We start from the raw sequence: 116264 nt of genomic DNA, 5'->3' as shown, positions 1-116264 counted from the left end.
TGCCAAAAGGTTGAGTATAAATTGCATACCAACTGTTTTCCTGTTCATAAAATTTATTTTCTGGTAGAAGGCTTAAATCGTTGTTTAAAAGAGACCACATAAACTAATTAGTGGGAATTCATAGGTACGGTGTAAACCTAAATCCTTTTTAGGATCTCCTATATGCCAGTGTCATGAAAATATCTCTTTTATTATCATAGTAATGTATAAAACCCCATAGATCAGGAATGAGGATGTTGAAGATTTATTTTTTTATTTTAGTGTCAGTCAGGCACATTTTTAACTTCTTTCCATATAACCTAGAAGTTTTGGTCTGTATAGCAATTCCATGTCAGAATGATTCCTGCTATTACTAGATGCATCCTCTCTGTTAAAAATTCCTCATTCCTCCACTATCTCTACTCTGTTCTACACTGTTTCATCCCCTTAATCTTGACTGGCAGTACTCCCACTTCGTTATCATGTTACTGAATGGTGAGTACTTGTTTCAGCCTGTTCACTTTCTGCTCATTCTCAGGCAGCCACTTCTAATAGTAATGCCTGTCTCTTAGAAACTCAAATGTTTGAGTATACTAATGGCTGTTTATATGATCAAGTCGTGCTTTGAATTTTCTTCCCCATTTACCTTTTATTCTGATATATCACTTTATCTTATCACTTTTCTCAAGATTGAAGGTTATCCAGATATTTCAGTATATTCACGTATATAATATTTTTGTTAGTTGCCGTGTTCTTATTTCGCTCTGACCAATTCAAAAGGAATACGGCTTCTTCAAAAAGGGACTGAATCAAAAGCTCTTTTTGCTTTACTGTGTTTGGTGGGGTTTTTTTTTCTTCTTTTCTTAGTAAAACATGCAATCTAATTGTCATTTTTGCATGCTCAACCGCCTTGCTATCATAGGTTTACCACAAGATAGTAAGTCTCTGGTTATCTCTTATTTTTATGGCTCCTGGGGCTGCTCATCAGTAGTCTCTGGGCATTGCGGCAACTCCTACACATATACTGTCTTCTTGGATTTGTTTTGCTTGAGTTTATTAAGTCAGGATGGTGTTTTACATTATGGTCTGTGATGCTAGTTCTCCAAAGTGGTACTAGTAATTCAGAGGTCCTAAAACTTCACAGATTTTCTTCTGAGAGAAACTGTTCAGCCCCTCACTGAATTCCTAGGATGTGCTAACTGGACTTTGCTACTGATTGCTTTTATCTCATTTATCTCTTCCAGCAAAGTCAGCATCTCCTTTACATCTGCTTTAAGCTCTTCTCTTTGAAGGTAATTGTGATACCGTCCACATCCCCAGTGGTATGAACTAAAATTGCTCCAAATGCCAACATTTGGAATGTGAGAACATGCTCTGTGGGGAAACAAATCCAAAGATGTTGCTTCATTTTCTGACTGTCTAACACTTGCATTCTTATGCTACTCTCCAAACCTTTGTCCAGAAGTATCTAACTGTGGAAGATACTTTAATGATCATTTCCAGGTACTCTGTCACAGCTGACCCAATAATGGGAAGCCATAAGACTTCCTTATTGGCCAGGTGGGAGCAGTTATGCACTGGGGATACCCTAACTGTTTTACTGTCTAAAGCAATGACTACTGAGATTGCAGAGGAAGGTTCCTTCTCTCTAGTAGATCCCTAATATTTAAATGGCCATAGTCCAGCCTCCTGTGTGCCCATATTGAATGATGTTATTACATAAGATCCTGCATGTGTATCTGCATCTTTTTCTCCCCAAGTCTCTAACCACTGCTGTAACTCCTTCATTCAAGTTCCTGTTGCCATAGATACAACGATTCTCTTGTTACAAAACCCTTTTATTAGTCCCATTAGTTTCAGTGCGTGAAATCTCAGAATTATCATCAGGCACTAGTATATTAAAAAAAGTACCTCCTGTCTAATTTGTGCAATAAAATCCTCAGCAGTTCCTATCCATTTTGGTATTGTAAATATGCCCTGAGTCTTAATCATCGTATATACTGGAACTATTCAGGCGATTGAAGATGCGGTTCCTTCTCTGTTAATGCAGATGTATAAGCTCTTTGCTCTAGATTCTTTCTCACAACACTTTCCTACAAAACTTATCTCACACTAAACTTGTGGGACCCCAGTTGCCTGACTACGAGGCTCTGCAATGAACAAATTTGCTTCTGTCCTGTATAGTTCTTTCCTTTGTTTCTCCTTGAAGTAACTATTCCTTTAATCAGATCATCCAAATTATCATGGAATGTATCTGAAATCCAGATGTATGGGGGGAAAAATGGGGCTGTGTGGCTTGCACTAATGATCTATGATCATAGATTTCCTTGGCTACATCAGCTAATGGTAACAAACCTCTGATTAACCCCTTGGCTAACTTTCTGCAAAATCTCCACAGTCCCCGTTGGCAGAGAGCTCAGACTTGTCATTTCAAGTACATGGGTTTTTGTAATAGGCAACTGTCTCTCTGCGAGTTGAGCCACTTTCACGTAGATAGCCTAGTAGTCAAGAGCATTGTCTTCCCACTGAGCTGTTTCAAGATTTGTTAGTATCTCTACTTAAAAGCTTAAATAGCCTTGCTTGGGTTGCCACTCAGCATTAGGTCAAAAAAGGCTATGAATTCATAAATGTCGTGGGAATAGTGTGAGGATTGTGGTCTACAATATGGATATATCTATCACAAGTGGACAAGTGATGTGTCATAACTTGGAGAAGAGAGAGGAATGGTAATTTTCTGTGATGGGGACCTATTTCTCTGATGTTTTTGCTGTACTAGTTGGTCCTGTCAATGGGATGTTTCTCTGATAACTTCACAGTCATTGTTTGTAACACAAAAACAATCCTTTGCTCAATTGGGATAGCACTCTATAGTAGTCTTTTCCGCCTTTGTAATCCACTATTGTCCTAATTTTTGTGAATTGTGTTCCCAGGCTAAATACTTTACTGTCCTCTCCCACTGAATGGAAAAAAAACCCAACGTGTGAGTGCTTTAATATTTTTTAATCAACTACTTGTTCCTTCAGAAAAAATTTATATTTTCCACATAATTTAATGAATTTGACTTTGGAAGGGAGAACAAAAATCATAGAATCATAGAATGGCTTGGGTTGGAAGGGACCTCAAAGATCATCTAGTTCCAACCCCCCTGCTTGCAGGCAGGGACACCCTCCACTAGACCACGTTGACCAAAGCCCCATCCAACCTGGCCTTGAGCACTTCCAGGGAGGGGCCATCCACAGCTTCTCTGGGCAACCTGTTCCAGTGCCTCACCACCCTCAGAGAGAAGAACTAATACCTAATCTAAATCTACCGTCTTTCAGTTTAAAGCCATTATCCCCTATCCTATCACTCCATGCTCTTTTAAACAGTCCCTCCCCATCTTTCCTGTAAGCCCCCTTCAGGTACTCGAATGGTTCTCTAAGGTGTCCCCAGAGCCTTGTCTTCTCCAGGCTGAACAACCCCAACTTTATCAGCCTGTCCTCATAGGAGAGGTGCTCCAGCCCTCTGATCGCCTTTGTGGCCCTCCTCTGGACTCTCTCCAACAGCTCCATGTCCTTCTTATGCTGGGGACCCCAGAGCTGGACGCAGTACTCCAGGTGGGGTCTCATGAGAGCAGAGTAGGGGAGTAGAATCACCTCCATTGATCTGCTGGTCACACCTCTTTTGATGCGGCCCAGGATACAGTTTGCTTTCTGGGCTGCAAGCGCACACTGCCGGCTCATGTTGAGCTTCTCTTCAACCAGCACCCCCAAGTCCTTCTCAGGGCTGCTCTCAATGCGTTGTACACCCAGCTGTAGTTGTGCTTGGGATTGCCCTGACCCATATGCAGGACCTTGCACTTGGCCTTGTTAAACTTCATGAAGTTGGCACGGGCCCACCTCTCAAGCCTGTCAAGGTCCCTCTGGATGGCATCCCTTCCCTCCAGTGTGTCAACCGCACCACACAGCTTGGTGTTGTCTGTAAACTTGTTGAGCGTGCACTTGATCCCATGTCACCAACCAGTGCCAATCGCAATACTGACCCCTGAGGAAAACTACTCATCACTGATCTCCACTGGGACATCGAGCCATTGACCGCAATTCTTTGAATGTGACCATCCGACCAATTCCCCATCCACCGAGTGGTCTATCCATCAAGTTCATGTCTCTCCAGTTTAGAGACAAGGATGTCAAATGCTTTGCACAAGTCCAGGTAGATGACATCTGTTGCACTGCCCTTACCTACCAATGCTGTCATAGAAGGCCACCAAATTTGCCAGGCATGACTTACCCTTAGTGAAGCCATGTTGGCTGTCACCAATCACCTCCTTATTTTCCATGTGCCTGAGCATGGTTTCCAGGAGGATCTGCTCCATGATCTTGCCAGGCACAGAGGTGAGACTGACTGGCATGTAGTTCCCCAGGTCTTCCTTTTTTTTCTTTTTAAAAATGGGGGTTACGTTTCCCCTTTTCCAATCAGGGGCAACTTCACCGGCGTGCTCAAATATGATGGATAGTGGCTTAGCAACTTCATCCGCCAGTTCCCTCAGGACCTGTGGATATATCTCATCAGGTCCCATGGACTTGTGCACCTTCAGGTTCCTTGATCTCAAACCCGACCTTCTCCTTACAGTGGGTGGTTCTTCATTCTCGGAGTCCCTGCCTTTGCCTTCTGAGGCTTGGGCGGTGTGGCTAGAGCCCTTGCTGGTGAAGACTGAAGCAAAAAAGTCATTGAGTGTCTCAGCCTTCTCAATACCCTGGGTAACCAGGTCTCCCATTTCTTTCCAGAGAGGGCCCACATTTTCCCTAGTCTTCCTTTTATCACTGATGTACCTATAGAGGCTTTTCTTGTTGTCCCTGACATCCCTGGCCAGATTTAATTCTATTAGGGCTTTGGCTTTCCTAACCTGATCCCTGGCTGCTCGGACAGTTTCTCTGTATTCCTCCCAGGCTACCTGCCCTTGCTTCCACCCTTTGTAGGCTTCCTTTTTGCATTTGAGTTTGCTCAAGAGCTTCTTGTTCATCCATGCAGGCCTCCTGGTGTTTTTGCCTGTCTTCCTCTTTGCTGGGATGCATCACTGCTGAGCTTGGAGGAGGTGATCCTTGAATATTAGCCAGCTTTCTTGGGCTCCTCTTCCCTCCAGGGCTCTATCCCAAGGAACCCTACCAATCAGATCCCTGAAGAGGCCAAAGTCCGCTGAAGTCCAGGGTAGTGAGCTTGCTGTGCGCCCTCCTCGCTGCCCTGAGGATCTTGTACTCCACTATTTTGTGGTCACTGCAGCCAAGGCTGCCCTTCAGCTTCATATTCCAGGTCCAGCATAGCACCTCTCCTTGTTGGCATTAACTCATTCCAGGAACCTCCTGGATTGCTTATGTCTTGCTGTGTCGTCCCTCCAACAGATATCAGGATGGTTGAAGTCCCCCATGAGGACCAGGGCTTGTGAACGTAAGGCTTCTCCTATCTTTCTATAGAGGGCCTTATCCTCCATCTTCCTAGTTGGATGTCCTGTAGCAAACTCCCACTATAGTGTCATCTGTCCCTGCCCTCCCTCTAATCCTAACCCATAGGCTCTATGTTGGCTCCTCACCCATCCCCAGGCAGAGCTCCATGCGCTCCAGCTGGTCATTGACACAGAGGGTGACACCCCCTCCTCATCTCCCCTGCCTGTCCTTCCTAAAGAGCCTGTACCCTTCCATCCCAACACTCCAGTCATAGGAGTCCTCCCACCGCATCTCTGTGATGCCAATAAGATCATAGCCCTGGAGGCGTGCGCATGTCTCTAACTCCTCTTGTTTATTCCCCTTTCTTCTCTTTCCAATTAGAGCTACTTACTGAATACCTCATTAACATCACATTTTAAATCCTTCCTTTTTCCTGTGGGTTGGCAATTCCTAGCTGTTTGTATTTAAGCTGCTTATGGCAGTTGCTTTTTTATGTCTGGAGTTTTGGAATCAGAAATTTTAGTTGAGGATCCTGTATAAATTCAGATCTTCTACCAAAGAAGCAAAGTGTATGTTTGATGCTAAAGTTCAGTATTCTCACCTTTTTTAAAATTATTGGAAGAAACAGTATTAGAATACTGGCAAGCTGGTGGAATTCCCATCCAGCAGTAGCAAAGCTTAGGTAGTTTCTTGTCATAGTTTACCTAATTCTTAACTTAATAGAATTTGTATCATCAGTGACACTTATGGGATTCTTACTATTCTTATCACCTAGAAGAACAGACTCAAGACAGTGTGCTTTAAATCTTATGTTGCTGGGAAGCTGAAATTTCAATTGGGTGTCAGGATATCTAATTTGTGATTCTGAGTTCAGGAAAGCCCTTAAGGAACGTGTGCTCCTAGCAAGGTTCTTTTTTTGTTTGGTTGGGTTTTTTTGTTTTGTTTGACTTTCTCCCTACATATCTGGTTTCTGTTATCTGGAGTGGGATGGGCAGGTTTAGATAGAGGTGACAATATAATTAAAGGCTGTATCATAATGCTGTGGGGAAAAAATACAAAATAAAGGATTTCAGTGTGATTGTTTTTTGACTTTTGGCTTTGCAGTGTTCACATTTTTAACATAATAGGTTTTAGGAGTGTTTATATTCCAGTTCTTACTAGGTTTGGAGTTTTTCAAAGTTAGACTTAATTTTACTATTTGGATATACAGTGTTTAAAGACTTCAGGAGAGATAAAAATACACTGCTCTTTCACCTTGGTTTTACCTACTCTGTTTCCCTGTTTATTCCTACTTTTAACCATCCTTTCCAGCCCAACTCTGAAGAACAAGGCATGCTATTTCACTCCCTCCTTTGCATGAGAGAGTCTGTTGCTTGTCCAGTTGATCTTGTTTAATTTTACCAGGAGGTAAAAGCATCACAGCAAGAAAGGAAGCTGTGTTAATTATACTGTACCCGTTAAATTTCCGTGTAGACTTATCCAAAAGAGGAAGAAGACAAAGTAGGGAAGGAAAGGAAGTTGGTCTCTGTACTGAGAGTAGAGGAAATGTTTGATTTCTACCAAGCTGAAGGCAAAGGAGGTTTCTTATGTGAGGAGGAGGAGACCAATGGACAAGACAGACTCCTGTGCAGCTCAGTAGTACTGGCTATTCGGAAGAGCTTTTGAGATTTTCTCCATTTTGTAACAAGTCATCTCTTTTTCCTTGAGTCCTCTGTTACATCAGTAGCTAACAACTCTAGAGAAAGATAAATTCATGTAAACAACTTCTAACATGTGGCCTTTCCTTGTTCATTATTATTCCATTTTTTTTCCCCCAATCTCTTCATTTCTTGTGATGAGACTGCTGCAAAACAGTTTTGATAGGGCTTTTGGAAACAAACAAGGAGTCATATTTACAGAAATTTTTCCCTACGAGATAACATTAAAAACACAACATGCATCTCTAGGCATTGCTTTGGCTAAAATAAGGTCAAATCAGTACATTAAGAATGGAATTTTTATGTTTTACTAAGCTGTGGTTTATACTGCACTGAGAAGGCCTTTACACACTGAATCTTTAAAAAGAACCAGGACTAAAAAAGTACAATATTGAAAATACATTTTTAAAAAACGTTCACTAGATTGTGATGATAGGAATAGTATTGCAATCTGGAGTGGAAGAAAATAGGAACTGAGAATGCCACAGTAGACAATTATTTTCTATTATTTCAAATGTTTGTAGTGTTGTAAATATTTACAGAACGCTGGCTGCGTGGTGGTTAAATGTAATGAAAAATGATGTTTCCATCATTGCATAATAGGTTTTTCTAGAAAATATGTATGGTTCATGCTGAAGTTGTAGTGTTATATGCGTAGTACTGTTGCAGTCAAAGGACACAAGTGAAGCGAGATACAGGAAGAAGAAATGCTGTCAGGTATTTGCTTAGAGTTCCTGTTTGCTGAACAGTTCAGCTCCTTCACTAAAGGCATCACCAAACTTGGGCCTAGCCTATACCTCCAAGATAGCCTTGCAGGCTGCCCAGTTGGTATTGAATGCCAGAAACCTCAGTGTTCTAGTCTGTGATGACTTAAATCATTGAGTACCAGTTATTGCTGCGTAAGGTGGTTACTGTGCTGTATGTAAACGCTGATGAGTGACTACTGATCTTTTACATTAGGATTTGTGTACCCACCTAGAAATAATATTTAGACTCTGGAGTTTGATGTAGGGAGATACTTAAGTTTCTGTTGATTTCCAGAGGAGCTGTGGATGCTTGCACATTAGAAAGAGTATTTAATACTATATATTCAAGAGATTACTTTTTTCCCAGTGACATTCAGCATGCTGCTTGTGTGTACTTTACCTAATCTGTTAACTTTTGCAAAGCACCTTGAGATGTTCAAATTAAAGCAATTATATACTTCTGAGATACTAAATTAAATGCACTGAGTTTTGTAACAAGTAGTAGATAAGAATCTATTAGTAAGTCACATAGATTTCTCCTGAAGTGTATCATACCCGGCTAATAAATGTCAGTGCATTCACTTCTGGTAACATTTTTTTAAAATGTTTTAAAAATTTTGCTGTTATTTTCTACAACATTGACCAATACTGTGATGTTTAATTTAATGGGTATTGTTCATATTGGACCCATTCTTGTGTTATGACAAAACTCACCTGTATCGTTTTATAAATTGGTGTTGATAAAGGTGATCTAATTTGAAGTTTTGTTGCTTGCTTCTTAATAAGATAATTTGGTCCTAGGCCTGCTTGCAGGAAAATCATGATTGTTATTAATTTTAGTGCATGAGGCATATAGGTGGTGTGATGTAGCTTTGTGTTGTAGTACAACAGTCTGAAGAAATGCACTATTTCTTTAACCCTTAGTACAAAAAGTAGTGAAGTCAGTGGAAATTGGGTTGTCAGCCATGGAGATGGCAGTAGTTGGCACAGTTGTACTGAGAACTCCAATTCCAAGAGATAACAAAATTTGGTTTCCGTATTTGTAATATGATTGTGCCATTTTATCATCTTCAGTCATAAGATAACATTACAGTATGTTACGCTCATTCATCTAAGGCAGCTCATGAGATTTCTGCTGCTTTTTTCACCCTGCCAGATGTTTGTTTAAAAAAGCAGTGGAGGATGGTAGTCTGTTACATGTCCCTAAACATGTATTCTTCTGTACAGTGGTCTAAAATCATCACTGTGCCTGTTCAGAGATAGAGAAAGACATAGCAGGAAAGAAAATATGTTATTTGACTTCATGTGTTCTCGGGCTAGTCATTTCTTTGTAGCAAAAATTGGCTAGTGCTGAAACTAACTCTTGAAATTACACACTATGTATAGGTTTAGGTGTCAAGTACAGGAAAGTTCTGTTCTTCTATAAGCCTTGACTCCATTCAGGACTATTAAATACACTTGTTGTAACTCTTTTTGATCTTAATCAGTTTAAGTTAGAGTTTGTCATTTTCTGTATGTATGTTTGATGTTCTATACCAAGAATACATGTTGGAAAAACACATTTTCAAAAAAGTGTTAAATATGATATTAAAACCTCATCTAAGCCTTATCTACATTACCTAAACAGCATAGCATGAGTATTTACAAATAAGTGAGCAGACAGCAGTGTTTGCTGGAAGAAACTAATTTTGTAAGGAATTAATGTGACCTTTTAAGAATAATTTAGGCTTCAAGAGAGTTAGCCTAGAAGAAAGGAATTAGATTTCTCCATTACATCTGGAATCAGATAGTCTTAAGAATGTTTATACTTTCAAATAATTTCGAATTAATTTATCATTTTTGTCCTGCTTGTATTGTTTCTACTTTTGATATGTAAATATGACTTCTGTTTAACACCTACTTGTTATTCAGGCCTTTTTATTTGCATATGTTAACAAAATAAGTCTTTTATTTTACTTGCCCTTGACATCCACTGTCATAATTTTGTAACACATTCTAGTGTTATAGCTTTGAGGTTACAAAGCCACAAGTCACTATGTGGGAAAGACCGTACCACAGTCAGCAAACAGCAAAGAGACATTTCATTTCATATGCCATGTCGTGGCTATTAACTGACAATTTTAGAATGGCAGAGCCCCAAACAACACAGGGACCATAATGCATAAGCGTAGGTATTGAGTACATACATATTCACAGAGTATGTCATTACGACTCTGTCTTTTGCATGCTTGTTTAGACCTGTCAGAGTCACTTTCATCTTTCCTGGATTGGTACCGAGATATTTTGCTTCCAACTGTTCTCCAGATCTGTGAGACAAAAGTTGATGTAGTGAATACAGTGTTAGCGTAAGAACAAAGGATTTCCTGTTGAGAGTGCATAGTGTGCTCGAAGGGCAGGATCCCTGTGGAAAGATAGTTCCTAGATGGTTTCTAGTGGGAGTGTTTGCTTCTAGTATCCATACTGTCTAATTTCAGACTCTTCATTATTATTTGAGAAAAAGCAATAAACAATCCTGTTGCATCAAGGAAAATTTTCTTGTTTGTCTTTTTTTCTGACATAATTTAGTTCATTTAAATGTTGCCAACAGAAAGTCTAATGAGTCTTCTGCCTTGTCTTGCTCAAGTGTGAGTGGACTTTTTTATGCAGAGGCTTAAATTCCTATACAATAGGAATAATAATAATAGTAATAATAGCTTAAATTCCTATACAAATTTTTTTTTATCTAGATGTCTCTGAAACTTAGAGCTGTTAAGGAAAAAGTTCACAACCTGAGAACTTAGAAGCTAAAGAATTTCTTAAGAGATGATGAGTAGTTTCTCCTCTTTGTCAAAATGATTTTGCTTGCATTACATATTTATTGGTTCTGAAACACTGGGCATGACACTGAAGTTTATCTTCCTATAAAACACTGCTCCTGTTTGTAGCAGTGAACAAACAAGCAAATGTTCCTTTTTGTAGCTTTGTTGTCTCTTTCCTTTTTTATATCTGAGTTTTAATAGGTATTTTTCTATCTAGTCACAAAACCATCTTATCTGAAAAGAATGGGAAAAAATAGGTATTCATGATCTTGTAAATTTGAACTTGCATCTACCAATTTCAATGACAACCAGTGGTATAAGTTCAAATTTAATGTATTCTGTGTAACGTTTTGGGGATGTAATTGTTAGACCTTCAAGGTTTGCTACAGCAATGATTGTTTTGTAAATGTGGAGGAAGCATGTAGCTCAACAGCATCAAACAGTTATGCCTTAATTTGTTCCTTAATAAAAGGTGCAATTTCCCAATTTATTACACTTCTTTTACAAAGATATAACTATACAAGTGCAAAAAAGCCATTTTGTCTACAACACTAAAATAGATTTTGAAATGCCTGACTTCCTATAAATATAAAAAGCTTATAAAGGTCTGTTTGTAATGTAAATGTAAAACATTTTAGAAGTTTTAACAAAGAGACAGAACAAATATTTTCAGACATGAGTGCATAATGTTAATCACATAAAGTATTTAATACCTAATAAATTACCAGCAGGTGCAGTGAGGAACTGTGTTTAATTTGAACAAAGATAATAAACATAAATCTTGGTTTGGGGAGTTTTTCTGCAAAACAGCAGTGTATGTCTTGTTACACTGTTGGAGAAGTCCTCTGGGAAGAGACTGCTTTTCCTTACAGATGGGTTCTCGTGCTACGATCAAGCAACCTAAACATCTGATTGCTCTACTGAATTGTTAATCTCATTGCTGCACTTGTTGCAATACTTTTGGGAGACTGTTAAAACTGCAACTATCTCTTGAAATAGTATTAAAAGTTTTCAACAGGTGATGATATAAAAAAATTAATATTTAAAAAAGACACCTGAGGAATAAGGAAGAATTTTATACTAAGGCTTTTAGAAGCACTGAGTAATTATTAAGCCACTTCTAGTGGTACAGTTAATGATCAAAACAGCAGTGACAAAAGTATAATGAGAACAATGGATTAAGTATAAAGAAAGGTAGTGTTTTCCATTTGGTAATGTAGTGTTCAGTTAACAGCCTTGAAACTGCTGTTTAAAAATGAATTTAATCAAAGGCATGTTTTCTAAGAGTAATAGATCTAATTGATCCAGAGATGATTAAAAAGCAAAACTAGATATTTTCTGTTGATCAGGCTGGGTTTTGCATCATGTGCTTTATCTGTTACTGAGTTGCAGGGGAAACTTGAGAACCATCCCGTTTGGTTTGGTTACATAGGCTATTGTTTACCTTTCTCTGCCTTCATTCTTTCAGTACTAAAAAAATATATAAAATAGCAGGAAGTAGGATCTAAGGGCCCTTTTTAGATAAATGATATCTGAAGCCTTCTGGGTTTTGCAAGCCTCTGACGGGTGTGGATCCTGGCTCCAGTTAAACTGAATGATTCAGAAAAAATGTCAACCTCCTAGAAGAACAGAAAGGATATTTTTTAATAGAAACTCAGTGCCTGAAAATCATGGATCAGGCAGGGAAATCTCACTCAGTAGTTGCTCCCCTGCTGAGGCAGCACTGATCCACACTTGTTTTAATTTAATTTCTCATGGATATATTCCTGGGGGATATCCCAAGTGAGAATCAGTTGGTCTCTATGCATTTACAACTGATACAGCTACAGACAAAATTTCAGCATTCCCTTCTCATGAGCTCTATTATACGGAGGATATTCCTTCTTCACTGGATTTAGATCAATTTTTTGTTCTGGTGTTAACAAGGTTCTTGCTGAGGGTCAGCTATGTCTGGATGGTGCTAAGTTCCACTTTCTGTGTTTGCCTTTAAAAGGCTGCCTTCTTTTTGTGATGGAATCTGTTTGCTGTTCCTGTCTGCTGAAGCAGAGTATTTATGACAAACTACCAACTGAAGTTCATTGGATACAGAGGACGCGTTATACTGGGTGTAAGCACTTGATGTTCTAGCCTCTGTTTTGAGGGTGTATTTTTCCCCAGGCATTTGTAGTAGAATACAGACAGTTGTAGTTAGACAAGAAGGTGCTTGAATGGTAAAGAAAGGTCTTACGGCTTAGGAAAGCCTCCTCCTCATATGTTCAGTATTCAGAATTCCTGTGACATTTCTTAAGACAGATGTATTGGTTTCAGTTTTGGTTTTTTGGGTTTGGGTTTTTTTTTTACTATCTATAGTATTTTTTTCCATCAATACGTACATGAAATGAGGTGTGTCAGCCATTCCAGTAGTGCTTTAGCTGTATCTTTCAGTATGGTATCCATTTAAAAATTATTTTTTCGTTTCATTTCCTTTCCTGGCTTAATCTTTGAAGAATAAAAGTTAATTATTTCTGTTACTCTCTTTCTTCTAGCCTTCAGTGTTTCTACTCTCCCCTCAGCATCTATATGGAATTCAGGGAACACAATCTTCAACTGTTTTTTCTCGCTTTGGTCTTTTTACTGGTGTTCTTAATTAAGTCTTTAGGAGGAAGATAAGAAATCACACCACACCTCTGTTTAACTTCTTCTTTCTAAAAATCATGAATGTCTGCCTCTCTTTCTGACTTCTGTCTTCTTATGCATCCCAGGCATCCTCCTAGCCTCCCAGGTGTGCCCTAACTGGGTAGACCTGCTCTTTCTAAAGCATTTTGGTCTGATTTACGCAGAGAAGCAGAAAGCTGACTGAGGTTGGGAAAAGGGTGAGCTGAAAGAGGGGCCTCTAATATGCATGTTACTGCCTCTTTTCGTTACAGGTTTTCTCACAATCTGAATGCTTGCCTCACTTATTTGTTGCATTTTACATTCAAATTGGAAGTAGTTTGAGGATAGAGGGTATAATTTTCTGTGTGTTTGTGTTCAGTAAAATCCCAGTTTAGCTGACTGTAGGTAGTACCACAATATCAGGGAAAACAACTTATAAGGTAATAGAGTGAATAAACTGAAAATATCTCTTATTTCTGATTTCAAAAATGAAATTATTTTATGGCAAAGGGATGCATAACTATTCTTTAGTTTTATTGCTAGTACTCAGATATTTCTCCTTATTTTCTAGCTGTAAGAGGCGAGTCTAAAGCATTACTGTATTTCTATCAGAATAAGTTTGTCTTAATCTGTGTCAATAAAAACTTCTTTAGTTTCATGTAGCCAAATGCATATGACAGACCAATCTACTGTGGTTGCCAACCCCAGCCAGGATCCTGTACAGGATGCCACAGCAAAAAGAGTAAAGCTAGAGTAACAGGATGTTTTGTGATAAACTGCCTATACCAGATGTTGCCTCCTAAATTCATACAAATAGAGATTGTCTTAAGACAAAGGCATTTCATATTTTGATAAATAAGTGGTGTAAATGCATTAAATATTTCCCTTTCTATGTAAATATCTGTTTGTGTCCTGAGTCCTCATAAGCTTAACAAAGTTGTGGGTCATTGACTTTCACAGCTTAATTATGTATTGAATAACAAAAGCATTTCCTCTTACTTATGTATTATGCAAAAGTGTAAACAGAAGTGCTTGATATTCTTTGTCTTTCCCATGTAGTGTTTCAAATACATAATTTTTTTATTGTTCTCTAAATTCTACTATTGTTCTGTAAATTCTACTCTGTTGTTGCATTGTTTCTAAGAAAAGATGAATGAGACTGAAACAAGTATTTGATGAGAAATCATTACATTTCTATATAATATAATATTTTAATTAATAGTTTCTGTCTCATAACTTAGACTTACACCTTGTGTTGTCCACTCCTGTTTCATTGTGCTGTCTACAATTAGACCCACAGCTGGTTCTTTCCCTCAATGGTTATACTAATTTATAACCCATTAGAGGGCATGAATAGATCATATTGTTCCTTTCATTCTGGCACAGGGAAGTGTAAATTAAGTTCTTGTATGCCAGCAAGGGAGAAGTCTATCCAAAGGTAGAATATCAAATTCCTATTTTTAATTTCTGCAACAAATGCAGTTAGAAATAAACCTGTTATATTTGCAAATATTTACCATTTCTTAAGTAATAAAACCAATGTGTGAGTTATAATTATTTTCATGTATACCTGTTTTTTTAAACTGTACTTTAAAAATATTGTGAATATTGGCTGTTTTGGGAGGTAATTGTGAGCATATTTGGGTAACATTTGTCCACTTAAAGCTTACATTAAGCAATATAATAGTCCTTATTGTAGCTATCTAATTATAGAAACCCCTGGGTAGGAAAATAAAAATGAACTTTTAAAAGAGCCTTTGTAGATTCTAGAGTCTAATCTGAAAATGCTTTCTTCCATAAACTCTTTAGAACTGTTTGAATCTGTCATTTCAATGCTCAGTGCTGTTACATTTATCCTTTTTTTCCCCTAATTTTCTATCAAAACCCATTGTTACCAGCTCTCTCCAGTCTCATACCAAAGACAACAGTGAGATTATCCATTCTCCCATTCTGCTGTGGGAAGAAATTGAGATACCTGACAAGTTTGGGGGTTTGGGGTTTTTTCTTCTTCTATTAAAGAGTGCCTTTCCTTTCAGAAGAAAACCCCTTCGTTCCTCATTTGAAAGACAGAGTTAAAATAAAGCAGCTCATGACGGTGGGTGCTTGGCTGTCTTTCAGTGGAACAGCTTTAGCAGAGCAAACTCAGGAGACTCATCTCGGAATGATCACTCAGGTAGTCTTTTACAGTGTGGGACACTGTGGTTCAAGTTCATGGTCAGAACCCAGTGGAGCATGATTTTCATCACCAGTTCGTTAAGTCTTTGCAAAACTCCTTAATCTTTGGTTGACCAGCTTTTTATTCCTTTACATATCAGCCATTATATCCTCTGTAGGTAAAGTTTGTTTCTTTAGTAAATATATAAGTGAAAAGTCAGGGGTCTGAGTTGCTTTATATGCCCTTAATGTCCCTTGCTTCCTTATTTTTGCAGTGTTAACTGTGGTAGCCAGTATTTTAGAATAAGCCTTAATTTTCATAGAACACTGGGAAGTATTTTTTGGCCTGCAGCATCTGGTGTACAGTATTGAGTCGCTCTGCAGGTTTACTTGCAACAGTGGTAGGCTGGGCTTGATGATCAAGCTTTATGTTCTGGTGGTTTAGCAATTTTTATTAAAAAGTGTCATCAGAATTCTTAAATCTCAGGGATTCCTTCTTAAGTGGAGGAATGCTTATTTGAACCAGTTTTGTGGACAATTTCTTGAAGGCTGATACCTGCTTTGTCACTGATATCACTGTGCTGTGGATTGCCTAACATGATTTTTACCTTTCTGTAATGTAAACTTTTTTCTTGGACGAAAGTCACAAAGTATTTTGTACAGAAAAAAAATGGCAGTTATCTTCCATAGCTATGTAATGGTGGGTTTCTCTTACTGTCACTCATGTAAATCACAGCTTTATATAAGTTTACACAAATTCAAAGGTCTTGCTTTTAGCCTCAAAAATCTTAACTGTTTAAAATACAGCTGCACCTGTTTGGCTTAGCACAAGTAGCTGCAAGATCCCATGATGAGAAGTACTTTTTACCTCATATAAATTTTCCATTGTGTCCAATGCGAAAGGATTTTAATTAAACTCAGTAACTCATAATATTCTGCTGTCAGCTGCCGTTAAAAAAAAAAAAAAAAAAAGACATCATTTCTTCTTTTGGCTGGGAGAAAATCCTTTGTGAAAATGTCAGTCAGCAAGCCCAATCCTTGTTCTTTTGTACTTGAAACCATTACAGGTTTTCTGAAGCCTGACTAAACACAGGGCTTTAGCCTACTAACCTGAATCTCAGCACGTCCTCTGGAAATGAGGTGGACATGGGCTGAGAATGCTGAGAAAACTGCATTGAGAACAGGGGATTGTATGCTGCCTGGCCCTTTGTCTTCATGTGGAGCACTGTCTGCCCCCTTACCCCCCGCAGTAAGCTCAAAGTTCTTGGGTATCTTTAGGGGGTGGTTGTCCCTCTTTTATTTTTTTAATTTTTATTTTAATTCTGAAGGTTGAGGCAACTTCCTTACTGAAGAGGCAATTGCAGAGGCAATTTTAGGCTATTTCAAGACTAGAAAAAGAGACCAAGTCTTACAGTTGTTCTGTAACTTGAGTAGCGGTGGTGTTTGCTTCAAACTTTTTCCAGATCAGAAAATAATTTGGACCCATATGGAATTATTTTGTGCAAGAATAGCATACACCAAACTAAGCACACTTTCAAAAAGCAGCAGGTTAAGGATTCATTGCACTGCATGGATTCACATGGCAGAGTTTATACTGCACGATCTTTGCAGTAAGATTCCAGTAAAGAAGCTGCCAATCTCAGTGCTCTGTCAGGAACTCAAGCCCTTTCTCTTTTAAACAGTTGTAAATAATTAAGCACTTTTTGTTATGCTCTAGGTGATTCAATAATCTTTGTTGCTCAACTGTTTAAGATTGTCGGCATGTGCCTTTTATTGAGTCATCGAAGGTATCAGTCTTGGATTTTTGCCCTTTTAACCTCAATAATATCATTGTTCTAGGATTATTACATGACAGTATGAAGAGGAAAAAGTTAAAGCTATCTTTGGAAACATAAACCTTGCAAGCTTGTCAGACTTGGATTCTCAGGCTCTTAACTCCTCTCACATTTATTCTAGACTGAAAGCAAACAAACCCTGAAGTCTTCAGAAAACCTTCTCCAGCTCATTTTCTACTGCAGCTTCCAAAGAACCAAATATGTTTTATCAAGTGTAAAGTGCAAGAGTGTGCCCCTACATCTGATAACTGCTCTGTTATATTGCTGCATTGTCTCGATTCAAAGTTGTTTGTTGGTTTTCTTTTTTTCCCATTAGCTTCAGTGGTTTGTTTGGTTTTTTGTTTTGGGTTTTGGGTTTTTTTGTTGGTTTTTTTTTGTTTTTAAATGGAGGCACCCTATCTGCCAGGACAATTCTCATTTCTGATTAAGCTGTGTCCATACTGATGAAACCCTCCACAAATCTTGGTATTATGAGGATTACTCCCAGCAGGGTTTTCAACATTTTAACAAATCTTTTAGAATTCACGCTTAAAAGTGAGTAGTATGACTTTCTTATGTAATCAAGGCCACAGTCTAAACTTCCTCTTCTCAGATTCTAGTTCCTTCAGAATTTTATTTGACATAAGCTTAGTCAGCAAGACCTCAGTGAGTACTTTGATAGATCATATAGCAAAGCAGTTCAAGATGACGCTTCAGCAGATCTAAAAGTTTTTACTGGTTTTGAGGCACCAGGGTTCATCCATCATTCATTTCTGAATGAAATAAAACATTTTCACTTCTCTTATTGTGCATCAACAATTTCAAAAGGCTTAAAAATACCTTCCAGTTTAAAAAGATATTCTTGCAGTTGTTATTAACGTCATAGACCAAATGCAGCATATGAACATTGACATGTTCAGAAGTCTGACAACTTTTGTCTGATGGTTCCTTCTAGTGTGATGTTATAATTTTTGTTGAAAATTATATACAATTTGAGGTGCTTTGAAGAAGTTGGTCTGGAGTGTCTGTAGAATCAACATCTGCAAATTCAGTATGAGTTGCACTAAACAGCAACACACAGCTATTATTCTGTTCTTACATCAGGCCTGTGATGTATTCTTCGCTGTTTTCTCTTTCATGATTTCCATGTAAGAGCTTATCAAAACGTGGTCCTCTGTCCATTTTGCCTGTCCAGAACGAAAGGTCTGGTACTTTCACAGTACTTTGCCTCCCAGCTCCGTACCTTGTATCACAGAAATACATGCCTGGTAGAAGATCTGCTTAGTTTCCCTGGAATATTAAACTGTTTTCAGGATTTCTCAAGACCATGCGTTGAATTGACATCATCATCATCAGATAGTGATGATGCAGCGTGGGAAAGCATACGTGACTCTACTTACCAAAAGTATCTGGTGCACACAGATTAAGAATGTTAATCTGCAAATACTGAAAGCATTGGGTGAAGCAATTTTAGGAGTATTAAGACAATGCATTGGGATACAGTTTTTGCTCATGTAAATGGATCCAGCTACTGTCAGACTGGCATCTTCTGCATCTAAAAATAAAATATTATATCCATCTGTATTCTAAAAGTATTACGAATGCAGACTCAAAATCTATTAGCCTGGTAAATGTCTGTGAATAGTTTACTTTTTTAAAATGAATGCTGCTGTAGCTTTTATCTTGGTTATGATTCAGTTTTCTTTATATTTCCTGGGAATAGAGAAGCTATGAAAAGCAAGTTGTTGCTAATTTATCCACAACTAGAGAATACTGCAGGGACTTCAACAACTAAAAATAGATATTTGTGAACCATCAGGTAGAATGCCTTTGTTGAATATTAAATTGTACATATAATTCTAGTTGACAAAGTTCTTTCATTGTTACTGCTTTACTATTTTGAACCTTTTTTTAAGGTAGTCTCTATCTTGGTGTGTGAGCAGCTCTGAGACAGAGTAATCATTTTTTTGGTAAACAAAAACTGTAGGGTAAAGTAAATCCCTACCCTATGGAAAGGTTGCCAGACTGCTTTCCCTGCTCTCAAGCATAGTTGGAAGTTAGATGAAGTTAAACCATCTCACAAGAGATATTGAGGAGCTATACCTGACCCCCATCTTAAGGGCATTCATCTGTGAGGATTTGAGGCAAGGGCTCCCACCATTATTTAAATCACTTGGAATGAGGAAGTGAACCCAGGTGTGCTAGAGTCCAGCTGGGCACAGGGAAGCTTGAGGGAAAGGCCATTGTCAGATTTGTGGATCAAGTTCTCTGCTTTTATTACAGAAAAAATAAATCTGGAGAATAGACTGAACTGCTTTTGGGTTGAATGAAACATTGCAACCAAAATAGTTTCCAGTTAATTAAAAGATTTGGAAAAATTTGAGGGTTTGGTTAGAAATTTCATTGATAGGTCTGATTGCTTCAACCACCAAACAAAGAAAATAAACTTCACCCTGATACCTGTTTGCTTTCTCCCTATCCCTACAGCAAAGGACCGTTTTTGGGGTTTTTTGGTCAGGCCTATTTTAAAGAATGAAGTTTTCAGAAGGTCGGAATTACAAGACTGAACAAAATACTCTTTCATTTTAAGCAACAACCAAACATCAGTGACTTAAAAATGTTGCTTTTGGCAGCTCCTTCGCTTCATTTTCTAAAGAGATGATATTTAATATGATCATGCTTTCTCTTTCTACTAATAATTTCTACCCCTTTGTCCATTGATGTAAGCTAATCAAAGATTCAAATATAATTAATTTCTACCCTTCTTGAAAATCATCAGCTTGATAAAACCCAAAGAAGCTCCAGACCCCTAATGAGTTGCTGCACCTAAGAAGGGGGATGCAAAACTCCTTTGGTGTCTCGTGGCAGCTAAAGCCAATCTTCCCCCTGCCCTGCCTTTCTCCTGCCTTGCCCCTTGCCGCAGGGTTCATACCCTTACTTACCTTGGTGCCAGTGCTACGTGAGTTTTCTTCCTCCTAAGTTCAGATCCCACTGAAAATGCACTACTCTGGTGGGGTTTTCAGCTAGACCAGAAGTCTTAAGCAGCTTTGCATGCAGTCTGGTGGCCCTGGAGAGGGACGGGAACGTGTACCCAAGGGCAGGAGAGAGGCCAGGGTTACAGCCCCCAACTTTCTGTTGCCATGAACATGAAAGCATCTAACCAACCATTCTGTTTCCCCTGCATACAACTTCAGACTGACCACGGCACGGTGGTTCTTGCCTGGTTGAGCTACCCCCACACAAGCGCAGTAGCCAGAGTTACAGCAGTGATGGCACAAGACACCAGCCTTTACTCGTCCTCCTGTTCACATGCCGCCTGGCTCTGTAACTCAGCCTCACTACATTTTCTGCAGAGACACAAAGTCAGATAGATGGTGGATGCAGATACAATTAAAGGATAATGTAGCTGTTGTCACATCAGGTTGCATTTCTGTAGAAGTAAAAGAAGATCGTGTAAATGAAATTCATAGCTAATACTCAAATTGGAGGTATTTCAGTCCCTAGAGAGAATAGAAATATTACGGTTTATTCCTACTCACAGTAATGCTAATGACAAGTTTCGCATTCATGTCAGCTGAGTATGTTCAAGATCCCTGAGAAGATTAGGAATAGCAGTTGCTCTGAAACTACTAAATGTTCAGTTAAAAAAAAAAAAAAAAAAAGGCAAGGAAGTGTATTGGTGGAAACTTTGTGGAAACGGGCAAGAGAAAAACGGCAAGAAATAACGCAACTGGTTAAGAGTTTGTGCCTGTGGGGGGTGTGCGTGAAGGTAGCAGGGTTATTTGCAAAACTGTCGGAGCACAGAGCAGGGAAAGAATCACTCCCCGGGTTCTGGTGGTGCTGAACATAGCCATAGCTGGTACTTAAGGAAGTAGGCAAAGAAATATTCTACGTTTAAAGAAGAAATGTCAAAAATTTTAGGTCTGGAGGCCTTGGCATATAAAAAGTGGTGGAATTTTTCATGTAAAAAATTACATAATCGACAATGACTGATGGGGATGTCTTTGTTAGTCCCACATTTGCTACAAATGCTTGTAAGTCAGCTCTGGTGGTAATAGCAACAGGGAGATACTGTTATGAAAAACACTCCATTAGCCATTGACATTTTAAGCAGTTTGGACCTGATCCATGAAAGGTTTTAAATGACTAACATACCTCACTTTCTAATGTAAATTACAAAAAAGTCTAATCCTGTGCTCAGCTTCTGCCTTCTTCACCCGCACCAGAGAGCTGAAGGCTCGGAGGGGAAAGAGCCCATAGCAGGGGGTTGCTCAGAAGACTCGGTTTCCAGTCTGCCTTTAAATTAGCATTTCACCACTTTCTAACTAAGTGAAAAGAGACTTAGGTGATCTGCATGTCGAGGCCTACCCAAAGAACTTCCCTCAGAGGTGGATGGAGCGTGTGGATCACAGCCTTACCCCCAGCCTGGCAGAGGAGGGATCTGAATTCTGCTCTTAGTTCCTACTTGAGCATCCTGGTCACCGGGCGCAGCGGGGCCGGAGGACCTGTGACCGGCTGCCACCGCCGCATCAGGGAGCGGCGGGAGGTGCCTCCCTGGCGCCCGGCGCTAAACGCCTGAGAGGCCGGTCCCGCATATCTCCCCGCGGCCGCGGTGCGGGGTGCGGTGCGGTGCGGTGCGGTGCGGAGAGCCGCCCCGGGTCCGGCTCCACTAGGTGGCAGGATGCCGAAGGGCTCCGCGCTGCTGTCCTGGAGTCCGGGCGGGTTTAGCCCTGCCTCTACGCATTGTCTGAGGACATGATAAAGTGCGGACAGTTTCCTGGAGTCCTGCCTGCCCCGTGTTTCTTACTGGTTTTGTCATTAATAAAGCAGAATCGGGAAGGATCCGAGGGAGGTCTGAGACACAAAGGAGCCCGGTGCGGTGACAGGGTAAGAGGGCACTTCTTAGCTATCCGCAGTCTGCGAGGGAGAATTGCCACGGCAAAGAGAAATTCTTTATGAAAACACAGTGGGGTGTAGCGAGAAGCGGTGAAATAAAAACTGTCTGGAAAGTTAGCAAAGAGTAACAGCTGGTTAAATTGTAGCGCAATCTATAAGTCCGTAGAGAAGCGCGTTTGCCTCTACAGAGCCGGTTTAGAGGGGAACAGCTGCGTGCTTAGGAAAGAGTGACCTTTTCCATCCATATTTTTTTAAGTTACAAAAGTGAAAGGAAACTCGAGTGTGTAAATATCACATTAAAGTATTAAATAAAATTAAGCCTTATACAGAATTAAATCACAAGTTCTTATTCCTGCTTCTTGTCATCTTTGTTTTCTTTTGAACATGCTTTCTACTGGGCACTCTGAAAGTGGTAATTTTATTTGTATGGCATGTGTACAACGCTTCAGAAACAGTTTTGGTGTGAAGCCTGGGTGTTTGGGCTAAACTTCTTAAGGATATACCTTCAGTTCCCATTCCTCTCGGTGCAGGTAGCTGTGCCTGCCAGAAAACTTGAAAAACTGAAGCAGGTGTATTTTAAAGCGGGTACGATCGCGCTTGCCGTTCACATTCATTCTCCCCTCGGCTCACCGTCCGCCCCTTTCCCCCCAGGCCCCCTGCGCCGCTGCGCTCTCCCGCGGGACCGCGCACAGGTGTAGGGGCAGCCGGGGGGGGGGGCTACGGGAGCTTCTGGCTCGGGCCCTGGGCACCCACCCAAGCCAAACCCCGTTAAACCCGGCTTCGGCTCCCCCGAGTCTCAGCGCGGTTGCGAGCCGGGGGCCGGTGGGCTGGGGCGGGCTCTGCGGTGGGAAGCTGCGCGCTCAGTGGGGCGAGGGGGTCTCCGTGCCCCAAGCGGGGCTCTCCTCGCTGCGCTGTCTCCGCCGCCCCGGAGCGAGGGCAGAGGGCGCGTCCGGAGGGGTGGTTTCTCCTCCACGGCCCCTGGTCGGGCGAGGGGCTTAGCGCCTGGGGGAGGTTGGGGATCCGGCGTGAGGTGACTCGCGAAGCGGAGTCGGCGGGAGGAGGTAACGGGCTGGCCGAAAGCCGGCGGGGAGCCGGGGAGGAGAGGGCGGCCGGGGAGGAGAGGGTGCGGGAGGCAGCGGAGGGAGCCGCGGGGCGCGCCCGGTGCGCGGTGCCGGGCGCGGCGGGGAGGCGGGGGAGGAGGCGGCGGCGGCTCAGGCAGCGCGCGGGCCGGGGCCCCAGCCCTCCCGCTTTTGAACCTGGGCAAAGCAGAGGCGGGGAGAGGGGCAGGGGCAGGAGGCAGGCGGTGACATCAGAGCCGGCCGAGCGGATAAGGTGGGAGAGCCGCAGGAGCGGAGCGGGCGAGCGAGGCGTCGGCGATTAGCGGCTACCGCCGGTCCCCCGCGCACCGCAGCGCACCGCAGCTCCGGGCACCATGCAGAGGTCCCCCCTGGAGAAGGCGAACATCTTCTCCAAACTTTTCTTCAGGTGGGAGCCCCGGCGCGGCGGGACACGTGCGGCCCCTGGCAGCGGGCAGGGGCGGGCAGCGGCGGTGCGGGGGGCTCAGCGGGGGCTCCTCTCGGCGGGGCCGAGCGCTGGGCACCGGTTAGCTCTGGAAAGGTCTGTGGGGAGAGCGGTGGCAGTCCCGCTTGTTGCAGGATGATGAGATCCCTCTTTTGTTGTTGTTGTTGTTGTTGCTGGGGTTTTAGCACCAGGAATGGGCTTTGTCTGTCAGGTGTTATAAACACTCGCTGGACCTGGACAGATGAATTTATGACATAATTTGAGCAACCTTTGGTAAATTGCTCAACTAGTTGATCTGTTCTTTTACTGTAAACTGTGACAACACGGCGGGGTGGAGGGGAGCAGGGGGAAATGCTCTCAGAGCAAGGATTCCTTCTCTTTGGCTTTTTGGGTGTTCAGCGTTTTCTCAGTGTGCGAGTGTAATACAAGATCTTACTGGAAACAGTTCCCTGGAAGCTTGAAAGTGTCCTCTTACAAGCAAAGTCCCAGGCACCTTTTCTTTCTCACAACTTCAAATAAAAAGCAAAGAAGGAGCCAATACCAACGCCTGGGTACAACGTACTTTATAAGACAATATAGAAGACTGAACGTGTTTTATGTGACATTGCTAGAAATGACACTGCCAACTGGAAAGAGTAAATAATCTTTCTGGCTTTGGCCCACATGCCACTGATTTTGCCAGGGTGTTGGTTCCCCCTTTTGTTGCTTGAGGGTCTTTCACACAGCAGGGAGGGGAGGGAGGAAATCTTGTGTAAGACCTGAACATAGTGACCAAAACGGGAACACGTGATGTCAAACCATAACATTGGCACGAGGTCTCTGCCTGAGCAACTGAGGGCTTTTAGCTCACTTTTTAATCCTTTTGGGACAGCTTTCCTTTTCAAGCAGGTTGGCCTGGACCTTTTTTTAAAGCTTCTTCAGGGAAGTGGGTCTGTATGAATCGCTCTGTTTGCCTGCCTCCCCCCACCGTGGCTCATGTCAGCCAGATGTGATAGCGGGGAAGGATCCCAAATGTAACCAGTTCCTAAAATGTTGCAAACATCCAGGTAAAGGTGAGGATCCTAGTGATGTCCTCCAGTGGTGCTGTAGTGGGAAAGAAGGCGTACCTGCTCTCAAATTCTGTTAGAGACAGGGAGTGTGGATGATGGGAGTGTAAGCCTTTACAAATTCTCCACAGAAGCTTCAGCCAGTGCCTCTGTCAAATATAAGATACAGATCTGTAGGAAATAAGGCTGCATATTGACTTCATTGTTCAAGGAACCACTTGTTCTGTTTCATTTTATATATTTGTAGAGCTTCTGTTGCAGTAGTGCTCTCTCACCTAGTACCTGTGATGCTGAAGGTGTCAAGAAAAAATCCCAATAAGATAAAGCAAATATACTTCTGATTCCTACCCTAGGTAAAGTTCCTGTGGCTGAAACCCGATGCAGTTCGTGCTCATTAAGTGCTTAATTAAACATCCTTGGGCCTGAACTGGATTTTTTAAAATCTTTAAGTCAAATCACAAAATCTTTGAATCTTTAAGTCAATTAAATGATGTTTGAATCATGCTTATCATGCATGATACATTATATTGTACCAGCTATCTGACTGTAACTGAAGTTATAATAATAAAGTGTATAAGGTTAAAGAGCTGTTTATGATGAATATTGACTAGAGCAGAGAAATTTCTTTACAAAACTTTTTACTAACATCGTTTCATAGAAAAATCAGACTATTAATGTAAACATGCAGTTCACTGGGTAGAGAACAGCCAAAATTGTATGTGAACATTTATAAAGTGTCTAATATGGCTCTAATACCTTAGGAATGGCGTTTCTGTGAATGACAAAGTCTCTGCTTACTTGCATTTTACCACATACACTGTGAATGTCTGTTTCTTCACAAATATTATATGCAATAATTGAAAAGGTCAAAAAAGTGAAAGCCACAAGATAAGAAAATGCATTACATCCAAATTTGCTGCAAAGATGTCTTTCTCTTAAAAATAAATAAGGATTTTTAAAACATACGTTATTGGTAGTGATGAAACCTGTTAGCTTCTTTTAAAATGCATCCCTTCAGTCTTCAAGGACTCCATCAGTTTCTGTCTCATCAAAAGTCGATCAGGATCAATGTTAAAGATTATTAAAAGGTAAGTTATCGCAGAGCAAAGATTCGTCCAGGTATAAGAATTTCACAACACTTTGAGGCATAAAGTTTGTGATGAGCTTTACAAAGTCAGAAGCATTTGCTACATATCAGTAACAAGAGACCTGTTCACTCAACTGGAAACACGCACAAGGTAGTGGCTAATGAGTGAGATTGGAACAAGGTTTGCTAAGATGTCAGAATATTCTGTTAGTGTTGTGACTGAATCTACATACATCATTGGTTTCTGATACTGATCATATTTGGTAAAGCACTCCAGGACGTGCCTACATTTTAGTACATGAAAACGTATGAGACAGAACTCAAGGGCAATATATCTGGAATAAGTAGTCAATTCTTTCTGTTTTAAAAAAAATACAACCCGAAAAGATACGTATGGAAGAAGATTGCTTTTTCCAATGATGATGAAACAGCTGCTTTCAAGTACAACATTGCAGAATGCTTCAGTGAGGTAACTTTTATAGGAGGTTCCTGTGCAATTATGTGTGAAGTACCAGTCAATATAACGCAGTAAGTTGAAGGTTGCGTAAGCAGAAGTGATGCTAAAGTATCACTTGTTATTATTCAGGAAAACTTGCTGATAAATGTAATATTATTATGTAATATTGTATGAGTGGTTATCAGCATCAGCGTGTTGATATCAATGTCTATAAACCTATTGGCAAGGTTTTATTGCTTCATGATGTGTCCTGTTTGGGCTGGAGGGATAGGTTTAAATGTGTTAAAGTCAGAATGGAGCTTCTAGCTCATAAGCGAATAATCTAGACATGTTTCAGTATTGTTTGCACATTTTTTCTTAATTCTTTATGCCAAAAAGTGAGAAACTGTCATGTGTATACAAGGAGTAGTATGTTAGGGAAAATATTACCTTTTTGTAATTGCAATATTACCTTTTGTAATTGCAATTCTCTTGTAAAAGAGAATTGCTTGGAGTGGTCATGATAGAAAGTGTATTAGATATTAGAAATCAACTTTCATCCTAAAATTTGAACAATCCTTGTTTACAAACTGAGTTTCTAAACCAGCTTTTGTGCTGTTTTCTAGTGGACTCAGTCCATCAGACCTGCTCTGGTTGCTTCTTTCTTTCCAAACCAGAGAAAAAAAAATAACCTGCCACCTTTTTATGTAGCTGTTCAGTTGTTCCAAGAACAAGTTAGCATGTCGGGGATAAATGCTGGATTCCTTCTGCCATGTGTGCGCTGGGAGTGGTAGGAAAGGGAATTCCATTCTACACCTCACCTCTTCTAGGAAATAGGACCAGTGTTACCAGCATATGGTAGTGAAGGTGTTTTAGTGTCTTTTAGTTCTCTATCTTTGGCTCAGTTAATCTTTTTAAAGCATAAGAGCAAGAGTGACTCTGTAGTCTACCGGGTAAGAAACTTGTTTGCAAGTCCTGATTTCTGTTCTGGGCACTTTTTAGGAAGTATTTAGGGTGGATAACAGAATCCAGGACTTGACTTTTGAAAGTACCTAGCCCACGAGCTACAGTCACGGTTATTCTTTAACTCTTTCTAGCTTAATTCAGTCTTAATTGCAAATTTGAGACTACCTTGACCAAGATAGTTTCTGGTTTGAACAGGCATGCTCATGAGAATTAGTTTGAATCCCTTCAGAGAAAGGAACTAAAGCCAGGCCTGCCCTAGGCAGTCCCTGCTTTATCCTCAAACTGTGTATCTTAGGATTTGATAAAGAAGGTACTTAGGATTTTGATTCCTGAATAGAGAAGGATTTATGTGCCTATTTTCCTGGAGAAGTTTGGGATTTAATGTATACATTCATCCTCAAAACTTTCCTGTGAAACTGTCTTGAATTCCTAAAAATCCCAGGTATTGTCTAGGAAGCTTAAAGACCTAATTCGTATCTATAAATTTCACTCCGGAGGGCAGGTGTCTGGAAATTGTTATATCCAACATATATTTGGACCATCCCCTATCAATACCTAGCTGTAGTATCTTGCTCATCTTTCCTGTCTGAGTAGGGAGCCTCTGTGTACATTGGCAGTTATGAGCAGGCGGATTGAATTGCGCCGTGTGATGGCTCAGTTGCCGGAACAGCTGGCTTAGGCACTCATAGGAGGCAAATTTCTTATACTATATTCTTAAGGCCCTTTATGGGTCTAGTCCTGAGGGCATGCCTTTCACTGATCCCAGGTAATTGTAAATCCTGGCTGTTAGTGATGATAAAGTACAGATGCAGCCGCAACACAGATTCTGGCCCCGTGACTGCCTGGTCATTTGTCTGTTGCCACAAGCGGTCCTTGGAGACTCACTGGTCTGTTTGAAACAGCAAGCTTTCGGTGCTTTGGAAAGTCAGCCCCCACATGGCTCAAAGATGTGCGTGCAGGTTTTGGAATACTTTTGAAAATTTAATTTCTATTAATATTTCCAAGGTAAAATATGAAACTTGAAGTGAACTAGAGAAAGGATGCTGAGTCTCCTACTCTGAAATAATTTCAGCCACAGGAGTACCTAAGGCTAAGTCACATCCTTGGCTCAGCCCGATACTGCATGTTTGGTCTAAGGAGCAGAGGTGCAAACCCTGCATAGCACAATGCCCTTCTCTGGCAGATTTATACCTCTGAAGCACAGTTGCCTGTATCAAGTTGCATCTGAGTTTCTGAAATATATCTAAAGCTTCTTTTCCTCCTGCAGGAGGAAGACTTACCATCTTGATATTCAAGATGAAATGATCAAGCATTTGAAAGATTTACAGCCTTGTCTGTACCTTTTTATTCTCGTCCATGCTTATTTGATTTTGGTGGGATAGAAAATAATCCATCCAAATCCTTGAATTCTTTTTTAATACTGTAGGCAATGACATGGAAAGTGGTTTTATTATCTGTATTATAGAGTCTTCTAAATGCCCTAACAGAAATTTGAAGTCCACTGTCCTAGGGACTGGAAAATATTTGATAAGGAAGTCTGTTTTGAAGATCTTAAAGTCTAAGTAGATAGCACAAAGGTTGGGCCGAAAAGAAGTCTCTTTTTTAGTTCTGCGGAGAAGAAAGTAGCATGTGCAAGGACTGGGATTTGTTCTGGGAGCATGTAATAAGGTCAGTGCAGACTGCTTGACATCTCCTGCCCAGGACTTTAATCGCACAAGGATATCTCTGGTGTGACACAGTTACTTCAGAATATTCTTGCAGCAAACAATTATCACCTCTTTCATGCAAAAGAGTCTGAGTTTCTGAATATCTAAATTTTTGGATGTGCTAATTTTCGAACTGGTGAGAATAGTGTGACTTATTGCAAAAGAGTTCTACAAGTTGCCATTATCTTTTTTTTTTTCTTTGTCCCCCCTGCTTTGCAGCATAGGTATGTAGGTATAGCGTTTGCGGGGCAGGATGGTGCCAACCTGGGTAATAAAGAGTCACATTATGTCCTCTAAAATAAATATGTCAAAGGTCAAATTAAACTGTAGCATATAAGAAAACTTTAGTGATACACATTGCAATTTTGCAATGTAAACTTGTAGATCCAATTCAACTGCCTTTCAGAGGGGGTACGCCTGGGTGAGACGAACAAGAACTCACAGGCTGTGTTTACATATCACTCCCTCTCATATCAGCAAAAGGATCTGCATGAGCATTTTCACAGTCAGCAAGTAGCTAAACCAAGGCTGCATTGTCGTGCAACTCCGAAAATTAGGAGAGAGTAAGTAGGCTTTTAAGACGTATTTTGAAATGGCATTGTTTGTCCCTTGCAAGCAGAACCCTCCTGCCTGTCAGATACGGTAAGCATCCTTCCTGCAGGAGAGGGGAGGCAGGAGACGGGACTGATCCTGGAAGGCAGCACGTGGAGTGGCCCGCTGCAATACTAATGCCTTGACTCCATGGGCAGGGGGGTGCCTTAGGAGAAAATCCTAAGTGACAGCTGGGAAAGGGCCTTGCTTTCAGGTATGTTCCTGAAATAGATTCCATATTATTTCCATGTTTTAATGTTGATATTTCTCTTTTTATAAACTTTTTTTCAACTTCTAAAATAAAAGATGTGAACCTTTATTGTATTAGAGTCAATCTGATATTTCACTTTAAGTTGTTTCAATTTAACTCTGTTTAAGGTTAATCTATAAAATCTGGGATGCTTTTATTTCTCTGGAGGTAACAGATACAAAGAAAACAACCCCCCAAAAAAACTATCGTTGCTTTACTTAAAGCACAAGATCCTTTTGGAAATCAGAAGATATGAGACATTTTCTCATTAACTTGCAAGGGTCAGGCTGAAAAGTAGCAGCATCAAATACCAGGACACAGAGAAGATGGCAAAGAGCAAGTAGTAAGAGAAGCAGCCCCTAATTCAGGTTTAATTCCATATTAACATATTGGCAATTTACATTTTTATATTTGTAGTTAAATAATAATAAAAAAAAAATCTTCCCACCCTCCCCTTCCCCTGATTGAACCACCACAAATGTGTTCACCAGTTTGTGAAGGTGTTTATACCTGATCACATGTCAGTCATGGCGATAGAACAAATTACAGATTTGGAAGGGGCCATTGCACCTGATGTGCAACTGTATGCTAATTTGTTATGAGATGTATCTATAAATGTATGGTTGAGACAGTGGAGTGCTAAATCGGGAGAAATTTGTTGCTGTCACATTAGTGACACATTTGGGATTTTTTAGAGTTCAGTTCAATCATGAATAACACAGCTCTGCAATAGTTTTGCCGATGCAAACTTTCTGCAATGTTCCTTGGTCTTTCAAAGGACTAGGAGAAAGAAATCTCTTTCTCTTATTCTTGTGGTGGGATATATAACTGAGAAAAAGAATGATGAAGAAACATCCTCTCCTAGCCAGTCTCACTGTAGGTATATGCTGAAACAGCCTTGCAAACCCTGTTTGTATTGCATCATCACCACTATGTTATTTTGATAGCTTTGTTAAAGAAACATTTATTCCACCTGACTTTGGTATCTAAACAATTGACAGATTTTAATAGATTGAATGTATTCTGTCCTTGGATCTTACACAACTTAAGTAGCTTTGTACCCCTAATGTGCTTTGTTTTCTCAAAAATAGCTCTAGGTACTTCTGCAAACCAAAATACTTTGACTATCTTACTAACTCTAAGGAAAAAACATTGAATTTCTGCTAAAAATCTGAATCTCAAATAACATTTAGAGATTAGATAATAATCTGAATAAGTGTCACTTCACAAACCTGGGCATGAAAAGGCAAGCCTTCCCCAAGAATTGCTGTGGAGTAATCCTAATTAAGATTCCCTATTGAAATCCTGGGGTTTCAGCAGAACATTGATTATTCTTAAAATGGTGCTGCTCACAGCTAGTGGCAGAGTCGATGATATCGCAGCTAAATATCTTCCATGTCAAATAACATCTCATGAGGAAGAATTGTTTATTAGTGAAAAAATTTAAACCTTAATTTTTGTGATCTGGGGGGAAACAAAACAAAACAAAAAAGCAGAAAATAGTAGGATCTCCATTTACCTTCTGTTGTTGAAGCCCTGCAATAATTACGTGTAAATATTCAGCTCAGAGTGTTGCATTTGTTTTTACAGGGGAAAATGCTAGAGATTTAATATAGTTTTCAGAACATACAACATGCTATTTCAGCAGGCTGCCATTTGAAACAAAATAACTGCCACCCTACTCTGTTGAGGGTAACCAAGGCGCAGGAATTAAACCGTGGTGCTGGGCAGTTGTGCTCTGAGGACGCGCTGACTTGTCCCATCTGTTAGCAAGGATCCTGCAGAGCTAGGGTCACCCTTTACGGCTGCCTTGCAGGATCCTCAGAGAAGAGTGCCGGAGGTGCAGACACTCTTCTGGAGAAACAGTTTTGAGTGTAGTAGAGTTGCCACCTCCAGGATAAAGTAAGCAACAATTTACAATTTGTTCTGGTGCCGGAGTGATGGATATCTTTTGGGAGAGGATGGGAGTGCAGAGCCTCCCGGGCTGGTTTGACGCTTTGGGAATGTCTGAGATCTATGTGGTACCTCAGGCTTTTCCTGCAGTCAGTAGGAATTCGTGGCTCTACAAACACCTTGTAAAATTTAGACTCCAAAGCATCATAATCATAGCTTGATTATGTTCCCTGGCCCCCCTCAGCTTAACTGTTAAAAGAAGGGACAAGATAAAACCAGAGATGCTTTTCTTACTCTGTCACCATCACGATTTGGGTCCAGTTCCTTAGGAGCTGCAGGCACTATGCCTAACTGTATTGCACACGAGTATCATTGCTTTGTAAGAGAAGGAAGGGAAGCCATGGTCGCCTTTGTGCTGCTCAGTAGCTATTGCCGTGTTGTGCACAGGACACCTGTTGAAATGAAATGGTACCCTTGCAGGAGACCTGCTCTGCTCTGTGGGTCTTGGATAGCCCAGCCCCACTGCTCTGTTGCTGTCCCAAGGCCCTGCGCTTCTTGACCGAGCGGCTCTGATGGAGCCGGGGAATCCCTGTGCCCGGGAGGGAGATCTGGGCAGTTGGCTTAGCAACACAGAGGCTCTTTCTGTCTTCGGTGACATGCAAAGCAGCCTTAAGGGAGAGTCAAATCCTATTGACAAGTTAACGGTCTGTGTTAATGCTCTCTGGAAAGCCAAAGACATCTGTCCTATTGGTACAATTTGCTCGGGTGGGATGAGGCTGAACATGCTGGAGAAATAGCTGCAGTAAGAAATCTATTATATATTGCTAAAGTGAATGACAAAGAAATGGTATTAGAAATCTACCAAAAAAGAAGTTAAAACAGTACGTTAAGTATGTGATATTTACATATCACGCTCATAAGGTATTTTTTGCTACAGGCAATCAATAATAGAGGTGGAACTTGTTTTCCTTCTTTTCTTCTTTCTTACTGTACACCCTTGAAACTTGTCCCCTGCTGGGTTTTGTGTGTGTGTACCCATAATAACATTCCTAGTTAGTGGCAAAACTCTGACAGCACTACAGGTTTCTCTGTGAAAGAGTTCATTAAATGCCAGCCAGTAATCCGGTGGCATTTGCTAACGTAATGCTGTAAAGCCAATCTGTTTCCCTTCCTTCTTGCTCTCTTCCTTTCAGAAGAAATTTCCCGTTCTCAGAAAAGAGGAAAAGAAAAAACTCAGAATTAATGCTGGCAAATCGTTTCTATTAAGCCCAAAAATGGAAAAGCCATAGTCATTGGCAGACTGACTGAGCTGCGTTACCTGGTGATAAAGAAACATTGATAACTACAGATTATATTGCCAGTTAAAATAAATTTATAGCCATTTTGCATTTCAAAACTTTGCAAAGAATCCAGAGCATAATGGTAAACTGGATGATATTGGAATCTGGCAAAAGGTTGGTTTCAGGAGATATTTATGTATTCTAGGTCTAGTATATTCCTTTTTGTAAAACATACACCGTCTCCCACAGCTCTTGACAGCACAACCCAAGCAGCTGTTGAAAATCTGCCGTGAGACAAACAGCACGTGACAGGCCAGCTCCTCCCATGATTACCATTCCAACCCGAAGCCACTTGGCACAGCTCGCAAATTGGCCAGATCTAGTTAGGGTGGGACTTCCGATCAGGGCCAGGGCAGCTGGGAGATGAACATCTCTGTGCAAGCCCTGCCAGCAGCCTGCGGTAGGAACCTGGCTGCAGGCTGGGAGGTCCCCGGGGGAAGGTGTCAGCACTGCTCCTTTAGCTGGCTGGAGGAGTTCGTCTACCATAGTTGCAGCTACCCTGATGAGCAGAGAGATGAGGACAAGGACTGCACAAAGTCTGTATCGAACTTGTTGACTTGGGAGAGGAGGGTGGTTTAGGGACCGCACAATTTAGGTGGCACTGAGAAGTGCACTCAGTTAAAAGCCGAGTAGAACAGGAGACGTTCCTAGGAGTGCAGGAGATCTGTTAAGCATGCTGCCTTCCCCAAATGATAAAACAGCCTCTCTGCTCGCTTTCTAAATGCTGTCACGTTTTGTTACTTCAGGCAGTGGCAAAGTGCCAGGTTAGGTGCTAATCAAAAGTATAAATAAAATCAAATGTGTGGAGGGAAACAGTGCAATGAAAAATGTTTTACCAAAACATACAAGGCCTAAAACTGTAAAGCATTTCTCTTTCAAGACAAGTTGGGAATTGCTTATTGCAGTCTCACAGCATTACTAAGGGGCTCAGCAAGGTTATTACTTAGCTACAGTGCTGGGAATTATAGAGGTTGTTCAGGAAGTACTGTCACTTACTTGCATTAGCTGCAGTAGGGGTTTAGTATCCCATAACTTGTATTCATTTTATCATTGCCAAAATATCTGCATATGCAGAACTTTCGGTGAAGCCAGTCCATGAGATCCTCTGTTCTTGAAGGACAGGGATCAGCCATTTCTGCACAAGATATGCACAAAGCCAATACCAGCTGGTCCTTTCTGCCATCAGGAGATGGCAAAATACAAATCAACACCTGATTTGCAGTGGCCTTCAAAGACTTTTACATAACAGTTTTATTTTAAATTAAAAAGTCGTGGTGGGTTGACCCTGGCTGGATGCCAGGTGCCCACCAGAGCTGCTCTATCACTCCCCTCCTTAATTAGACAGAGGGGAGAAAAATATAACGAAAGGTTCGTGAGTCAAGATAAGGACAGGGAGAGATCGTTCACCAGTTACTGTCACGGGCAAAAGAGACTCAACGTAGGGAAAAAAAATCATCTAATTTATTACTAAGCAAAACAGAGTAGAGCAATGAGAAATAAATCCAAATCTTAAAACACCTCCCCCCACCCCTCCCATCTTCCCGGGCTCAACTTCACTCCCGGCTTCGACCTCCTCCCTCCCAGCGGCACAGGGGGACGGGGAGTGGGGGTTACGGTCAGTTCATCACACGGTGTTTCTGCCGCTTCCTTGTCCTCAGGGGGAGGACTCATCGTTCCCCTGCTCCAGCGTGGGGTCCCTCTCATGGGAGACAGTCCTTGACGACCTTCTCCAACGTGAGTCTCTCCCATGGGCTACAGTCCTTCATGAACTGCTCCAGCGTGGTCTCTTCCATGGGGTGCAGACCTTCAGGAGCAAACTGCTCCAGCGTGGGTCCCCCACGGGGTCACAAGTCCTGCCAGCAAACCTGCTCTGGTGTGGGCTCCTCTCTCCATGGATCCAAAGGTCCTGCCAGGAGCTTGCTCCAGCGCGGGCTTCCCACGGGGCCACAGCCTCCTTCAGGTGCCTCCACCTGCTCCGGCGTGGGGTCCTCCACGGGCTGCAGGTGGAATCTCTACACCCCCTCATCCTCCCTCCATGGGCTGCAGGGGGACAGCCTGCTTCACCATGGTCTTCACCATGGGCTGCAGGGGGATCTCTGCTCCAGTGCCTGGAGCACCTCCTGCCCCTCCTTCTGCACTGACCTGGGTGTCTGCAGAGTTTCTTGCATCTTCTCACTCCTCTCTCTGGCTGCAAAAGCTCCCACTAGGGTTTTTTACCTTCTTAAATATGTTATCACAGGGGTGCTACCACTGTTGCTGATTGGCTCAGTCTTGGCCAGCGGCGGGTCCGTCTTGGAGCCGGCTGGCATTGGCTCTATCAGAACAGGGGAAGCTCCTAGCAGCTTCTCTCAGAAGTAGCCCCCGTGCTACCAAAACCTTGCTACACAAACCCAAAACAAAAGTTTTCTTCTAATCCATCTTATTACATCCCTGAAAACGTTGGCCCCTATTTCCAGTAGTAGTAAAGTTTATGGATGTTTTACCAATGACTCTCCAAAGCGGACTTTCCTAGCTGCCTTGCTGTAGCATACCACAATTTGTGTGTTATTTCTCAGCTACAGTGGTGTCAAAAACTGACCTAAAGCCCACATGATTCATCTGAAACTGTAGTACGATTGCAGAAATGAAGGATAATCTTCTAATTTCTTAGAACACATCCTCTTTGCAGTGGGTGTGATGTAACTGTTCACTTGGAAAAGATCTTTGTGCTTTACTGAATTATGGGGATTGTAGACTGGTGTCTCATACAATTCATAACTTCGTTAAAGTGAATGTTAGTGTGCAGGTGTGTGCACGCAGTTGCACACAAATAGGCTTTGACTGTTGTGCTAAGGTCTTTTAGCACTCATGTAGTGTCTAATGATGTTCTTTCACCTTTGTGTCAACCTCTGCACTGTCAGAGGCTCCAACTGAGAATGGCGATTACTATGTGTATATGTTCTTACAGGAATATGGGTAAGCATCTCCAATAAGCTGTTTGTATTTTCTAAGTGACCATGGGAAACATAATTGTATTTCTTTTGCAATTTTGTTAACTGTTGTCTATAAATAGAATTTAAAACAAAAAATTTTGAAATTATTGATGTTTTGCAGGTCATAACTTTTATTATAATCATAAATCATGTGGGTTTCTTTTTTATAAACTGTGTTTACATATGGAAGCATGACAGCAATCAACCTCAAGCTACTTCTTTCACAGGCATTTAATTTTTTTTGAGGAAATATTTTTTAACAATGGCAGTAAAGTAGAAACTCAAATAGTTTCAAAATACATCATCAGTTCTTATGGTTGCTTGTTTATATTTTGTTTTAGTCCTGTGCTTTCAAAAAGATTTCCTAACAGAACCTGCTGCAAAATTTTGTACAAGTTGGCACTTGGGGATTTGTAGGCCTTTCAGGAGCCTAATTGTTCAATAAAATTAATAATGATTTATAAGGATTTTCTCTACAGAATAGCCATTCTGGAGTTTTTTCCTGCTTTGGTTTAATTCAGTATGCCCTTTAAATTGGTATTCAATTTTTTAAACATGACATTTGAAAAAGGAAATGCAGAATGTTTACATATGATGGACGCAATGAAGATCTTATGAGTCCTGTGAAAGATCTCATGTGTTAAGTGCATACTGCGATGTAAACTGTCAAAGGAACACTCAAGCTATATTCTGTCTTACAGGAATGAGACTTACACATCCAATTTACTATAGTTCTGATTCATTATTTATTTATATGGACATAGCACACATTTGGAAATACAGTACAAGGGTCTCAATCCCCTGAACATTTGTCTGCTACTGACTGAATAGGAGGTTTGGGGCATGATCCCACCTCAAAACTGATAAAATGCAACAATTTTGGAAATATTCTTTTAATGTTATATTTGTCAATATAATTTTGTAAATACAATGCAGAGCTGCACTATATTATGTCATTGTGTGTGTATATGTGTGTGCATGTGCTGTGGACAAAATATTCAGGGTGAGACATTGCAACTCCAGAATTAACCTCAGAAACTGCTGATTTTTTAATTTTTTTTTTTTTTTTTTTTTTTGTGTAGATGGACAAAACCAATTTTGAGAAAGGGGTACAGACGACGGTTGGAACTGTCAGATATTTATCAAATCCCTTCTGCGGACTCTGCTGATAATCTTTCTGAAAAACTAGAAAGGTATGAAAGATTCATGAAATAACATTTCAGCAATCACACTGCAATTTTCATTAAAAAGCTGTTGGATAAAATGTTTAAATAGCATTGGGTGCAAGCTGGTTGCACCCGTTGACTGGCTCATTCAGCACACAGTTGTCCTTTGGAGCTGACTGGGATCCCTGGTGCAGATGTATCACCCAGATGCTCTAAATTACTGTATGCAGGTGCCTGTGACATCTGTCCATTGCCCAATGAGGCCAGACTCACAGTTTCAATGTTAGTTCCCTGTTCTGCTGTTCTTTCTTCCCAAAATACCCTTGTAAAACCTTGTGTTATTTTTTTTTCTTCGACTAAATAACATTCTTAATTTCCTTTGATACCACCTTTGACAGACAATTGCTTCTGCAGAAATCATGCCCCGACTGTCCTCATTTAGGCTTCCTCTCTTCTCTACCCTATTTCAGTTGGTCCTAATTCAGAAACTGTGCTACACTTGGGACTAACTCTTAAAGATACAAGTGCCCAAATCTTGTCCCTCTCCCCCAGCCTCCGGTTTAGCTTTCCCTGGCGTGCCAGGGCAGCTCATGTCTGCAGTGTTGTGCCAATCAAATTTAATTGAAGTGTGACATATGTATTCAAAACTGGTAGAAAGTATTGAAAACATTGGTATGTTCGATGCATTTTGATAGTTTATAAATGGAATGTTCTGGTTATTTAATATTCTGTTGAAAAATGGAGAAAAGACCTAGCTGAGGGAATTCTTAGGAGTGCTTTAATCTGTGAGATGAATTTTGACTAAATATATGCCTTCTGTGTATTGCATTGCTTCTGATCAGCAATTTCTTATCAAATAGAAAACTATTGTCCCAGCAACACAGGTTAAAAATAGTGCTGCGCAATAGAAAAGTCACATTTTTGATGCTTTTTTGGTGTTTTCTTTTTTGCAGCCTGAAAGAGCTCCAAAACATTTATTTGCCTACTATTTGTCCTTTGGTCTTAAGTACAGCAGGTTTCTTTAAAACATACAATGTGACCTTTTCATGAATTAATTCCCTGCGGGGTGATGTATGGCTGAGTATTTAAAACTGCCAAATATGTGGCTGAACTAGGTTTGAACTTTTATAGATCTATCAAGTCAATGAAGGCCAGGTCTTTGGGGTCTCTGCAAAGCTTTCTTTCATTAGTCACCTTAGCTAAATCTCCTTGGATATACTTGAGTGACTTGAAGTATGTCAGAGCCATAGACCCATGTATTTGCTCGCGCAACTTAATGGCCTTGTTTTTTGGTTCCTTTTCAGAGAGTGGGACAGAGAGCTGGCAACTTCAGAGAAAAAACCCAAACTTATTAATGCTCTTCGACGATGCTTTTTCTGGAAATTCATGTTCTACGGAATAATGTTATATTTAGCGGTAAGATTTGTTCGTTTTTTCAGTAAACTTTTAGTGTTTCATAAATAGATCCAAGTGTTAGGGATTGGTAAGTTAATACAGAATCCTGTGAGTAGCTACAGATTTTGCTCTGTGTATTGCTTATAAAGATAATAAATACAGAGAGATACTCAGGGACCTTCATTAAAAAAAAAGTATTTTCTGATAATGTCTTAATATCTTTAGAACATACATATTAATGATTTTGACATGTACGTAGTGCTAGGTGCTGGCATATGCTTCTCCAAGTACAGGTAGAGCACCTGAATTTTTGTATCGCTGCTGAACTAAAGTTATCATTTTCTCATGTTACGGTTTTTAAGACGTTTCTAAGGAATTTTCTGTCCTCACATTAAAACAAACGAGAGTCCAATTTCACATGATTTAGTCAATTTTGTCAAAGTGACTATCAGCCAGCTTCATAGTTAAATACTTTATTCAGCTTTATGTATGCAATAAACAAGTTGTCTTCATTAGTGGTAACAATTCTGCATAAGTAACCGTGTGAGATATGCTTGGATCTTGGTGCGTAGTGCTCCGAAATGTATGGTCAGGAACTTGATGTGAAAGTCGGAACTGATTGTGTTTGTCACCTTTCCAACTTGTTAGCTAGGATTACCCTGACTTACCAAATGCCACCTGTTTGACAATCCTATCACTGGGGTTAGGAGCTGTGAAAATAGTTTTTATTAATGATGTCTCACTAGGTGTGTTGGATGGCCAGACTGTAAATCTGAAAATTACTGTTAACCAATATGCACATTAAATATCCCTGTTATTTTCAAGTTTCTGCAATTTAGTCATAAAAGTGAGATATTAAACTCCATGCTTCTCTGCTGAAAATGCTGTGGTATGAGAAACTGCAGCTATAATAGCCCAAATGGCCCAAAGTGGCCAGATGTACTCAAGATAGTGTTTTCAGATGTGAGATGAATCTTTAGGGCAGATTTTTATTTTTGGAAGATTGATACAGTAAGTAACTAATTCCAATGGCATTAGTGTTGAATGTGATCTAGTTTAGCGGTACTTTCAAGGTCATGGATTGGGCAGAAGAAGAGCGGAAGGGGAATTTGTAGAAAATAGCCCACAAATGTCTCTGAAGTTCGTGTTGCTTGCTATAAAACTAAACTTCTCTTTTCTTCTGGCTTTCTGTCGAGTATCCCAAGGAACTATGCAAACCTTCGTGCCCATTAGAATGACCCCTCTCACAGGCAGAAAGGGGAGGGTAGTGTGGAGAGTTGTCATCATGCCCATGAACTTGCTAGTGACTCCTCCGTAGAAGGGAAATTTCAAGCTAGGTAGATCTTCCGGGAGGTAGATGAAGAAAGATCATAATCTGCTCTATGGCAGCCATGCCAGATGTATGCTAAATGAAACCACACCAATGTCTATACCTTCAAGTTTTAATAATTTTGTATAAAACACTTGAAACATAAATAAGAATATGCTGAAAGTTAAAACACATGTCCTTAACTACATGCAGACTTTTCAGCATTAGAAGGGAATGTTTTAAGGGTGAAAAGTTCTAATGCATCAGGCAGCGTTTCGGGTCAAAGAGCATTTCTCAGGGTAAGCATCGAATTTGGAGCCTGACTTCTGCTAGTTTTATGCTGGAATGGTTCCACCCCAATAAACTTCCATGGAGTCCCTCCTGTTTACACGGCTGTGTGAAAGACAGGCTGATCTTGCAGATTACAAAGTAGGTAAATTTATTGAGGGTTCTGGGATGAAAGTCCTGTAAGATATTCTTAAATGTATTAATTTGGACATGCAAATGTTCTGGTTTAGATCACTGCTGATTTCATTTGGATAATTAATAATGGACTATGATTTCACTTCAGATTGGATTTTCCCCTAAGAATTATGGAAAAACTGATTGCTGCTTTCTTTTGTAACACCATGTCTAGGGGAAATGAGTATCAGTAGTAGAATCAGAGAGTCATAAAGTAAAATGCTCTAAAGAAAAAGGAAGAAATTCTCAAATGAAAATGGAAATTGCTTCCCTCAAAATGCAGCGTTCACTTTCTTTTTAGTCTATACAAAAATTTAGGATGTACCTCAGTCTGTCATGCTGCTTCATGGATTCAAAATAAAAAAAAAAAAAAACAAACACCCTATAGGCCTTCATTTTTTGCAATCATATTTAGATTGTCTCCCAGATGTAGCTCATAAAGAACAACTCTGAAATTTCTCTGTGCCAAGGCTTGATTTTAAAATAAAACCTAGTTTGAAAAAGTTTTTTACATTTTATCTTTTTGCTTCTTTCTCCTGGATAGATACATTCACACATGGGTGTACACAATTCTGATTAAAAATAGGGAATTCAAGAAGTCAGCTCCCCAGCCAACTTTGTTCTCTCCCAGTTTAAGTCTCTCCAGTTTTTTGGACTCCTGTCACTAGTGAAGAGCCTCAGGTCTGCTCTCACTGCCACTCCTCTCAGCCTGAAGTCGCTGCTGGTGCAGATCTGGTTCAAAGAGACATGCCCTGCTTGTCTTCTCCATACACAAGGGCTGCACGAGGAGAAGGGAGTGGAGATGATGGTTACAGCGCTGTCTCTGCTCACTCTGGAGGGCTTTTCTGCATCAAACCCCGGGCTACCCTCTGGCTGTTTGAGTGTCATGCAGGGCTGGCAGGCACAGAACCTGCCTGAGTTCTGTGGTCAGTTAAAAAAAGGTCTAAATGGGTAATTTTTCTCTTCTGTATCTTTTCGTTCCCTTCTTACAGTGTTAACTTGCTCCATGCTACTCAACTTTCTCTTCTCTTCTCTATTGCAGTGCTTATCTTTCCCCTTATTTCTTTACCTCTTTCTCCAGCAGTGACCAGATTTCCACACTTTTAATGCCATCTTTCTCTCCCTCTAAACTCCCCCAAAACAAACAAAAAACCCCCAAACACAACCAAACTCCAAAACCTCTAAATCCAAATAACTTCAATGTGATTTCAGTTTTCTTTTGCTTCTCTTTTACCAGAATTTTTCTTATTCTTTCCTATTTTCAACCCAGTCTTTCACACATAAAGGGCTGCATAGGCTTTAGGAAAGACACAATGGATCAAAGCCAATTCTTTTGACTCTATGCCTGTGTGACCAACGGAAGACAAATAAATCAGCTCAAGTTCATGCCTAGAACGAAAGGCAGGAGGCAATGTGGCTGGAACGGAAGTCGATGAGTCAATTAATTCTCTTTGTCCAGGTAGGGCAGTTAACCACCTAGGACAGGGCCTCTTGCTATCTAAGCAATCCTTCTTTCTAAACTCTTTCACTTCGTTTGGTGACTCTTCTCTGGGATGAGAGCCTTTGTGGACTCCTACCTGATTCTGTCTTTTATTTGCTCCTGCCGTCTCATTACTGCCTTTAATTTTTTAACCTTTTTCCTCATCAAGCCAGAAACTCCTTATTCATGTCAGGTTTTTGTTTCTGAAGAAAACAGCAGTTCTACAAATTTACCCTATCATACACTAGAATAGGTGTTCCTGCAGAGTCTGCCAGCCAAAACTATCGGAGTCATGCATTCCTGTTAAAAGTTAAGCAGTGTCTGAGGGCTTTTGCGGGCAATATTGAGGATAACTTCCTTTCCCAGAGTACAGGTAAGTGAAGTGTGTGTGGGCATGCACATGTGGGACTGTGCAGGGTTGATTTCTGTGTGTGGAATTTTTAACGGAGTACAATTTCAGACCAGGTGAGGACAGAACAGGACTGTAGAATTTTTGAGTCATATTCTTTTTTGTTTGTGGTTTTTTTTTCATTTCTTTAAGAAATCACAGACAGGCAATTCAGCACATAGGAAACAAAATCTGCACTTTTCACAATGAACAAGGGAAGATTAAATCTTAGTTTAAAGTCTTGATTCCGTTATCATTAGTCTTCATTTTATTGAAAGCTGTAAGAGGAAAAACTCGCTGCTAAAGCCTCTGGTGTTCTTTTCAGGCCCTGCGCACGGAAATTAATGGGAGCTTTGCCATTAATTTGAATGGGGACAGGATGTTGTGCCGTACTGGCATAGGTGCAATCAAGTTGTGCGTTCTTTTGAACTTCACTTTCCTTTCAGCTCTTCTCTTGTGTAATTCCTGAGCCATTTTCACGGCACCTTTCTTGGAGCGTGGTTTAAACTCTGCTGACATCCCTGCTGTTTGTGTAGTTGTTGTTGCAACTGGCATCACAGCTTTGCTCTCATTAGGTCTAGCAGTTTTTCCGTCTCTCCCTTTCCCCTCACGCGCCGTAGGTGATGATGTTATTGCAGGGTGGACACTTGTGCTCTGGCCCCCTAGAGTACTACGACTCTCCCTCGTAAATAGCGTTGTGTCAGGCACGTTGAGTTACTGCACTTAATGTATCTGCTCCCCTGCTGCTCGAAACAGCTTCCGTGCTTCACCTCATCAGCAGATGTGTCTTGCAATTTAAAGAAAAGGTGATATGACAGTGAAACAAAAATCTTGCTTTTTAGCACGATACAGGCTAACAAATTGCGTACTTTGCTGTGAGGATCGGTTTTATTCTACTTACATTTTTCTCTTATATTCATCCCCATGAAATGTATATTTCCACTCAGGCACAGCAGCTGCTAACATTAACTTAGAAATGGTTTTAGTATCATATCCCAAAGGACCCTAATGAGGATTTCCTGAAGTTCTCGCATATAGGTCATGGGTGTGAGTGAGGAGGCAGGGAGGGACATGAAAGTCCCAAAGCACTTCTTGGGCATATGCCAAAACAGAGATGTGCATTATTGTCTTCAAATGCAGAATGATTGAGCATATGGGGGATACACGTAATATAAAAGTGCTCATTGTGTAAGAATAGCCATACCAGGTCAGATTGGCACGGTATCCTGTGTCACACTCTCATTTCTCTTCAGATCTTTGCTCTTTTAATTAAGATTTCTGTGAGGGGGCTGTCTTTGAGTTTCTCAATGGCCTGTGATGAATGCAGAGGGAAGAGCAAGGACAGGAGAAGGAAAAACACAACTCTTGAAAACTGGATTTTCTGTTAGATGCAGAAATCCCTTTTTTTTTTTTTTTTTTTAGGCAGGTCATTCTAATCAGTTTGTTTATCCATGTTTATATCAGTGTGTAATTTTGAGGCCACAAGACAAAAAATGAAAAACAGGTAGTTCTGCTTTCGTTTGTATGTAGACTGGATAATAATAACTTTGGTAAGTAAACTGATAAATCTCCACTGTAAACCAGTGAATTTTCACGCCCCATGAGATAGCAAATGATTTGGCTTATTGCCAGCCATTATTCTACCCTTAGTCTGTAAATCACCTTTTTTTCGAGCAAGCTAGGCATGTATGCAATACCTTTATAGTCACAACAAACACAGCAGCGGAGTGTGGCATTTTCACTGGAAAAAGAGTAAATACAAAAAAACCCCAACAAACCTTGCTATTTTAAGCCTATATATAAAAGCTTATCTTGGAATCTCTGAGAGTATGAAAGCACCGTATTGTCCTTGAGAGGTGACCGTTTTGTATTTTGTGAGTTTTGAGGAGTTTTGGTTTGCCGCTTCGGGATGCATGTGGTCTAAGCACAGCTGCCTTGGGTCATGTGTGTTTTAATAAACACTCCTCCCTTTGCCCACTAATAACACTGAAGTCTTTGTCAAAACCGGCTCCAGGTTTACAGCATTGGTGTTTAATTTGGGAAATGTAGTGTGTAGCGCAGGTATGCTATTTGAAATGTAAAATGTCATCTCTTCTGTGGAAAAAGTGAATGATGAATATCAGCTCCACTAACAGTGACATTCAAAAGGGGTTACAGTACAGGTTGTAGAGGTACTTGGGTTTGCTCTTGTATAAAAGACCAAAAGAAACCCAAAGGAGAAGGGAAAAAATTAAAGGGGATTTCCCCAATCTATTTATCATTGTAAAACATTAATTACAGCTGAACTTCACTGGTTCGCTTCTCTCTGAGTCTCTGTATGGTGGTCTGTGTGGCTCTTGGCTGGAAGGCAGTACTAATAACTTTTTGGCAGAACTTAACACATTCATACAAAAAAATAATTCAATAGTTTCTTGCTATTTTTGAAGTATCAGATGCTTTCTGCTGAGACGCAACAGAAAGAAGGATAAGGAGGCACACATAATAAGTTCTGAGCACTAAGTATTTTTACACTGAGTATAACAATGAAGCAAAGGAGCACATAGATACTTCATACCCTTCAGAAGCTCATGCAGAAGATGAAGCAAATTAGACCGCAGTACACCGATGATTTTTGCAGGTTTTGGGGAAAGAAAGAGGGGGTGGGAGGCAGAGATGGAAAAGGATGAGGTTACAGGAGTGAAAGCGTGAGAGCGATGGGGGCAGGAAGGGAAATGAAAGGCAAAGGTGAGATAACACTAGTGGGGTTTAATTACAACAGAAAAGGAGGCTGAGGGCAAATGTGATAGCAGGCTAGGGTAAAGTCAGGGCTATGGCAGATCACTTGGAAGCCTTGAGTTTAGCAGTTTGATACTGCCTCTTTTTCCTCTCCTACTCTGGCTCTCTACCATGTTGCTCATCTGGGAAGGGAGGTGCTGGGGCTACTAATGCAGGAGGGACTGGTTTCTGTCTGTGACTTTTATTAAACTTACCTCCCCTATCATTTAAACCCTCTCACCCTGCTTTCGTTAGAACCCTGGATACAACGTCTAGAACTGTTGAGTAGGATGATCCAAATTGTTCATACTTTTATTCTGTCGCTATTTTCATTTACTTTATGTTTTAGCTATATCCTCACTGTGTTGTTCTGGTGGTGTTCATTTCAGGAGCTCTGTTCCTGTGTCCTCTGAGTCCAGTAAAGTGCAGTGAGAACTGTTCCCTAGGGGCCAAAACAGAGATCCAGCCTGCTAAACTGGATTCAGTCATATGATGTGGTTAATCCATTACAACTCTGAAAAGCAAATGTGGAAGCTAATCTCAGTTGTCACTTTTGTAGAAAATGATCAAACAGAATTTACAAATTAGATTTGCTTTGGTGGAGTTGCGGGAGCATCACAGATTAAGACAGCAGTGAGTTGTCTGTTCTCCTGAGCAATTACTGCAAATTTCTGTGGTCTGCACGGCAAACAGATCTGGCTTCCGCATTGAGGATATAAAGCTGCAAATCTCAGTTGTTAGGACTTGAAATTAAAATGTTAACCATTTTGAAAAAAATGAACAAACAGCTGACCAAAATGATTTTTCTTGTTTCCATCTGCAGGAAGTCACCAAATCTGTGCAACCCCTTCTACTGGGAAGAATAATAGCTTCCTATGATCCGGACAACTCTGATGAAAGATCCATAGCCTACTACCTGGGCATTGGCTTGTGCCTTCTCTTCCTTGTGAGAACACTACTTATACACCCTGCTATATTTGGTCTTCATCATATAGGAATGCAAATGAGGATAGCTATGTTTAGCTTGATTTATAAGAAGGTAATTGTTTCATTTACACTCAAAGGCAAACCTCTGTCTGTAGCTTACGTAATCTTTAGGCCAGTTTGTTGAAAGATTGATAGTTTTGTACACAAAGTACACAAAAGAATAATGTGGCTAACATCAGTTTCTGACAGCTCTCCATTTCCTAAGTCCAAAGAATTAAATACTTGTCTGTGTCTGACTTGACTGAAGTCAGCCTCTGTGTGAGTTCTGACTTGCTGGATATGTGGTGAGATGCCTTAATTGTTCTACCACTGTGCTCCTGTTATGCACGTGTATTGCAAAGGGAGAATGACATATGCTGGTGGCCAACGAATATTTTTAAAAGAGTATTAGAGGTGAAGATGTAAACAATAAATATAGCATAGAAGGGATTGAGTTTGAATGATACCGTGTGAGATCTCTGTAGCATGAAGAATCAACAGATACTGGTGCATCACGTGTTCACAAATCCAAAGATTTAAAAAGATGTTTGGTTTTACCAATAACAAAAGCAGCTTATTTAAACAAACATGTTAGTTACTCTAGTATAAAGCTCACTGTGAAAACATCTTTCAATAATATTTTTGTCAAGATAGGCACAGTAGGAGATTTTTGAGGGTGCACAGCAGCACACAGCATGCATGCTTAATTAAAACTTGCATTTGCATATATATCTATATACATAAAATATGCAACAGAAAGCAAGGTCTAAATCAATAAATCAATATTTGTAAAGCAATTTAATGGTTATATTAAATTCAAGTGACATAAATAACAAGTTTAATGAGACTTTCTTTATAGCATAAGCAGATAAGTGAATTGTTATTTGTACTACTGTACCATTGCCTATTATTTTTATCTGTATTTATTCTGTTTTATGGGGATGAGTTACATGGCCATTTTTCTACAGTTTTGTTCTCTTTTACAGATCTTAAAACTGTCAAGCAGAGTTCTAGATAAGATAAGTACCGGACAATTGGTCAGTCTTCTTTCCAACAATCTGAACAAATTTGATGAGGTACGTCATCATTTGTTTAATCCACTTGGCGATTCATCAAATACAAATGCTATTCTTCAAGCTGTTCATGACAAATATTAAGGAAGGAAGGAGCATAAATGACGGACTGCACTGAGTGCTCATTGTGGATATAAAGTGAATCACTACTTTAAGAAAATGCGTTGGCATGTGGTCATGGAAATGCCTGTTTTGATACTTATGACATCCTTTATCTACTTTATAAGTAGAGGAAACCTAAAAACCAGGTGTGCCATGAAAACGTGCTTGTTCTACAGTCCAGTGAGAACCTGCCAGGAAACCTCTCGGTTATGCAGTTGGTTTCACAGAGGTCAGAACTTGCTGGTTCAACCCTTCCATCCTCTTTTCCTGACCACTGTACCTTTTTACTAAGGTGATCCAGCCTGTTCCTGCCGTTGAACAAGCGATGATGTTCAGAATCCTGTTGCTACTATTACCCACTCTTCTAAAAGTCTGACTAAGTGTTGATGTAAGACCTTATTAGGAACCATTCCCAACACATCCGTCTTAGACAATACTTCCAGAATCTCCTGTAAAACTTCTCTTTCATTAAAGGCACAGAGGTAAATCCCTGCTAATGGGTCTGGGGACTGGAAGCTCTATGAGCTTCTGTTCAGCAAGTATGTTTAATTGGCCCATTGGTAGTACGAGGTTTGCTTCCTATGAAAGAAGCAAGGTCGGAGAGACTGTAGACACATGGCTGGAAGCGTAAGGTGCATTTACTTTAAGCACTACATTACTATATAGAGCAATGTCAGCTAGTGCTGAACAAGCTGGGACAAGTGCCCCTTCGTTGCAGCAGTGTAGCTGCGGTAACACAGACCCCTGTGCAGCCTGATCACAGGATTCAGTCCAAAATCTCCCCAGTATGAAGGAACACTACTGAAGTAGGCAGCAGTCTGTTTTAAATTACTTGTCTTCAAACAACAGTCATCTCTTCACCAAGGTAATATTCGCCTCCTATATCAGAGTAAATCACTCTCAAAAGACCTTCTGTGTATTTTTCTCATCTTGCAGTGGTTGAAAAAGCCAGCATCGATGGCAAATTCTGTTTACTTTTACAAAGCTGGGATTTTTTCTCATGTGTATACATAGCAAAGACACAAATGCAGACTGAACTTTGCCTTACAAAAATCAAAGTTTAGGTGTGGAATGTATATATATTGCTGTGCTGTCATCATAATTAACACCCAGAATGCTATGTGCTCAGGATCACAAATCCTCCTTTATAAACTTGTTTTACGACTTGAAATATTTGTACTATTCTTCATTACATTTTTCAAAGTGTCACTTTAACGACTTCTTCCTTTTCATGTAGTTTTCAGAGCACATCTATAACTTGTATTATTACTATTTTCTGCTGTGGGCTTCCACAGGGTCTTGCTCTGGCTCATTTTGTGTGGATTGCACCTTTACAAGTGGCACTGCTGATGGGACTGCTCTGGGATATGTTAGAAGCTTCCGCATTTTCTGGACTTGCTCTTCTAATAGTCCTGGCCTTTTTCCAAGCCTGGCTGGGACAAATGATGATGAAATACAGGTGACAAGACCATTTTAAAATATTTCAATATATTTTCCTGAAACACGTTGGTTTAAGAAGCTTATACTACTTGATTAAGGATCTCTAGTTATGACATTGTTACAAAAGAGGAGTCCAAACAGTGTTGGCTGTGTTGGGAAAGTCATGGACAAGCCTTGAGGTATTTAGCAGCAGCTGTCTAAACTTAGCAAAATGAAAGGCCTAACATGCAGTAAATAGTGATATGCTTTGTAGAATTAAAACTCCTTGTTAGTGACTTGATTTATTCTTTTTAGAGCTTGTATTTTCTCCTTAGTAAAATAATTACTAGATTTCTAATAATTCCTTTCACATTCTTCATAATAATTCTGTTAAAATAAACATTTTAAGTGTAGGCATATAGGGAAAGTGTTTTCATAAGATATAATGGGATACAAACTAAGTATACGGGATGAAAAAGATGAAGATTGACCGACTGTCTTTTTACTTTGTAGGAATAAGAGGGCAGGAAAGATCAATGAGAGACTTGTCATCACCTCAGAAATAATTGAAAATATACAGTCAGTTAAAGCCTATTGTTGGGAAGATGCAATGGAAAAAATGATTGAAAGCATCCGTGAGTAAGTGTTCTCATTTGTTAGTCAAATTTTTTATGTGCTCAGAAAAAAAAAAATAAAATTAGGTGGCTATGAACACCATCTGTGGTCTTGTTAGTTAAGAAGTAAAGCACACAAATATTAATCCTCCACAAACTAACCGTGCATTCCCACACTGCAGCTCGGGTTTTTTCCCAATTTGTTAAGTTCACTATGGAGGTGAGATTTTTTATTTTTTTTAATTTGCTTCCTCATTTGTTGTAATGATATTTCAGTGGTTAGCTTGTGCAGGTAAAACAATTGTGGCATCTGTGTTTGTTTCTGGCCAACCCTATCCTCATCTTACAATAAAAAGCCCTTTTGTGATGGTTACTTAAGGCTTTACAGTCTTTCCTATTCTGCAGTGGAGGAAATAGTATGAGTCCTGTGCAGCCATTTTCCGAGAAATGCAATAAAGCTGGTTTTAAACGTTACATGCAATCTGTGAAAGGATTAAAGTAGCACAGCTTCATGTATTCATCCTGCACAATTCCGTTAACATTTATTGTCTGTGGATAGCCTTGTATAATGCTTATATTTTCAATTGATAATCGAGATTGAACTGGAACTAGCAGACCCGAAGCAGAAAGGAGGTAAAAGAGCTAACCTAGTTAGCTGAGAGCTATGAGAAGGTCTTTGTTACAGACAGGGAGTCCTGGGGGAAGGGAGAAGTGACATATTGATTGATGGGTGACGCTGCACTAAAGCTGTCCCGTGTGTTTGTTTAGTCCTTTACAGAGAATTAAAATTCTGTGCCAGGTGTGTGATTGGGAAAATAAAAGAAAATAAAAGAAATATGTGTCATATTATCATATAAATAAAAGAGATGAAGCGATATTATTACACAAACACCTTGTCCAGCTGCTTTCTGAAAGACAATCCAGGGAAAGCGAAGTGTTCTTTACCTTTAGAATAAGGAAGATCTTAAAATTTGTAATGATTTGCTATAAACAATCAGAGAAAACTCAGTCTGAATCCAGACCAGCAGTTCCAGCTTGAGGATGGAACCAGCTTAGGATTCCCCTGGTGTCACTAGTCACATGCGTTGCTTTTAGGAAATTCGAGACCGCATCTTGTGACCAAATCCTGTAGAAATGAATTAAATAAATTTTAGTCCACAAAATGGTCACAGAAACATGGAAGAAGGACTGTCATTTTATGATCTAGATTTTCTACAATAATTTATAGTGAATTTTGTAATGCTGGAATTCGATTTTTATTATATTATGCGTGGATTCTTAAAAGACAAGAATGCTAGCAATATTATAAGATCAAAGTATCTCTCTTCTACTTCTCTGCACCAAAATACCATAGTTTTTTTGAGTGATCTGACAGATCACTTGGTGAAGACATCACCAGAGCAGGTCATCCCAGGAATATCAGAGTTTCACTTGAATTTTGCTTGCTAAGCCAGCTCTGCAGGGCTTCCCAATCAGTTGGCTTGTTAAGCTGGGAGGAAACGAGACCTTGTGCGTGAAGCCATGCCTGTATTTTAGCAACAGTATGTTGTAACTTAGTCATTACTTAGTCATTACTTCTGCACGCTGGCATTTTCTGATACAACCCAGTTTAATCAACTAATGAACTAGATATAGACTTGTACCCTTACTCTGGTAGACTTGAGCTGCAGGGCTGGCCATCCTGCAGGTGTAACACTGCCGCAGGCAAACTCCCCTGGGGAACTGAGACGCTTCAGAGGGATCAATGTGGGCTGCCTCCGGTGTGCCCTCTTAAGTGTACTGATAATAACTGTTCATAACAGGTGTCCGAATAAACATACCCGCACTCCTATGGGCTATGCAATGTATTCAGAGAAGTAAAAAACCACAACACCAAACCGTTCCCCTGAACCATAGCATAGCACTGGAGAAGGTGAAGTCCAAGGTTGGAAGTGTCTATACTTTATCAGCAGAAGATACATCCTTATATAAAGTGAAGAATCTCAAGCTCATGTGTTTGTACTGATTCCTGCAGCATCACTTCAAAACCAGACATACATTGGTCGACACTCTATACATGCCCAAGCATCTCCCTCCAAGCACCCATGTTGTGTTAGCAAGACCTGTCCCAAGAGTGCTTAATTTACAGAGCTCTCAAGCCTGTATCACAGACAGACCCACCTTTGGAAAACTTTTGTGTGTGGCTGGGTCAGGTTGTGGCTGGTACCCGGGAGCACACTGAAAAGGGGTAGTACTTTGATTCTCCCTCTTTGGAGTAGTGGCTGTGTGCTTCAGCGCTGAGGGGATTTTTGGTAGCTTCTGCACAGGTGTTTGTGTGGGACTGGATGAGCACTAAGCCCAAAAATCTTTGTTATCCCTATTCAGTGCTGCCACCCACAGTCTCATACAAGCTCTGGAGGGATTTACAAGGCCCTTTTTCCAGGGCAGTGGCTACTCCATGGTGGTGACCTGCATGCCTGGCTACTTTCTGTAGGCCTCTCTTGTGAAATACAGACTTAATAAGAAGCACTAGGCACCCTGCTCCAAAACTGGCTGAGATCAGATTTTTCTGCCAGGTACTTTTAAGAACACTTTGGCTGACAAAAATTGGTAAGATGCGGGATGCATGTGGAAGTCTCATGCATATGTAGCGTGGAGCTGAAAGAAGGTTCCACAGAGCCCAAAATTCCTGGATGGACTTTGCATGCAGACACTGGCTCAATACCAGAGGGCACATAAAGGTTACGGTGCTCAGTCTTGGAACACCAGATATTACCATCACTAGTGTGACTGTGAACTTGTGCACAGTATCCCAGTGGTTAGAGCACTCACCCAGTGAATCTGCACCTTGGGGTCTAGGTCCACCTCTAGCCCCAGTTAATTGCTCTTGCAGCAGAGCAATTGCTCTTTCACGGCTGCAGAGGTACCTCTGTTCAGGCAAAGCTGAGCTGCAGGGCACCTGGGGAATGTGCAGTGAACGGAGACAAAATGAGAGCAGTCAATAGAAAGCTTCAGCACTGTGAGTTAGGGTTATCAACTCAAAAAATTAATTACGCTCCCTGGATTATTTCTCTTTTTATTTAATAGCTTGCTGTAAGATGCATAGAGATTGCGGAAGCAGCTAAGAGTAATCACCAGTTGCATTCATGACCGCACAGCAGTCAGTAAGCTACTCTGTGACTAAGCTTCTATGGAGCAAGGAAGCGCAAGAGTAGACTCCCTGCCTTCCACCTCTTCAAGCTGTGGTTAACTGATACCTTACTTCATGAGTGGAGCTGCAAAAGGACATGACATAATCAGATTGTGGATTGTTCCTGGTTTTTTTTATGGTCATGTACAGCAAATCTGGCATTTCAAAGTATCTTATTTTTAGGAGAGTTCTGTATCTACATGACCAGATGAGTATGGGATGACGCTTCTGGGCAGGTATCGTATACCACAGCATTAGATGTTTAAGGATGGTTGTGCCAGGAATTGTAGAGGCTTGTGGTTCATGAAGTATCTGAATTGTGATGTAGATCATTGTTATATTGTCTGACATCTCTGAACATTGGTGCCAAAATTTGGGTCCAATTATTTTTTAGGTCCAAAAATTGTTTTGAATCTTGCTTTTTAACTGTAATCCTAGAAAATAACAAGGATGAATGAGCCTCTGAGTTAATTGCTTTACCAGCAGTTCCATCCAAAATATTTGTAAGATGTAAACTCTGGAATCTTATCCTAATTATTTGTATTTGGTGTTTTTTTTTTTTAACAGAACTGAACTGAAGCTAACCCGAAAAGCTGCTTATATGAGATATTTCAACAGCTCAGCCTTCTTCTTTTCAGGCTTTTTTGTGGTGTTTTTAGCTGTGCTTCCATATGCTGTGACTAAAGGAATTATTCTCCGAAAAATATTTACCACCATTTCCTTCTGCATTGTTCTTCGAATGACAGTGACCAGGCAGTTTCCCGGGTCTGTACAGACCTGGTATGACTCTATTGGAGCAATAAACAAAATACAGGTAGGGTACATACACTAAAATCTTCCCAAGTACGTAAGCTAATTCTTTATAGCATGTTATCTTGTCAGTTGATCAACGAAAGCGCACAGCATTTATGCAGACTTTCCGAATATACTATATGTTGCTTTGACTACACACCATGAAATGTCATTATAAATCTTGATATAGTTATATGGTTCCCCAGGCAGCATAACCACAGGAGTCTCATGCCGCTTGCACGCTGCCTTTTTTGAAAGTGGCATTTAGTTATTCCTTCTCATTGCAGAATAAGGGACTCAATAAAAATATATCATGAATTGTGGTGCTTAGGAGATGTTTTTCCTTCCGAAAAGGAAGTACAGAATTAGTACATGTTTTTAATATAGCATGGCTTCCAGTAGTTGCCGTCACAGATCTTCTGTTTTCCTTGCTATTAGTGGCAACAACAGCAGGAGACTGTGCATCTTATGCAAATGTGCATCTCATTCATTATGAGTAGTAAACATAATTAAGGTACTGGTCAAATAATTATTACCTACTTTACCTGCTGAGATGAATTGCTCATTTACCAGCATGAGAGGCTTATCTGCAGAGTCAAATCAGGGTGAATTCTCATTAACTCTATCTGTTAGATAGAGGACAAGTCTTATGAGGAGCAGCTGAGGGAACTGGAGTTGTTCAGTCTGGAGAAAAGGAGGCTGAGGGGAGACCTTATTGCTCTCTTCAACTGCCTAAAAGGAGGTTGTGGTGAGGTGGGTGTTGGTCTCTTCTCCCAAGTAGTAAGCAACAGGACAAGAGGAAGTAGCCTCAAGTTGCATTAGGGAAGGTTTAGATTAGATATTAGGAAAAATTTCTTCATTGAAAGGGTTATCAATGATTAGAACAGGCTGCCTAGAGAGGTGGTTGAGTCACCATCCCTGGAGGTATTTAAAAGGTGCATACATGTGGTGCTTAGGGACATGGTTTAGTGGTTGGATTGGCAGTGTTAGGTTAACAGATGGACTTGATGATCTTAAAGGTCTTTTCCAACCAAAACGATTCTATGACTCTGTGTTTTGTCTGCTGTTTTGAAATCACTCCGCAGGAAAATAATTCTTATTCTATTTGGGGGAGAAATCTTGGGCTTTTTTTTTTTTTTTTTTTACATATTTATTTTTTTTTTTTAAAAACCCTGTATTTTATTATTTTTAGTGTGGTAAAATACCTAATATGGAACTTAGACATCTAAATCAGAAATCTGAACCTTAATATAAAATAAGAAGCAGGTAATAGATTTTTATGATTTTCATAGAATCATCATAGAATGGTTTAGGTTGGAAGGGACCTTAAAGATCATCTAGTTCCAACCCCCCTGCTTGCAGGCAGGGACACCCTCCACTAGACCACGTTGCCCAAAGCCCCATCCAACCAGGCCTTGAACACTTCCAGGGATGGGGCATCCACAGCTTCTCTGGGCAACCTGTTCCAGTGCCTCACCACCCTCATAGAGAAGAATTTCTTCCTAATATCTAATCTAAATCTATCCTCTTTCAGTTTAAAGCCATTACCCCTTATCCTATCACACCATGCCCTTGTAAACAGTCTCTCCTGTAGGCCCCTTCAGGTACTGGTAGGGTTGTCTAAGGTCTCTCTGGAGCCTTGTCTTCTCCAGGCTGAACAAGCCCAACCCTCTCAACCTGTCCTCATAGGAGAGGTGCTCCAGCCCTCTGATCAGTTTTCAACTGGGCAGAAAGTTTGAGAAATCTAGCCATAAATCTTTCTATTTGACATTCAGAAGGCTGCCTTGTTGGGTCCCAATTTAGGCAATCCTTGTGCTCTCAGATTCCCTAGGTGTTAGTGGAGGTATCCTGTCTCTCCTGTTCCCTGGAAGAGTGTATGCCCTGTCACAGAACAATGCCCTGTCACAGAACTGGCAAGCCCAGTTGTCATACCATTGCCCTCACTTTGCTGAATGCTTGTCTGAAGGGATCTTAGCTCTGTGGATGCTCCAGAATCCATAAATAATCATCTCTTTGTGGCAGGTTCAGTACAGACCCCATAGACAGACTGCACAGAATCCCAGAACACTAATGCCCTTTACTTGCCACAAGAAACATAAACAAAAATAATAAACCACTCATACATTTCTCTGATTTAATTTCCTCATCAGTTTTGAGAGTTCACTGGGCCAGATATGTCCCTTGGGTTATTGTATTTTCCCTGTAGCTAGATCCATAGTTTCTAGACCATGAAGTATTTCTGGATCAATGTGCTTTCTCTGACTATCACTGCTCCAGCAACTCCCCCGGATGACCCCACCACCTTTGTTATGAAAGCCTAGCTATCATTTCCTTTTTTTTTTTTGCACAAACTGTGTGTATTTTGCCTTCCAGTTTTTCGGTTCCTGCCCTTTCAATCATCTGCTTTTTCCCTTCTTCTTGTTCTGCTTGGGAAATTTGCAAGTTTACTGTAGAGAACTGATTTCCCCCCGTATCTGCTTAGTTTGTCCACTGTACTGCCCACAGAGACCTACTTGGTTCCATATAATTTAAAAAGACAATTTAGAGGAGACGGTACCTACAGACTGCCTAACCTTAATAAAATAACGGAATAGAGAAGTTATTTTTCCTATATTGGCATAGACTTACTCTTCTTTTCCTAATATTATCCCAGAACGTAACCCAAGTGTCAGGTTGCTGACTTTTGTGTCATTTGAAATTACATTACTTCAATGCTGCACTGGCTGGGATCATGATCTGCCTTTATTTTATTTTTTTTTTCGGTAGAGAGATCATTCTGACTCTTTTAAACTCTTGCAGTTTTGGAATAGGGAGACAGCAGCATGTCTTGGGGAGACCCAAGGCTTTATTTGAAAAGGATTAAGGTTGGAGGGGTGATGCTGCCTGATACAAGCCCTGAAAGCAAAGGAAATGCCAAGTTTTGATATTCTTTCTAAACCAGAACCAAATACATTTATGATTATGTTTTCACTAGCAATGTAAGAATCTGTAGTTTCAAAAACATTTCCTCCTGCATCCGAAAGACGTATAAGCTCTATTTATGCCTCTCTCTAAGACACTGCAATGTAATAGCACCATCAGAAATATTAGCCAGTGCTCAGTGTTGGCAAGCATGTACTGCTCTGTGTGATACAGCCGTTGTCCCTGACCATTTCCTCTCGTCTGCTTTCACGGTGTTTCTAGGATTTCTTGCTGAAAAAAGAATATAAAGCCCTGGAGTATAATCTAACAACCACTGGGGTTGAGCTGGACAAAGTAACAGCTTTTTGGGATGAGGTTAGTACTTTTACCCAAACTGAATTAAAACACAGTGTGTATCTTTTTTACTGATACTTGCCTTGGTGTTCTCTAAAAAGAGCTGCCCACGCTCCTTTACTTTAACTGGCTTCAACTATCAGCAGGCAACAAATATATGGCAAGTAATTAATGCATGATATCAAATTATCCGTGGTTGAGAAACGTTGGAAGAGACCTTTTAACAAGTGTTAAGGTCAGTAATAAGTAGTTATTTCTGATTTAAGCCAGCCTTAAAACAGAATCATGTTGTGGCATGTATAAACATGGGAAAGCATTTCTATAATAGGCAAACGTTGTTTGTCTTAAGAGCAAGTCCAATACTTACATTAGGAAACATATTTATTTAAGAATATAATAAATATGTTATAGAGAGGAAAAGTAACATCAGAAAAGTAAGTTCACGTGTTTTTGTAAGTCCATAGTATGATATATATGTCTGCCTGTGCATATTTTATTTATTTTTTATGTACATACAAATACATATCTGTGTATGTTGCAGGGAATTGGAGAGCTGTTTGTAAAAGCAAACCAGGAAAACAACAACAGCAAAGCTCCTAGCACTGACAACAATCTCTTCTTCAGTAATTTTCCCCTTCATGCCTCTCCTGTTCTTCAGGATATAAATTTCAAGATTGAGAAGGGACAGTTGTTAGCTGTTTCTGGATCTACTGGAGCAGGCAAGGTATCTCTATTTCTGTTGTTTCAACAAAAGTCCTGATAATTTTAAGGAATAATTTTGTGTTGTTATCTGTATTGTTACTGTATTCTTGTTATCCTGTGCTTGCTGTAAAAATGATGTCTGTAGGAAAAAGTATGAATAAACTGTAAGTTTCAATAAAATGGCCAATAGTTATTTGAAGTTTTACTCTGTGGCCAATATGAGACAGAGTTTGCTGGATAGTTTTGGACTTACAAGGAAATAGTAATTTAAATAACAAAACTATTTAAATGACAAAACTATTTTTCCATAGGAAGTAAAAGGAAATTTGCAGGAATAATGCAGACTGAAACCTAAAGTTAATGCTCATGGTGAGAATCCCCCCACCTTTAAAACAATAAACTGGAGAACATAGTATAGTTATGCCAGATGCCTCAGTGTGCTAGAAAGTGGACTTTTCTAAAAAATTTTTTTCCTGCCTTGCTAAGGTTTTGAGGAAAACATTGAGCACAAGATGGTCAGTAACCTGACAAGCCTTACACGAATTAGCCAGGTCCCTGTGATGCCCGCCCTGGACATATGGTCACTTGTGCTCCAGTTCCCCCAGTGCCTCACTTGGACAGGCTCCCTGAGTCCCCTGTGAAAGCCTGGGGACGTGCTGCTGGAACTGGAGGTTTTCTGAAAAAAACAGTTGTGGTTTAAATTAATCATCCTTTTAGAACCCCAAAATGTTATCAATACATTTAGTTTGCAGATAATACATCCGATTAATGTCATTAATATAAAATGAGTTGAACTGTGATACTCTTATTCACTTTGAAGAGCAAGTAATTAGCTGAGTCTTTCATCTTCACTGGGTTTTCTGAGGAGATGTGAAAGTCGAAATAAACATTCATTATGCATTTGGCAACTTTTCCTTTCCTGTTTAACAAATTCTTGGTGAACATATTCTAATTACTTTTACTTGCATGGGGTAAAATCTTTGGTTTGTTGGAGTCATTGCAAAGGACCCATCAATTTCAATATCATTAAAGCTTCTATATTATTTTTCAGTAATGATACCAGTAGAAAAAAGCAAGGGACTCAGGACATGAAGTTGTCCTCAAGCTGATATGTTGAGGTACATTTTACTGTGATAGTTCTGAATTAACAGAATAGTTTTCCTATGTTGCTGATAGTCTCAGATGGCTATTGCTAAAACTGATACTTGTAATACAAAAATGTCAACTAGAAAGTGCTGAAGAACGTGTGTATATCTCCTTTATTCAGCCTCTGAGGAAGTTGAGAAAAATTCAGATTACACTGAGCAGTTTATGTGAGTGTATACATACAACAAAATTTTTTTGCACTTTTCAAGGCAATGAAGATAAAAGGCTCATAATATCTGAAAAACTTTAAAAAATAAGGTTTACACCCCCCTCAAAAAACCCCAGAAATTCTCCTTCCCTTACTCCCTTTGAATTTAAGGTTTCCTTCATGCTGCTTGAGGCTGTTACTGTATATTCCAGGAACTGTCAGGCCTGTGAAATACACTGCACACTTATCTTATCTACAACAGGTATGAAACCTGACATCAGCTCTTTAATACTGCCTCAATATTAGATAGGGTTGGGGTTTTTTTTTTTCCATTTATGTTATATGGCATGGGATACAGTAGTTTAACATCCAGTGTGGAAAACTTACCAAGCAGCTGTCCTTTGCAAGGTCAGAAACTTCTTACTCAGCATTTCAGAAAAGTCAGATTCTGGTACAATGAAAAGAATCTCATGAGACTCCCCCTGCACATTGTATAACTTGTCAAAGAATCTCTGTGCTTGACAGCATGAAACTGTGACTTAGACAGATTTTTAGATCTTTGGCTGTTACGTCCCAGCTTTGTTGACTGTTTATTAGTAGTAAGAACACCACTGGAATGGCTCTGTAACATTTTTCCCTGTGTTTCTCAATTCTATTCTTTGATCTAGTAGCTAGTGATGTGTGACAAGGTTACTACAAGCTACTGATTAACTTTGAAATTATAACATGTCAGTGCTGAAATTGCAATCAATTCTTTTACGAAGGGAAATAGTAAATATACTTAGGTCATGTATTCACGTAAATGAGTTAGCAGTTACAGAGGAAAATTCAGATCACACTGAGCTGTTTGTGAGTGTATACACATACACAAAGAAAATTTCATTTTTCAATGCAATGCAGATAAAAGGCTTGTCAACACTAGCAAAATTGTAAACATGAATTCTGTTGTACAAAGAACAAACAAAATAGTCACTGCTAATGTTAAAAATCAAATAACATTTTCCATAGATACCAGTACCTTATGTCTGTATGTGTCTCACAGATGCTCACATTTTTACCTTGTAAAATTACTGGAAGTTTAAATAAAAATGCATACTTTTGCAGCAGCATGCCTTTTTTACAAGATACCTTACATAATTTTTATCATTTGTAGAGTGAAGTTTCTCTCATTTCAGAGGCCTTTCAGAACCATACGCATCATGAAAATCTCCACTAACTGCAGCTTGCACTAGATCAGTACTTATAGGGACACTCTTTACAAGACAAATGTACTGTTCAAGTGACTTAGCAGAATGACTCTTACTTTGTTTAGCATTTCTTACGGTTGTACAGATCTCTGCTATATTAACCAAGTGTTAATGATTTTTCAGACTTCTCTTCTGATGTTGATAATGGGAGAATTGGAGCCTTCGCAGGGTAAAATTAAACACAGTGGAAGGATATCCTTTTCACCTCAAGTCTCCTGGATCATGCCTGGAACAATAAAAGAAAACATAATTTTTGGTGTATCCTATGATGAATACCGATACAAGAGTGTCATCAAAGCCTGCCAACTAGAAGAGGTCAGTCATCTAGGACTCTTAAGACCTGTGACCCAACCCAATTGAAAAACCCCAAAGAAAAAGTCAGGGAGTGGAGCTTTAAATAAGCGAGACATTTCTGAGATTTAAGGAACTCAGCCTGGCATCCCAATTTTGTCAAGTCAGCCTGTTGCCAGCTCCATGGGAGATGCGCTGATGGTGCCAGTTCTGGTAGTTTACACAACAGGAGCTAAATAAGCTGGCTTAGATATTATAAGGTATCTGCCTTCTCAGTCTTCCTTGCTAGTTAAAAACCTGGGTAAACACATTGATGTTAAAGAAATGATGTAAAAAGTATTGCTCCTACAAAATTTTTTTCATATTTCTTCCCCATAAAGAAGCTTTTCCTTACAATCTTGGAAATTAACCTGTTTTCCTTCTTTTCTTTTGCATTTTAAAAATGGCTCCAGGTATAATTAGAATGCTGTGCCAGAAACCTGAATTATTTAGAGGAAAATCTTGACTGAGGTTGGGTGTTCCTGTGTGCACATCATTGAAAATTCTCAAACTGGAAATTATTGCAGGATCAATCTTTATGTGACATGTAGCCCACAATTAGTACAATGATGGGGAAATGTCCCTCTGTGTGTTTGATGTTGCCAGAGGGTAGTGTAGGAAAAGATATCTTCTAACATTGCAAGAAACAGAAGGAGCCAGCATTTTAGACCTTTCCACTGTTATTGCTATACTTTAAGATCAGGCATTTTGTCTGTAACATAGAATCATAGAATCATCATAGAATGGTTTGAGTTGGAAGGGATCTTAACGATCATCTAGTTCCAACCCCCCTGCTTGCAGGCAGGGACACCCTCCACTAGACCACGTTGCCCAAAGCCTCATCCAACCTGGTCTTAAACACTTCCAGGGATGGGGCATCCACAACCTCTCTGGGCAACCTGTTCCAGTGCCTCACCACCCTCATAGAGAAGAATTTCTTCCTAACATCTAATCTAAATCGACCCTCCTTCAGTTTAAAGCCATTATCCCCTATCCTATCACTCCATGCTCTTTTAAACAGTCCCTCCCTATCTTTCCTGTAGGCCCCTTCAGGTACTGGTAGGGTTGTCTAAGGTCTCTCTGGAGCCTTGTCTTCTCCAGGCTGAACAACCCCAGCTGTCTCAGCCTGTCTTCATAGGAGAGGTGCTCCAGCCCTCTGCTCAGCTTTGTGGCCCTCCTCTGGACTCACTCCAACAGCTCCATGTCCTTCTTATGTTGGGGCCCCCAGAGCTGGATGCAGTACTCCAGGTGGGGTCTCACAAGAGCAGAGTAGAGGTGCAGGATCACCTCTCTTGACCTGCTGGTCACACCTCTTTTGATGCAACCCAGGATATGGTTGGCTTTCTGGGCTGCAATCACACACTGCTGGCTCATGTTGAGCTTTTCATCAACCAACACCCCAAGTGCTTCTCCTTAGGGTTGCTCTGTAGATGAAAACAATGAATATTTAACTGTGCTGAATAGGATCTGTCTTTAGGCCACACAGTGAAACATATTTTCCTTTAGTGCCAGTCAAGCAAGAAAACAATACCCAGTCTGTGTAAAAACAAGATGAGGTTACTGTGCTTTATCTCAGAGCAGGGTATAGTTAAGTGATAATGTAACTTTTTCTTATGTGTTTATGGCCGTTTCATCTTGTGTTTGGATTGTGGTTTGCTGGAAATCTTCTTTGAAGGCTTCTGAAGACAGGAGAATTAACAAACTCTGTGTCAGGCTTTCTGAAGAGACTAGTCCTTAACCCTGGTTGTAAAAGTTGTAGTTAATGACAAAGCTCCAAGAAATAAGTGGCTTCAGCAGTTCAAAACTGTCCTTGCCTAAAAAGGCTTCCGAGCCCAGGCTCTTCCTAGAGCAGAGGGTGGTTAATGATGGCTCACTGTCTTCGTGTTGGTGGGACGGGTCAGTGTCTCAGTGTCGGTGGGATGGCTTGGTGTTTTGGTGTTGGTGGAACGGCTTGATACCTCGGTAGGCTGCAGCTCCTTTGTTCTCCAGAGAGACTCAATCAAGCCAGCTTTGATCAGTGTTGGTGCAGCTCTGTGCAGAATGATATGCTTCACCTCCTAGCAGGGCTCATTATTTGAGATTGTTTGATACTTATAAGGATATTTTCTTCTGAACTGAAGCTGAATAAATTGGGCTGGCCTGAAGAGAAGGCAGAATGGTCTGGAAGGAAGCCAAGTGCACTACCTTATTGCTGCTGTTATGCTTTCTAGTCTTGTTAGCTTTCACATCTTAGTTACTAAACAGGACTTAGTATGGCAGATTGAAGGATGGATTTCAAATATTAATTCCCAGTTTATTTCCCAATGTGACCTTTTAGGCGTTTGTTACAACAAGGGTTAGTGCTTTGTTGGATTGGGCTTGTGTGTGTTCTCATTCTTCAGAAAGGAGAGGTACCAGAGGGTTTTTGCCTAAGGGAGTTCACTTTGCCCCCTTCTCTGCAAATTTCCTAGGTATTTATATAGTCTACCTGAATGTAGGCCTGTTGCTGTCTAGTTCTTATATGGGCTTTTCAAGGGGAACCAAGAATTGGTGATAAAAGAGAGTTTATTTCCTTATTGCACGTATGCTGAAAGTCAGTTAACATACAGCTCTTAAAAGTGGCTATGTGAGATTTACTTCCAAGCTCCACGCTCACAAATACTTTTTTGGGAATACAAAGCCATCTTCCTTGACCCAGTGGACAAATAGATGTGTTACAACTGCAAAAAGTAACGTACTTGTGAAATGTTCCTTTTGCTTTGCCATCTCCACCATCATCCTATAGAGGAAGCATACTGAAGATCTAGTCAAATTCCTAAATTCACAGTTAACATTACTGGAAAGCAATGAAACTATGAGCAACAAAAGGATTTTCTTTTATTTCTTTTATTTTTTATTGATTTTATTGATTTTATTTCTTTTATGAGCTCACATAAGTTTATAGCAATTTAGAGCTATTTTGTAATCCAAAGGGGTCAGGTAGTTAGATATTGTACTTTCTTGACTTCCATACTCAATTTAAAGATTTCTGCCTTCAACTTCTTATTCTTGTTACCTTGCTGCAATTCACCTACTCTCCAGTTGTGCTAGTATACCTGTTCATGATGTCGTGCCATGAAACAGAAGTTGAAGATCAAAAAGAAAATGGTTATGATATACTGGAGAACTGCATCCCTCATAAATACTCTGCAGGATAGTTTGACAAAGTGCGTTTGCGTAGTGCGCAGTGCATTAAGATCTCAGTCTGTGCCTGGGTTTGCAGGCTCAATTAGTGTGTACACATCTCTCACGTATCCTTTTTTCTCATGTATAACATAACAGTTGTCTCACCCAATGCCCATCACATAGGTGTGTGACTGATGAATGGTCAGATGCAGTGAATCACATCATACAGTAGTTACTGTTTTGTGAGTCTACGTATGGGAAGTATGTGTTTTAATGGTCCTCCTTTGAATGTAGTCCCACTTGATGGAGGGGGACACCTGTGGCAGCAATATAGTGTCACAGGTTTGATTCAAGGCCCTTGGTCCTCACAACTCTGCTCTGTAGCCTTCTCTGGCATGTGGGGATACCAAGGGCAAGGGACACCACAGTGCAGCCCCGTACAAGTGTATGAGATCCGAGCTTTGAAAGGATGTGCAATGAAAGACGGTTGTGTGTCGAAGGCTCAGTGAGGGCAGTTTCTCAGGTCTAAGTACCACTGCTTGTCATAATTTCAGGATGACACTGTATAGATATACAATACTGAAGAAGCATGAGAAGGGTTCTCAATGCATCTCTATGTGCACCAGTAAAAGCATGTCTAAGGTACGTTTTAAACTTCTGTTTGTACAGCTTATGTGCGTATTTTTATGGTAGTGCGGCCTGCTTTACATGGGTAAAATGATTCAGGACTTGATTGTAATTACATTTCTTGATTATATTTTTCCTTTGAGGATAAGTAGGGCATCAGGGGAGGTAAAATCATGTTTTACAATGTGGTTCTAGTTACTGGAGTTTGGAAATGGGCAGAGGTTGAAAGCAGAGAAGTGGAAGGTGATAGAACAACAGAAAGACTGCTTTGGAGTTGAGATGAAGGGATTGTAATTAAGAGGTGCCTTAGCATTCTTGATATCCTATAGACACAGCCGTACTGGCAAAAAATTATTTCTGAAAGCCCAGCATAAACTAAATATGGCTGCAGTGAGATGTAAGTGGTGCACAGACATTGCCCTTATCCTTTGTGATGCTGAGCTCAAGGGAAAGCCAATGCATTTAAATTACATAATGCGTTCTGTGAAACATCGCAGTAAAAAAAGTTTTACAAAAGGGCATCGGAGAAGGGCTGCTTGTTCTTCTCCACTGCCTTCTTCCTCTTTTTACCTTTCCTTGAGAAATAGTGAATATTTTAGCAAGCAAGCAAGCAGGGTGAGTACCTAATTTAACATGTCTTTTAAAATGAAGGTCCCAGTTTGCAAATATGGAAGTGAAGGCTTTCAACTTCTAGATCAAACCATTCCAGCACAGATCAGTAGTCCTTACCATCTGTCCTTTATTGAGAAGCTTTTTTGAAATAAATTGTTCGAACGGGTTTAATTTTGAGTGTGCAGGTATTATCACAAATCTATTACCTTTAAAATCTTAAATTGGCATGCTATGATATAGAGAAGCCAAGATGTAATTGGTACATATTCTAACTACTTTCCTAAAGACAGATCCCATAGGCAAGCTTAAAGGTGCTCCAAAGGTAAGATAAGATGAATTGGTGTTGCCTCAGCTTATGATACCTTTTTCTTTTTTTTTTTTTTTTACAAGATGTTTTACCCTTTTTATCAAGTACTTTTCATCACATTCATGATAAAAATCAATTAGCAAGAGAGGGTGAACTTTTGCCTAGCACTTCAAATTAAGGACCAAGTATGAACAAATTTAACACTGAGAAACCATCCTGCAAAATTCATTGATTTTTATTGTTATTGCTCAATAGCAAAAGCCACTGGGAGATGTGAACTGGATGAGTTTATGTGTCTACGGAAACTTTCTAATAAATTTGAGGTAATTCCACAAGTGTAACTTCCCCAGAGATTGAAGGGTTGTATTAATGTCATGGCAGGGATAAAATGAATATAAATGGGAATTTGTAGGAGTAGCCAATTGGGTTTGCAAAATCCTTATTACTGATGTAATGAAAAATGGGGAAGGAATGTGGATTGATTTTCATATTTTTAGGTTGAAAAATCAGTATTAATTGCCTACTATACACAGCGTGTGGGATTTTTGTTTGTTTCAGCACTTGCTAGGTTAAAAAGGTAAAACCTTTGGACAGCTGAAACTGGAATCTTCGTGTCTAAATGCTGTTAGCATTGAACAAAATCATCCTAAGAGAATGCGTTCCTCCAGTCAAGACTGCGGAAGCAAGCTCATTATAGTTATTCTTTTTAAAAAATAAACAAGCATTGTATCCCATTTGAAGGGGTGCAGTCATTCGTTAGTTTTGAAATCATACTTCCATGACTTCCATTTTTACCTTTTTGCAAGGTAAGATAGATATTTTTCCACCTAGTTAGTTCATTTGATCCTTCAATGGTTACCTAAGAGGCCATAAACACAGAATGGCAAGTGACTTTTGAGAGATTACCACTCTTAAAATAAACACATGTTCTGATTTGAGAGCCACCAGCTGCTCATGAATGTAATGTTTAACATGGCATGCAAATAGAGGAAGTGTTTCCATGTGAAATCAAATCATATTATAGTACTAAATAAATCTGCGGCCAGATCCTGTGGGTTTTTTGAGCTGATTTTACAGGGAGTGCAGGAGATTCATTTTCATCTAGGAACTTAGATTATAGAGAGAATAACTAGAGAAAGAGAAAGTCAATACGCCAAGCCCTGGTTTGTGTTCCTGCGTGTTCGACGTCTCCTTGCAAAGGATGGCATCCATCCTTGGGTGACGAGTTCACTGCAATGTCAAGGTTGCCCTGAAACAGAAACATGGCCTTGCATCCCACTGTACTGGTCCAGCCCCTTTTATCTGTGCTGGGTTTTTTTTTGGTTGGTCGGTTGGGTTGGGTTTTTTCAGTTGAGAGGTTATTATGGCAGTGAGTGAAATACTTGGTGCCCTGTTACTGTGCCTGTTTTTCACAGGGTATATTGGCAGATTACAAAGTGTGTGGAAGAGAGGAACAATAAGGATTCAAGTCTGGAACTGAGTACTTTGTAGTGGGTAGTTCTCTACAAGAGGATATGAAGAGGTAGCTTGGTTACCTAATCACATACAAGTCTACAGTGTAAACTATGTGAGAGCAAGTTACTTAGCCTGTCTTCACAGCTGAGGAGAGAAACAGGCATGTCAAGGTGAAGTGCATCTCCTCCTAATGTAAACAGCTAAAATAGCATAAATGCTTCTTTCAGGCAGAAAGCCCATGTAATATGTCAAATCTCCCACTACAACCATTGCATCTCAGACACGTGCGCCCAAAAGCTGGCTACCTTTATATTTTTTTTCCACCTTGCACTGGTATGATCCACTGGCATGAGCAGACTCCTTTAACGGAAATTCTTGTCTGTGGCCCAAAATCATGGGCAGGTCAGCTGTGAAGCTGCTGACACAGTGAGTTCCCTGGGGAAACTGGAAGTAAATAGACTAGCATAGTTTCTTTATAGCAGGGATCATCTCAATTAGAGGAAAAAAAAATAGAGTCAAACTCCAAATGCACTGACTTCAAGAAGCTTATCAGCAATCAAGTAAATATGTTTAACAGTGGCCCTCTGCAATGTTCTGTGTTGATATCATTTAGTTAAAAACCTGTTTCAGTCAAGGCAGCTCTACCCACGCCTTTCCCTGTCTTAGGTACAGGGCTCTGGACTGATTACCTTGGACATTGTCCTGTCTTCTGTGTCACTACTAGAATCGTATTTAATTCCCTTACCCTGAATTTAACTACAAACATACAGCATACCGACTACTTCATGTTTCAAAAATCTGTTCCACGGGAACGTTTCACCATAAAGAAAGCAAGTTTTGCCAGCATTCGGTGAGTTTTGGGTGAGCCTGACACTCTGCTCAAGGTCACAAACCCTTGTGAAAACAAAGCTTATGCTTTTGGACCATGAATCCTTCATAAATGGTTCAGCTTAAATCTAACAAAATCTTAGGCTTCAGAAATCATAGGCAGAGAGAGGAGAGTTACCTAAATAAAATAAAAATTTAAAAAGTAATTTCTAATTTGAAATGCTTTAAAGAGATCTGGTTTTCTGGCTTCTGGCCCAGGAAAATGAGGACTCAAGTACGTTCAAGCTGGTTACCCAAAAGCCAAGATATAAAAAATTCCTGAAAAATTTTCATCTTTTAAAAATTAACAGAAATATTCACTAGTACATATGAGTCTGAAAAAGAAGACTTGATTTCAAAACTTTAAAACTTCAAATTTTTCAGTTTAGTTCATATCTGTCTTACTTTCAAGATCATTTCTTTTCTGAAATTCAGGGTATATTGAAAGTTATGCTTTCTGCAAAATGACATTTCAGATTAATTAAGATTTTTAGTAATCACTGAATTAAAATCTGGAGGTTTGTTTCAATTCCATTTCTACCTTGTTGGTATATTAGAATTGAATATGATTGCTTGGAAGTACAAAAATAATCATCTTTCTTAGTGAAAAAGCAGGTAATAGTAAAATTTCCTCTTATAACTAAAGAGAAATATTATCCCATAGGGTGGAATAATATTGCAGCTTCTGCTTGAAATCCTTGATGCTGCTTCTGCTTAACTTACCTTCGGCTTTACTTGTCATTTTATACAATAAAGACTTCAGTATTTTTCTTTTACTTTATTCCAAAATGTCCATTCTACAGAAAGGGAATTGCAAAATGTATTCAGAGGCAGCTTCTCTAAAGCACAGAAAGAAAGAAGGTGGCAAAAAAGGGAGTACTTTGGCAGGTGAGAAGGAGGTAGCAATGTGAATGGGGGATTTTCTGGGAACTGTGAAAATAAACATAGGAAATATTAATGGCAATGAAGAAAAGGAAGGCGATAGAGCTGGTAAAGAAACTGGGACTGTAGAAAAAAAGGAGGTGAAATAGAGGAAAGGGTTAGTGAAGATGAAATGGACACAGTCAAGACTACTGCTCTGTTCCATCAGTTTCATGACAGTTTTATCTTTTTGGAGGGGAGGCAGAAGAAGCAAGATCAAAATCCACATCATTAAGGACATATTTAAGGAAGAAAGAGCGGTCCATAAATAAAATACGTATGTTCTATCGTTAGAACTGCTTGAGTAGTTTGAGTAGCTTTGGATATATAAAGCAACTGCTTGCTGAAATGCATGGTTCTTAGAAACTATTTTCTGTCATGCTTTATTATCTTAATTGTTGCTAATGATTTATCAAATTATTTTGATAACAAACAACCTCTACAGAAAAGACTTGAAGTCTAAAGTCCATTCTGAGGTTCTTCTTTTCTTTAACAAGACCATATTTCCTATTCACTTTGAGATATTACCTTATTATCTCAGCTATATTTTTCCATACCAAGCCAAAAGGTATTACGAGGGTCATCCCTTTGCTGCTGAGGTAGATAAATATGACATTTACACTGTTAAAAATGCAAACAGATATTAAAAGGGGTGCCTTTTCCTTGGGTTTGCAACTTGAGATTTGTTACCTGATAGCAGAAGCACCCATGATAGTAATTAATGTCTGTGGGAACTGTGGGGGGTTTCTTTGAATAGTTATCAATAGGTTTCTCAATTTAAGCATTTAGAAATAGATATGTGAAAGAAAATCCAGTGGCTACTTCACTGGTATGCTGGGGTTTGTGTCGTTCAGCATCATTACATTAGGTTTGGCCCTGGCTTGATTTCACTTCCTGCATAAAATGACAGCAAGGATGTATTTGGACAAGCCCTATGTACTTTTTTACAATAGGTAATGCATGTTCCAACAAATAGCATTGTGTGTCTATTGGACTTCATCACGCTGTTTATGCCTTTGAAAGAAATTACTAAACATTTTTTAATTATTATAATTACAGCCTGAAAAGTTCTTTGTCTGTTTCATGCCATATATTACCCTGAGGTGAAGGGTAGAAGAGAGCAGAAGGGGAACTCATTAAAAGTCTGATTAAAATTCCATGTTGACACACCTGCAAAGAAATATATCTGACGAAATCCCACCACCATTTAAAACAATGGCAGCCCTGGAATTAATTTCAGTAGGAATTCATTTCAGTTTTACCCTCTTTGCAGGGGAAGACACACTGGGCCCAGTTCTTCACCTGGGCTTTTTTCAAAGAAGTAGAATCAGGAAATGGCACCAACACCATTACAGGGAGCAGTACTGGCAGAAATGGGAAACAGCTGAAATCAGCTTAGATATCTAGATACTTAACCACACAAATCCCAATGTTCAGGTGAAGATATTGGGTACATGTCAAAGTTACAGATGAATAACGTGACTCCCATATGCATAGTGCAACCACAAGTAATCTGAGCAGGTCATCTCAAATAAATGCCAGAAAAGCTTTTATGCCAGAATGTCACATGTTCTCTCTAAATACTTCGTGACTGATAGGAAGATGGTTTTGTTACATTCAGAAAATATTCCTTTAAATATGTTACTGGCACTATTTTTCACATCCCTCTTTCTGCAAATACTTGAGCTGGTACATTAGTACCAGAGATTTGCTTGTGTGGCTCTCCTTTTACAAGAGGGAAATAACTAGTTAACATGAGAAGAATTTAAAAATCACCTGCAATAGCTTTTCCATACAGAAGAGCGTCTTGATTTTAAGGTCAGAATCCTCTAAGCCAGGAAGTAAATGCTATTATCAAATTAAAGAGTTGGGAGAATCTCCCATTTCCCGACAGACCAGGCAGTCAATTTCTAGTCCTCGAGTGGCTGGACCTTTCATCTGTCACTGATCCAGGGCTGAACGGCATTGTTCACTCTTTTCCTGAGGTCAGGCCAATTTACAGCGGAGGAAGAAGGAAACATTTTCTGGAAGGATTTTTATTTATTTATTTATTTAGAAAAACCTCAGAGGCTCAGAATGTCAAAAGGCTGCCCAAAAGAGTGTGATTAGCCATCAGAATCACAGCAGGGGTGATCAAAATTGGATTATATCTGACTTTGCATGAAACGCGAACTTCTAGAGAGAGGCTCACCTTAGAATGCCAGGTTGTATTGCCCTGGAAGTGCTCCATGTGTCTTCCAGTCTTTTTCCCAGAAGGTGCAGGATTTCTGTGGGTGCTGCAGAGTGCCCCTTGGCGAAGAAGGCACCCCAAAACAGGCCACCTCTTCCAGGGCACTGCCTAAAGCCTGCTCCTAGAAGCTCACTTTCTGTGGGATTTTGCATGCCACTTTCCCCCCCCCCCAAAAAAGTGGCACTAAAAGGAAAATCTTTGTAAAGCATGAGGACACTGGAGCCAATTTTGTCTGGTATCAGATGCCTCGGTTGGCTTCCTCGGCTGCAGGAGATCCCTGCCTTGGGAGCAGGAGGGCCTGCACGGGCAGCGGGAGCGGCACTCCGGTGCTGCCGAGTGGTGAGCACCGGCACTGGGAGCTTCTGGGACCCTTGGGGCTTCCAGCTCGGTGCATGGCAAACTCCCCTGGAGTCATACCTGCTGGAAACCTAGGCGTCCTGGGGCACAGGGAGGTCATCCAGCCCGTGTTTCTGGGAAAAGTACCCTGAAACTACCACCACCACAGTGATAGTGGTGTCACTGTATTGGCTTAAGGACATAGGGCAGGTAAGGCTTGAAGGCAGAATTAATATGTTTTGTTAGAGCAACTGTAAAAGTAGAAAAACTAGACAGCCTTCAGGCACACAAGCCATTCTCCGTGTCTCCACTTCCATGAATTATTGTGGTTTGCATGGATCCTCAGTTTCAGTGCTAAATACTTCTCTCAAGAAAATTTCTGGCCACCTCGGCCAGTGGGTCACAAGGATCTCCTTTGCTCCTTTCTCTGTCTCACATGAGTGTGAAATGGTATTTTCTGTTTTTATCACTGGCTAAAGATTAATTTTTAGCATAGTCATGAGTTGTAAGCAACTTACAACCCAAGCAGTGGAATGTGGCTCCCAAACCTTGAGCATTCCTGGCATTCCCAGCTAGGAATTTTGTGCAAGCTTTTTTTAATGAACCTGCATGAAGCATAAATTTCTCTGGGTTTTGAAGAGCTCAGATCCAGGGTTTGCTTCTTGCTCTCCCTAACGTCAGTGGCAAGTGCACTTATCATTTTTATTTGACAGAAAACTCAAATGGTTAACATCTTGGATTGGTATTGTATGAAGGTACATTCCTTGCTTTTATGGAGATCTAGCAATTAAGACAAATATTTGTTCTTGAGATCTTGCAGCTTGTGATTGCTCTCTGTGACAGAATGATACATCATCTTTTATCACTATTTCTGATTACATAAGCAAATGAAAGAAATAAAACTCTGTGGGACTTTTTTTTTATGACTTCTGGCTGACATGTCTGTACACTGTTGTGCACTATGCTTCCATCCTGTCTGTAGCTCGAGTTTCTGGGATATGGAAAACACATGTCTGATTCTTAAAAAAAAAAATTTGTTAACAGGACATTTCCAAGTTCCCAGACAAAGATTATACAGTGCTGGGTGAAGGTGGAATCATTCTGAGCGGAGGCCAGCGAGCACGAATCTCCTTAGCAAGGTGAGTATTTTGCTAAGTAGTGTACTGTTTCATGTATAAGGTAAGTATGATGACGAAGCATTTAAATACACGTGGACCAAGTCCTGTTAAATAAATATCCTCCAGGAATATCAGGAATTTCATTTAACTATCAGAAATCTGAGTTTTGCTATGCAATTGTGTTTGTGATACACCTGCAAATTTATTTATTGAATTTTATAAGTTTGATGTCAGACACATGGTATGGCTTAGGTGAAGATGAATCTTTCCCTCCCTGATGCAAGATGCAGTTTGGAGATTCAGACCTTTAAGTGTAGCTTTCTTAGTACTGAAGAAACCCATACAAAGATACAAATAAGAAATAATCCAGGTTCCTTCCATGCTATGACACTTCTATAAAGCAGTTTATATATTGATTAATGACATACTCCCTGTCTGCAGGTAACAAAACTGAAAAAAAATGCCATGTTACAATAAGCGTTGCTAATAGTTTTGGTCCTTTTCTGTTGTAAAAAGCAGTGGAAAGCAATGGCTAGTCAGCACCTGTGAATAATGGTCTGGCCTTGTCTATTTGACCTTCCAACGTTAATAAGTAATTCTGGAGGGCTACAGAACAATAACATAGGTGTTTGTCTTATAAATTAGCTATGTGTTTCAGCAGAATCACTTAGCTAACATCAGAAATCCAGTAATGATAGCTCTGATGTGTAAATGGCCCCATCTATATCTGTTCCAAGTACAAACTGTGCTGGTTCCCATGCTCAGACATGCTGGGTAGAAGTAAAATCACATTATGGTGATCCACACAGGCATCCCGTGAAAGATGTGTAAGCGTGGTTCATTAAAATGGAGATGCTTTCAGTGTGGATCTTTCTAGCAGATTTGTGAGATGGAAGAGGCATGGATGGTTCTGTTTTATGTGGTAAAATAAGAGAGGAGGAGCAGGCAAAGCTTTCAGAGTAAAAAACACCCCAACCAACAAAACAGACTTAGATTTTCATTTAAAATGCAAGATTTATGAGAAGTATTTCCCAGATTCTGTGAATAATCATGTCTGCTGCTTTTCAGATGATCACAGCTCATTTACTGGAGGGTCACAGAACCAATATAATATATTTATTGTCAGCTATATAATTATTATTTTTTAAAACAATTAAATGTCCCAAAGACACTGGCTGTACGTGCTTTACATTTTCTTTGGGCTCTAGTCTAAGCTCAGCATACAGCAAGGTGTGCAGGTGTTGAGGTGTGAGTTGCAGATGAAGCTCTGAGAAAGCTAGAGGAGAAAATTTAGGATTATAGCCCTGGGTTGTACCCATCGGCGCAGGCGATAAGCTGGATGGTATTTGCTTGAACTGGCTGCATACACGTGTCTGGTGTACTCTGTGCAAAGTCATGTGAAATGAGAATCTCTGCTGCAAGTGCCATCAACCAGCCATCATGAGAAGCGGATGAAGATTGCCTGAATCCATCTTTCTTCTAGAGCACTGTCAGTGCCTGCAGCTACAACTGGGGGAAGGAAAGGATCAAGGTCAAAAAGCAGTACGTGCTTTTGGGTTTGAGCTAACTCTCTGGCCTGGTATCCTAAAGCCAGTCATGTATAGCTACTAAGCCCTGCATACAAATCATAGCAATAATTTGAGTTCTACCATTATTCCAGGGAAAAAACCCTGCAAACCTTTTGCTGATGAAAGTGCCAAGAACAGTAAGAACTTTTTGTTGTTGTGCAGCCACTACATCATAATGTATGGTCAGTGAAATCCATCGTGACAGAGGATTTTTCAATAGTCAGTTGGTTTATTAGCATAATATACTATTATTGAGGGCTTTTTCTCCTGGTGCTTAAGTATTTTCACATTGTTTAACATAATGATTTTAAAATTAATTTTTAGGGTACTTTAAAAAGAACCAAAATGCAGCTGTCCAAATTTTTGTTACTAATTATACCCTGATTCATATCACATCATGAGTTTCATACTCACAGGCCTTTTTGAACTTCTATTGAAATTAATTTGCAAAAAAACCCTCTTAACCACAGGTTTAGCTCTCAGTGAGCCATGTCCAGGCACACACAGCCTAAGGTCCTAATGCTACAAATAGTTTTAAGTAAGTGTCCTGAACTCGAAATATTGTACAGTCCCATTTCAGATAATGTTTCCAAGATCATGGCTCACTAATACACTTGTCTTTGCTCACCAGTTATTTCAAAGTACTTTTAAAACTAAGTGCTGAGACCGAAGTTTTTTACACACTTATTTACATATGTGTAATATTACCTCAGGCACCAGTAGACATTACAGTAGGTACTAAATTCCCATTGAAATGGTCCTTGTACAGAGATGGGGACTGTCAGATTCAGGCCATAAGCAGATCTTTGGAGTAAGCTGTGTAGAAGGCAGCTGTATAGCTTCCTTCGATAGCACAGAAATTAATGGAAACTGAGTTGGTTTGTAATGTGGTCTGCCACAAAGAAAGGATTTATTGAAAGGTGTCTTGCAAGCACATTTAAAGTTGAACTCCAGCTCCATATTGATGCTGTAGAAAAGTCTATCAATCATAAGTTTTTGAGACAAAACTGTAAAGGCATTCTTTTTAACCTATATTTATTGAAATTTATTAGACTCATGAAAGTTAATCTCATTTCCATTTTCTCTGTTCAGAGCAGTGTACAAAGATGCTGATTTGTATCTCCTGGATTCTCCTTTTGGACATTTAGACATTTTTACAGAAAAAGAGATATTTGAAAGGTACTGTATGCTTTGATAGATTGTGTTTAAGAATCCCACTGAGCAGCACAAAGTAAAACCAAGAACAGAAATATAATAACGGTACAAAAACACTGAAGTGATCAAAATCATACCTTTTGAGATGTTTATTTTTAGGGATTCTCAGGAATAAGTATTTTGTGTTAGCAGTAGGACAGCGTACTGTGTTGGGAACAAGCCTGGGCCAGGTGTGAGCATTACTGTTCCCTCTTCCATCTCAATGTATTGGGCCCGCTATAATCTATTACTCCCAATGTGCATGATTTTATATCTGGCGTGTCTGTGTACCAGAAAGGCTTTCATTTTAAAACACTTGCCTGCTTTCTAAGTATAATTTTTTACAAAAAGCTGTATTTTTTCTTGTTTTTCTAATGATTGAAAGACTGGACACCTAGAAGTGCCCACTGACCAAGAGATTGGCAGCAGGTTGGCCAAAGACAGAGAGTTCTGGCTTGTCCTTGTGGTGTAGCTCAAAACAGTAAGGACACACACTGCCATCCATGAGCTTTTCAGTCACCATAAGTTTGAAGTTTTGAAATTGAGCTAATACTTTTAAGTTTGCTAGAAAAAGATCTAAGTAACCCTAAGAAGAAATATTTCCTTTTCATGTTCAACTGTGCTTTTTTTGATTGACCTGAAAATGATAAAATTTTCCCCCTATTTTTTGTTCCTGCAATAAAGTACTCACCATTGACAAATCTCAGCCTTACCACCTCCTTTGTAGTTTGAGGGAGCACCCAAGACTGCTCATACTGGGAGGGGAACAGGTAAAAGCAAACAGATTGAAAGTGAAAGGGTTAAAAGCAACATTTAATCATGAAGAAAAAGTCTAATTTTTAACACTTTCACCTTTTATAGCTGTGTGTGCAAGTTGATGGCGAATAAAACTAGGATCTTGGTTACCTCAAAACTGGAACATTTAAAGATTGCTGACAAAATATTGATTTTACATGAGGGAAGCTGCTATTTCTATGGAACATTTTCTGAACTTCAGGGTCAACGGCCAGACTTCAGCTCAGAGCTGATGGGATTTGATTCTTTTGATCAGTTCAGTGCAGAGAGAAGAAATTCAATTCTAACTGAGACTCTCCGACGATTTTCCATTGAAGGAGAAGGCACGGGATCACGAAATGAAGTAAAAAAGCAATCTTCTAAACAAACATCTGATTTTAATGACAAAAGGAAGAACTCCATAATTATTAACCCCCTTAATGTAAGTAGGAAGTTCTCAGTAGTGCAGAGGAACGGGATGCAGGTGAACGGGATAGAAGATGGCCACAATGACCCACCAGAAAGGAGGCTCTCACTGGTACCTGACTTGGAACAGGGAGATGTAGGTCTGCTTCGGAGTAACGTGCTAAGCACCGATCATATTCTGCAAGGTCGGAGGAGGCAATCTGTGTTAAACCTGATGACGGGTACCTCTGTGAACTATGGAGCAAACTTTCCCAAAAAGGGAAGTACAGCATTTCGGAAAATGTCTATGGTGCCTCAGACAAACTTGTCTTCCGAGATAGATATCTACACCAGGCGCTTGTCTCGAGACAGTGTCTTGGACATAACTGATGAAATCAGTGAAGAAGATTTGAAGGTGTGTGTTGATTTACATTAATCTTGGGTTTTGATATGGTGATAGTTTAGTGCAATATACTCCTTATATATTTTTCTACCTATGTCATTGCTAATGCAGTACTTCACTGTGGAATATCTTTTTGGAATATCTGTGAATTTTTTTAAACTCAAATATCATCTTGAAATCATTGAAATCCTCAAAAATTTATTTTGCCTGATTATTTTATAGTCTTTGAGTGTTATCTGTAGAGGATTTCAATACAGAATTTTAATCTCCTGCACTTTAATCTACGTTTAAGATTACTTATGCTAAAATGAAATTTGAAACCATAACATGGAAAACATAGCTTTAAATCATTTATGTAAAACTGACATTTGAAACGTTAAGGCTCATGGAAAAAAAATAAAATAAATTTGAAGTACTAGCACAGTTTTTAAAACTGGAATTTGATCAAATTTGACAAATTTGTTAGACTGCTTAGCTCTTATGTTCTGATACAGATAATGAACAGAGGAGTAAGCTGTTTTTCACTCTGTTTTTATGGATGTGCTGGAAATTATACAATTAAGGTCTTTTATACCAAGAACTGGAGGAAAATTCCTTTTTTCTAATAACTATCAACTGGTCATGGTGAACTACTTTCATTTTCAATACTGACAGCTGATTTTCACAGGACAGAAAGATTTTCTAAAGTTATTTCCTAGGTGGAAAAAAGTCTACAAGAAATACTTAAACTTATAATTTGCTGAAGCACTGCCCATTTTTTCTTTTGCTTTATTCATCTCTGCAGAAAAAACTGTCAGAGTATTTACAAATTTACTCTAACAGCACAATAATTATCCCCATTGAAAGAAAATAGCTATGGACTAAACATTTCTGGGCTTCTAGTAGTGCTGTACAGATCTTGGTTGTTTCTTTCAGTGTTGCCTGAAAATTTCAAATCATCTCTAAACGGTGTTGTTATATCAAAGATTACTCAACCAGTCAGTACCTTCCTCTCCAGCCATTATCAGCCAATTTGAATGCTGCAGTTCAATTATTTGGAGTAAGTTAGCAAAAAGAATGATAGCATTCATGTGTCAGAAATTCTCATACATAGATATTATTATCATTCTGACTATATTCTTATCAATTCTTTGACAGGAATGCTTTACTGATGATGCTGAAAGCATGGGTACTGTTACCACATGGAATACCTATTTCAGATATGTTACAGTCCACAAAAACTTGATTTTTGTTCTGATTTTGTGTGTGACTGTCTTCTTATTTGAGGTAAGAAAACCTGCACTTGATGTCATGTTACTACAAAATTATGTTTGTTCAAACTGTGTTGTGATGAAAGGATAAACAGATAAAGCATCAAGATGTTAGCTCATCTATGTATCGCTTATTGGCAACTGCTGTTAAATGATACTGCAATTTTCTGCTGTTTAGATCAGCATTTCTCACCAAAGACAGTGATTAGTGCATGGCAGCAGAAGACTCACCTTCTCAAATTATCTCAGTTATTTTCTGCTATGTGGTACCATAAATAAAAACTGTTGCCCTATGGAGGTCAGGTGAATAATCTTCCATTTTCCATGAAAAGATTCCTTTGCAGAGCTTTGGGGGGTTAGCAACAATAATTACTAGAATTTTTTTTTATGAGCACATACATAAATTCTAGAGAATTGCTTTCAAAAATGAGTTAGTAGCTTTGCTCCTAGTGAAAGAAGAGTGATGAATAAGGCAAAGAGCTGAATGCCCGTGATGGCATTTAAAGATGGATGTGGTGTTTCTGCAGCATGCGGAGAAGCTTTTTTCCAAGTACAGTGGAAAACACTGTCAGAAAAAAAGCTGAAGAACATGATCATGCAAGTTTGACTATTTTTCCTATAACAGAAATTGCCTGCTTTTTGTCCTGTCTCCCAATTTAGGAAAGACTTTTAGCATATAAACCACCTCCAGAAGCAAGACAGTATTTAGATGCGTAGCTGTTCTTATCATGTAAGTTTTATTTTCATGGTAGTGGAAAATGGCTGTGTAAACCTAGAACAGCAAAGCTGAAAGTGAGTTGTAGGGGGAAAGGAAATTTTAACTTTGAGATCTATATCAGATTTATCCCCATATATTCAGCATACATTTCTAATCTTTATTACAAATTTTTGTTTTTAAATTAGACTAAAGCCTTTTTAAATAATTCAAAAGCCTCATCTTCTAATTTAAGAACAAATCTTAAGGCAAAGAATGTTTCCATCTAAGTTAAACTTTCCAGTTTGACTATTGCTTAAGTAAAAGCCTATTGATAAATTAATGGGCTGGAAGATATTCAGTCATAGCACAGACTATATAACCTTTAGCAAACCTCTGTGCATGAGGTGAAATACCATGCTAAGTGGTTATGTGGATGCTATTTTAGATTTAGAATGCATTGTTTTGTGCTGTAGGTCCCAAGTCAAGTCCACACAGATTGCCATAAATTGGGCATTATTTGTACATTCTTCCTAGATTTGCGGGGTGTGCGTGTCTGTGTGTGTAGCTCGCTGAAGTGACTCACAACTGTGTTTCCTAGATGTAATACCCAGAGACAAGGGTTGCTGAATGGGAAGAAGAGCGGTTATGAATGGAAACATGTAGAAAGGCTTTATGAAGTTATTCTGTTACAGTATTGTGTACCTTTCTCTTCCCAGCTGAAAAAAAATGGTCCTCTCTTGTGAGGAATCAAGATCAGAGCAGAATTCTGCTGGGAGATGTAAAAAACATTATTGTGAAAGAAGCTTGATTCCTACAAATGTGTAAATTTGAGGGATTGTGGTCAAGCTTAAGTTATTTACAAGACCTGCAAAAATTAGTGGTTCCCAAGAAGACTTTAATTATGTGCTGAGGTATTATGGTAATACATTGCTGTACCAGTGCCATATGGGAAGAGGATGCTAGAAACTACGTTTAGACCCTTAGAAAAAAGATCATAGGCAGAAATAGGGCAGATTGAAATGTGGTGACTAGATGAAGATCTCCAGTGTCTCAGTGGACAGACAAGAAAATGTGTTATAGAGGAAGCCTCTGTTGAGCATGGAAGCATCTCACAATAAAAAGAGTTTAATTCTACATTTTAAAAATATTAAAATAGATTATTTGGAGAATTGTGTAAAACTAGCAGCCAAGCAATCTCAGACAAATAGATATATCAAATGTAGATATCAGCTAGGAAGAATAGCAATGCAAAAATAACAATGTTAAAGGTTTGACTTCATATTTGAATAGCTGCCTTTGAAGATATTGAGAGACTTACTCTTTTAGGGCCGTCAAGAAATATTAATCTTTAAAACTTTAAATATGTTAAAGCATACAGTGAATGTTCCTTGTCATTAGGAATGCATTAGCAAGCCTTTGTTAATAGTATGGTAAAAGACAATAAGAGAATATTTAGAATATCTCCCTGATTGTAATACAAGTCTAAATGTAGCTTTCCTGGTGGGATGCACTAAGTGGTTTCTGTGGAAAGAGGAACAGATATGACAAGGTTTTTGCTTCAGGGAAGTTTGACTTCCACCCATTTATAATGCTCTCTCTACAAACAATTATAAAGTCAGTGAAAGAAGTTAAGTAAGAAAAAGTATATAATGCGACAAGACAAAAAAATGACTCTGTTTTCTTTGGTCACAGGTAGCTGCTTCTCTTGTTGGGTTATGGTTTCTTAAAAAGTAAGTAGTGGTCATCATTTATTGAGAGATTGGGGTCTCCTTTGTATTGATTTTTGCTATAAATCATTAATAAATTCTGCCAGAAGTCTATATGGATAGGCACTAACTTACATTCATTAAAATGGTTCGTAGATGGATTATCTAAATACCTCATGTAGCTGGTATCTTAAGCCAGTACTTTAAGTGCTAACGATCAAATGGTTTGTGCCTTGTTATTGAGCGCGTAACAACACACACCAAGACTTTTCCTGGATCAGCTCACTCTCTGCATGGACTTGATTATCCTGAATACACTGTGCTTCACCGCTGTCTTTCACAGGTGCCGGTGAGACATTTGCTTAGGAACTTTTAAGGCAGCAGTTTCTGTAAGACCCCATTTGTACGATTCCCTCTGCTCACCTACGGAAAATTCCCAGAAGTTGTAGGGTCAGGCAGATGAAGGTTGAAACATACTGAGCAGCGGTGTGCCTTTTCCTGGGTTGATGCTTTTGATCCCTGTTTGTGTCCCGCAGTGCTAAGTCTGTACATTTGACTATAGAAACCATATAGTGACTTAGGTCTGATCTGGAGGAGGAGGGATTTATATTGATGCTCCCTTACAATAGATCACTAAGGCTTTTGATTTTTGTAGGACACCTGGAGCATATTACTTCCATAACAATTCACTTTTTCCAACACTTAACCTACTTTTTTTTTTGGTTAAAAGAAGAGGATGCATTTTCCTTGATTAGGCTAGTTTTGTCAGTGATTAAACTGGCAGTAGATTTGCGAGAGACTACCAAAGCAGGACATTTTCACAGCAGTTTGGAGAAAACTGTTGGAGGGGTTGTAGTTATATAACAATGGCGTAATTTCCACCTTGGTAATAACCCTTCCTTGCACAATTGCAATTAATTTCAGAAATTACTACAAATGCTGATAGGTGCCTGAATCACCAAAGGTATCTGAGGAGACGGATAAGCCATTTATTGCCTTGACCCCTGAACACACACACAGAGTAACTTTGCCTTTGTGGAACATGGGTTAGTTCATAATTTATATTCCATACATACAGGACAATTTAAAAAATGACTGGAAATATACATAACTAGCCATTAACATAGTTTTAAAACAAATTAACATTGCAGTACTATTTGTTTAGTAGGGAAAATAAAGGAGAAAACCCCCACAATTTCCAGTAATGTATTTATTTTTAAATTTCCATCATACAGGACAGCTTTGACAGCAAACACAACACAATCAGAAAACAGTACCTCTGACAAACCTCCTGTGATTGTCACTGACACTAGCGCCTACTACATCATTTATATCTACGTGGGAGTGGCAGATACCCTGCTTGCCATGGGAATCTTCAGAGGTTTGCCCCTTGTGCATACGCTTATAACGGTGTCTAAAATTCTTCATCAAAAGATGGTGCACGCAGTTCTTCATGCACCTATGTCAACATTCAACTCTTGGAAAGCAGGTAACCGAGATGGGAACTGATTGACTCATGTAAGGGTGTCATTTCAATTAAACAGTTTTCATTCTGTTAAAGTATACTGTTGCTTTCCATTTACATTTTCAGTCAAGCTGAATGTAAAAAGTTTGCCACATAAAGTAATTTGTGAATCTTTTAATGAACCTTGATTGCACTTTAAGGGTGACATATTTCAGTTGTCAATTCTGATTCTGAAGTATCACCTTGTAAGTTGGAGAAAATTAACTGTTAACTGTTTGAGTCAATAAAACCAGAATAACTTCTTATGAATACACTTTGTCTAAAATTGCAATAAAAAAGATACAGTCAGCTATGTGGTGAGTGACAAGGAGTCAGGTGTGGATGATAAATAGTGCTTTATTTCATGAATAGTCCTGCTAAAAAGTCATAAAACATCAGTTAGTGTGATAATGGTATGCATATTCAAATTTGTCTCTGAAGTTGATAGAGTTCATTATATAAACTGGTGTAACAAGTTCCATCTCCCACTGTACATCAAATTCATATCCCATACCCTTCTTACTGGTGTGTACTAGATTGCAGGAGACACTGGTAAATGACAGTACACCATAGGGTTTCTCCTTCATTTTCCCATTATATTCTTAACTCTCTTGTTACCTGGTGATTAGTATAGTAATTCTGCTCAGACGCTAACAAACTGGTGCACAAACTCATACAAATGCTGATGTGCAAATTATCTGTGTATCAGCAGATACCCTGCTGCATAAGGGGTACAGACCTTATGCTTTGTGCCTCTGTTTCTGTCCTGTTTAATTATGTTTTTTGTTTTTATTACTTTTTTTTTTTTCTGAGATTCCAAGACCTAAAACAGAAGTTGTGGAGGGAAATTCTTCCCTGGGGAAAGAAGCTGTAGCTCCACTAAACTGCAATGGAAGTGCTTTTACTAGAAACAAATCTTGTCCTTATCCTTAATATTTTGTGTTCAGAGAAAGTTGTACTTTTTGTTAAAGTAATACATGTAGGATTTTTGGGGTGTTAAAATGTCTGACTTTTTTTTTTTTTTTCTTAAACCATAGGTGGTATGCTTAACAGATTCTCAAAAGATACGGCAGTACTGGATGACTTACTTCCGCTTACAGTATTTGACTTCATTCAGGTTTGTAGAATAAAAGTTCTAAATTTTGCTGTCTTATAGCACTGTAAATTTTGAGTTGTACATCATGCAAAAGATTTCATATTAATTAGAAAAAATAGCAACTGGAATTAAAATCTTCCTTTTTTTTCAGTTCAGTATGTCTGTTTACATAACTGCTTATCTTGTAAGTCAACTTCATTGCTTCTTTTTTCAGTACTTGCCTATATGTGTACCTCCACTGTTTGTGCAAACCACTTTTAGTATTCAGGCTCAGAAACATTTTTGCCCTGCAGACCCCTACAGTGCAAGTATCCCTGCTATATTCAACTTCAAAGGTGTAAAGGGCATTCCTTAGTTTCTTTCAGTTATCTTGGCTCAAGATGAATATTTTTTCATGCTACCCTTTGATTGCATTCAGTCATTTTCATGACTTTACTTCCTTAGACTCTTCTATTCCCAGTTTGTTAGCGTCAGCCTTAATTTCCTTCTCTTTTGTAGAATATATTCTTGTTTTTTCTGTTCTTTTATCTTCTGTGGAAACACTTCCAGGCTTGCCTTATTGGGCAGTTTGACCCATGATGATGTGCTTTCAACTCTCAGTTGGGCAGTTCTCTTCTCTTCTCTTCTCTTCTCTTCTCTTCTCTTCTCTTCTCTTCTCTTCTCTTCTCTTCTCTTCTCTTCTCTTCTCTTCTCTTCTCTTCTCTTCTCTTCTCTTCTCTTCTCTTCTCTTCTTTTCTTTGTTTTTTCCCTTCACAAGTTTGACTATCTAATTTTGTCTTTTATCCTTTGCATCTTCGTGGCTTTCCCTGAGTCTCTGAGATTTAAGCTGAGTCTGTCAGGCACTGGAGAACTATTTGTGATGGAGGAGATCTTTAGATGACACTAATCCTTGGAGGAATTTTACATCCCTAAGAGTCATAGAATTGAAAACTTTTTATTTTTTTGGATGGAAAGGCTTTTTTCCAGCATTCCTCCTGGGAAAATCCATGCATTGCAAAATCTTGAGTTTTGAATGACCTTCAAATTTATCCACACTGAAGAGAACATTGAAGAAATACAGACACAGAGGCAATCCCAGTGTTTCTCAAGTAGGATGCCTTGTTTGCTCCCCATCCTGCCTATTCTGAGACATTGTGGCTCTGTGTGGATCCCAGCACCCCTCATTGGTGTTCTATCACTGATGCTGCAATGCCAGCTTTTTCTCAGATACAGCTGGTTCCCAGAACATTTAAAAAATAAAAGCAAAAGCTTCCCCGGCCCTCCTGTTCTTCTCTACCTTTATCTAGGTGATATGCAGGGTTGACCCTCAATCAAACACTCCACTGCACAGATTGCCTGTCTCCAATTGTGAGTTTGCTCTGCACAGATTGCCTGTCTCCAATTGTGAGTTTGCTCTGCTTTACAATCCTTACCAACAAGATGGTCTGATCAAAACAAGTCCCTTGCCCTATATCTTTGTTAGTAATTGATAACTTTGGCTCATGACTTTAGAGAGGCCAGTGCAGCTTCATGTGAAGAGGTTCAAGGACATTACAGCTCTACTTCATGTTCTGCTGACATCATGAAGATTTGCTGAATGAGTAAACATGCACATTGACACCTTCTCTGAATCATTAATGTGATCTTCAGTGTGATCAGGAGTCACTACTACCTTTTCTGGTGTGACCATTTTGTTTCTGATATTTTGGATCTGCCATGGGGATGTTATTCTAAAACTATTTTAGTTTTAAACTCTACGTTTCAAATTCTCTACAAGAAACTGACTAGTTTTTCATGTTTCCAAGGATAAGGAAAATGCCTAGATTTGGCTTTTCTGTTGTGATGCCTTTCAGAGGCTAAGCTGTACTCTAACGTCTCACAGGTTCACCTCTGTCTCCTCAGTATCAACTGCAGAGCTCCTGGACATAATGACAGCTGTCCTGTCTTTCCAGGTCCTTCTGGTGAAGACCATTGAACCTACCTGCTGTCTTGAATGCTTTTTACCGGTCATCCCTTTATAAGGCATTTCTTCTGATCCTTCATAGATTCAGACTTGTTTGGCAGCTTCAGACTTTCACAGACTCTGCTAATGAACAAAGTCAGATTCCTCTGAAAGATACAGAGAAGTTATACATATGACTTTCTCCTTCTGTGCTGATTATCGCAGAGTCACAGAATGGTCAAATCTGGAAGAGACCTCTGGACCTAGGGCCTGGGACCTCTCCAACAGCTCTGCTCAAAGCACTGTCAGCTAGAGCAGGTTGCTCAGACCCATGTTGGATTTTGGATATCTCCAAGAGTGGAGAATCCACAACTTCTCTGAGCAACCTGTTCCTGTGTCTGACCATCCTCACATTAAAAATGCTTTTTCTTATGTTTAAATAGAATTTTGTGCATTTCAACTTTTGCCCATTGCCTCTTATCTTCCCACTGGGTGCCACTGAGAAGAATCTGGCTCAGGCTTATCTGCTCTGCACCAAATACCTATTGGTATTTATATAAATAGAATATAAATTTTAAAGGTATATATAATTTATAAAAATATTTGCATATATATAAAAAAATTTCTAGTTTATATAAATATAATAAATACCATCAGATACTTATACAAAGTGATAAGATCCCCTTAAGCCTTCTCTTAAGTAAACAATCCCAGCTGTATCAGCCTGTTCTTGTGTGTGAGATGCTGCAATCCCTTTGTCATGTTCAAGACTTTTCACTGGACTGGCTCCAGTATGATTGTATCTCTCTTGTACTGGGGAACCCACTCCAGATACAGTCTCACTGGTGCTGAAGAGAGAGGAAGGATCACCTGCCTTGAGCTTCTGACAATGCTGCCCTTGTTGACCTCCCTTGTTGCAGGGGCGTGTTGCTGCCTCATGGTCCACCAGGACCCCCGAGGCCTTCTCTGCAAAGCTGCTTCCCAGTCAGTCACCCTCCACCCTGTACTGGTGAATGTGGTTATTCCTTCCCAGGTGCAGAGATCTACAGAAAAGGTTAGCTTCTAAATGTACTGGGATGCCTAAATCCAAGTCTTGTGGAGATGGAGACTTGGTCTCTGCTAGCCTTCAGTTTATGTTTGCATAAGTTTGTCCTGACTTCTGAGCTTTACCCAAGAATTTGATGCAAAATTTGAGAGCTCATTCTTATTCCCTCTTCTATGAGAAAGAGCTGGTAGATGACTCTGGCTAGCTCCGTGTTTAGGGACACTGTGTCCTTCTCTGTTGCAGCTGTGGATGTCATAACATAGTTTTTCTTAGGACTTTCAGGGACATATCAGGGACCTTCCCTTTTAGGTAGCAGAGCTTTCCATTCAGATGAATGAGACTTCAGGATGAAAGAGGCCAGGGCTACTCTCCAGTCACTGGGGTATACCCAGTTGCCCATAAAAGAAGAAGCGGTATTAACCTTTACATCAACAACAACAGATAGCAACTGTGATGTTTTCTCTGTCAGCCATCTGACCTGCTTGCATCAGGGTATGAATTGTAGCCAGCTAATGATGTCAGCAGCATCACCACTAATTTTAACATCCATCTCAGTCTTCTACCAGTGCTTACAGTGGGCGCATCATTTTTTGAGATCCTTCATGTGACATGCTCACCCCTGGGGTTTAATATAGTCCCACTCGAAAGGTTATAGTGAACTCATTGAACATTTATACCTAGAGTCATGGCTGGCTTTCCCTAAATGATAAATCCCCATTGGTTAATCAGATTGGCTGCTGCATCCATTGCCACCCTCAACTTTTTTGCTGAATTGCTGTCTCCACCACCAGCTGTATTTTCCAAAATGATTACAGAGAGGAAGCACTGGAACGTGCCTCCTCATCTGGCCTCCGTCCCAGGCCTGAAAGCTCAGCACGTGGGGTCACTGCAGCTCTTAAGTGGGCTGCATGAGACCTCTGCTGCCATTCCCCGAGCATACGCCAACGTAGCTGGCTTGTGTGTTGATTTTTGCTACTGCCTTTTTAGAGAAGATGCCATCTTCTGTTTGACTTTACACTTATTTTGTGTTTGGAGCTTACGAGATAACACAAATTTTCATATTCAACTTTTTAGTGAAATAACTGTTGGACCAGCAGTGAGAACAATATGGCATCATGGTGGCCTTTGCAAAATTTGAGTAAATGATCGAAATAGGAATTAAAACAGTCACTGCGTGGCCGTGTAATCTCAAGTAATTTGAGTGCTGTATAACTTGGCTCAATAGCAATTGAATGGCTCATTTACTTCTTAACAATTAGAGATACAAGAGGTACTAAATTCTGCAGGTTGAAATAATGAGTAAACACAAATCCATTCTTGCATTGCTACAGACCAGTGCTATACAGCCTGCACAAGCATAACCCACGTGTGCCACCATTCTTTTAAGAGAAATGAGGAAAATCGTGAAAGAAATCTTTAACTAGTTCAGCTGTTACAGAATTTTTTTTCATAAACTTTGATGCTGCTATAGCATTGCTCAGATTTCCAATGAAAACAAAGGGTAGGAATCCTGGAACATGCTTACCTATTCGTGAAAGACCTCTGACTTGGAATACTGGGAATTTAAATATTTTCTTGAATTTATGTGGATGTAGTAGCAAAAGCACCAACTGCAGGTTTCTTCCTAATGTGAAATTAGTTTTGCTTTCCATCTATTTCTTTGCTGACTGGTCATTTGCAGTGATGTTTCAATGTGATGTTCATAATTTTGTCCAAATTATTCATTTGCAGTTGCTTTAGGCAGTTTGAATTAGTTGTTTAGTGTGAAAGGTAACACTGTGATACAAAGCAGAGTGTACACTGATATACTTGATTTTCATTTGGTTTAGGTATGAGACAAAAACAGTCGAAGTGCTTGAGGTGCTTCTAGAGTAAAGACCAAGGCCTGATTTAGCTAAATCTGTCTGGAGCTACTTGAGGATGAGGTCTTATGAGAATAGTAGTAGTCTCTCTCTGGTGGGTTAAATAGATTATGTAATTATTTTGTTCCTTTTGAGTCACCTGTCATCTTAAAACATCTTTTTTTCTCCTGAAACTGCTAATTTTTCATACCACAAGTCCTCTTATGACTTATTTCCCATCTTCTGATCAGGATGAGCAGTAGTGCTGCTTTCATATGCGGCTTACAGTCCCTTAAGCAAGCAGTGATGCGTGACTTCCCACTTTTTCTGACCCTCAGAAACACTGCTTGGCCAGAACCTCCAGGAGACTGGCACTCAGGTCCTGCCAGTCTGGCACACATAGTCCGGACAAGACAGGCACAGCACCGTTAGGTTTGGGAGGTGGCTGCAGATATTGCAAATGTCGTTCTTACAATTTTAACTGGAGAGCAAGTGCCTAGCTGCCGTTGCTTTTGTGTGGCTTCATAATTTAGAAGCCTGCAATACTGGTTGTGAAAACACTTCCATGTATTAGAAAAGATGGCAGCTTATTCCAACAGGATCTGGTCTTAGTTACTCATGATCTTTTCATGGAGGTTTGTTCTCAGCTGCAAATTCTACTTAGGTTAGTACTTTATGTTTGTTGAAACAATACATAGTAGCCATGGGAAGGAGACTCATCACCAATCTCTAGTCTATAAAATGACAAGTTTACTATATCAATAGTATTTTTCTTTCATTCTACAGTTAATACTGATTGTGATTGGCGCTATAACAGTAGTCTCAATATTACAACCCTACATCTTCCTGGCATCAGTGCCTGTGATAGCAGCCTTTATTGTGTTAAGGGCATACTTCCTCCACACTTCTCAGCAGCTGAAACAACTGGAATCTGAAGGTAGGAGCAGCGAAATTGGTAGACTTCTAAATCCACAACAAATCAATTGAGAAGTGATTCACCCTTTCACCTCTTCTTTGCCTTTTCTTTTGCAAGATTCCATTGTCTCTGGGAGCAGAACACATACCTCCTTAAAGCCAGTGCTGTCACTGATCCAGCCAATACTGAGTGCTCTGCTGCCAAAGAGCAATGGAGAAGACCTTTTTAAAGCTGGGCTTTATCACCACTGCAGCTGAAAACAAATAAAGTCCTGACATACAGTTTTATTGAGAGTAAATGTAACTTGAAAAATTGTGGTCAGACTTGGTATATGCCCTATGAGTTTGTTTCTTTATAAGAAAAATTTAGAATGTATATATCATCTTGATTGCAAAGAATTCTTATTTCTGAATAAGTTATTTGACTGTATTTCCTTCCTCTTACCCCATTAAGACACTAATATGTTCCCAATAAAATAGAAAACCTCATCTTGAAGCGTGGGTTTGCAGATCAGGCACTGTGGTCTGGCTTTACAACAAACTGGCAGATCCTCAGCAAATCAGTCCTGACTCTTAAACACTGATGATCATCTTCCCTTTTATTTAAGTGTAATTCTGAAGTTCCTCGGATCTAAATCTAAATTGCTTTGATGTTCGCAGGGATCCAGCATTGGCTCACCACTTGTTATGCAATGCAAGATCTGCTTAAAATTACCATGTCAGTACAGTGGAATCAAGAGCATTAAAGTGCTTTGTGCTAAAAAAACTTCACTTGATGGAGTTATCAGAATTGTAGGAATTAATTTTGACTGGGGAGGAGCCACCTTTCTCTCATGGCATCTTACAGCAGGCCAGGAGCTTCCCCAAGTAGTATGCCAACTATGAAGACTTAATGTCATCCCTTCCTGGCAATACACTGAACGGCAGTTCAACCCGTTCACGCAAAGACTGTTGTTGTATATCCTGTGCTAGGATTACTTCAGTCATGTATTCCAACAACACATGTAGATTAAACACTGACAATAGTTATACTGCTGTGAGTTAGAGCATAGGGCTGTGTATTTGTGTTGTAGCAAAGGTATCTGATTATGAGTGTTTATGATGTTTCTCATTTAAAAACTTTACAGCTCGGAGTCCAATATTCACCCATCTGGTTACAAGCTTAAAAGGGCTGTGGACACTAAGAGCTTTTGGGCGGCAGCCGTATTTTGAGACCTTGTTTCACAAAGCCCTGAACCTACACACGGCAAACTGGTTCCTCTACCTGTCAACACTGCGCTGGTTCCAGATGAGGATAGAAATGATTTTTGTTGTCTTTTTTGTTGCTGTGGCGTTCATCTCCATCATAACTACAGGTACGGTAACTTTACTGGATTACTGGAATGGAAGTTGTCTGCTTCTTCTTAACAGCTCAGCTTTAGAAGCTTCTGAAGGAAATAAACCATTGCAAAATTTAGCATACATTAGAGTCACTGATTTAAGTATGTCATAGTAGTAAACACAATTTAGTTCAAACAGAAATTACACCAGTACTATCTGCAATGTGCTGTTGCAAAGGACTCATTAAAGGGATTAATCTGAAAATAATATCTGAAGGGACAGAACTTTCCTTTTCTTGACTGTAATTGCTGTAAAAGTAATCTCATGTGTTTTGAACCACATTAATGTAACCATGTTAGTGTACTGAAAAGCTTGGGTGTTGATTATCATCTATATAGCCCAAAGGTTTTTAGTAAATTGAGGTTAATGTTCCTCTTATTTGCAAATGGCTAAGACATGCAAAGTTTTAATGATCTTTTAAAGCCACAGCAATAGCAGAAGTAGTTTGAGTTTTTTTAGTAAAGCTTACTGTTCCTTGTGTTATTGTTTTTCTGACTATTTTATTTGAGAAAAGAGTTTAGAAGCACTTTTTAAAAATGTGAAAATTTGTCATCTTGCCACCATTGTAAACTTTACTGTAATGAGTAATAGGTCCTTGGAGCAACACTGAATTCCTTTTCTTAATCTATCAGCTTTCAGGAGCAATATTTTGGTTTTAATGTTTATTTCTAGAATTACTTTGATAACAAGATGTCTATAAGTGAAACAGGAGGAAGTTTGTTGAAGAAAGCCATAGAAGAAATGGAGAAATCATAGAAAGGCATTTAACTTAAATTCTGAATTCCATTTAACACACAGTGAGATTAAAAATCAACAGTGGAGTAGTTTAAATGCTTATCTTGTGTTGTATGAACTCATAAAGGAAAATCCCATGCTTGTTACAGTAGCAATTAAAGCAAAATAATTTATATCTGCATCTTTGTGGAACAGTAAGGAGAACATGGCCTCTATTTGTCCAATAAATGAAAATGTAAACCAGCGCAACTATTCTGAATTTTAAAGTTGTTAGCTGTGGTGTTTTAGTAAGATAAGAGTTGTTTCACTGATTCACATGTGTTGGAAAAAAGAAATTGAAATCAAGATTGCAGAGGCCTGATTCTGTTTACAGCTTAAGTACCAAGATTTAATTTTTTCTTCTGCCAAAGCAAGATCAGGGTTTCTAGTAAATTCAGTGCCACGTGTTTAACTGATGATTAAGCTCTCAATCCTTTGAATAATTAACAAGTCCATGTTTTCTCCACGAAGAGGAGACAATGTGAATATGTAATTTAAGATATACATGCTAATTTTCTGATTTCTATTGGCTTTTTATTTACATATAAATTGAATGTGTTTTTCTCTCTGCAGGTGATGGACCAGGTAGAGTTGGCATTATTCTTACTTTAGCTATGAACATCATGGGAACCTTACAGTGGGCAGTAAACTCAAGCATAGATGTGGATAGTTTGGTAAGCATAATATGCACTTTGCTGTGCTTTCTTTTGAGGAATTGCTTTATACTGTTGATTATGGGTGTTCAGTGAGTTATTTTCAGAGTTGGATATCAGACAGATGTGTCAGAAAAGTTCCCCTCATGCCTTTCATAGCAACCTATCGGCTTTGGCACAGCACAAACTGAGTTTTTCTGTGATCAAAAATTTTCCTGGAGTAGAAAAGGCAACAGCAAATAATTGCATTTGAGGATTCAGATTGCAGATGTAGCAGTGATGGGAAAACTTCAAAAAGGCTTGGAGTTGTTTTGTTATGATTATATACCTTACCAAAGTATATAATATACCTTACTTGGTCTACTTAAGGGCTTTGCACAGCAGATCACGATGGATGTTTTTGAGCTCCTTCCACACAAAATCAATAGTGATTTAAAATTTTGTCCTAGACTTCCCTGGTGGTCTTTTTCTGGTTTTGTGAAAAATAAATTCTGACATAAGGCTTTGGAGTTGTACATATTTACCCCTTTAATTTGCATAGTTAGTCTGTTAGTTAGGATTGGTTTTAAAACAGAAAATGTCACACGGTTAACTTATCATCACCTATTTTTTGAGATATGAGAAGCATACAGGAAACTCATAGAAAAATATGTTTGTTCTTGCAGTTTTCATCATACCGTAGCTTATATGTTCCTGATTAGCTGAAATGAGTTGTCGTTAAAAAAAAATATAATTGGGGCAGATTGTGACAGTAAGGGAATATTTGCCAGTTTGACTTTTTTTTTTTTTTAAATAAGTGATTCGACCACCCTCATCCTGAAGGAAATCCTTAAGAGCCCCAAAACTGGGAATTAACCACTTACAACATCTAATCTCTTGTTTACGCGTGTGACTGGTGATAGTCCAGAAAGCTGAGTGCCATTCAGGGACACATTTTTTCCCTATCCACCAGTTGTTTTGTGCTGACTCTTTCTTTGCTTGTTAGAACAGCCTATCTTGAAGGGCAAGCACTCTGTGAAAGGCTTCTTTGCCCTAACTGCAAGACACGCCAGACAGCAGTTGTGTGACTGATAATGAAGTAAAACGTGCCGTTGGTAAGGCACGACAGCGACGACAACAACATTCCAACAGCTCTCATTTGTAAACTCCATCTTAGCCCTGTAAGGCATAGTGTGATCGCTTTAAGTATAACAATCTGTGTAAGAATCATGTGCACATATTATAAAGCTTAATACAAACTGTAGCTGTTTCCCAAGAGCAAGAGAAAGTCTTACTGTAGGATTTAGAGCGTGCTGGACACACTAGTGTTTTAATAAAAAGAAGTTCCCCTTTGTTAAAATACATTGATGTTAAAATATCATCTATTAGTGGCGTTAAGGAAGTAACTCCCTTTCCCCTGAAAAGAAAGTCTCAAGTTGCTTTAGACATTTGTGAATATTTTTCGCTTTATTAAGACAAACTCCTGTACTGGAGGACCAGTTATATTAATGATAGCATTCTAAGGTGCATCAGTTTATAGGTGGATCCTCTGGACTTCTTTGAGCAGTGGATAGCTGCCCATCCCCATTCCATGGATTTTTAGGTAGCCCAGATGTCAAACTAATAGATATTGCTGGCAGGATGGTTTTCCTGATATTCAAAAGCTGCTTCTGTGCACAAGCAAATAAGAATAGCTTCATGGTTTCAAGATAATAGAACTGCTTCACTGGGTGATGCAGATGTATTATTTCCCACTCTTTGTATTCTCTACATTTACCACTTCCCTCTTTAAAGTCTTTTACAATTATTTGGTTACAGGTGTCCTGCAAAGGCTTGCATGTGTGCCTGACTTAGTAGTCTATTTGGTTATACTCTACTTTTCTCTCAGTGGGTACTTTGAAGCTCCCCACAGGACCAGGTTGACTAGAATTGACACATCACATGTCTCCAGTTACAGATATGTACACACCGCTCTAGACGACATCACTCTTGCCCTTTCTTGAGCAGATGCTTACTTACAAGCCTACAACATACGCATGTCTGAGTGTATAGCACATTTGTAGGTAGAAGTTTTGGGTTGTCAGATAAGCTGGAGTTTTCTGCAGATGGTTGAAACCAATGTCCAAAGGCATAGCTGCTGTAATTAGTACATAACATTAAGCTCGTACTGAGTTATTTTACAAGATATGCAAGGTATGGGAAAACAGTGAAATAAATGCAAGCGAAAGGACAGGAAGGCAGGAGTCTAGGCAAGCAGGATCATGTGAAAAAGGGAAAATTGTACTGGAAGAAATACTGGCCAAACAGATGGGTAGGTGGCAAATTTGCCTTTATTCCACACAATCTCCTTGAGCTTTCTGTGACACAGACATACATACTGAAGAAATCTGAGTTTCTAAGTTGGATTTTGGTTTTACATACACAGATATTCTCTTTGAAGTAATTTCTGTTAAACTGTTTTGGCTTTAACTGAAAAATCCCCATTGTCTTTTAATACCCCATAATGGTTTTGGCATTTCATTTTCTACAACCCTGATACTTTATCTGCTCTGTTGTTTTTTGTTTTGTTTTGTTTTGTTTTGTTTTTTAAACATGTGTGGTCAGTCTGACAGCTATCCATTGTTTCATTTAAAGCTACCAGTTAGGCTAGATTTATCTTTGCACTTTGATCATTTCTGCTAATATCCCTTTAGCTGGTTTTCAGTCTTTTTCTTATCCCTCCAAGCAGTCTTGTAGTATTTTTAATGTTTTTCCTTCACAAGGAAATAGAAAATAAGTTTTCCTGTAAGTGCTGCTTTCATAGATAAGCATTGGCTAGTCCCAGTGGGCTATTTTAATGCTTTTTAACCTCCTCCTTCACTGATGTGTATCCTGCAGTAGCAGCGCTATAATTGGGAAGGACAATTCCTTTTACTAGGGAAAGAGAAAATGCCATGCTTTTACTGTTGCCAGGATTACTTATGTAAGGAGATATAAAAAGAATGCCCCCAAAAGATACTAAAACCACACTTGCTAAATCTCACAGTGCCCCACCTTGTCCATCAGGGATGCTGAAGAATTAAAGTAGTACATGGTAGAGAAGAGGACCAAAGAGAAAATTAGGACTGTGAAAAAAAATGGTACTTTTACAGCTGGTTGTCATGCTTTTATTTCCCCATGCTATTTCTCCTTTAACCTGTTTAATTGGTGGGTTTTTTTAACTAGGACATGATCTTAATATGCTTTTTACTACTGTCAGCAGAAAACCTGAGAACACTGTTAATTTCCAAAGTTTAAACAAGACTAAACACTTGACCGGAAAATCTGCATCAGAATGACAATTCTCAAAGTAGAAGTGTTGGTCATCTGGAAGGGAACAGAATCAAGAAAAATCTGTTAGACCATTTCCTTTTCTGCCTGAAAAGCAGTGTGAGAAAGAGCAAAAAAATCAGCACAAGTTTGACATGAACTAAATATTTCATTTTTGCAGTTTGGAGGAGGAGTATATGTCCTATAAGCGCACCCAAAATGTAACAGCAGAAGATGTGAAACCTCAGTAGAACCATATGGTCTGCCTGCATTGACCCAGTTTTTGCAGTGACTTAATGCATAGGGTTTTTTCACAACATGAACCTCTGAACCAACCTCTCATAGGATGTCTCAGCTGCGCACTGCACTTTCCAGACAGCATGGTTTTGAGGAGGTGGTATCTTGCAACATGGTCGTTGAATACTATGTGTGTCTGGTCTGGAGAGGGTAACTGCTCTCTAGCAGAAGAGAACATAGGGCCTGGTGAAATTAATTTTATTAGATTACTTGTAAAAGAATTACTTCTTCCACTTTCTGGAAATATACGTTACATAATTATATTATGAATTCTCCTTCAACATTAAGAAGAGTTTAAGTGATATTAATGAGAAAGTAAATTAAAGAATTTGCAATGTTATTAAAATCTCAGTAAAATACAATTAGGCAAGGCTAAAAATAGTGTATTATGCTCTAGACATTTTTAGATGAAAGTAGTAAATATACCTCTTTATTCTAAAGCATTAGTTAGAGAATGTGAATATAGCAGGCACGTTGCTGATGGGAATAATAGATAAGAAACTTGCTGTCACCTACACTATACCTGTCATTATGAATGACAGAAGATTTCTACCTGTGAAAGGAAGAATGGGTATCTTTGTAAAATGTTACTGACATTTATGCTACATTCTGCCCAGATCTAAATCATAATGCAAATTACAGAACCAGGAAAGCATCCTTCTGAATTGATTTAAAGTATTAAGCTGTCTAAAATATCTGCCTGTGGAATATGACTGATATATCTGTCAGGGGAGCTGGGACAGAGATGAAATTTTCTGTTGTAAGGGAAGGCTCTTTGTCCAGCTGGCTTCATAGTGGATTTTAGCTAGCGTGTAATGGTAGGATCTCTTGGGCAATTATAGGGAATCCCTGCCTGTAAAAAAGTTCACAGCTCTTGATGAAGCCAAGACAGACCTTCATTTCTGAAGCAGTGGTATTTCTAAAAAGATGAGATTTCTGAAAAGAAATGTACCATCAAACACTGATTAAAATAAATGCATGGTGCTCATTGTGGGGATTTACTAAAGACAGTCAGGCATGAAGAAAATTGTCAGTCTGATCCAAGGTCTTCCTGTTTATATCACCAAAATGAGATGACATTCATATATCATGATGATGATGACCATGCCTTTCCATCTTGCAGAGGGATTGAGATGGAAATTGCAATTGATAGGCTTGGGTGTTAACATGCTTTTCATAACTTCTGTCACAGTTCTGTTTCAAGGTGCTGAGATGTAAACAATTACCCCAGTATTTCTTTGCCTTATATATGTATATATATTTGCTTCCACATGGAAAATCCACCTAACAATATTTCAATCTGGATCAAAAAGGAGGACGGAATGGTAATATATCAAGTAGAATAATTTTGCAGAAGGAATTACAAAAGCAGTTTAACAAGGTCAAAGATATACAAAGGGTTTTCCATGATGCCACTAAAGAGACATATATTACTGGGAATACAGATTGGAGAACCAATGCTAATAATAAGGCCCAGATAGTCCTGGATGCAGTAGCTATGAAGGTGTCTATTTATTTATTTTGCTAAATAATTTCTGACCAATAAGAATTTACACTATCTTATAGTTTACTCTTGTTGTTTACAAAGGTCACGTTTTGTTAAAATGAGGAATCTAATTAATTAAGTTAGTTGGACTAAGGCACTTAGGGACCTGAATGTAGACTAAGGTCACATCTTCTTCAAGTGAGGGGCTGAAATTTGTTTCCTGCATAGCAGGAGAAAAGCAATATGAAATTTTGGAGACTGTAGGACTACCAGGATGAAAAACATTCTCCAAAAGTATATTAGAAATTACAACCTCCACAGAAGGGATTAGTTAACTAAAACAAGCTATGCATTGGAGGTCAAGAAGCAGATAGAGAAGGGAGACTTGACAAAACCAGAGTTAGACTTGCAAATGGCCATAATTCTGGGTGGATACTTGATCTCAGTTTTCAGTAAAAGGACAGTGTTTAATCTGGGGAGTTGAAAGTGAAGTAGAAGGTAGAAATGGGATTTACAATATCGGAGGTGGAAATTATATGCAAAAACCAGCCTAGCTGTAGGCACGTAACTGAAGCTCCTAAGTTAGAATCCTGATCTCCCTAAATTTCCTGTACAGTCTGTGGAGGTACACATACACCACCCATGATTCAGTCCATCTAAAATCAGAGTCTTCAACTAAATGTGATTGGATTCTGCAGTTGGGCATTTTGGTTAAACATGTGAAACCGGGCTGGAACAATGCCACCCCACGCATGCAGACCAGGTGGGACCAGAGCTCCCATCCTAGGGTTCAGGAAGAACTGGCTGGGAAGCTGGAGATCTGGTAATGGCCACTTCAAATGAATCTACCAAGCTGGCAACGGTGGTGGCAGGTGATAGAATAACAACTGTCACTTTTCGTTAAGAAGGAGAATGGGAAGCCGTTGATGCCACCATCAGTTTGTTAGTCTGATGGCAGCGGTCTTTAGAAACTAATTTGAAGAAGTAATCAAAGGCACAGTGCTTACTGAGTGAATTCACTCAGGTTTGCTGACATTAGGGATGCATCAGACTAACCTGATAACTGTGTTCAATGATTCATTTTCCAGACAAAGGTAATGTAGTAGATCTCATTTGTTTTCAGGAAAGCACTGGCTGTGGCTCTGTTTCAGAAATTATATAAATGAAGGAGATCAGGATTATTGCAAGAACTGTAAACTAGTTAATGAGTTGGACAGAAAGGAAATGGCATTAAGCCGTAAGTATTAAGCTGTAGGGAGGCTACTCAACAAAGATTAGATTTGTGACTGAGCTCATTTTAATCTTTTTTTAATGCTCTCAACAAAGAAAAAAAAATGTGTTGAAGAAATCTGCCAACGGCACAAAGCTGAAAGGCAATGTTAGCATGAAGGATGCTGGGAGCTGAAAGGTATTGGGTGACCTCAAATGGCTGATATAAAACAGATTTCAGTAGCCAAAGTGTAGGTTTGAATTTAGGGACTGCTAAGAATAACCTCTCTTGTAAGTAAGGATCTCCTCAGCTAGAAATGGCTAAGATGGAGGAAAGTATGGCTGACCACTGCTTGATCAGAGGAGGACTATAAGGTGTGACTGTGAAGAAAGAGCATATGATCCTAGGATGTGTTAATCAAGATATTCCTAATATAGATAGGAAAGTATCATGCCTTTGTACAATGTCCTAGTGAAACATCGTCCAAAATGCTGTGTACCTTCTGGTCAGACAGGAAAGATTAATTTGAACTAGGATGTTTGGAGAAGGAGAACATATGTTAAGAAAGAAGCTTAAACCTGGATTTTCTTTAGTCCTGGAGAACAAAGGGTGACTGGATCTAAGGTAGCCCTCCATAAATTAATGGGGAAAGCAGATAGGAAAAAGAACTATTTAGAATTTGATTAATTTACAAGAACAAACTGGCCCGTAGACTTAAAAATGTTTTCTGACCGTCTGAGCTGTGAAGTTCTAGTGAAGGAGATGAATTAACTATTTATTAATTGACCCCTAAGCCACTTCTTAAAAAAAAAAAAGCTAAAAAATCAAAAGGATCCCTTTTAGTCCCATGCTCCTTTGAAAATTCACCGAGACTGCTACTAGCAACTTCTGCCTGAAGTTCATGAACCACAGGACTTGATTATTTCACCTAATATATATAATTACACATATAAAATTAATTATAATGGAAATTCCTATAATTTTTTGGTAAAAACTATAGATAATTTCTCATAAATACTCAGATGTTAATGTCTGATGATTGTTCCTCTTTACTTAATGCTACTGCTTTACCTCTTTCAAATTCCACACAGACTGCTGATCTTTGGAGATCAATGATTATTCAAGGGAATTCAGTTTTTGAGTTAGGCAACCTCCTACAGGAGGAAGGAGTTGAAGACTCCAAGATTGCTTTCATGATCATACTTTGTTTTCATAAATACAGGTCATCTGCAGTCTTCGAAATACATTTTTAAAGACAGAAAGAGCTGTTATGTCCATTTAAAAAGGAACCAAGTGGAATCACATGTTGGACCAATGTCAGTAGTCCAAGAGCAACGGTATCTAGAGTTCTATACAAGAAGCATTCTGCCTTTGAAAATTATATCATGGTATAACTTACACAGAAAAGAGACTCACTGTTCTGGCTAGGAATTAGGAATGATTTGATTTCATTTGTTTTGATAGCTAAGTGTTAATTACAATTAGAATACTGTTTGTTTTGCTTCCTAGATGCGGTCTGTTGGACGAATATTTAAAGTCATTGACATGCCAACAGAAGAGATGAACAACATTAAGCCACAGAAGAATAAGCAGCTTTCAGATGCCCTTGTAATTGAAAACATACATGTGAAGAAAGAGAAGAACTGGCCATCCGGGGGCCAAATGACTGTGAAGGACCTTACGGCCAAATACAGTGAAGGAGGAACTGCTGTGTTAGAAAACATTTCCTTTTCAATAAGTTCAGGGCAGAGGGTGAGGCACAGTTTTGTTGTGTTTGATCAGACTTCTATTAAGTTTAACTATAGAAGTGTCATTATAAACGTATTCATTGACTACAGTATAGGTTGTGTTCAGTAAGGTTTTGTAAATGAAATATTGTCAGAAAACAAAGTAATCATCTAAAGCACCTGAAGAACAGAAAAGTCTTGCATCTCCTCTTAAATAGAGTTCATCTGTAGGATTATTGGCCACAAACAACAAAAAGGCAAGGAAAACCTGCCTCAGTCATCCTAGAAATCTTGAGGCTGTTTACACCTCAGTGAAGCACAGTGGGGGTGTTTGCTGGCCACGAGGAGCAGAATATACCAATAAGACACGTATGCAGCGGTTCCCCGAGCTGCATTCCTGTGCCTGAAGTCGTCTGCCTTCTCCTCCTGGGGAGAGGGAAGCTTGCTGGTGAGCGCAGGTGCTGGGGGCAGCCTGACCCAGGTGGAGCAGGGCACAAAAGAATACCGGCCGCTGTGCCAAGGGTAATGCACCGCTGGCTCCGGCAGCCCGAGGGTGGAGGTGCCGTCTCGCCCGTTCGATGAGGGCTCTGCGCCACCCTGAATTATTATATAACAAACCATAAAAGGCTTTATTCCTTAGAAGATTGACAAACTTAGAATTGGGGTTGCGTTCAAGAAAGAGCTTTAGCTTCAGGACAGCAATTAGAGGTTTAACACTTTGCTTTAAGTTCATGCTGAAGTACTGTCTTTGGTGGGGTAGGAAGAAACACTCGTGGAATTTCCTGAGCTGGAGCCATAGGGATGAAGAGGAGATTTTCACTCTCCCATGTAGATAAGAAAACAGGTTCGGTGACAGCTCCCTAGCCTTGCCATGAGGCAGCTCTTTGCTCCTAGTTTGGATAGCACCAGTCTCTGCCAGGTTTGGTAGATCTGTCTTGGTTTACAGGAACTGAATGTTTCAGCTACTAAGTTTGAGGGCACTAAAATTTTGAAACTGGGGGTTTGACTTCCTGTAGCACCACCCTGAAACTACTCTGCCTTTGGGAGAGAGGCACCTGTGATTCCTGGAGCGTGGAGGTGCAGGTGCCACTGCAGTCTGGTGGATTTACTTCCTGGAAAATCCCTTGAAGCAATGAAAGATACTTTTGTACTATACAGACAGGGGCATAGCAATTAAGACAAAGATCCTTTTTTCAATGGCTGTGATTTAGGAACTCAATCCAATTTTAGTGATGAACCCTGGACTGAGAGGTAGCATTTCCAGAATTCGAGAGTGCTCCTTAAACTGGAGAGGATTTGTCTCTGCCCCATAGGGAAGGACATGTAAAACAAGCAGGAAAGGGGAGAGCTCTCCTCTGCTGAGGGGATAGCATAGCATAGCATAGCACAGAACTCTTTCAGTTGGAAGGGACCTACAGTGATCATCTAGTCCAACTGCCTGACCAATTCAGGGCTGACCAAAAGTGACAGCATATCATTAAGGACATTGTCCAAATGCCTCTTAAACACTGACAGGCTTGGGGCATTGACCGCTTCTCTAGGAAGCCTGTTCCAGTGTTTGACCACCCTCTTGGTAAAGAAATGCCTCCTAATGCCCACCCTAAACCTCCGCCGGTGCAGCTTTGAACTATTCCCACGTGTCCTATCACTGGCTATCAGGGAGAAGAGCTCAGCACCTCCCTCCCCATTTCCCCCTCTCAGGAAGCTGTAGAGAGCAATGAGGACATTTACTCTCCTGTTGAGATCCATTTGCATTGTTCTCCACTGCTGAGATCTCTAAGTGTTTCTGCCTCAGTCTGTGGTTAATACGTGAGCTGTATTAAGTGTTTGCTTTTATGATTTGCATTGCAGGTGGGCCTTTTAGGAAGAACTGGTTCAGGAAAAAGCACTTTACTTTTTGCATTTTTAAGACTGCTGAATACAGAAGGGGATATCCAGATTGATGGAGTCTCTTGGAACACGGTCAGCGTGCAGCAATGGAGAAAGGCATTTGGAGTGATTCCTCAGGTAATGAGATTATTGTGTATTTGTGTGCCTTCATTTTCATTGTTTCTATATCCATATGCACATAGTTACCTTCAGGCTGGAAGTTAGTTGTTTTATGCTGAGAAACAGAAACAAACCACAAGATTTTGTGAAAAGGGGAATGGGATGGGTGGATGGATGGATGCAATGATTCACAGCAAACTACTTTTTGAGGGTTTCTATGCCACTCACACAAGAACTCTTCTAAAAATGGGATAGCACAGCACACTCAAACAGAAGTGTTCATAGCCTGCTCATCCCTGCATCTCTGAAACAGTTTGCATGTTGATTCAAAATAAGATAGTGCCACCTGAAGAAAAAAATACAATCAGCGGTGTTCTCAGCTACTGTTTTCTGAAGCCCTACATCGCACATCATGGTTAACATGTGGATAGTATACATTGCTTGTTTTCTCTGACAGGCTGGTAGCAGATTTACTGCTTTTCTCATATTTTACTAGACCACTAGCTGATCCCCAACCTGGACTTGTCACTTTGTTAGCTGTCACCTCTCATTACCAGGTGATGGTGCATGTATAAGGGAGCACTTTGTGTTATTTATGCTTGCAGCAGTCCGGCATAACAGAAGTTATACCATTTCAGAGATGAAAAAGGAAGTGGCTCCTCACATGGGTTTAGGCACCCTAATACTCTCAAATAACTGGAACAAGAAAAATAGTCTAAGGAGGAGCAAAAAATTAAACCTAGGGCTTCTGTGTCCCTTGCCAATGTCCCTGCCACGGGAGCAGTGTCCTACATTAGTTACAGGTCTGGATTATTTGTCTCAAGAATGAACATTATCAGCTGCATGCAGTAACACTAAAAAGTGATCTGTCACTGTAAAAGTAGCTGTGTGGTGTGGTCGACACGCTGGAGGGAAGGGATGCCATCCAGAGGGACCTTGACAGGCTGGAGAGGTGGGCCCGTGCGAACCGCATGAAGTTCAGCAAGGCCAAGTGCAAGGTCCTGCACGTGGGTTGGTGCAATCCCAAGCACGACTATAGGCTGGGCGGAGAATGGATTGAGAGCAGCCCTGAGGAGAAGGACTTGGGGGTATTGATTGATGAGAAGCTCAACATGAGCCGGCAGTGTGCGCTTGCAGCCCAGAAAGCCAACCGTGTCCTGGGCTGCATCAAAAGAGGTGTGACCAGCATGTCAAGGGAGGTGATCCTGCCCCTCTACTCCGCTCTTGTGAGACCCCACCTGGAGTACTGTGTCCAGCTCTGGGGGCCCCAGTACAGGAGAGACATGGAACTGTTGGAGAGAGTCCAGAGGAGGGCCACGAAGCTGACCAGAGGGCTGGAGCACCTCTCCTATGAGGACAGGCTGAGAGAGTTGGGATTGTTCAGCCTGGAGAAAAGGCGGCTCCGGGGAGATCTAATTGCGGCTTATCAGTACCTGAAGGGGCCTACAGGAAAGCTGGTGAGGGACTGTTTATCAGGGAGTGTAGTGACAGGACAAGGGGTAATGGGTTTAAGCTGAAGGAGGGTCGATTTAGATTAGATGTTAGAAAGAAATTCTTTACTGTGAGGGTGGTGAGGTACTGGAACAGGTTGCCCAGAGAGGTTGTGGAGGCCCCATCCCTGGAAGTGTTCAAGGCCAGGTTGGATGAGGCTTTGGGTAACGTGGTCTAGTGGAGGGTGTCCCTGCCCATGGCAGAGGGGTTGGAACTAGATGATCCTTGAGGTCCCTTCCAACCCTAACCATTCTATGATTCTATGATTCTATGAATGAAAACTGATGGAATGACCTGCATAATTTTAATGCCACATTTTCTATTTTTGTTGTTGAAAGCTGTCAGTCCTTTCCAACAACACTGATATAGGAGTAACATGTACTGGCTTTCCCTTCTTTGAAAGCTATACACTGAATTACTTGTGGTATCGGGAGGCAGATGGACACCAGTTGCAGATCAGCTGGCCGCACTGCGAGGGGATGCGCAGTCTGTCCTACCTTTTCCCATCCTTGAGGGGTGGCTACTATCCCCAGAGACTCATAAGTGTGGTTTGATCCTTGGTCACCCTGGTTTGTCCACTCCTTGACACCCGAGGAGTGGGCCAGCCAGGGTGACCAAGGATCTCCTTTTGACTGTCAGTTGTCAAATCCTTATTGTGCTATTTCCCCCCTTCCATCCCCACCGTAAAGGAGTTGCCAGCTGCTTTCCGTGCATATTGGTTTGTTCCCAGATAGTCTACTGTCTTAAAAAGGTGGTTACTCTCTTAGAAAGCTGGTGAGCTGCAGTGAACATATATATGGTACAATGCTGTTGTGCACTGACTACGTGAGGTGCTTTAAAATAGTTGGAGAGACTCTGGAACAGCCAGCTGATTTACCGGAAAAATATGCTTAGGTTTACATTTTCAAAAGAGTGTTTTTTCTTTTCCATAACCATCATAGCAGAGCAGAGGTCTGTCTTCACTTTCACCCTCCGCTGGGTATGTAGGCTGAATCCTGCTGTCTACCACAATACAAGAAACCAAACTAATCATAGTGAAGTCACTAATATGACTGTCACTCAGTCGCTCTAGTCACTCCTGATATATTTCAGTGTCACGGAGGTGGGGTTTAACTCTGACCAGGCTGTCCCTGGTGGCACTGTCTTGGCTTTGGTAGCCGTTAAAAGATGTTGAAATGCTTGTCCTGGGAACACAATGGCTTTGATTTTGCAAACACAAGGGGGATTCAGAATTTAATTTTTCTACTTAATGATCAGTTCTGAGTTGTGATAGCTTCCCTTTCAAAAATCTTATCCCATAGTAGCCTGAGTGGCATTTTTTAAAGTAGGCATGCAAAGATGGCACATCTCTCTCCTCTCTGCATTTCCACAATCATGCTCTGAAATTTCCTCAAAGACAGCAACTTTTTAGCACTTTGACCTTGCCAGAACAGACCCTTTCTTCACTGCCAAGCTACACCCCCAACAAAACAGAACCAAGAGAGTGGTGGTGAGCCCACTAGTTGGATTTATTTCTTGCCTGAGCTCTACCAACAGTGTGGTTGGTCACACTGTGCCTGCTGAGCTGAGGCTTGCTTGGCAAGCTGCCCTTTGATAGCTGACCTGTCATCACCCTTTCTGTCCTCTCTTCAACATTTTCAAGTCTATCTATTCCTGTAAACTTTTATTTCTTTATTATTGCTGGTTCAGTTCTGCAGCATGATTGTTGGTTGCAAGCATGAAAAACATCACCCCTTCAGATCAAGGGAACTGCAGGTGCAGCAGCATCTATGTAGTTTGGAGGACAGGTATGTTGTACAGCTGTCCTTAATGGATGGCTGCATAGGATGAAGGATGCTTTTACCAGTATAAGCTATGTCTTCATTGGGAAATTTTCCTGATATAGCTATACAGCCAAGTATAACTTTCTGTATTGGAAGGGGCTTCTCTGTCTCTCCCATAGTCATCCTTTTGCTCTCAGCCCCTTCTTCCTTTGGAGTGTGGTTGCCCAGCAGAGTTTCTGCTTTTCATCTCCAGCTGTCCTTGGGAACACATGGATTGAGGAGAAAACCAAATGCTTGGTAACAAGTAGCCTCCTTGTCCCAGTGAAAAATATGATTAATAATTCTCATAGCTGAGTACTCACTATAAAGTCACTAATGGTATAGAAAACATCATTCTGCAAACATCAGCAAAATGCAAGAGACATTTATTACATGAGCAATTGTAACTTGCCCTTCTGCTAGTGAGTTGCATTGTTAGTTCAATGTTAAAATTACACATTTAGTTCAGTTTGGAAGTCCTTGATACATGGATCAACGCCAAAAAATCTCAGCCCTCCATTCTCTGGAAGGTCATGGGAGTTGCCAGGCTGTTTGCGTGCTTCAGCTGCAGCTCCTGTCCCAAAGGCTTGCCAAAGAACTGCACATTATGCCTCAAAAGTTCCCACATTCAGAACGAAATGAAGTTTTCACCAGCACTTTCCCAGCAGGGAAGAGAAATTGCATATGCTACCCTGCCTTTCCCAGCAGAACAAAGGGAGCTTTTTGTTCTTTGCTGTTCACCTGCGTCTTCAGAATAGGGGAAAAAAAAGTTGCCTTTCCTTTCCTGGGAGGCTGGCCTACAGCAACACATGGATATTTGCCGTCTCTTAGGAGAGGCTTTGCTAACAAAAGGAGAATGGAGCTCTACCTGAGGCATGCTTCCTCATGAAAACTTTCCAACACTCTCCTTCTCTTCCTTATCCCTAAATTTCCCAATTTAGAAGAAAAGAACTGCTTTTCCTCTGTGGGAGCCTCATTGATGCGCACCCGCACGGCACACACAGCGTCCCAACACACTGCCGTCTGCTCCGTGCGGGCGATGCTGGAACGGCCTGCAGGGTGGTCAGGGATCACACTGAGCCAGAGCAAAGGCAAAAACCTACTTCTTTCAGTATCTCAAATCCAGCTGTCAGCACATTGCAGTGGTGTGAAGGGGTAAATCATATAAAACACGTTTCCTGGAGCGCCCACAAGGAAGTTCCTTCCTGTAGCTCCTCACACGCTGGTGCTGCTGAAGCACAGCCTGACCACAGCGCTGCTCCTACAGGATGTTTGTCATTCTCATGCATAACAATTACTCCAGCGATAACAGGCTGTTTGACGTATAATCACAGCCCATCATCCTTGGACTTTCTGGGCAGTCCTTTCTGATGCTTCTTCTGCGTCTGGTCCCCACCACATTTCCAGGGTGAGGACATCCAGCTGCACCTGGTACACACTGAAGCTCTTTAGTGTACAGGTCCTCATGCAGATTGCATCCTGAAGTATTTAATGGAGTCAAAGTGAGAAAATGCCTTCAGAAATTTGGCTTTGAATAGAGAACAGGAGACCTGCAGCCAATTTTCCAATAAAATAAATGAGGAGAAACCTGAGACCCATAAGGTGCTGCTAGCGTAAAGGAAGAGTGACTTCTGGTGTCTTCTTGAGTGTTATTCCGCTGCATCCTGGAGGATCTCACACCATTGTCTATGTGTAAATACTCCATATGGACTTAAAAACAAGCTTAGCATGGAGGATGAGATTACTACAGTTTGTGGGACTGCCAGCTGACAAAAAAAATTAAATAACTTTTGCTCCTTTGTTTTACTTAAGAAGTGAAATTTCGCAACTTTTATCTTTGTAGTTCCAATTTTTCAGTAGCTATCTCACTTTATTCATGATATCTGTCTGTCTCTCTGCCTGTCTGTCTCCAGCACTGTTTCATCGCCTCTCATACCCTTCAGGGCTGTTCACTTTCGGAGGTCGCTGGGGTGGCTGTTTTGCAGCGCGCCAGGGCGCTCCTGCATGGTGCAGCCTGCTGAGCCCCGCCGCACCCCAGAGGTGGTCCTGCTGCGAGAAGGTCCCCCGGAGGCTGGGTTCCTGCAGGGCATCCAGATGAGTCAGCATCAGCATACTGGGGAGCATCTGCTGCACCAGACCCATGCACAGAGCACCCGGGGACATTAATTAACTGCTCATTTCGGGCAGCATATAGGTTGTTTTCTGCATCATGGACTCAGTGTTGCCAGGAGCTCTTGTGGTTACCAGTAAGCTCTATGGGAGGCAGAGGTTTTAGCATCTTCAGGGGAGAATGTTGCAGTGGTCCCAAAAAGCTTGCAGAAGGTCTTCATTGCTCCCATGCTCTTATTCTTGTCTATAAATATTTTAATGTCAATGTAAAGTCCCTAAAGGACACTTAAGAAAACAAAACCTCTAACTCTGCACCTAACACTAAAGCGTTCACACAGCAATTTGATTTTCTTTCATGTTGATATTGTTGCCATAATATATAGGAAGCGGAGGAGGCTACATAGAGGTCATATTGTTGCTACTCTTAACTTCTCTGTGTGGAGCTGGTGTCTTGTTCCAGCTGATGCGTTTGTTCTCCAACCCTGGGGCATATGGGAACAAGGGTCCATGGGTCTGCTGAGGACCCGCACCTGTGTTGTCTTTTGTTGCAACAGGAGCTGCTCACAGCCAGGATCCTCTCACTCCTTAGCAGCCTCTTGTCAACTGATTCTTTATTCTCTGTATGCATTTGCTTAGTGCTGTGGTTTAACCCCAGCTGGAAGCTAAGCACCACGCAGCCGCTCCCTCACTCTTCCGCGGTGGGATGGGGGAGAGAATTGGAAGGGTAAAAGTGAGAAAACAGACAGGTTGAGATAAAGACAGTTTAATAGGTAAAGCAAAGCTGTACACAAGCAAAACAAGACAAGGAATTAATTCACCACTTCCCATGGGCAGGCAGGTGTTCAGCCATCTCCAGGAAAGCAGGGGTCCATCGTGCATAACGGTTACTTGGGAAGACAAATGCCATCACTCTGAATGGATGCCCCCTTTCCTCTTCTTCCCCCAGCTTTATATGCTGAGCATGACATCATATGGTATGGAATATCCCCTTGGGTCAGTTGGGGTCAGCTGTCCCAGCTGTGTCCCCTCCCAACTCCTTGTGCACCCCCAGCCTCCTCGCTGGTGGGGTGGGGTGAGAGGCAGAAGAGGCCTTGGCTCTGTGTCAGCACTGCTCAGCAGGAACAAAAACATCCCTGGGTTATCAGCACTGTTTCCAGCACAAACCCTAAACACAGCCCCATACTAGCTACTATGAAGAAAATTAACTCTATCCCAGCCAAACCCAGCACACTTAGGTACTCCAGGGTCTTGGTTCTCCACATAACACTTGAAACACTTAGGAAGCGTATTGCCACAAGCTGGGTGTATCCCACACCGTAACCAATGTGCAGAGGCTCTAGCCACTGAGGGGGATTAATGCCCTTCAGGGGTTGATTTACAATATTTGGGGTGGTCAGAACATAAACATGACCATATTTATATTCCTGAGTGTTTTGCTTGTGGGTGGATGACAGGTCTGAGAAACTATTTGTTGTATGATCACACCCATTATCATCCTGGGTGAATTTGAACAAGTGACCGAGAAGGAAATGGTTCCAGATTTGCTGCCAGTCTCCCCAGCCATCCATCTCCCCTTCAAACACTCTCCTTATTTCTACTTCTTCCATATTTATAAACAACACATGAATCTATGGGATTCGCTTTTGGTTTTTTTTCACTTTAGACTTCTAGCTTTTCAGAATTTCGGGGGGTGGGGTGGTGGGGTGGGTGTTTCTGCTTTTTTAAGTGGGCTCTAAACTGCCCATGTGACTCACATGGTATTTGCTAAGTGAACTCTATGTGGTTTCTAATGAGCTGGGAGGAAGAAGGTGTTGATATGGAGAGACAAGTACCAGAACTCAAGACAATGAAATATTTACTTTGTGGGGGAAAAAAAAAAGTGCTTTTGGGAATAGCTTGCTTTTAGTGCCCTGCGTCTTGAAAGCACAGTTATTAGGAATAACAGAAGTTTCTGAAGAAAATGGTTCCCTTTATTTCTCTGTCTGCTGCACTTCAGCAGGAATGTTATTCATCCCTATCTTCTTTAAAACTGGTTTGTTAAGTTAACTATTCTTTACCACTGAGAAATGAAAATACCTATTCCATTAGTTAAATGTACGGTGCTCAAAGTGTGAACAAACCTACGTCTGACACTGTTTCCACAGTGTTGTTATTTCCACCGCACCCACTACTTGGAGGAATCTAATCCTGCTGCAAACACGTTGTCGCCCCGCTCACACCACCTAACCAGCGCAGGGCATGGGAAAAGGGCTGCGCTCTACTTCACCGAAGCATTCATTGTTATTAACAATCATCATTATAAAGGAAAGAGTCTACTCTTTCCCCTAGTCTCTACCGAAAGTGCTTCAATGGCTTTTAGCTGTGGGCGCTGCTGCCTGGTGAAGGTATCGCCGCGCGGAAATCCACCCCGCTGCCTGCAGGGCACCGCGCTGCAGCTGCTTTTCTCCTCTGGTCTCTTGAATCAGGTACTTCCTTCTCTCTGACACCAGAGAAGTTATTGGCAATGGCTTACATACTTTAATTAAGCAAATTAGTTAATGCAATTTATTTTTCTCTGCCACGTTTAAACTTTTAATTAATCATAATGAAATGATTAATGTAAATGTGGGTATAAATCACTTGGAAATCTGATGAAAAAATGCCAAGTTCCCAGGTTAGGTCAGATGGAAATGGTGGTAGACTGGCCAAACTCTGGGACAGTACTTGCTAAGTATATTCTCAGCCGTTCTCTGCCGGTACAGCTAGTCCTTCACTGCTTTCGGTAGCGTTTGACTACCAAGACTCCCAGAAATTATGTGGCTGTGAATCACTGGCATTTCAACACGTTTTTCTCTAAATAAAGGAAAACAAAAAAGAAAATAATTGTCTCACATCTTTCCTCTTGGTATTTGTTCCGTACGTACAAGGAAAGAGCAAGCAAGTGGTAATATTTCTCAAGAAGGCACTTATCTTCTTTGAGAGCAAGTTCTCCCTGCTACAAGCAGCAGGTGTACCTTGCAGCATAGACAGCAACAGCTTGGTTTTATCTCATAAGAAATGTTGTGCAACCTCAGCGTCCCTTGAAGAACCTAATTTCCACCAGAATCTGACACACCCACCCCATGTAAAAAGAGATTAAACAAATATTTAATTTTGCCTGAGTCATTGCTTTTCGAGCTACAAAACGTGTATCTAAGGGATGTTCGCTTAAATCTGCTTGCCTAAGTTGATGAGAAAAGCAGAACCGATTAGTAAACTTCAGGGCGAGAAGGATGCGCTGTCAGTGCTGGCAAATGTGCATCCTCTGCATCTTGTGTGATGGAAGGGAGGCGTGGGACAGAGCGGGGAGAGAGCACGGGCCGTAGCATCACTCAGGGAAACCTCGTATGAGAACGGGTTGTTGCTGCTACAGTCGTGAATCAAGTCGTGCTGCGTCACATCCCAGTGAGGTGGCAGTGAGAGAGAGAGGAAAAGAATTCCTCTTTTGAGATAGGACTGGGACGTGGTGAAATGTCAGGTAAAAGAGTGATGCTAATATACATTTGGCTGGAAGGGATTAGAAAAAGAAAAATTCAGTGATGAAAAGCAACTTAGGATGCTGTCCCCGAATACTGACAAATATCCAGGAGGTTTTTTTGGTCTCAAAACAAAATTGTGGGAACACACACTTTGGGTCGGTGATTTTTTTTTTTTTTTGTTTGAATACATTTCACATACTAAAGAATCAAAAATGGTTTTTAAAAGGTTTATTCCAAATTGGAAATAAAGGGAATCTTTTGTCCTGAAACTGCTGAAATGTGATTTTTACTGTTTTTCAGACAAGTTTGGGTAAGTTTTTATTTAAGACATTTGCCAAAAACTGAACATAAGGATTTTTAAAATCTGTTTTTTTGGTACAATGTCTCCCAAAATTTTTAATAATCTGCAGTAAGGTCTATCTGTTAATGGTTGCAGGTTATTCTTCTCTGCATGCTTTACAATTTACAATGCTTTACACAATGTTTCATGGTATCTATTTACCTGTCTGTATATCTTTTTTGTCATAGAAAGTGTTCATATTTTCTGGAACTTTTCGTATGAATTTGGATCCTTATGGGCAGTGGAATGATGAAGAAATATGGAAAGTTGCAGAGGAGGTAAAACTGTTCAGCATTATTTGTATCCCTCTGGTGAAGTGGCTGTAACAGAGTGCAGTTTAGGTCAAATGATCGTCATATGTTACATTTACAGAGAGTCTTAGAAAAAAAAAGTGCTGAGGAAAGATAATGTTGTGCTATAAACCACGTTTCACGTTTCCTTATTACCTAATAAAAAGGCACCTTTGACAGAGATTAAAAAAAAAAAAAAAAAGAAAAGATAAACTTCCACACAGTACGGTGTGGGTTCCTCATGCAGTGATTTATCATAGGTGAGGTTTTATGTTTGGCTCTGCGGGGTGACGCTGGGAGAATAAAAAGTGGAGAAAGCTGATACAGCAAAATGTCCTGTAATCTTTTATCATTTTAATGCTTTGACAAATGTATGAAATCTCTGTGAGGCATTTTTCTACCAAAATGTGTAAAAATGACTAGTAAACATTTTGGAGGCCAGAAAAAAAATTGAAAAATGTCTGTGGCCTGTCCTAGAAATAAGATTGGTGTTATGCAGTAGGAAATATTTTATGTTCAGCTTAGAAAAATCTTTCCTCAAAGTACTTTCCAGCTATTGGAGTTCTCAGGCCAATGTGAAGCCAGAGGAGAAGGAGCACTCTCTGACATCGCGTTCAGGCTTACGTACTGCTTGCGTCACGGGCAGCTGCCTCTTCCACGGAAAATAAGAATCATGGAATATTAGATTTTATGAACCTGAAGATTTTCTTCTAATTTGATGTTGAGGTTTTAGGAACTTTCTTTTTTTTTCCCCCCGAAGATTAGGGCCCAGATGTTTACAGTTCTGTTTCCAGGCTGAGCCGAGCCCCACGCATTACGGTTGTCAGATGCCACCTAATGGCTCTGGTAGTGCTGGATAGGCTGCACACGTGTACGCAATGCCCGGAGAAAAGGCAGGTCAGAGTTACGCGAGGGAAGGGGCTGCAGCCTAGAAAGCAGATTTCTCTTTCCAAGGTAGGGATGACCAAATTAATACAGACTCAGCAATGAATTGGTGCCATTTTCCTTGTTCGTAGCAAATCTCAAGTACCAGAAAATGCTTACAAGTGTGGGACTTAATCCGAAAGCTTCCTCCTGCTCCTTCCAGGAGGTTAACTCTGCTCAGCTGCTTGGGAAATTATCTGATTTCCTCCCTATGTTTGGAAAAGAGGGAAGTAGACACTTTCTAGGAGTAATTTACTGTCAAATAAAAACATCACGACATTTTTGGTTAAATGATGTGACAGCAGATTTTCAGCCACTCCTAGCAGAGGGAACGGGGTGCTCAGTGCCGTGCTTCTCCGCTTCTCCGAGGCTGGGGAAAAAATGGAGTGCGGATTAACATCCCCCCTTCTTGAAAAAGACAAGCTCTACTTCTGCTTTTGAGGATTGTTTTCACTGTGTGTGCGAATCGAGCCTGGGATTTTAAAAAGCTAAACCTCATTTGCAATGGCATGAAAAAAACCTTATTTTGAAGTGTTTATGATTAAAGAGTTTGGCAAATCGGTGTGTTATACAGGGGTTTTCATTGCACAGGCGAGAGAGCAAAGCAAATAGAAAAGGAAAAGAGCTGTAATACTTTTTAGTAGGAGTGATTGGATCGTTTCCAAAGTTCATGCTCTTGAAACCTGGCTCGCTAGTGACAGTGAGTCAGTGTAACTTGGGGAGCATGGCACAGAAAGAAAGTCAACTGTCAGCTTATTCCTGACCCACGCTGGCTGCTGAGGATTTAGAGGATTCTGCTGAAATCAGAATCAGCTTTTTATGCTCCTCGCAATCAGCTGCAGAGAGCAAGGCGTTGTCTGAACAGATGTCAGATCTTTCGCTTTTTATTACCCCTTTATTTCAGCACCTGAACCTGTCAGACTTGTGTCAGCCTTTGAGGTGAAGTTTCACCCTTGCAGTCAGCTGTCTGGATGCTACAGGTACACGGACAGACCTTGTGCAGTTTTAAGAGGAAAGCACCTTTTCCAGCTATTAGATGCAAAATTTCATTAAAGGACAAGATGTGCATTCAAAAGAGAAGTGAGGCACAAAGCACTGGCCTTAATAAAAACATGAACTCTTCAGACACTCCACAGACGTACCCACACTCCCCAGTTTAATGTGGTTTCCATGTAAAATGGAAACAAAAAAGAGAATTTTTTTTTTTTTTTTTGCCTTGGAATGCAAATTGCAGATCAGTAATATTTAAGAAACCCAAAGGGGGCTCTTCATAAACCACTCGGGTTCCATTGCATTTTTATAGCGTGTTTTGGAGCAATGCAACTCACATATGTCTCCTAGTTCTCATATTTTACAAAAATTTCTCTGTAAACACTGCTGATTAGGCCAAGGAGCCGAGGACTGACAAGTAACCTGGTATCTCACCGATTTTTCCTGTGCTTTCTCTTTCCTGCAGGTTGGGCTGAAGTCTGTAATTGAGCAATTTCCAGGCCAGCTCGATTTCGTTCTTCTGGATGGAGGCTGCGTCCTCAGTCACGGCCACAAACAGCTGATGTGCCTGGCCCGGTCAGTTCTCAGCAAAGCTAAAATCTTGCTGCTCGATGAACCAAGCGCTCACCTGGACCCTGTGTACGTTTTGATCATTTGTTCTATCTTCTAATTTGAAATAAGAAAATCAGTGAGGCAGCACCACCGAAAGAGACCTTTTGTAACTTGTCTGCTCTGTTACTAAACCTGATTTCAGTAATATATGTTAGTAATTCTGCCTGGGGGATCAGGGAAGCCTAGTTACAACCTTAGCTTTACAGCCGATACGCACTTCCGCAGCAGAAATGCAGCGTGCTGAGACACTGCAGTGTTGGTGTCCACGCACGTGACCTTTACAACCCGCAGCTAGACTATTAAATACCATCAATAAAGTTATGAGCTGCGCTGGCACGTACATTGCAGTCTAAACGCTGGTGCTTGTTTGCCTTTCAGAACTTCCCAGGTGATCAGGAAGACTCTGAAGCACGCGTTTGCCAACTGCACGGTGATACTCTCCGAACACAGGCTGGAGGCGATGCTGGAGTGCCAGCGATTTTTGGTGAGCGTTTCTCGTAGCGTGATGCACTGTCGTTACGTTACATTCGACGAACGTGCGAAACACACCAAGCAGAATCGATGAAGCTGGCTGGATTGATGGGGGTCATTCAGGGCAGTCGGGCAACCAAGTCACCTGCAGGAGAGCAGTAGGCTCCTGTTCATAGACACCTGCGTTCGGATGAGCTGGGTCACGTTATGGGAGAGCTGGATTCCTTCTTTCAACCAGGACAGTTGTGTAGGTCATCCAGTCGCTAATTCAGGTGCTGACTGGCTCAGGAGCTCCAGAAAAATCCCGGTGTCTCACAGAGCTTTACCATTGCTACTGCAGAAACAGCTGTACCTGCTCTCGAGCAGCGGGAAGCTCCATGGGGCAGAGGGGTTTCCTGAGAAAACATCGCATGCTCAGAATCACTGATTTCTTTCATCAAGCCACTTGAATATTCCTTTCTTGTTTAATCAAGGTGACAAAGTATTGAAGTCCTGGGGTATTTCCTTTGTTATATAAAAATGGTTAGTAAAGGAAATAAAAGGCAAATTATGTAATTGTTCTTAAAAATGAGGTTCCTTCCTCTGATTTCTTGACTCTTCCATAAAAGAGGACCTTCATTTTATTAGCAGAGTGAAACATCATTTTCCATGTGTATTTGCTTGAGTGTATTAGCACAGCAGGAGGAATACGGTCTGAAGTTGAAGCAGTCTATCCGTAGGCAGGTTGTACACGCGTTTGGATGTGCTGCTCCTCTACGTGCGCGGGACTCCAGCCCTGCCGCCAGCCCGCGGCCCGTGCTGCGCTCGGCTGTGTCGGCAGAGTCCCGGCAGGCAGGCAGCCTCTGCCCGGAGCCGGTTTCCCACCGTCTGAACAACATTTTAGCAACAGAGCTGCTAAAAGCTCTTTCCCATCAGACCTGTGCCCTCACCCGAGACGTGCTGGCATTGCAGTGCCACTGGAGGAGCCTGACCTTTCCCCGTCTGCTGCCTGACAGAGGAGGCTGGCACAGCCGTACAGGGCAAACCTGTTGTCTCCTTCAAACACAGGCCAGCAGTGCTTCCTTGTTTGGCGAGAAAAAAGCAAAGAAGGCCTGGCACCTTCCTGGCAGCTTTCTCCCTCTGCTTGCGATACAACTTCTGTTTTCTGCAGTTAACGCTTCCTTAACCTGGCAATTTAGCGGTGCTGCGGAAAAGCCGCGGTACCTGGAGACTTCAACAAACAATCTCAGAGGTAAAAATCAAGTTGCAAGGAGAAACCAGCAAGCCCAGTGGCAATTTGTAACTTGAGCAATAGGCACCTTTTCCGCATATTAAAATTTTAATGTCTGTTTTTATGGTTGTAATTAGAAATTGCAAACTGTAAATCAGGCTTTTCCTGATAGAAGAAGATCTCGTTAGATCTTCACGTCTCTTCCCTGCTCCGTTGGTTGTGCTTGCTGAGTTCTGTCAGCACCGCCATTGCCCATCTAACGGAGTGATATGTTTCTTCAGGTAATCGAGGACAACAAATTGCGGCAGTACGAATCCATTCAGAAGCTGCTGAACGAAAAGAGCTCCTTCAGGCAAGCCATCAGCCACGCCGATCGCCTTAAGCTACTCCCGGTACACCACAGAAACTCCAGCAAACGCAAACCTAGACCCAAAATCACTGCCTTGCAAGAGGAGACGGAGGAAGAAGTGCAGGAGACGAGGCTGTGAGACGTGGCATGGACACCTTCTTTGTGGAGTGAATCTTCAGCAGTGCCCCACGATGACAGGACCAGCACTTCTGAACCTGTGGGAGCCATGCGCAAAGTGGACCCTGCAGGAGGTGTCCACTGCAGCAACTACACGTGCATTTGGGAATGACTTCCCTTCCATGGTTAATTGTGCGCAAGTTAGTACATTCTTTGAAGTTTTGCCACTTTTAATGGTAAAACCAGACTTCCTTTGAAAAGCTGCTCTAATTTGGTACAAACGAGGTGGCGAGCAGAAGTGACCTGCTTTGCCCGACATAATCGTTTCAGAAAACTTTTAGAAGTGTTCTTGCTGGGGTGAGAGGTCCAGACAGCAGGAAGAATATGAGAAAAATAATCAAACCTGGGTGGAATGTAGAAAAATCAGAATGTAAAAAGCTGCTTTGGATTCACTTCCTGCAAATGAATTAAGGGACAATATCAGCAAGGCACACAAAAAACTTCCTCCTCTTTGTTTTTCATACAGCAACTGTAATTTCAACTTAGCAGAAAAGGCCAAATACCCTTTCGCGACAGCTCACCGCTCCGCGCATGTAGGTGAGAATGAAGGGAGGATATTGACTTACAAACCAGTCAACATCTGTCATGTCTCCACGGTTAAGGGAGATTTGGTATTTCCTCTTAAAACCTAGAAGACCGTCAACCCGACCCCGCACACGCTCGCAGCGGGATGAGCGCAGGCTGGCAGTGGTGTCTAGGGGAAGGTAGGACTCCCGGCAGTGCAACTCTAATAGTCTGCGTAGGTCTGGCACCTTTACATGCTTTTTACTCTGGCCTAAGGAAAAAAAAAAAAAAAAAAAAAAAGAAGAAACATCTCTGAAGTAGACTTTAATAATGAAATTAATTTTTATACTCTTCTGGTTTGCAGTTTTATGATGAAACTGAACTTTCTCTAGGATATTTTATTTATTTTAATATTGTTGCAAACATTTACTAAGGAAATGATGTATTTTAAGAGTGATTATGTACTATAAAGAAAAATATATTTGTACAAAAAGTTTTATATTTGGATTGTTGGGTTGTTTGTTGGGTTTTTTTTGCTACTAGTCTTTGATGTCACATTATGATAGAGCTGTTAAAAATGAAGGCAGCCCCAGAGTTAGGCCAGGTACTGTCCTATACTGTCTTTGTGCACTAAAGTATTCTAGCGATACAGACATTTTAGAATATTTTTTTCTTTAAATAAAAAATAATAATAATAAAAAGAAACTGCCTGTACGACACGTTACAACACACACGGCCCCCCCCCCCCCCCCCGCCCTATTCTGCCACTTCCACTTCAGCCATTGCAGCCTATCAAAGCACGCGCATCATTTTTAATAAACAATTATCTTCACTAAGAAATAACGATGTTTATTAGGAGGCCAGCCGGTGCGGCCCGGCCCGCCCTGTGAGCTGCCCGCGGGGCCGGGCCCGGCGG

General features: G+C 40.4%; 1 protein-coding gene across 1 annotated transcript; it reads left to right on the top strand.

Moving 5' to 3' along the window:
* The first annotated feature begins 23426 nt into the window (after positions 1 to 23426).
* CFTR (CF transmembrane conductance regulator) lies at positions 23427 to 115993 on the top strand. Its single transcript, XM_075743648.1, has 27 exons — positions 23427 to 23623; positions 37029 to 37139; positions 38417 to 38528; positions 45724 to 45939; positions 46853 to 46942; positions 48337 to 48500; positions 48974 to 49099; positions 52811 to 53057; positions 56219 to 56311; positions 56832 to 57014; positions 59657 to 59848; positions 71407 to 71501; positions 74141 to 74227; positions 75104 to 75836; positions 76962 to 77090; positions 79464 to 79501; positions 80713 to 80966; positions 82019 to 82098; positions 87671 to 87821; positions 88927 to 89154; positions 90527 to 90627; positions 98376 to 98618; positions 100445 to 100600; positions 110010 to 110099; positions 112492 to 112664; positions 113016 to 113121; positions 114600 to 115993. Exons 1-27 carry the CDS (start codon positions 23571 to 23573, stop codon positions 114804 to 114806), a joined length of 4458 nt encoding a protein of 1485 aa, XP_075599763.1. The 5' UTR covers positions 23427 to 23570; the 3' UTR covers positions 114807 to 115993.
* Positions 115994 to 116264: the final 271 nt, after the last annotated feature.

This window comes from Balearica regulorum, chromosome 1, assembly GCF_011004875.1.
Source record: "Balearica regulorum gibbericeps isolate bBalReg1 chromosome 1, bBalReg1.pri, whole genome shotgun sequence".
Lineage (NCBI taxonomy): Eukaryota > Metazoa > Chordata > Aves > Gruiformes > Gruidae > Balearica > Balearica regulorum.
The sequence above is the reverse complement of the archived record's forward strand: the minus strand, read 5'-3'. Positions and strand labels throughout refer to the sequence as shown.

What these genes read in the sequence shown, in the direction of transcription:
- CFTR (XM_075743648.1), top strand. Translation starts at nt 23,571, where the DNA reads ATGCAGAGGTCCCCCCTGGAGAAGGCGAACATCTTCTCCAAACTTTTC. An exon ending in AAGCCTGCCAACTAGAAGAG is followed by an intron (nt 59,849 to 71,406) that starts GTCAGTCATCTA and finishes ATTTGTTAACAG; the next exon opens with GACATTTCCAAGTTCCCAGA. An exon ending in CATTTGGAGTGATTCCTCAG is followed by an intron (nt 100,601 to 110,009) that starts GTAATGAGATTA and finishes TTTTTGTCATAG; the next exon opens with AAAGTGTTCATATTTTCTGG.